This window comes from Pan paniscus, chromosome 19, assembly GCF_029289425.2.
Source record: "Pan paniscus chromosome 19, NHGRI_mPanPan1-v2.0_pri, whole genome shotgun sequence".
NCBI lineage: Eukaryota > Metazoa > Chordata > Mammalia > Primates > Hominidae > Pan > Pan paniscus.
In genome coordinates this window covers 96,454,007-96,596,282 of record NC_073268.2, presented here as the reverse complement: position 1 = coordinate 96,596,282, position 142,276 = coordinate 96,454,007, and the positions used below count along the sequence as shown (strand labels likewise).

The 142,276-nt window shown below is 48.2% G+C and overlaps 2 protein-coding genes and 3 long non-coding RNA genes across 6 annotated transcripts in view; 2 read left to right on the top strand and 3 right to left on the bottom strand.

Moving 5' to 3' along the window:
* The window catches only part of LOC134729534 (uncharacterized), a 14,974-nt gene extending 11,288 nt beyond the window's left edge, over nucleotides 1-3,686 (bottom strand). The window contains exon 1 of the long non-coding RNA XR_010110733.1: nucleotides 1,755-3,686. This is a non-coding gene — a long non-coding RNA (uncharacterized LOC134729534). The remainder of the gene's footprint in view (nucleotides 1-1,754) is intronic.
* A 30,868-nt stretch (nucleotides 3,687-34,554) lies between these two features.
* LOC100988043 (eukaryotic initiation factor 4A-III) lies at nucleotides 34,555-46,596 on the top strand. Its single transcript, XM_034943048.3, has 12 exons — nucleotides 34,555-34,979; nucleotides 37,525-37,597; nucleotides 39,926-39,992; nucleotides 40,479-40,541; nucleotides 41,720-41,852; nucleotides 42,110-42,190; nucleotides 42,701-42,842; nucleotides 43,590-43,728; nucleotides 44,360-44,475; nucleotides 45,525-45,632; nucleotides 45,729-45,856; nucleotides 46,354-46,596. The coding sequence occupies exons 1-12, from the start codon at nucleotides 34,811-34,813 to the stop codon at nucleotides 46,368-46,370; spliced, it is 1,236 nt and encodes a 411-aa protein (XP_034798939.1). The 5' UTR covers nucleotides 34,555-34,810; the 3' UTR covers nucleotides 46,371-46,596.
* Nucleotides 46,597-53,658: 7,062 nt separating this feature from the next.
* Nucleotides 53,659-72,780, bottom strand: LOC129394524 (uncharacterized). Its single transcript, XR_010110732.1, has 3 exons — nucleotides 69,251-72,780; nucleotides 56,646-63,996; nucleotides 53,659-55,939 (listed from the first exon to the last, which is right to left on the bottom strand). It is a non-coding gene; the product is annotated as an uncharacterized LOC129394524 (long non-coding RNA).
* An 18,192-nt stretch (nucleotides 72,781-90,972) lies between these two features.
* LOC134729471 (eukaryotic initiation factor 4A-III-like) lies at nucleotides 90,973-102,936 on the top strand. Its single transcript, XM_063598808.1, has 12 exons — nucleotides 90,973-91,314; nucleotides 93,860-93,932; nucleotides 96,262-96,328; nucleotides 96,813-96,875; nucleotides 98,057-98,189; nucleotides 98,447-98,527; nucleotides 99,038-99,179; nucleotides 99,932-100,070; nucleotides 100,702-100,817; nucleotides 101,865-101,972; nucleotides 102,069-102,196; nucleotides 102,694-102,936. Exons 1-12 carry the CDS (start codon nucleotides 91,146-91,148, stop codon nucleotides 102,708-102,710), a joined length of 1,236 nt encoding a protein of 411 aa, XP_063454878.1. The 5' UTR covers nucleotides 90,973-91,145; the 3' UTR covers nucleotides 102,711-102,936.
* A 384-nt stretch (nucleotides 102,937-103,320) lies between these two features.
* Nucleotides 103,321-134,195, bottom strand: LOC134729472 (uncharacterized). Of its 2 annotated transcripts, none has more exons than XR_010110590.1 (3): nucleotides 125,587-134,195; nucleotides 116,015-120,333; nucleotides 103,321-113,970 (listed from the first exon to the last, which is right to left on the bottom strand). It is a non-coding gene; the product is annotated as an uncharacterized LOC134729472 (long non-coding RNA). The 2 variants fall into 2 exon arrangements; XR_010110589.1 differs by having other exon boundaries at nucleotides 103,321-112,281; nucleotides 112,988-120,333; nucleotides 125,587-128,887.
* Nucleotides 134,196-142,276: the final 8,081 nt, after the last annotated feature.

Here is a 142,276-nt window from a genome sequence, read left to right as displayed (position 1 = left end):
CTCATTGCCCAGAACATCAGCCAAGAGCGTTTTGTCACCAACAGCAGGCCTTGTTTTAGAGGATGAGCTGGGACAGATATGAGGGGGCTGAGCCACGAGACCCCCGGGATGCCTTCTCCCAGGGCGGAGGGTGCCAGCTTGAACGCTCCCCGGCACTAAGACGTCTCCACTACAAGGCTGCCTGGGGTCCACATCCACATTGCTTTATTTTTATTTGAGATGGACTTTCGCTCTTGTCGCCTAGGCTGGAGTGCAGTGGCGTGATCTCGGCTCACCACAACCTCCGCCTCCCGGGTTCAAATGATTCTCCTGTCTCAGCCTCCTGAGTAGCTGGGATTACAGGCATGCACCACCACACCTGGCTCATTTTGTATTTTTAGTAGAGACAGGGTTTCTCCATGTTGGTCAGGCTGGTCTCCAACTCCCAACCTCAGGTGATCCGCCCACCTAGGCCTCCCAAAGTACTGGGATTACAGGCGTGAGCCACCACACCTGGCCTATTGCTTTAAAATTCACCTAAGTTCAATAGGGTCCCACTGAGGCAGGGCCTGTATCAGGCACTGGTGAGAAACAGATGAAGCTGCCTTGAGGTGCCCACAGGCCAGCGTCCCATGTAATGGGCTGTACCGTGTGGACCACCCTGATGAGACCCCTGGCCTCTCAGAGGATGGAAACAACTCCTCTCCCCCCTCCAACCCTGTCCCTTCCCACACAGGGAGCACTGTCCCACCCCATGCCGACCTCCTCACTCAGGACTCCTGATAGCCCTGTCCTATGGTCTGAAGGTTTGCCCCTCCCCCAAATTCCTATGTTGAAACCTAATCCCCAATGACATGGTTTTAAGAGGTGGGGCTGGCCGGACATAGTGCCTCATGCTTGTAATCCCAGCACTTTGAGAGGCTGAGGCAGGCAGATAACCTGAGGTCAGGAGTTCAAGACCAGCCTGGCCAACATGGTGAAATCCCATCTCAATTAAAAATACAAAGAAACTAAAATACAAATACCACTAAAAATCCAATTAGCCAGGCATGGTGGCGGATGCCTGTAATCCTAGCTACTCGGGAGGCTGAGGCAGGAGAATCACTTGAACCTGGGAGGCAGAGGTTGCAATAAGCCAAGATTGCACCATTGCACTACAGCCTGGGTGACAAGAGTGAAACTCGGTCTCAAAAAAAAAAAAAAAAAAAAGTGGTGGGGCTGTTGGGAGGTGATGACTCCTGAGGGCCCTCCATCATCATCAGTGGCATTTAGCACTCAAGGGAGCTTGTGTTCGCCTTCTACCACGATGATGGAGAGTGCGCCATTTATGATACAGACAGCAGCCCTCACCAGACACAGAACCTGCCTCGATCTTGGACTTCCCAGCCTCCAGCCCTGTGAGAAATCCATTTCTGTTGTTTATAAGTTACCAAGTCTTGGGCATTTTGTTACAGCAGCCAAGGAAGGGTCAGATCCTACAAGGAGCTACGGCTACATTGGCCCTGCCAGGCTGGGCGGTGGCACAGAAGGTGAGGACGCTGATGGTCGGTCCAGGCTGGCCAAGGCTACCACGCTCCATCAACCCTCCCTGACCGTCTTGGGTGTCAACTGCAGACCTGGTGAGCCTGGCAGAGCGTTAGGGCAGGTCACCCTCGGCACCGAGACCAGGCACGCTGCTGGCCTCAAGACAAACGTTCCTGCTTCTTAACCCCACATGGGACTAGGATGAGGGGAGGAAGTAACATATGTTATTGTCACTACTACGTCCACCTTACAGAGGAACTTTAGGGCGCGAGATGACTTAGTGATGTCAATCTGGATGGTAAAAGTCGCACACGGGGGTCAGGCCCTGGCCTGTGACGTGGCAGAAGAGCAGTGTCCGCTTCTATAAAAGCTGACCCAGAAGACAATAGTGCTGGTCACCCAGGTAGACACACTGCCCCCCAGGGATGTCATGCTGCTCCACGGGGAAGTCACTGTACTTTCTGCTCCTGGTTTTCAGGAAGGTGGCAAAAGTAATCCATCGCTCTGCAGAGGACTTTGGGGTTGGCCACTTCTTTTGTTTTTTTCTTCAGATGGAGTCTCACTCTGTCGCCCAGGCTGGACTGCAGTGGCGTGATCTCAGCTCACTGCAGCCTCCGCCTCCCAGATTCAAGCAATTCTCCTTCCTCAGCCTCCTGAGTAGCTAAGATTACAGGCGCGTGCCACCACGCCCAGCTAATTTTTGTATTTTTAGTAGAGATGGGGTTTTGCCACGTTGGTCAGGCTGGTCTTGGACTCCTGGCCTCGTGAGCCGCCTGCCTTGGCCTATCAAAGTGCTGGAATTGCAGGCATGAGCCACCGCGCCTGGCCTTTTTTTTTTTTTTTTTGAGATGGAGTCTCACTCTGTCACCCAGGCTGGAGTGCAGGGCCCAGAGCCCATCTCTCTCAGCCAGAATGACCAGCGTGCATCAATCTCTCCTGTGTTTGGGGTTCGTACGCCAACATGCATGAACATTATCATGTTGACAGCTACCACGTACTGCCTGTTTTCTATGGCCCCAGCTTTGCAGTGACTGTTTTATAAACAGTAACTCATTTGCTTCTCCTATCAACCGTATACAGTAAAGCCATTACCATCCCCATTTTTTAATGAATAAACACTAGTCGGAACATCAGAACGGACTCCAGAGACAGCTGTAGTGGTGTGAATGGTGGTTCCCCTTCAAAGACACATCCACCTGGAACCCATCCAGATGACCTTTTTTGGGAAAAGGGCCTTTGCAGATATAAGTTAATGATTTCAAGATCAGATCATCCTGGTCATCCAGGTGGGCCCTAAATGCAACAGCAAGTGTTTTTATAAGAGACAGAACGAGAAGAGACCCCCTGAAGACAGAGGCAGACAGTGGAGCCATGTGGGCCGCGGGAAGCTGGAAGAGGTGGGGAAGAGGGAGCTGCGCTCACCGGCCCGCATGGCGCTGTTGGTGAGCCGGGGGCTGTGCAGCACCTCCTCCTCGTCCAGCTGGCACAGCACCTTGGCCTGGCGCAGGTGGGGGGTGAGGCGACTGGGGCAGATGCAGGGTACGATCCTGTGGCGGTGGCTCTCCATCATCTCCCACAGTGTCTCCTCGTCCAGTGCCGTGAGTGTGGAGTCCCTGCGGCACAGTTCCCCCATGGCTGGGCGCTGGGAGGACCCTAGGAGGGGTGGCCATGGGGGTGGAGTTGTCAGGGAAGCAGGACCCCAGGATAGCCAGGGTGACACCGTTTTAAAATCAACTCCATCGTAAAATTAGCAAGGCGCACTCTTTGCCAGTCAGAACCCACAGTCCTGAGATGTTTACGGCAGAGGAAGCATTCCAGTGGCCATTTGCCATTCTGGTTTCTCCCTCTGTGTAAGATTGAGTGCCATGGCCCCACCTGCTCTACCCAAATCCTAAGCAATAAAGTCACTAAATCACACTTTGTTGTGTCAGTTACAGCTTTTTCTAAAAAATCAAAGTAAATAAATACTTTTTTTTTTTTTTTTTAGAAATTCATCTAAAATAATGGTAGTAGGCTAGGCGTATTGGCTCACGCCTATAATCCCAGCACTTTGAGAGGCGAAGGGGGAAGGATTGCTCAAGCCTAGGAGTTCGAGACCAGCCTGGCAAATATGGTGAAACCCTGTCTCTACTAAAATACAAAAATTAGTCAGGCATGGTGGTATGCACCTGCAATCCCAGCTACTTAGGAGACTGAGGCAGGAGGATCACTTGAGCCTGGGATACAGAGGTTGTGGTGAGCTGAGATTGTGCCACTGCACTCCAGCCTGGGTGACAGAGGGAGACCCTGTCCTGGTAAACAAACACACAAACAAATAACAGTAGGGGTGCTGCACTTTGGAAATGCTGCTTTATATGTTCTTTATGAAAGGTAATTTTCATTAGAAGCAAGACTGTCGGCTTCTCTAGAGCCGAGATTGTGCCACTGCACTCCAGCCTGGGCGACAGAGCAAGACTCTGTCTAAAAAAACCAAAAAAAAGTTCCCATTGTTTTCAAATACCCAGCAGGTGGTCCCTTGTTTGCAGCAGCCCAGGACAGTGTGCAGACAGAGGACTGCGCAGAGGACTCCACTTGAGGGAAATGTGCTGGGGAGTGACACTGGGCACAAGTGCCTCGCAGAAGACACTTCAGGGTAGTAACGGCCAGCACGGCTCGGCTGAGGGGGGTGTGGGCTTCCAAAGATGGCGAGGCAGACAGAGGGTGGACAGGTCCCCGAAAGGGCTGAGCTGCAGCTGATCTGGGGCCGCCACCAGGGCTGATGTCCCAAGCCCAGGTCTGTCTGGACAGAATACATGAAGCAGGTCGCCGTTACAGCCCGGAACACCTGCTCTTCAGGGGACATGCTGGCTAGTGCAGACTCTAAGAGCTGTTGGAGGTCCTCAGCCGTCACCTGCCCAGCCTCCCATCCCAGCGAGAGATGAGCTGTGTCCCCCACTGTGCCCCTGCCTGAGCCCCTCTCTGGCATCAACATAAGGTCATTAGCCCATTAATCCATCTAAATAATTTTAAAATGTTTTAAAACTGTGCACTGTTTTCAGCATATTAAAAAATCCTGCAAATAACAAATACCCTGCAAATAACAAATATCCACATATCTACCGTACGGATTCAACCATCTTGACATTCTGCACTTCAGGTTTCTTTTTAAGGAAACGCGAGGCAGATGGCACCTTTTTGTTCTCTTCAGTCCCTCTTCCCTCCCTCTCTGGCCAGACATTCTAAAATCATTTAAAAATGATTTTTTTTTTGAGGTAGGGTCTCACTCTGTTGCCCAGGCTGGAACGCAGTAGCGTGATCGTGGCTCACTGCAGCCTTGAGCTCCCAGACCCAAGCAATCCTCCCACCTCAGCCTCTCAAGTAGCTGAGACCGCAGGCATGCGCCACCATGCCTGGCTTATTTTTTAATTTTTGTAGAGATGGAATCTTCGTATGTTGCTCAGGCTGGTCTCGAACTTCTGGGCTCAGGTGATCTGTCTACCTCAGCCTCTGAAAGTGCTGGGATTACACTCCAGCCTAAAAATGATATTTTAAAAATCATTTCCTACAAGTGGAAGTGTGTATAAACAGTACATAGCATCTTTGCGTGATACTTCATGCAGACAGCAGCTTTACATCAACAGTGCCTTCAGTGTTAGCTGGAACTTCACAGAAACTATCGTTCTGTGCAAGGCTGTATGGCTTCTGAGGTTTCTCATACTGATACATGCAGCTTGATACATGCACGGTCCTTTAAACTGTGCACTGGATTCAATGATATGAATAACCACAGTGGACTTACGCTCCTGTGGGAGGATATCAGGTTGTGCCTAATTTTTCTCCACTGCTCACAGAGCTGCAGCCACCGCCTTTGTTAATCTCCTGGGCACAGGTGGGAGCGATTCCTCACAGACCCATGAATTCCTGTGACTTGATTCTTTTCATTTGGAATGAGAGGCTGGACCACTGGAGACAGATGCCTCTTGCAGGGATCTGTATGCTAAAAATACTTGAAAATCAGAGCAAATCAACACCTGTCATCTGAAAAATGGAAAATGGGCTGGGCGCAGTGGCTCATGCCTGTAATCCCAGCACTTTGGGAGGCCAAGGTGGGCAGATCACCTGAGGTCGGGAGTTTGAGACTAGCCTGACCAACATGGCGGAACCCTGTCTCTAAAAATACAAAAATTAACCAGGCATGGTGACGGGTGCCTGTAGTCCCAGCTACTTGAGAAGCTGAGGCAGGAGAATCGCTTGAACCTGGGAGGCGGAGGTTGCAGTAAGCTGAGATTGCATCATTGCACTCCAGCCTGGGTGACAGAGTGAGACTCCATCTCAAAAACTAAAAGATAAAAATAAAACATGGAAAATGATCGTTGGAGAGTCGTGTGTGCAGGAGCAGCGCCACGAGCCGTCCCAGGAGCCGGGTATCCGGAAGTACTCACCAAGGTCCTCAGGTTTGCTTTTGCAGGAGCTCCGTGCAGCAGGGTGGGGTCCACAGTCCCCGCAGTGTCTCCAAAGCCCAGTGTGGTGCCAGCTGCCTCCTTTCTCTGCGGGCTGCTGGGTGGGACGGAGCTGGGCAGAAGGAAGAGCCTGAAGCCAAAGCAGCACCAGGTGAATTGACCGTGATTTCAAAGCCATGTGACCTGTTCCAAAACTCAAAGTTCGGTCACAACCACCACAAGCGGCGGGGAAAAGACGTCAGACTCGGATCCGGGAAATAACTCGACGGACCTTTGACCCCTGTGGTTTTCCCAGTAACTATTGAAGCTTCCTTAGCGCTTGGAAGCAGACTTCTAGAATGGACCTGGGCTTTGAACCCTAGACTACCAAGGAGAGTTGACAGGCGCAGTAGTTATCCAAAGCACCCACAGGCCTGTCTGCGGCTCCCCACAGGGCCAGGCCACTCGTACCCTTCTGCTGAGTCTCCTTGCCCCGAAGGAAGAACAGCTGGAGAGGACAGTGACGGGCGCAGAGGCCGGGGTGGGCAGGTGAGGAGGAGAGGAGAACCAGCCGAGGGCAGCTCTGCCTCATTCCTTCTGATCTCAGTCCTGTTTCTCACTGGAACAGGTGATTGAGGCTTGCGAGTCAGGGTGTCACTGATGGTGGCCCCCCGCTGAAGAATGCTGAAGCCTTGACCCCCAGTACCTGTAAATAGGACCTCATTTGGGAATAAGTCTCTGCCAGCGTAATCAAGTTGAGGTCATTAGGGTGGGCCCTAGTCCAGGGATGGGTGCCCTTATAAAAGAGGAGAAGGGCTGGGTGCAGTGGCTCAGGCCTGTAATCCCACACTTTGAAAGGCCAAGGCGGGCAGATTGCTTGAGCTCAGGAGTTTGAGACCAGCCTGGGCAACACAGTGAGACCCTGTCTCTGCTAAAATCTGCTAAAAAAAAATTTTTTTTTTGAGACAGAGTCTTGCTCTTGTCTCCCAGGCTGCAGTGCAATGGCACAATCTTGGCTCACTGCAACCTTTGTCTCCTGGGTTCAAGCAATTCTCCTGCCTCAGCCTTCTGAGTATCTGGGATCACAGGTGCATGCCACCATGCCCAGCTAATTCTTTATTTTTAGTAGAGACAAGGTTTCACCATGTTGGCCAGGCTGGTCTCGATCTCCTGACCTCAAGTGATCCGCCTGCCTCGGCCTCCCAAAGTGCTGGGATAACACGCATGAACCACTGCACCTGGCCTAAAAAAAATTTTTTTAATTAGCCAGGTGTTGTGGTGCACACCTGTAGTCGCAGCTACTCAGGAGGCTGAGGTGGGAGGATCGCTTGAGCCTGGGAGGTATAGGTTGCAGAGCTGAGATAGTGCCACTCCACTCCAGCCTGGACGACAGAGCAAGACCCTGTCTTAAAAAAACAAGAAAGAAGAAGAAGAAGAAGAGGAGAAGGGCCCTAGACCTAGACACCCCATGATCACCCCATGTTGGCAGAGGCCGAGACTGGAGTGACACGCCAAGGGTCGGTGGCAACACTAGAAACTCAAGAGAAGGCATGAAGCAGACCCTCCCTGGAGTCCTCATGGGGGTGCGGCCCTGTTCACCCCTGGAGTGTGGACCTCTGGCCTCCAGAACCACGAGCAAATACATTTCTGTTGTTTTAAGCCACCCAGTTTGTGGTCATTTATGACGGCAGCCAGAGGGAGCGTGCACAGGGGCAAAGGCGATGTGGAAATGGTCCGTCCATCTCCAGGGATGCGCTGCCAATGGGCACACTCCCACAGAAGGCTCCTGAGCTCCTGGGCCTCCACCCAGTAGAAGCCTGCATCGCTAGCGTCTGACTCCAAGTCAGAATGATCCTCTGCCCCACTTCAGGACCAGCTATATCGTCTGTGGAGCTCAGGGCAAAATGAGAGGATGGTGCGTTTGTTTTAAAAACGTATTCAGAATTTCAAGGCAGCAATAGCAGAGCAATAAAGTCAGCCCAGGGCCCCCACTCCAGCCCTGCCCTGCATCACTGAGGGGTCTTCAGGCCCCCTGTCTATCAGGGTGGTAGCTAAAGGTAGGGGATGTTTCCTTTACAGATGATGGAATGTCCTAAAGTTAACTGTGGCGGCGATTGCACACATCTGTGAATACACTAGAAGCATCTTAAACGGGTGAATTGTGTGCCGTATGGTTTATAGCTCTTCCTCTTTTTTTTTTTTTTTTTTGAGACAAGGTCTTGCTCTGTTGCTCAGGCTGGAGTGCAATGGTGCAATCTCAGCTCATGGCAGCATCCGTCTTCTGGGCTTAAGTGATCCTCTACCTTAGCCTCCGGAGTATCTGGGAATACAGATATGTGCCACCACGTCAGGCTCATTTTTGTTGTTGTTGTTGTTTTTTGTAGAGATGGGGGTCTCACTATGTTGCCTGGGCTGGTCTCAAACTCCTAGGCTCAAGTGATCCTCCCACCTCAGCCTCTGAAAGTGCTAGGATTATAGGTGTGAGCCACTGTGTCTGGCCGGGAGTTATATCTCAACAAAGTTGTTTAAAAAAAAAAAAAGATCCAGGCTTGGTGCAGTGGCTCATGCCTGAAATTTGGAAGGCAGAGGTAGGAGGATCGCTTGAGCCCAGGAGTTCAAGACTAGCCTAAGCAACATAGCACGATCCTGTCTCTAAAAAAAAAAAAAAAAAAAAAAACGATCCGAGAGCAGCTGGCAATCCCACCCTGCCTCCTGCTTCCCTCTCTCATCCCTGCCAGGAAGCAGGAGGAGGGTGGGCTGAGGAGGTCCCTGCAGTGCCCGGTTCTGCCCCTGCCACCCCAGGGCCAGGGCTGGGGGTCCACAGTGCATGGGACACCGGCACCCTCTTTCCTTTCTCTTTGTTTTCAGCCTAGGCTGGGCCCCCATCCCAGCCAGGCCCTGCCTTTCAGTGCCCCCACCACAAGCGGGCTTCCTCTCTTGCCAGCTCCTGTTCTCTGCCAGGAGGTGTCGGGCAGGAGCACGTGCTCTGGGCGTTTCCCTGCCAGCCTCCTCCCTTCCATCCCCTTGGCTGCCTCATTCCAGAATCCCTGTTCACCTCAGCGGACCCTGTGACCCCCTAGGAATGTCTCTGGCTCCTGTAGAGGTGTCTGGGGTTCCCCTCACGCCTTCTTAGAGGACAACCAGTGGGTGCAGTCGCTCTGTCACGTCAAGCCCGAAGTCTCCAGGTCAAACCCAACAAAGGATCAGGGCAGCCTCCTGTACCTCCCTCCCCAGCTCCTGGTGAAATGAACCAAATGTTGCTTTTTAAAAAGTTAAAAAAACAAATAAGTGAATAAAGCAGCAACCACAAAATGAGGAAAGGAAAACAACTTTTCTGCCACAAACTGAAAAATAGCAGGCCGGGCATGGTGGCTCACACCTGCAATCCCAGAACTTTGGGAGGCTGAGGCAGGCAGATCGCTTGAGCCCAGGAGTTTGAGACCAGCCTGGGTGACATGGCGAAACCCTGTCTCTACAAAAAATACAAAAATTAGCCGGGCATGGTAGCGTGAGCCTGTGGTTCCCAAGCTACTTGGGAGGCTGAGGTGGGAGGATCACTTAAGCCCGGGAGGCAGAGGTTGCAGTGAAATGAGATTGCATCACTGCACTCCAGCCTGGATGACAGACTGAGACCCTGTCTTAAAAAAAAAAAGAAAGAAAAAAAAAGAAAAATGGCAGACAAGCCCTGAAACCAAAGGAGTGCTGCCAAGGGGAACTGGGGGCGCAGGTGCCAGCGCAACCCTTAGGGACAGACTGCGGGAAGAGAGGGCTTCAGCATCCCTCTACAGTTTGGGCAGCTGAAGAAAAGTCTAGGGAAGACAGAGAAAACGCCCCAGAGCTGCCTCCAGCTTCCCTGGGTGTCCTCAGCAGGAGTGGGGAGGGGTCTATACTGAGCCAGGAGAGAACCCAGGCCCAGCTGTCCTTCTCAGAGCAGGGCAACCACTGGATTTCTTTAATCACACATCCAGGACTAAACTACGGTGGGAATAGAGTCTTCCAGCCACAGAAGAAGATTCTTTACCCTAAGAAATAATGCAAGCAGTAGAAATCGGGGTAGGGGGTAGGGGAAGGAAGGCATCACTTTATCTTCCATGACCCTGTGCTATCTAAAATAAAGGAAGTCCAGGCGACATGGTTCATGCCTGTAATCCCAGCACTTTGGGAGGCAGAGACGGGCAGGTCGCCTGAGGTCGGGAGTTCGAGACCAGTCTGGCCAACATGGCAAAACCCTGTCTCTACTAAAAATGCAAATATTAGCTGGGTGTGGTGGTACATGCCTGTAATCCCAACTCCTTGGGGGGCTGAGGCAGGAGAATCGATTGAACCCGGGAGGCAGAGGCTGCAGTGAGCTGAGATCACGCCACTGCACTCCAGCCAGGGAGACAGACCGAGACTCCATCTCAAATAAATAAATAAAGTAAAAGAAAATTCTGATTTTATTTTATTTTCCGTTTTGTAGAGAATGGGGTCTTGCTATGTTGGCCAGGCTCTCAAACTCCTGGGCTCAAGCACTCCTCCCGCATTTTCCTCCCAAAGTGCAATGATTACAGGTCTGAGCCACCAAACCCAGCACTGTTGATTTTACATAATGTCACTAATTTATCAAGGTTTTTGTAATCTCTTATCTGAATCTTGGGGATTTTTTAGGAACTAATATTTCTTGTCATTGTGAAACTGTTCTACTACATTTGGCATTCCATTATTATTTTTAACAATTAAAAAATATTTTTTGGCTGGGCGCCATGGCTCATGCCTGTAATCCCAGCACTTTGGGAGGCCGAGGTGGGCAAATCTCAAGGTCAGGAGTTTGAGACCAGTCTGGCCAACATAGTGAAACCCCATCTGTACTAAAATACAAAAAATTAGCCAGGTGTGGTGGTGTGTGCCTGTAATCCCAGCTACTTGGGAAGCTGAGGCAGGAGAATCACTTGAACCTGGGAGGCAGAGGTTGCAGTGAGCCGAGATTGTGCCATTGCACTCCAGCCAGGGTGACAGTGCAAGACTCTGTCTAAAAAAAAAAAAAAATGCCGAATCTGGATGCACTGCCTATGAGTTAGCCCAGTTCCTCAAGGAGCAGTACATAAAAAATAAAAATAATTAAAAAAAACTTTTGCCAGCAACATCTGAGCTGAACTAAAATTTAAGTAAAATTAAAAGTTTACATTTCAATCACGTAGAATACGATCCCATTTTTATAAAATGGTGTTAGTTTATCTCTGGGAGTCCCTCAATCTATGTGCCCATCCATCCATTCATCCAATCTGCCGATCAGTCTGTCCTGTCATTCCGTGTGTGTGTGTGTGTGTGTGTGTGTGTGTGTGTGTGTTTGTGTGTGCATGAGAGAGAAAGAGAGGGGGAGAGAAATGGAGAGGCAGAGAGCAGAGGGATTCTGGAACACTCCTCACCAATGCTAATGCTTGCTGTTCATGGTGGTAGATTGTAAAGAAATCTGTTTAGGCCTGGTGCGGTGGCTCACGCCTGCAATCCAGCACTTTCAGAGGCTGAGGCAGGCAGATCACTTGAGGTCAGAGTTCGAGACCAGCCTGCCAACATGGTGAAACCCCATTTCTACTAGAAATAGAAAAATTAGCCGGCTGTGGTGGTGCTCGCCTCTAGTCCCAGGTACTCGGGAGGCTGAGGCAAGAGAATCGCTTGAACCTGGGAAGTGTAGGTTGCAGAGAGCTGAGATGGTGCCACTGCTTTCCAGCCTAGGAGCCAGAGTGAAACTCTACCTCAAAAAAAAAAAAAAAAAAAAAGAAAAAAGAAATCTGTTTAGAATAAGCAAGTATGGGTTCAATAAAAACCATAAAGTCATTATTTTAGAAAACAATAAAATTAATCCAATTGATAAAACAGAGAAGGTGATGGGCCTCATCCTAGAAGTGTTCGCCACGGAACACTGGGGTCCTAGGTTGTCTGGCACAGTCCTTTTATGACTCTTGTCCTGGAGTAATGATCAACGGTGCCACCTTTCTCTCTCAATACAGACTGGGTTTAGGAGGCATCATGGGAAGGGGAGGTGAAGGCACGCCGAATCGAGCTCCTCCAGCTACGCGGGGACACCAGCAGAAACGTCTCCTCTCCTGCTCCCCTCAGCCCCCATGAACGCGGCACATGGAGAGGGTGGGAGCCCAGGGGATGACAGATACTGGCTGAAGTGGGGAAAGTTCTAGAAGAAGGAAAGCAGGAGGAAGTCTTGGCTGGTCTAGGATGCATCAGTCAGGAAGACAACTGTTTCTTCCCCTCAGGGCAGGATTTCTCAGCTTTCTACTTAGTGAAGGAGAGTGCAGCATCTTTCTAAAATCCCGGTATTTGCCCCCAAATCTCTTACGAAACATCTACTTCAATAGGCATTCGGCCTGAGCCTAGAGGTTCCAAGGCAGATGGAAAATACAGGTGTCCCTAAACAGTCGCCTACAAGGCCTTTCTTTGGGGCCAATGGCCTTGTGATTAAGTTGGTGCCAAAGAGCCAATGACTGAAAAACTAGGGCTTACCACAGTATAATGTTTGTTTCTAGCAAATGACACTCTGGCACGCTCTCCAGTATTTTACTACATCGAGTTGCCAAGGGGCCACATCTCCAGCTAGCAGCTGAAACCGTGGGAGTTCTGGACAGCCAGGTCTCTGCGGATACCCTGAGGACCAGGACTGGTGGTCAGCCCAGGACTACAGGTTTCTCGGGTGCCTTCCCGGGGCTGGGTCCAGGTGGCAACGACCGAGTCTGGGAGGGTCCTCTAGTTGGATTGTCCCTCTGCCCCTGACTTGCCCGAGCCTCACAGGACTCCTGAGGAGGGTCTGAGGGTGCTGACTGTGCCCTCCCATCAGACTGAACTCAGAAAGCCAGGGCAGCTCAAGCCAAAGCTGCCTCACCAGCAGCTGAAGACAGGGGCTCTGCAGAACTCTCCAGACCCCAGCCAACTGCCCCAGCCAGCTGCCCCTCAGGCTTCTGGAGCCCCCAGAGCCACACTGAACTTCAAGCATCAGCGGGTGGACCTAAATAGAAGTCACTAGTCCCTTCTGCTGTTGCCATGGAGCAACTTACAGTAGACTCCAATGGCAGTTAACAATTGCAGGAGTTTCTCTGTAACTTGTCCCAGTGTAAATAAGAGTTAGTCCTAACAGTAAAACAAAACAAAACAAAACAAAACAAAACATCTTAGGGCTGGGCACAGTGGCTCAGGCCTGTAATCCCAGCACTTTGGAGGCCGAGGCAGGAGGATTGCATGAGCTCAAGAGTTCAAGGCTACAGTGAGCTATGATTGTGCCACTGCCCTCCAGCCTGGGTGACAGAGCAAGACCCTGGCTCAAAAAAAGGAAAAGAAAGAAAAAGAAAGAGAGAGAGAGAGAGAGAGAAAGAAGGAAAAGAAGAAAAGAAAGAAAGAGAGAGGAAGGAAGGGAAGGAGAGAGAGAAGGAAGGAAGGAAGGAAGGAAGGGAGGGAGGGAGGGAGGGGAGGGGAAGGGGAAGGTGAATGGGAAGGCGCCAGGAGCCGTGGCTCACGCCCGTAATCCCAGCACCTTGGGAGACCAAGATGGGCGGATTACCTGAAGTCAGGAGTTTGAGACCAGCCTAGCCAACGTGACAAAACCCTGTCTGTACTAAAAATAAAAAAATTAACCAGGTGTGGTGGCGTGCACCTATAGTCCCAGCTACTTGGGAGACTGAGGCAGGAGAATCACCTGAACCCAGGAGGCAGAAGTTGCAGTGAGCCGAGATTGTGCCACTGCAACTCTAGCCTGGGCGACAGAGGGAGACTTCTGAAAAAGGAGAGAAGAGGGGAGGGGAGGAGAGGGGAGAGGAGGGGAGTGGAGAGGAGGAGAGGGGAGGAGAGGGGAGAGGAGGGGAGAGGAGGGGAGAGGAGGGGAGAGGAGGGGAGAGGAGGGGAGAGGAGGGGAGGGGAGGGGAGGGGAGGTGAGGGCCCAGAGATCCCTAATTCCAAACTCTGAATCTAACTGTACAGCAATTCTAGAAGAGCCTAAGATCATAAAATCCTGAGCCTCTAAGATGTGGGTTCTCCTTATTTGACCCCTCCCAGGTCAACATCCTTCTCCTAACCCAAGTGTCAGTCTCTTCCCTTGCCAGTGAAGTAGGGAAGAAGGCATGTACACATACACACACGCACACGCACACACACACACGTACATAAACCATGGGGGGGCAGAGGGTGACAAGCCCAGGAGGAGGGGGCACAGCTCACCCCGGCCCCCCAGTGCCATGACAGGCTGGCTGTGCCCCTGCTACCAACAGCAGGCAGCTGGTCTTGCTCACTTTGTTCTGAACTTAGACACCTTCCTTCTGCTGTCTTTCATCCCGCGGCAATAGCGAAGAGATGAGAGTATAAAACAGAGATCCCTTTCATCTAGCATGACCCGTGCTATTTGAAGGCAGAACTCAGCATTCAGAGAATGTTCCAGTGATTGACCCAGCAACACAGACAAGCCGTTTTCTGCTCTCTAGTCCACATACAAGGCAGCTCCTCCACTCCTGATGAGGAAGATGCCGGCCCCTCCCACTCCCCTGGGACCACTCTCGGGCCCCATCAGACCTGTGTCGGCTGAGCCCCTCCGTAGGCTGAGCCCTCCGTAGGCTGACCTGCTCTTCGCCGGATGGACTGCGCGCACTTACCTTCCCCCTCCCAGGGAAGCGAGGACTGAATGTGGCCCAATCTCTGGCTGAACTGAACGGCAGTGGACAAGCAGGTTTGACAGGCACATCCCACAGGAGCAGTGCCTTATATGGGGCTTCTATGAGCCATCGAAGCACCAGTACAGTCCCACAGCTGGACATTGCCGTAAGAACCACAGGGATGGCTGAGAACAGTCCGTGCATCTGGTCGACCCATAGAAGATGGTGATTGAGGGTGATTGAGGGGAAGGCTTCAGAGTTGGGGGCTCGGAATCCTCTCTTCTTTGTGAACGGTCACCCAGTTCATCATCATTTCTACCCTTGGGAAAATCCTACGAAGATCAGGATAAATTCTAGGGCCCTTCTTGGTTCTCATGATCCATTATTGGAAGTATCTGAATAATTCCAATAGATCCATCTCAAGTTAACATTTCATAACTATTGTTTAGATTTAGATGAAAGTCTTGGTCCTCCACGTTGAGATATGTCTACAATCCGATCCATTCTCACCACCTGCATTGTGGTGCCCTGATCATGGCCCACCGGGACCTCTGCAATGGCTCCTAACTTCTTCCCACGCCCCCATCACCAGCGCTCAACACAGCAGGCAGAGAAGTCCTGCTAGAGCATGAGTCAGCTCCTGTCATTCCCTTCGGTGTACAGGTCCTGGAGTCCTCAGCGTGACCATGAGGCTCTGCTTATCAGGTGCTTGCTGACCTTATCTCTCTTTTACCTGCTCCAGACACACAGCCCGACAGTCTTGACAGTCCAGGCACACTTCTGCCCCAGGGCCTTTGCACCTGCTGTTCCCACTGCCTGGAACACTCTTTCCCATCCCTCCTTCCAGACTCTACTCAAATGCTACTTCCCAGATCATCCTACTTAAGTCCGTAGACCTCCCATCCTGGCCTTCACTCCCCTTCCCTGTTCCATCTTCTCTGTGGGAATACCGCCTTGACCTAATGTGTATTCTAGTTACGTGGCTTCCTGCCAGCCTCCCCACTCCACAGTAACCTACTGAGGACAATAGTTCTTGTCTTTCTTGTTCCCTGCTGTGTCCCCACCCCTAGGGCTGTGATATTCCACAAATATTGGTTGAGTGAATGAATAAACATTGGTTAGGGGCTTGGTTCCCAATGATGCAGACACTGAAAGAAGGGAAATTCACAGCTCCATGGCCTGAGAACCTTCAGGATTATCCTGCGGACAGTCAAAGATCGGCCTTCAAGGTCATGTAGCTCGTGGTGGCTGAGCAGTAGCTCCAACCCAAATCTCCTGGTGATGAGCTGGCTGAAGGCACAGCCAGTTGGGCAGAGCAAGTGAGAACACAGGCCGAGGCCAGGTGCAGACATGAACCCTCCAACCAGGGTTACAGCCCCACTGGGTGTCAGCTTCCCCTCGGGCAGTTCATTTAAGCCCCTAAGGCTCAGCTCTCTTAGTTTCCTCCAGCAGACCTCATGATAAGCCCTCCCCCACAGTGGGAAAGCTTGCCAGCTCATCACACTGTGCCAGCCACACAGAGAATTCTAGTTACAGAAAACGCAAGGAAATGCCGCCATTCCCAGTAAAAGAGGGGGGCAGAATTATGCACTGGAGATGGGAGGAGCCTCCCTAAGAACAGAAATAGCCATAGAAATAGTCAAGGTGCAGCCATAGAAAGGAATGAAGGGCCTTTGCAGAGACATGGATGAAGCTGGAAGCCATCATTCTCAGCAAACTAACATGGGAACAGAAACCCAAACACTGCGTGTTCTCACTCAGAAGTGGGAGCTGAACAATGAGAACACATGGACACAGGGAGGGGAACAACACACACTGGGGCCTATGGTAGGGGGAGTGTAGGGAGAGCATCAGGAGAAATAGCTAATGCACGTGGGGCTTAAAACCTAGGTGATGGGTTGACAGGTGCAGCAAACCACCACGGCACACGTCTACTTATGTAACAAACCTGCACATTCTGTACATGTATCCCGGAACCTAAAATAAAATAAAATAAAAAGAAACAGTCAAGGAAGCCACAACCCTGAAGGACCCTGTGTTTTCTGAGGTCAAAAACCATATCTTAGGCTAGGTGCAGTGGCTCACGCCTGTAACCCCAGTGCATTGAGAGGCTGAAGAGGGAGGATTGCTTGAGGCCAAGAGTTCGAGACCAGCCTGGGCTACACAGGAAGACCCTGTCTCTACAAAAAATAATTTAAAAAGCCGGGTGTGGTGCAACATGCCTGTGGTCCCAGCTACTCCGGAGGCTGAGGTGGGCGGATCGCTTCAGCCCAGGAGGTAGACGCTGCAGTGAGCCGTGGTTGCACCACTGCACTCCAGCCTGGGCAATAGAAGGAGACCCTGTCTCAAGCAAAACAAAACAAAATGTATCTTAATCACTATGGCATCTTCAGGAGGGCCCCACTGGCAGGTCATCTGTATCACACAGAATTGCAGCTGCATACACATGTCCAGAGCCAATAAAGCAGCACCTCTAGTAATCCGGCCAGGTTAGGTTAGGGTATCCCTGGAAAAACTCAGAAGGGGGACCTGGGGAACAGGGGCCAGCAGGCACCAGGACGGCACCACCCAGGGGCTCTGTGCCCCGTGGCAGTGATCAGTGAAGAAACGGACATGTGCCAGACTTGGGCCAGCTGAAGAGCTCCTCTGGGCACTTTTTTTTTTTTTTTTGAGACAAGTCTCACTCTGTCACCCAGGCTGGAGTGCAGTGGCTTGACCTCAGCTCACTGCAGCCTCCACCTGCCAGGTTCAAGTGATTCTCCTGCCTCAGCCTCCCGTGTAGCTTGGATTACAGCTATGTGCCACCATGCCCAGCTAATTTTTGTATTTTTAGTAGAGACAGGGTTTCACCATGGTGGCCAGGCTGGTCTTGAACTCCTGATCCCAACTGATCTGCCCACCTTGGATTCCCAAAGTGCTGGGATTACAGGCATGAGCCACCACGTCTGGCCTCCTCTGGGCACTTTATTCATCCATAGAATGTAGGGAGTTGGGGAAAAGCTTTGCCTTGAAATCATGATGTTGGCACCAGATGAAGATGGAGGCGTGAGGCCCTAGAAGAATAAAAATCAGACCCTCACAAGAAAACCCCAAGATCAGGAGTTTAGATTGATCGAGGAAGGGGGCCTCTACCTGACTCCCCTGCCGCGGGTGGATGTAAATAAAGGGTCAGGGTGTATAAACAGGGAGCGTATGCGTGTTCACTCTTGTACCTGGGGGCTGGGAGGATTCCAGGACTTCTTCCAAGACATTCGAAACAGGTCCTCAACATCCTAGCTGGAGACCAGAGTAGGCGTCTCTGGCTGGGTGGCTCTGCAGCGTGGCTGGCTGTGGATGAGGATGAGTGGCAGCAGAGACCTCACGCCCACCTCTGGGCCGCAACAGTGCGTGCAGTGGGCTGGGTGGGGAATGGCAGGAAGCAGCTATTTCCATAAGAGCTGGTAAAACTGGTCACTCCTGTTGTGTTTTACAACTGCCTACCTGACAGCTCCACTTGGATGTCTAGACACCTCAAATATAACCCAGCTAAGTCACATCTATTGACTTTTTTCTTTTTCATTTTAAATATTGAGGCGAAATTCACACAATATAGAATTAACCATTTACAAATTTTTTTTTTTTTTTTTTTTTAATACGGAGTCTCGCTCTGTCGCCCAGGCTGGAGTGCAGTGACGCGATCTCGGCTCACTGCAAGCCCCACCTCCCGGGTTCACGCCATTCTCCTGCCTCAGCCTCCTGAGTAGCTGGGACTACAGGCGCCCGCCACCACGCCCAGCTAATTTTTTGTATTTTTAGTAGAGATGGGGTTTCGCCGTGTTAGCCAGGATGGTCTCGATCTCCTGACCTCAGGTAATCCGCCCACCTCGGCCTCCCAAAGTGCTGGGATTACAGGCGTGAGCCACCACGCACGACCAATTCCCTCTCTTTTTAGACCACACGGGGTAACTTCCTGACATTGCCATGGCATTTGTAAACCATCATGGCGCTGGTAGGAGTGTCATTTTGCATGCTAACACATTATAATTAGCATATAATGAGCAGCGAGGACAGGCAGAGGTCACTTCCATCCCCATCCTGGTTTTGGTGGGTTCTGGCTGGCTTCTTCATCGCATCCTGTTTTATCAGCAAGGTCTTTGTGACCTATATCTTGTGCCAACCTCCTATCTCATCCTCTGACTAAGAATGCCTAACCTCCTGGGAATGCAGCCCAGTGGGCCTCAGCCTTATTTTACCCGGACCCTGTTCAAGGTGGAGTCACTCTTGTTCGAACGCCTCTGACACCTCTGTTCACTTCATTTAAAAAAAATTGTTCTCTCACGCTTGTAATCCCAGCACTTTGGGAGGCCGAGGCGGGCGGATCACGAGGTCAGGAGATCGAGACCATCCTGGCTAACACGGTGAAACCCCGTCTCTACTAAAAATACAAAAAAATTAGCCGGGCGTGATGGCGGGCGCCTGTAGTCCCAGCTACTTGGGAGGCTGAGGCAGGAGAATGGCATGAACCCGGGAGGCAGAGCTTGCAGTGAGCCGAGATTGCGCCACTGCACTCCCGCCTGGGCCACAGAGCGAGACTCCGTCTCAAAAAAAAAAAAAAAAAAAAAAATTGTTCTCCCGTATAGTTTTACTCCGCCCCACTCCTGCTTCCGCTGCCATATTCAGTACCATGTAAAGAGATCTAGAGATTTCTAATGACCCAAACCCCTTAAGGAACTCAGAAAAAAAAGATGCCACTCACCGTTGGTTGGAGGGCTTCTGCTTTCCTTGTGGAGTTTCAAGCGCCACATGGAGAGTCTCCTGAGGTCTAACGCTCCGCTCTCTTTTGCACAGTATTACCCGATTTCTTTGGCTTTTCGGAGATACCAAAAACGACCCTGTATTGTGAGAAAACTTGACCGTGGTTTGCGTAATGGCTAGGCAAGAGATACAGTTTTAGAGGTGGCTGATGGCAGTTGCTTACAGAAAATGGTTATTACTACAGGGGGTGACAAAAAGCATGGTTTGGGGCACCAATGAGGTGGGAAATCAGCCGGATTTGTTTTCTGAGCACCGGTAATGACCCTGCTGGTCAAAGCAGGATGCAAACTGGGTGCAGTGGCTCTTGCCTATAACCCCAGAATTTTGGGAGGCTGCAAAAGGAGGATCACTTGAACCCAGGAGTTTGAGACCACCCTGGGCAACATAGTGAGACCCCCGTCTCTACAAAAAATTAAAAAATTAGCCAAGCATGGTGGCATGTGCTTGTGGGCCCAGGTACTTGGGAGACTAAGGCAGGAGGATTGCTTGAGCCCAGGAGGTCAAGGCTGCAGTAGGGCATGATTGTACCACTGCGATCCAGCCTGGGCAATGGAGCGAGAACCTATCTCAAAAAAAAAAAAAAAAAAAAAAAAAAAAAAAAAAAAGCACGCTTAAATAAAAAAAAAAGAAAAACAGCTGAAACCAGCAGATGGAAAGAAAAGTGACCTCCAGTTGCCCTCACTGCTCATCAGCATGAAGACCTTCCTTACGGCACTATGACAGCCTATAAATGCCATGGCAATACCCTATATGGTTCCAGAACTCCCCTACTTCTTTTCTAGAAAATTCAGAATAGCCCACCCCTCGATTAGCATTTAATTAAGACCAGGTGTAATTGTGGCTAGCCAGTGCTCCCTTGTTGCAGCTGTGGCTGCCCCTGCTGCTGCTGCTGCTCCTCCTCCTGCTGCTGTTGCTCCTCCTCCTGCTGCTGTTTACTGCTACTCTGGCCTCTCCCTGTGGGTTAGCCCTGCTCTTAAATTATTTCCTGAGCAAAGCCAAGAACTCTCTCAGGCTAAGCCCCAATTTTGAGGTGTGCCTGTGTTACCTAGAGGCTATGAAAACACAGCCCACCAAGGGATACGACTCCACGGGCGATAGGCTGACCACAGATTGGGATAACTGGCTTTGTTTCCGAGTACCCCTATTTTTCTAAAAGATGTTTAATTATTTTTTTCCTCTCTTTTTTTCTCCTTTTCCCAGTTCCTGACTTCCTACTTAGCCCTTTAGGTATGCAAATCTAGCCTTTTCTCCCCTCCTTCACCAGACAGTCCCTCGAGATCCCCTGGCAAGTGCATCTAACTCCTGGAGAGTTAACAGTTGATTTACAGACCAAAGCATGCCTGCTATGGAACTCCCCCATCAGGGGCTGGCCTGGAGAGATAATGGTCTGCCCACAAAAGTGCCAGCAGTCACAAGCTCGACCACCTGATAGATAAGGCACTGGAGCTAGCATGAACCCACTCCTGCCCCTGCTCACTTCCTCCCTTGTCTTTTAGAAGTGCCCACTTTCAGTTCCAAAAGCAAAGTGGGACAGCTAAATGCAAGACAGATGCCTGTGCCACTTCCCCAAGCTAGCTTTGGAATAAATAACCTTATTTGTGCCAGACCTCATTCTAAATAATTGGACTCTGCAAGTGGCCAGCAACTAACCTACTCTACTGTTGAGTTAGAGCTCTGGGTTGCCCACCAGCCTCCAGAGAATGTCCTTACAATGAAATGCACTGTGGGGAGCATCACACCATCCCGTCCCATGACAAAATGAAATGCACTGTGGGGGTATTGCCCGGTCCAGTCCTGTGCTGAAATCAAATGCACTGTGGAGGCACTGCACTGTCCAGTCCCATGACAAAATGAAATGCACTGTGGGAGCATCACGCCATCCAGTCCCGTGCCGAGATGAAATGCACCGTGGTAGGATCACACCGTTCAGTCCTGTGAGGAGATGAAATGTACCGTGGGAGCATCACGCCGTCCAGTCCCATGCCGAGATGAAATGCACCGTGGGAGGATCACACCGTTCAGTCCTGTGAGGAAGTGAAATGTACCGTGGGAGCATCACGCCGTCCAGTCCCGTGCCGAGATGAAATGCACCGTGGGAGGATCACACCGTTCAGTCCTGTGAGGAAGTGAAATGTACCGTGGGAGCATCACACCGTCCAGTCCCACGCCGCGATGAAATGCACCGTGGGAGGATCACACCGTTCAGCCCTGTGAGGAGATGAAATGTACCGTGGGAGCATTGCACCGGCCAGTCCCACACTGCTCTCTTCTTTCTGGGACCCAGGATTTGGTGTAAAAATGGGGTCTTTGATTTTGGAGGATCTGTGCTCTGCCTTCCAGCTGTGCCTGCTTTATGCGTATTTAAAGATTAGGCCCTAAAAACACCATGCTTTCTTTCCCCTTTTCATTAAAGGGCTCTACTCTTCTGGGTCATCTAATTTATCTAGTCATCTAATTAAGAAACAGGCCCTCTCCCTCTCCCTCTCCGTCTTCGTCTCCCTCTCCCTCTCCCTCTCCCTCTCCGTCTCCCTCTCCGTCTCCCTCTCCCCACAGTCTCCCTCTCCCTCTCTTTCCACGGTCTCCCTCTGATGCCAAGCCGAAGCTGGACTGTGCTGCCGCCATCTCTGCTCACTGCAACCTCCCTGCCTGATTCTCCTGCCTCAACCTGCCGAGTCATGTTTTTGGAGATGAAAATTTACAGTTCCCTCACAATTGTTTAGGGCATGAAACAGTTAAGAGATTAATAGTCTGAAGTGAGGGAGAGAAACTATTTGAAAAATGGCAAATGAAGAATCTTATGAGTCTATAAGATCTGCTTCTGTTTGTGTGTTTGTATGTCTATGTGTTTACGTATGTCATGTGTATGTCATGTTTCACTACCAAAATACATGAAAGAGCTCTAATTAATTGGCTTAAGGAAAAGGTAAGCACTTAAATCAAATATTTTATCAGAAAAACAGAAACGTTAACTCAAATGAGTTCTAGTTCAGGTGACTCTAGCAATCTTTGGTAAATAGGGTTCTAAACTATTGGTAAAACAGGATAGTAAAATGTCTTCAGAATTTAACTTAGACATTTTTGTCTAAGTTTAATGGTCTGTTTGTTTGGTCAGATTCTGTCACCTAAATGTTTTAAAGTCATAAAACTGTTGCTTATTATTTTAATTTTTTGAAACAGAGTCTTTTTCTGTCACCCAGGTGAGAGTTCAGTGGTGAGATCTTGGCTCACTGCAATCTTTGTTTCCTGGGCTCAAGCAATCGTCCCACCTCAGCCATGTGGAGGCATAGCTGCAGGCACTGTCCTTTGTCCTGGGCTCTGCATCCAGCACATTATTAAAATTGCTGACCTTCCAGGTTTTTCTCTAAAAATAAGTGTTACTAAGAGTTCACATCATAATTAATATATGTAATTAAAACTCCAGCCTGGGCTACACAGTGAGACTCTGTCTCAAAAATAAATAAATAAATAAATAAAACTACTAGATAGAAGAAAAACATTTCTATGTGCAAAATATATGAGGAAAGTAAAACGTGTTTTTAGTAAAGGAGGTTATAAGAAGCCATACCATTGTAGTTTTTGTTAAAGGGATATTAATTTTGCCTAGTTAAGTTTTACACTGAGGGAATTTAAAAATGATAGATAAAACTAAATGTATATAGAAAGTTGAAAAAGAAAATGGAAAATTGTCAAAGGTTATAAAAGGTTTATAAAAATCTTGTGGTCAAACTGGTTAAGAATGGATGGATTTGTTTACAAAATTTTATTAAAATTAGCTTTATTATTAATAAAACACTAATGCAAATGTAAAATTTGGTTTCCTTTTTGGAACAAAATTTTTGTGTAATAAGAGTACAAGATGTTTGTTTACCTTTTGAGCAAACTTCCAAAAACAAAACAAAATAGGTGAGGGAGGCAGACAGATTCAGTGGCCTCATGCTGTATTTATTAGTTTTTTGGCTTTTGAATTTTTTTTGAGATGGAGTCTTGCTCTGTCACCCGGGCTGGAGTACTGTGGCATAATCTTGGCTCACTGCAACCTCCACCTCCCAGGTTCAAGTGATTCTCCTGCCTCAGCCTCCTGAGTAGCTGGGATTACAGGCATGCACCACCATGCTTGGCCAATTTTTGTAATTTCAGTAGAGATGGGGTTTCACCCTGTTGCCCAGGCTGGTCTCGAACTCCTGACCTCAGGTGATCCACTGGCCTCAGCCTCCCAAAGTGCCGGTATTACAGGCATGAGCCACCGTGCCCAGCCTGAATTTATTAGGTTTAGGATTGTTTGGGAAACTGACTCTATTAAAGAGTATATAATTTTTGCTTTTTGAAGTATTTCAATTATCATTGTGGCTCAATGACCATTTTACAGTGACCTGTGATCCTATTTTGTGATATGAAGTGTTTTAAACCTTTGATATTTGACAAACTATTTTCTTTTGAGCTATTTATAGCTTTTAACAATTGAGTGAAGTATATTCTTGTGAGCAAAATTTGAAGCATATTTCTTTCTCTTCATCTGATGTCTCCAAGTTTGAAAACTATTTGTGAGTATTCCTAATTTATGGCAATATAGTTATTTGCATAAGGTCAGTAAGAATCTGTTGTCTTTCATAACAGGACACAGTTGGACACACTGATTATTTTACCAAGGCATTGACTAGAATGGCATATTTTAGATATGACTGGACTGTTTTGAGGAATTGAGGTTAACTTATAGAGCTGAAAAAAAGACAGTTGAAAAGACTGGCCTGGTACCTTGACTCAGTGGTTCCCCTGCAAGCTTCCTGACCTGTGTTAAGTAAAGAATGTCATTTTGTGATTAGGCCCAGGAATCTCAAAATATATTTTGAGACCTCTAGAATAAGTCATCCAACTTATACAGGTATGTGTAGGCACAGATAAATCCTCGGCTTGGCTCCCAACTCATACAGGTATCTGTAGACACAGATAAATCCTTGGCTTGTCTCCCAACTCATACAGGTATCTGCAGGCACAGATAAATCCTTGGCTTGGCTCAAGAGGCTTTTACAAAGTCTGACCTTGGCCAGTCATGGTAGCTCAAGCCTGTAATCCCAATACTTTGGGAGATCAAGGCAGGAGGATTGCTTGAGGCCAGGAGTTCAAAACCAGACTGTGCAACATAGTAAGACTCCATCTCTCAAAACAACAACAACAACAACAACAAAGCCCAGTGTAATGATATGTTTCTCTCATCCAAGCTACTTGGGAGACTGAGGTTGGAGGACCACTTGAGCATAGGCGTTCAAGGTCATTGTGAGCTATGATCACACCACTACACTCCAGCCTGGGCAACAGAGTGAGACCCTGCATCAAAAATAAATAAGGCCAGGTGCAGTGGCTCATGCCCGTAATACCAGCACTTTGGGAGGCTGAGGTGGGCAGATCTCCTGAGGTCAGGAGTTTGAGACCAGTCTGAGCAACATGGCAAAACCCTATCTGTACCAAAAATACAAAAAATACTCAGGTGTGGTGGCATGCGCCTGTAGTCCCAGCTACTTGGGAGGTGGAGGTGGGAAGATTGCTTGAGACTGGGAGGCAGAGGTTGCAGTGAGCTAAGATCGTGCCACTGCACTCCAGCCTGGGTGACAGAGTAAAACTCTGTCTAAAAGAGAGAGAGACAGAGAGATTAAATAAATAGTCTAACCTTATAAAAAGTTCCAGCAAAAGCAACTGAAAAGAGCCTATATGGCCAATTACTATTTTTACTATTCTTTATGCAAATAATCGGGCCAAGTGTAATAAGACTAAAACTTATTTTACCAATATATTGGTCTTACTATGATTTCTTCTTGATAACAATGGGAAACTGGAGACAGAAAAATTAGGTTTCAAAAGAAAACTACAGGCTGGGTGGGAGGATTGCTTGGGGCCAGAAGTTCAATACCAGCTTGGGTGACATAGCAAGACTTCTTCCCTACAATAAATTTTTTTAAGAAAGAAAGAAAGAATACTATAGTACACTTGTTGTTAGTTTCCAGCCTTGTCCATTGTTTTTTCAGTTTTTATTATTTTCTACAATTTGTGATGAATCCTCCATTCTTATCTGGCTACAAATCTCCAAACTAACATTTTCAAAATCTTCTTCCATCTTTCTGATGTGGACTGAATGAAATTGCTACCACATTTTCCCTGAGGCCTTGCAAGCTGAAGCTCATACTATCAGGGGAACCAGCCTCCAATAAATATTTCAGCGTAGGTTCTTTTCTATTTTCCCTAAGTATTGGCTGGTCTGAGAAATAAAGAGAAAGAGTACAAAAGACAGAAATTTTACAGCTGGGCCTCTGGGGGTGACATCACCTATTGGTAGATTCCGTGATGCTCCTTGAGCCCCAAAACCAGAAAGTTTTTTATTAGGGATTTCAAAAGGGGAGGGGGTACGAACAAGGAGTAAGTCACAAAGATCACATGCTTCAAAGGGCAATAAAAGATCACAAGGGCAGAAGGGCAGAGTAAGATCACAAGACCAGGGTGAAATCAGAATTACTGATGAGGTTCCATGTCCCACCGGGCATGCATTGTCTTGACAAACATCTTAACAGGAAACAGGGTTTGAGAGCAGACAACCGGTCTGACTACAATTTGCCAGGCTGGAATTTCCTAATCCTAGCAAGCCTGAGGGCACTACAGGAGACCAAGGTGTATTTCATCCCTTATCTTCAACCACATAAAACAGACACTCCCAGAGTGGCCATTTTAGAGGTCTCCCCCTGGGAATGCATTCCTTTTCCAGGGTTATTCCTTGCTGGGAAAAGAATTCAGCAATATTTCTCCTATTTGCTCTCTGCAAGAAGAAAAATATGACTCTGTTCTGCCCGGCCCCGCAGGCAGTCAGACCTTATGGTTATCTTCCTTGTTCCCTGAAAGTCACTGTTATCCTGTTCTTTTTTAGGATGCCCAGATTTCGTATTGTTCAAGCACACATTTTACAAACAATTTGTGCAGTTAACGCAATCATCACAGGGTCCTGAGGGGACATACATCCTCAGCTTATGAAGATGATGGGATTAAGGGATTAAAGTAAAGACAGGTATAGGAAAGTATAACAGTATTGATTGGGGAAGTGATGTCCATGAAATCTTCACAATTTATGTTCAGAGACTGCAGTAAAGATAGGCGTAAGAAATTATAAAAGTCTTAATTTGGGGAATTAATAAATGTTCATGAAATCTTCACAATTTATGTTCTTCTGCTGTGGCTTCAGCTGGTCCCTCCATTCGGGGTCCCTGGCTTCCTGCAACAGGCTGAAGTTTTTCTTTTAGGTTAAAATAGAGATAAGATTGATCAAACAGACTCTTTGTGGCAATAAGATACCAAATTATAAACAAGACCTAAGGCCATGGCAGGCAAAGGCTGATTCACACCCTACTAACCATAAACCCTTGTCAAACTTTTTTTTTTAAATTAACCTGGTACAATGTGGCTTCCTTTCCAAACTGGTTCTGGATGAGCACACATGACAGAATGGAAATCAAAATATTTTTCTGTGAAATATATTTCTTTGACATATTTTGGAATGGCACTGCAAAGCTGTCTTTCAGCTGGGCGTGGTGAACTCACGCCTGTAATCCCAGCACTTTGGGAGGCTGAGGCAGGTGGATCATAAGGTCAGGAGATTGAGACCATCCTGGCTAACACGGTGAAACCCCGTCTCTACTAAAAAATACAAAAAAAAATAGCTGGGCGTGGTGGCAGGCGCCTGTAGTCCCAGCTACTCGGGAGGCTGAGGCAGGAGAATGGCATGAACCTGGGAGGCGGAGCTTGCAGTGAGCCAAGATTGTGCCACTGCAGTCTAGCCTGGGCAACAGAGCGAGACTCCGTCTCAAAAAAAAAAAAAAAAAGCTATCTTTTGTGGGGGAAATTAATTTGCATCTGTAGAGAATGTCCACTAACATATCCAGGCCTTGCCTGGATCTAGGAGAGATTTGCTGACAGCTTGACACCTTTAAAGTCTGAAAAGAGACATTTGCCATCCATTTTCTCGGAGGGCTGCTAGAAACCTATGAGGCTTTCATTTACATAACAAGGGCCTTCATCCCCACAACTGCCTTAACTCAAGCATTCTTTTCTACTTACTTCAGGTCTTTAGACGGTAGCTTAACTCTTTTTGACTCCCCCAAAATGTAATATAAATAATAGCTTAACTCTCTCAAATGGCAAGTAAAGAATCTGTAAAACCCACGTATGACTTCTAAGCCCCTGCTCTGGGATATCCTGCCGTTCAGGCTGAACCAAACGTATACCTTCCATGCACTGACTTACATCTTTGCCTGTAACTCCTGTTTACCTAAAATGTATAAAAGTAAACTGTTACCAGCCAGGCACAGTGGCTACTGCCTGTAATCCCAGCACTTTGGGAGGCCAAGGCGGGTAGATCACCTGAGGTCAGGAGTTTGAGACCAGCGTGACCAACATGGTGAAACCCCATCTCTACTAAATACAAAAAATTAGCCAGGCGTGGTACTGCACGCCTGTAATCCCAGCTACTTGGGAGCCTGAGGCAGGAGAATCGCTTGAACCTGGGAAGCAGAGGTTGTGGTGAGCTGAGATTGTGCCACTGCACTCCGGCCTGGGCAACAAGAGTGAAACTCCATCTCAAAAAAAAAAAAAAAAAAAGGAAACTGTCTCACGTGTCCTTGTGAAGAGACCACCAAACAGGCTTTGTGTGAGCAACACGGCTGCTTATTTCACCTGGGTGCAGGCAGGCTGAGTCCAAAAAGAGAGTCAGCAAAGGTGGTGGGATTATCATTAGTTCTTATAGGTGTTGGGATAGGCGGTGGAGTTAAGAGCAATGTTTTGGAGGGCAGGGGGAGGATCTCACAAAGTACATTCTCAAGGGTGGGGAGAATTACAAAGAACCTTCTTAAGGGTGGGGGAGATTATAAAGAAACTTCTTCAGGGTAGGGGAGATTACAAAGTACATTGATCAGTTAGTGTGGGGCAGAAACAAATCACAATGGTGGAATGTCATCAGTTAAGGCTATTTTCACTTCCTTTGTGTATCTTCAGTTGCTTCAGGCCATCTGGATGTATATGTGCAGGTCCCTGGGGATATGGTGGCTTAGCTTGGGCTCAGAGGCCTGACAGAAACTGTTACCTGGGTACCTTGTGACCACTTAAGGCTTTTTGGGTTTGTGTTTTTTCCAGGCCACAGTCACTTCTACTGGTTCAGAATAACCCTCTTGAAAACATTTTTACAGGGTTTGGTTTTTCTGTTAACACTGCACATGTGCTAGACTCTGACCAGCCAGTGCAGGGTCTGAGAGTCAAGACAGCAGTGAGGTGAGTTCAGGCAGCGCTCAGCAAGGTGCCTTGCCCCAGCCAGTTGGGTTTAGGCAGGGCTGTGCCTAGAAATGAACAGTGTTCACCCTTTAATACCTACGGATGGGTGGAGGCTTCTGGCAGGAAGTCACTTTTAGGGGATGGCCCCTTGGATCAGATCGAGGTCACTTCTATCTAGGACATCAACTCCTGCAGTGATGAGTTACAGGAACCCAGTGCAGCCCAGCAGCACTGCCCCTGAGCCTCCTGGGCAAGAAGAGCCACCTCACCCTTTTCTACCTGATTCCTGGGAGCCGATGAAGGTAAAGGAAAAGGGACAGGTCGGCTCTGGAGGGTGGCAGACCACCGGGCTGTTCCCATTGTCACAGGGCAAACCCCCAAAGTAGGACTCAGCCTGTGAGACCACGTGGGTTCCTGGCTTCCCACGGGAAGGAACTCAAAAGTGAGCCAACGGAATGAAGTGAAAACAGGTTTATGAAGGAAGTAAAGGAATAAAAGCGTGACTACGTCATAGGCAGAGCAGCCCTGAGGGGTGCCAGTTGGCTTTTATGGTAATTTCTTAATCGTATGCTAAAAAGGGGTGGACTGTTCATGAGTTTTCCGGGAAAGGGGTGGGCAATTCCCGGAACTGAGGGTTCCTCCCTGTTTCAGACCACATAGGGTAACTTGCAGGGGTGGCCATAGCACTTGGAGACTGTCATGGCTGGTGGGAGTGTCTTTTGGCAGCTGATGCGTTATAATTAGCATATAAGGAGCAGTGAGGACAGGCGGAGGCTGCTTTCATCACCATCCTGCTTTTGGTGGAGTTCGGAGGCTTCTTTACCACATCCTGTTTTATCAGCGGGTCTTTGTGACCTCTATCTTGTGAAACAAGTCCTGCCAAATTCCTACCTCACCATCTCCCCCACAGCAACCTCCTGAGCTCACAGCGCTCCTGGCCAGCTGGGACTGCGTTGTGTCCCTCCCTCTCTCTTGCCCCAGAGGTCCACACATTGAGTAAGCCAACAACTATTTATTGAACACCTACTGAGCATTAGGGAAACAGTGGGGGCGAAACAGACAGGACCCTAGCAGCCACATTTAATGGGGTGAGTAGTCTCCCTCCCCAACGTGGAAACCATGTGTGAAGTGAGATGCCGGTGACAGCGAGGATGCTGAGACCAGGCATAGGGGTCTCTCTACCTCAGTGACCGGGAGCCTCTTTTCCTAGACACCATGGGGGCCAGGGACAAAGGGCAGGCACTATAGCTACTGTTTAGGGAACTCAGAGCCTGGCCTGCTTGTGCCTTTCCCTGTAGGGCACTTGAACTTATCACACTGGGCCTTAGTGTCTCCATCAGTAAAAGAAAAAAGATACCTATCTGCATTCTCTACTTATGGAGATAATGGAGGTTTCCCATAGGAACGGAAACATTTATCCAGAACTTTAAGCAGGGGACTTGTGGATAGAAAGCTAAGCGAGGCTGTCAGCTCTCATTTTTTAAGTAGATGTTATGCATAGCACAACAGAGCTACTCAGAGCCGACACTTTAACAAATCTGGTGCATGACTCACAAGGCATGTTCTCAAGACACGGCTGACGCGATCCTAACTGCCTACCAGTAAGAAACAGAACAAGGGGTTTGGGATCCTATTGACGCTAGGGCATCTGCTGAGCACTACATAGGCCATGGAAAAGCACGCACCATATTTCACAGCAAAAACCTCTTCTCCTGAGAGGAGCTCTTGCTGCTCTCCTACATGACAAAAACATGAGTCTCCTCCCATCTATTCACCACCTTCCCGCACTGCGTTTTCTAAAGCCTTTTTGGCAACAGGGACGGGTTTTGTGGAAGACAAATGTATTATTCCATTTTCATACTGCTATAAAGAACTGTCTGAGACTGGGTTATTTATAAAGGAAAGAGGTTTAATTGACAGTTCAGCATGGCTGGGGAGGCCTCAGGAAACTTACAATCATGGCAGGAGGTGAAGGGGAAGCAAGGCACCTTCTTCACAAGATGGCAGGAAGGGAAAAGTGCCGAGCAAAGGGGGAAGAGCCCCTTATAAAACCATCAGATCTCGAGACAACTATGGAGACAACAGCATGGGGGACTCATCCCCGTGATTCAATTACTCCACCTGGCTTCTCCCTCGACACGTGGGGATTATAGGGATTATGGGATTACAATTCCAGATGAGATGTGGGTGAAGACACAAAGTCTAGCCACGTCAACAACTTTTCCACAGGTGGTGGAATAAAATTCTTCCAGAGATGGACGGGGTAGTGGTTTCGGGATGAAACTATTCCACCTCCCATCATCAGGCATTAGATTCTCATGAGGAGTGCACAACCTAGATCCCTCGCATGTGCAGTTCACAACAGGGTTCACACTCCTCTGAGTCCAGTGCTGCTGCTGACAGCAGGCAGAGCTCAGTTGAGCTCCCTTGCTTGCCTCCTGCTGCACCGCCTGGTTCCTAACAGGCCACACACAGGTGCTGATACTGGTCCGTGGCCTGGGGTTTGGAGATTCCTACTCTAAAAGGTGGATTTACCCTCATCATCCCAGGGCCCCTCAGCCTCTAGGAAAAGAGGCCTCTTGGTCAGAAAGGTGGACAGACCCATTAAGCTCTGGGTGAGCAGCCCCGTCTCCAGCACCTCATGTCCCACAGTGTTTGTGTGTTGGGGAGGGTTCCATCTCACGCGATTAATCTCAAGGCAGGAGAGCCCATGTCTCTTTTATGCCCCATTGTTTCCCTAGAAAGCATCGTTCACCCAGAGACTGCAGCAAACCTCAGCAGCTCTCATCATTGTCACATTGTCATAGACTCTGGGCTAAAAAGCTACTGCTCCCCAGAAAAGTTAGAGCCCTTTAAGATGTGTGTTCAGACACCTGGCATAAACAACATTTCCAGGAAAATGGTGTAAAATGTTAGATCATCTAGTCATAAAAATATGAAGGAAAACAAATCTAAGCAGTTTGTGGATTAGATTTTAAAACTTTGAACAAGGTGAGGCCTGGTAGCTCACACCTGTGATTCCAGCACTTTGAGAGGCCGAGGTAGGAGGATCGCTTGAGCTCCTGGGCTGGGGCCAGGGTGTAGTGTCCTCAGTAAGGCTTCTGAATAAAACTAACTTTAATTCTTTAAAAGCTTAACTGTTTTTCTTTAGTCAACAAGGTATTTTACATTCTTCTCCTACATTAAGTCACTGAAATCTGTGTGTATTTTACGACAAAGCGCTACAGCACGGCCTGGCAGTGTGAGGCACTAAATGATCCTTTGTAGAGTGAGGAAGGTATCAGAACTTACATTTTATTCAGCTTTATAAATATTTAATATTTTGGGTAACACCAGCATCCTTACAAGGAATGTTTATCAGAAGGTCAATTATCTGTCATGGATAAATTCTGGGGCCAGAATGAGATTCACTCTTGGAGAAGGCTGCATTTACTTGTTCACCCTTGAAATACTGCAATCCACCGACTTCTTGATAAAAGGATGCTCTGGTTTTCTGTTTATTTTTGAGATGGAGTCTCCGTCGCCCAGGCTGGAGTGCAGTGGCACAATCTCAGCTCACTGCAACCTCCACCTCTGGGGTTCAGGAGATTCTCCTGCCTCAGCCTCCAGAGTAGCTGGGACTACAGACACCCGTCACCACGGCCAGCTAATTTTTGTATTTTTTTTTTTTTTTACTAGAGATGGGGTTTCACCATTGTGGCCCGGCTGTTCTCGAACTCCTACACTCATGATCCGTCTGCCTCGGCCTCCCAAAGTGCTGGGATTACAGGCGTGAGCCACCAGGCCTGGCCAGGATGCTCTGGTTTTAACTAAAATTAACCTTCATAAAAGGAGAGCTTTTCAAGCACTCCTAGAAAGAAGCTGTGGATTAAAGATGTGCCGAGCGATGCAAGCCAGATTTGTGACCATAAGAAAGGACAGGACCGGGCTCATGCCTGTAATCCCAGCATTTTAGGAGGCTGAGGCGGGCAGATCATGAGGTCAGGACTTCAAGACCAGCCTGACCAACACGGGGAAACCCCATCTCTACTAAAAATACAAAAATTAGCTGGGCGTGGTGGTGCATGCCTGTAATCCTAGCTACTCAGGAGGGTGAGGAAGGGGAGTCGCTTGAACCGGGAGGCAGAGGTTGCAGTGAGCCAAGATTGCGCCACTGCACTCCAGCCTGGGGAACAGAGTGAGACTCTGTCACACACACACACACACACACACACACACACACACACACACACACACACAATAGCGCGGCGCGGTGGCTCATGCCTGTAATCCTAGCACTTTGGGAAGCCGAGGCGGGCGGATCATGAGGTCAAGAGATCAAGACCATCCTGGCCAACATGGTGAAACCCGGTCTATACTAAAAATACAGAAAATTAGCTGGGCGTGGTGGCGCGTGTCTGTAGTCCCAGCTATTTGGGAGGCTGAGGCAGGAGAATGGCGTGAACCTGGGCGACAGAACTTGCAGTGAGCTGAGATCACGACACTGCACTCCAGCCTGGGCGAACCGAGCAAGACTCCGTCAAAAAAAAAAAAAAAAAAAAAAGGACAGAGCTGGCGCTCGTGGAAATACAATTTTCCCAAAGTTAAAAACATGATTCTCAACAGCATGAACTGCCCTTCAAAGATGATGGAGCTGCTTCAAAAGGCGTTAGAGGAGCTGGGTACGAAGAAGCACTTAAAGTGTCAGATAAGAAAGCGGTTAGTGGCTGTGCGTAGTAGCGACACCTGTGGTCCCAGGTGCTCTGGAGGCTGAGGCGGGAGGATCGCCTGTGCTCGGGAGGTGGAGGCTGCAGCGAACCGAGATCGCGCCATGGCACTCCAGCCTGGGCGACAGGGCCAGACTGTCTCAAAACAAACAAACGAACAAACCAAAAGCAGGTTAAGATGCGCAACTGGTTAAAGTTCTGCTGGGCAATTAAAAAATGATCCCGTCTGGGTTATCTTTGCTGCAGGACACGCATTAGCAGCACCGTCTACTGACAAGTGGCCTTCACTAAGAGCAAATGGCAGGCTCAGCGTGTATTTTACTTTAGAACAGCTGCTTGCCGGGCACAGTGGCTCATGCCTGTAATCCCAGCACTCTGGGAGGCCAAGGCAGGCGGATCACCTGAGGCCCCGCAGTTCAGGACCAGCCAGGACAACCCTAACCCCCCCCTCCCCCAACCCCGTCTCTACAAAAAAATTTTAAAAATTAGCCGGGCGTGGTGGCGCGCGCCTGAGGTCCCAGCTACTCCAGAGGCTGAGGCGGAGGCTACAGTGAACCCTGATCCTACCACTGCACTCCAGCCTGGGCGACGGAGCCAGACCCTGTCTCCAACTCACCAGGCAAACGGTGAAGACACACCCAGGCGCGTCCCCTAAGAGGGACGCCGGCGTCAGGGGCCCTGGCCCTCCCCAGCGCAGACCCGCCGGAGCCCAGCGCCGCGCCGGGGCCCACCACCGGCGGCCGTGAGGGTTTCCACCCGAATCTCCCCGGCGAGCTGGGCGCCTCCACTACGGGTCCGCGACGCAGTCCACCCACTGCGGGCCCGAGAGAGGACCCGTGCTCGTCATTTTTATTCGAGGCGGGGCTATCTGGGGACCCCGCCCGGAGCGGAGGCCCCTCGCGGCCCCAGCCTGTTTCCAGGGAATTCAGGGCCACACGCCGCTCAAAGAACCTCAGCGCCCCAGTCCGCGAAATCCCGCAGCCGCTACGAAACACCGCCAACTTCAGAGGTCCCACACCCTCCATCCCTTTTGTAAGGAACTGGGTGCCCCGCCCTCAACGAGATCCCGCGGGAACTGCATATGGCGCGAGAGCAGAAACACCTTACTTTTCCCTGCGGCAAACGCCCAGTTCCCTTTCACGTGACGAAGAGTGCCCCGTCCCCCAGAGGCGTGGCCGCGTCGCACGTAAGCACGTACGCACGTAAGCACGTACGCACGTAAGCACGTACGCACGCACGTCTCTCGCTTTGGCATACTTAAGGCCTCAGTTCTCAGCCCCGCTTGGCAGTTCTCTTAAGAGCGGCAGCGAGGTCGGCAGCGGCAGCGAGGTCGGCAGCGGCAGCGAGGTCGGCAGCGGCAGCGAGGTCGGCAGCGGCAGCGAGGTCGGCAGCGGCAGCGAGGTCGGCAGCGGCAGCGAGGTCGGCAGCGGCAGCGAGATCCGCTGTGCTCTTCCGCGGACTCTGAATCATGGCGACCACGGCCACGATGGCGACCTCGGGCTCGGCGCGAAAGCGGCTGCTCAAAGAGGAAGACATGACTAAAGTGGAATTCGAGACCAGCGAGGAGGTGGATGTGACCCCCACGTTCGACACCATGGGCCTGCGGGAGGACCTGCTGCGGGGCATCTACGCTTACGGTGAGCGGGCGCGGGCCGCGGGGGCCAGCCGGGGGCGAGTCGGGGGCGAGCCGGGGGCTGAGGGCCCGACTGGTGACTCCCGGGCCGGCCCTGCGCTCCGGAGGTCGTGGTCAGGGTCGAGGCTCGGGGGCCAGTGACGTCCGACCCCCACCCCCACCCCCGTCCTCGCCCTCACGCCTGGCTGTGTCGGCGCTTTCGGTGTGTGTCCCCCGTGCAGAGCTCGGCGCTGGGTCTGTCGGGGGCTGCAGCCGCTTCGAGGCGCCTGAGCGTCGTTCATTCAGCAGATAACTGTTTTCTCCCTATTAGCTTTTCTGGGTACTGGGGTTTTGGCGGTAAAGCGGATGGGTTTGCGCCTTTACGGGTTTTGAAGTTCGTTTGGGGGGAAAGCATACTGTCAGGCTGCCCGGGCAGTGGTGGTTGCTGTGAAGAACCTGCAGCGGGGTAATTGAATAGAGTGGGACTGGGAAGGAGGAGAGAATTAGTAAAGCAGAGAGGTAAGGGGCTTCGCAGGAGGGGGTGCCATTTGAGCAGAGTTCTGGATGAAGGAGACTGTTAATGAGAAGAGGGAAGAGCAGTTGGGGCAGAAGGAACAGCTGGTGCCAGGGCCTTGCAGCCCTTAGCCAGCTGCATTCCAGGAACTGAAAGAAGTCCCCTGTGGTGGGATTTTGGAGAGCTAGTCGGGGCAGATCTAGCAAAGACGTGTAGGGTGACGAATAATTTGAATTTCATTTAGAAATCTAGTGGGAAGCCACTGGAAGGTTTTAAGTAGCTATGTGACACGATCACATTTACAGTTTTAAAGATTCTTCTGGGTGTCTGTAGATTTGAGGTGAGGCGAGGCAAGGCAGGAGAGGAAACAAGAGAGTTGGGAGCTTTTGCTCCAGTTCAGGGAAGAGAGGATTGTGCTGCCTTGGAGATGGAGTACCAGGGAGCTGACAGCATTGGCTGATGGATTGAACGTGAGCGACAGAAGAAGGAGAGTTGGAGTGTTTTGAGTAAGCGGTGGTTGATGCTGCAAACATTTGGCTAGGTAGGCAGCACTCCAGAGAGTCAGAATCAGGAGCTGTCTCTTGGTATGTTTGAAAGATGTGAGGAAGTTGAGGGAGAGCCTGGAGAAGAGGTTGGGTTGGGCACATAGATGGGAATGACCAGCATCTGGGATAAATGGCCTGTGTTTAATGCTTGGGACAGGGACATTTTTTATCGTGTAGTTCTCTTCCTTTTCTTTCTTCCTTTTCCTTCTGACAGTCCTGCTCTGTCACCAAGGCTGGAGTGTAGTGGCATGATCTCAGCTTATTGCAAGTTCCACTTCTGGGGCTCAAGCGATTCCTTTGCCTCAGCCTCCCGAGTAGCTGGGATTATAGGTGTGGGCCACCACGTCCTACTAATTTTTGTATTTTTAGTAGGGAGGGGATTTTGCCATGTTGCCCAGGCTGGTCTTGAACTCCTGACCTCAGTGATCCACCAGCCTCAGCCTCCCAAAGTGATGGCATTACAGGTGTGGGCCACCCCACCTGGCCGTATCCTGTAGTTCTTGATGCCACAACTGTTTGGACAAAGTGAAGCGAAGTTGCTGAGGATGGGTGGTGAAAAAGCATCTCAGGCAGCCTCGCAGTGAGGCTGACAGCCCCACCTGGTTTCCTGGCACTCAGGCGGTCCCTGCCCTAAGACACTGTTGTTCGTTTCCCATCTATGTGCTTGCTCTTCATGAAGAGTTCAAATCATCTGCTATATTTGCGTTTGTGTTAAGATGGGAAATTGTGCTACATTTTCTTTTGTTTCTTATTTTTCGCTATGCCCCAGAACTGAGCAGAGCTACATTTAAGAGACTACCAAAAAATAATTGAAATAGAGTTTTTGTACATAAAATTTTATTTACTTGAAAAACACGTGGTTCTTCTTGAAAATAGCCTCACCCTTTGGTGTAGTAGTTGCTTTGCAAGAGAGATGGTGTTGTAGTTAGTGAGCTGCATCCAGACAGAACAACACAGGACACCCTGCAGCGTGACCCACGCAGGTTAAACGGAGTTGTAGACCTGTCAGCAACACACAGACTTAATGCTAGCTAGTAGGAGAGAACAATGGCTAGAGTGCCTTTCCTGTTTTTTTGTTTGTTTTTTTTAAATTTAAAAAGTAGTATAGGTTGTTTGTAATCCAGTCAAACGTAAGGGAGTAATTAGAGTAAAAAGTAAGTTTCTTTCCACCCCTCTACTGCAGTAACTGCCAGGAACATTTTGGCACTTATACTTCCAGATGCTGCACGCCCAGATTTTTTTTTAAAGAAAACTGGTGTCTATATTCTACAATTTGGTGGTTTTTTTAAAAATAGAGATTGATCTTTACAAATAATATCCCACGTTAGTGTAGAAATCCACTCAGCGCAATTCATTGAGCCCCTGGGTTTTGAGAGCTTGCTATGTTGAACACTGGGTTAGGCTGGAGGACAGGTTCAAAAAACAAACCATGTCTGCCCCTGAGGAGCTTACAGTACAGGGTTTCTATGCCGTCATTGTGGTGAGAGCTAATTTTTTGTTTTTATTTGCAGGTTTTGAAAAACCATCAGCAATCCAGCAACGAGCAATCAAGCAGATCATCAAAGGGAGAGATGTCATCGCACAGTAAGTTGTCCTGGGGTGCGGCGCAGGGCTGGATGTGAATTTGGGCAGCGCAGTGCAGTTAGATGCTCCGGGATGACTGTTTCCCTCAGCTTGTACACGCTCAGTTCCAACACTTTCCCTGACTTTAGCCACAGGGTTTAATAATTTTTTTAATTTGTGTTCTCTACTGTAGAAAGCTTTCATTTTCTTTTTGAGATGGAGTCTCGCTCTGTTGCCCAGGCTGGAGTGCAGTGGTGCCATCTCGGCTCACTGCAACCTTTGCCTCTCAGTTTCAAGCTATTCTCCTGCCTCACCCTCCCAAGTAGCTGGGATTACAGGCATGCACCACCATGCCCGACTAATTTTCATATTTTTAGTAGAGACGGGGTTTCACCATGTTGGTCAGGCTGGTCTCAAACTCCTGACCTCAGGTGATCCACCCTCCTTGGCCTCCTAAAGCGCTGGGATTTCAGGCATGAGTTACCGCACCCGGCCAAGGCTTTCGTTTTCTTAGCCAGCTTTGCTTAGTGGTTTGCTGGCATGTGGAATTGTATATAACACAATTTCGGAAAAACAGACTGTGCTTTTCCTCTGCTCTCACACCACCACGACAATCATCAGCACAGAAGAAGACTTCTGTGAGCAGAGGTGTGGGGGTTTTCCAGCTGGGTGTCCTCCAGTTCAACTCTCACACCACCTGCCTGGAGATAGGCCATATCCTGCAGGTTGAGGGCTCAGTCCCCATGACTACCCTCTTTTCAGACACCAGTTCTAAGTTCGGATCTCTAGAACTTCTGACCAAGCAGCTTCAAGTTGGGTTCCCAGGATCTCCTCTTTAGGTTGGATTAATTTGCTGGAACAGCAGCTCAAAGAACTCAGGGAAACACATTTAGTGGTTTATGATAAAGGGTACTGCAGAGGATACAGATATGGGGGGAGGGGTGCAGCCTCCAAGGGGCGGGTGGTCACCTCCCGGAACCTCCTTGTGTTCCACTGTCTGTGTTCAGCCATCTAGAAGCTCTTGGAACCCAGTCCTCTTGGGTTTTTATGGAAAATTCCATGAGGTCAGCATTCTTTCCCCCATAAGGGAATAAATAGGGCAGGAGCTTTTCTGGGATAATACCATAATGCTTTTTTAAAAAAAATTTGAAATTTAAATTGTTTACATTTTTCGAGACAGGGTCTTACTCTGTCTCCCAGACTGGAGTGCAGTCATGTGATTACAGCTCATAGCAGCCTCAAGCGATCCTCCCACCTCACCCTCCCAAGTAGCTGGGACTACAGGCACACATCACCATGCCCAATTACTTGTTATATTTTCTGTAGAGACAGGGTTTTGTTGTGTTGCCCAGGCTGCTCTCAAACTCCTGGCAATCTGCCTGCCTTGGCTTCCCAAAGCCTTGGGATTACAGGCGTGAGCCACTGTGCCCGGCCTCAACATTTTTTTTGTTAAGATATGGGGCCTCACTTCGTCACCCAGGCGGGAATGCAGTGGTGCAGTCATAGCTCACTGCAACCTCTAACTTCAAGGATTAAGGAATCATCCCACCTCAACCTCCCAAGTAGCTGGGACTGCCAGAATGTGCCGCCGTTCCTGGTTAGTTTTTTGTTTTGTTTAGAAATGGGGTCTCTTGCTGTATTGCCCAGGCTGGTCTCGAATTCCTGGCTTCATCCAATCCTGCCTCTGCGTCCCAGAGTGTTGGGAATACAGGCCTGAGCCACCACGCCGTGACATGAGGGTCTTTATGACTCACAATCTGAAAGGCAGGGAAGATTAGAGCCCTGCTGTGGAGCAGGTGAAAGGAGAGCAGAAGGTCAGAGAGATTGTTTCCTGAGGCCTAACAAACCCATCAATTTAATAAGACTGTAATAAGGGCTATGGGAGCTGTGAGCCAGGAACTCTGGATGAAAACTTGTATATAGCCGTATCTCCTGGCACCACAAACCCTCTTTTAATAGCTTTATCCCTCGTTTGCCTAATTTCAAAAAAGACTCATTTACACAAAAATTTCTTTGGAGGAGAGAGTTAGTCCAAAATCCTAGAAGGAAAAGAGTTGTATTTCAATAAAGGGGAGTCCTCCTTTTTCTGACACCTATGAAACGCCTCTTGAAGTTAGAGAGTCTGTGACTCCATTGCCCCCGTGCAGAAGCCATGTCTACTCTCTTCATGGACACTTAACAAGCTGTGACACTGGGCCCGAGTCCTGCCTCCTCGCAGTTAAGATGGTATTAGGTACGGGGGCTTGCTCTAAGAAGGTACCTAAGTGCCTCTGGAGCCCAGGCCTTGGAGTGCAGCTGTGGCGTGGCCTGTCCTCCCTCTAATCCCACTGCTTTTGTTTCCTTGAATAGGTCTCAGTCCGGCACAGGAAAAACAGCCACCTTCAGTATCTCAGTCCTCCAGTGTTTGGATATTCAGGTAATTTGCCATTCTTAAAACAAACTGTTAGGTAATTCTAGGAAATACTTGCTTTTTCTTCTGTAACTACAGTGTTCAAAAAGTACAATTTAAAATTTTCCAGTATGTATTGACTCAGCAAATTTTTACACAGAGTCTTAGTTGTACACTAATATTTGCACTAATATTGTGTCATGATTTGCTATTTAACTAGAGGAAGCTCTTGTCTGCAGACGAGGATCCTGACACATTAAGTTATTGTTGGATTTGCAATTTAAATGACATTAATATTTGCTAACCTGTAAGAGATGAGAAGTATGATTAATATGAGATACTATTTCTCATATTGATCTGAGTGTGAATGACTACAATCCACTTTGATAATACTGCGGATTCTCTAATTTCTGATAAATTCTTTCACCAGGTTCGTGAAACGCAAGCTTTGACCTTGGAATCCACTTTGATAATACTGCGGATTCTCTAATTTCTGATAAATTATTTCACCAGCTTTGTGAAACTCAAGCTTTGATCTTGGCTCCCACAAGAGAGTTGGCTGTGCAGATCCAGAAGGTGAGATGGCTAAAGAGAGCAGTGTCTGATTAACAAGTACTGCTTTTGTGATTTAGTTGTGAAACACCGACTTATTTATTTAATCCAATCCTGTTTTCTGATACCTCAAAATTTTCTTCCTGATTAACATTTTGCCATGAATCATTATATAAATTGCTGGTTTGTATCAAGTCATTTTTGGTGTGGCTTGTGTGCTCTCGGTAGTTTTTTACAGCCTTAGAAATGTAGATTTTTTGCGAAAAGTCAATTTTAATAAAAATAAATTAGGCCGAGGTGGGTGGATCACCTGAGGTCAGGAGTTTGAGACCAGCCTGGTCAACATAGTGAAACCCTGTCTCTACTAAAAATACAAAGAAATTAGCTGGGCGTGGTGGCAGGCGCCTGTAATCCCAGCTACTTGGGTGGCTGAGCAGGAGAATCACTTGAACCCGGGAGGCAGAGGTTGCAGTGAGCTGAGATTGTGCCATTGTCCTCTAGTCTGGGCAAGAAGAGTGAAACTCTGTCTCAAAAAAAAATAAATTGTACCCATTTTATACTTAACGTAGTATAAAGACGTATGTTTAAAAAGATGTATATTAAGATGTTAATGTTGGTTTCTTCAGTGGATGGGATTATGAATTTTACATATTCTTTTCTGTTAATGATATAGCTTTTGTAATAAGAAACCAGCAGGCCGGGTGTGGTGGCTCACGCCTGTAATCCCAGCACTTTGAGAGGCCGAGGCAGGCCAATTAGGAGGTCAGGAGATAACGACTCCCTGAATACACATATAGGATGCACACAGCACAGTGTGCTAACACGGTGAAACCCCATCTCTACTAAAAATACAAAAACAAAATTAGCCTGGTGTGGTGGCGGGCGCCTGTAGTCCCAGCTACTCAGGAAGCTGAGGCGGGAGAATGGCGTGAACCCGGGAGGCGGAGCTTGCAGTGAGCTAAGATTGCGCTGCTGCCCCCCAGCATGGGCCACAGAGTGAGACTCCGTCTCAAAAAAAAAAAAAAAAAAGCAAAATTAACTTGTTTTTGTCAGAGAAAAGAGCAGGAGAATTTTGTGGTTTGGAGATAAGAATGGCATAAATAATAATCGGTGATCATCTCGGAGGAGAAACAGTCTTTCTTTTTGGAAAATGTGGATGTTTCTCTCTCCCACCCTGGACGTGAACCTGTGCTTTGTTTCAGGGGCTGCTTGCTCTCGGTGACTACATGAATGTCCAGTGCCATGCCTGCATTGGAGGCACCAATGTTGGCGAGGACATCAGGAAGCTGGATTATGGACAGCATGTTGTCGCGGGCACTCCAGGGCGCGTTTTTGGTAAGCACTTTTGTCGCTAAAAATGGTGCTGCCGGTAGTATTTGTAAGAAGTGCTTAAATGGTACAGGACAGCTTTCGATTTGGTAGGCCGCACGGTAGACTTTTGCACCTGGGTCACTTGCAGGAGGTGGAGGGAAGGTCTCTGGAACCCTGAGACCAGTGGAATGATGAGCTCTTTCTTGGGAGCCTCAGGTGTGATTATTTCAAAATCTCATAGATGTGATTTGTCATAAGTATTTCAAAATCTCATGTTATAGATATGATTCGTCGCAGAAGGCTAAGGACACGTGCTATCAAAATGTTGGTTTTGGATGAAGCTGATGAAATGTTGAATAAAGGTATGAGTAACAAAAGAATTACTTTTCTACTGACATAATTCTTAGTTCTTAAATTTTCACAGTGTAAAATTGAAACAGCCAGTGACTGTTCTGAATGTGAATAGCGTTTTCATCGTGGAAAAACAATTGTGCCTTGGCGGCAATTATGAACAAAAAATTCCTACCTTGATTTTATTTGTTTATTCGTCGTGGGTGACTCAGGCCAGCCTCTATGGCTTTTTATTTGGTATCTAGGACTCTCGGGGTGGGTTTCTTGATCCCTAGATCACTTCAGATTGAAGAAGCACCAAAGGGAAACCAGATTCCCTCAACCAGATAACACTCCGGGGGGCGGGGAGTAGGGACGGAGAGAACGCGTGGATGTGGCCTGGTGCTGTAAAAATGAGATTTCCTGTCAAACGTACCTTATCACCACTCTGCCTCTAACCCAGTGGGAACACTGGGCGCGCACCTTCCATTTCTGGGTGTGCCGCCCTAAACATCCCTCACCTGTCTTGCTCCCTGTCCCAGGTTTCAAAGAGCAGATTTACGATGTATACAGGTACCTGCCTCCAGCCACACAGGTGGTTCTCATCAGTGCCACGCTGCCACACGAGATTCTGGAGATGACCAACAAGTTCATGACCGACCCAATCCGCATCTTGGTGAAACGGTAGGAGCCCCTCTTGTCAAGTTTACTAAAACACTGGGCCGCATTTATAAAGGATTTTATGTCGTAATTTCAAAAACTTTTTATAGCCAGAGTCTGGCTGTGTTGCTGAAGCTGGTGTCAAAACCCGGACCTCAGGCTATCCTCTTGCCTGAGTGTAAAGGAATTGAAAGCATGCAAATTCTTTTAAAATTCCTGTTTTAAAAAACCAAATAGGCTGGGCAACATATAGAGACCCTATCTCTACCAATAATAAAAAATTAGCCAGGTAGGGCGGCACATGCCTCTAGTCCCAGCTACTCAGGAGGCTGTGGTGGGAGGATCGCTTGAGGTCAGGAGGCTGAGGCTGCAGTGAGCTTTGATTGTGCCACTGCACTTCAGCCAGGGCAACAGAGCAAGACCCTGTCTCAAACAAAACAAAACAAAACAACCCATCTTTTACAATCCTCATTGTGGTTTGAACCAATAATTCTAAATTTAAAAATTAGGTGACTGTATTTCTTTATCAGTGTTTCATTTAGAATCGTATTCCATGTGCTGCACATTGTGAAATGTTAAGTAGGATACAGAATGGAGGCCTGTGTGACGGAAGTGGTGATAGGATGGAGGACAGGGCTGGGGCTGCTGGGTCTGCACCAGATATCACGGTGTGACCTTCTCCACCAGGGTCTCCCTGGATCCTGGCTTGGCCCACCCTCAAGTCCTAGAAAGAAGGATGAGTATGTAACAGGATTTGTCTTTGTCCTTCAGTGATGAATTGACTCTGGAAGGCATCAAGCAATTTTTCGTGGCAGTGGAGAGGGAAGAGTGGAAATTTGACACTCTGTGTGACCTCTACGACACACTGACCATCACTCAGGCGGTCATCTTCTGCAACACCAAAAGAAAGGTGAGAGGCACTGCACAGCCTCCCTGTGCTGAAGGGAAACTGCAGATTGAGTCTCTGAATGACGTCAATCAAGATTTTTCAGTAAAGGGCCAGTTTGTCCGTATTTTAAGCTTTCAGGGTATGTGTTCTCTTGTAAAAGCAGCTGTAGACAATATGCAAACGGTCACGTGGCTGTGACCATTAAAACTTCATTTACAGAACAGCGATATCAGCCACCCCTAAAGATTCAGATTTTGTTGGTTGAAGGTGGACCCCAGGCCTGAGTAGTTTTAGATCCCCAGGTGATGGTAATGTGGAGGCAGACCTGAGAACTGTCGGCCACTTTCCTGAGAAAGGAGAGGAGTTGGGCTACATTCTAACAAGATTGGATTTCAAATGAGAATGAGCACACCTGGCCCCCTCCCCCCATAGAGTCATTATATGGAGAAAATGAAGTAAGAGGGTTTTGTGAGTGCACCCCAACATTTTCTGGGAAAAAGTTTGTACATCCAGTTAGGATGATTCTGAGTTTTAAGAGCAGTTACCTTATGAATATTGACACTGGTTCTGCAAATGATGCGGTAAAGTCCCGAATGCACGTCTCTGCTTTGGTATACTAGCTTGCAGTAGCATCTGTTGCTTGGATTTGTAGGTGGACTGGCTGACGGAGAAAATGAGGGAAGCCAACTTCACCGTATCCTCAATGCATGGAGACATGCCCCAGAAAGAGCGGGAGTCCATCATGAAGGAGTTCCGGTCGGGCGCCAGGTGGGTCCGCTATGCTGTGGCTCTGCAGGTCAGGGTTTGCTAGACTGTGCTAAGCACTTCATATGCACTGCCTAAGTGCAGGCCCCACACCCGGGGGGATGACAAGCTTCTGCTCTGAAAGCTGAGGCCCTGGGTGAGCAGAAAACCTTCCAGTTAATGAGGGGTCCGCTGTGCTCCTGTAATACTTAGGTTGAGGTGATAACTAGCCTTAACTAGCCAGGTTGGTCACCTTGGTTACAAGTGTGTGTCTTCTTTTCCAGTAAGTAGGGGGGTTTTCTGTTCATCGTTTCGATTAGTTTAATTCCACAGTGGTCAGAAAGCGTGGATTGGGTGGTTTCATTCATTTGAACTTGATTCAGACTTCCTTCTTTGCCCACCTTGTGGTCAGCTTAACAAATGTGCTGTGTGTGTCTTTTGTTTGTTTGTTTGTTTTTGAGACAGTCTCACTTCGTTACCCAGGCCGGAGTGCAGTGGTACAATCTTGGCTCACTGCAACCTCTGCCTCCTGATTTCAAGTGACTCCTGTGTCTCAGCCTCCCGAGTAGCTGGAATGGCTAATTTTTTTTTTTTTTTTCATTTTTAGTAGAGATGGGGTTTCACCATGTTGGCCAGGCTGGTCTCGAACTCCTGACCTCAGGTGATCCATCTGCCTCAGCCTCTGGCAGTGCTGGGATTACAGGCATAAGCCGCCGCCATGGCCGGCTGAAGTTACCGTTTTTAATTTTTTGCTAGGCAAAAGTGAAGTATTTTTCCCAATTATTGGTTTAGGACCGATTAAACAAGTTAAAGATAGTCTAGTAAAAGATGTCTATTTTTTTAATCTGATGGAGCACATGACCGAAGTAACTAAATCCACCAACAGCCCCTCTGCACAGGGGTTTCTGGTGCTGTCCCTGAGGCTTCACGTTTGCAGACAGACTGTTGAGAGAGGAGAATCTCGTATATTTTGGACCTGCAGCCAGGATTCCTTAAAATTAGCAATGGAAGCAAGTCCAGTCTTATACTTGTATGAGTAATTTAATCACCTCAAACACTCTTTCTTTTTGCAGCCGAGTGCTTATTTCTACAGATGTCTGGGCCAGGGGGTTGGATGTCCCTCAGGTGTCCCTCATCATTAACTACGATCTCCCCAATAACAGAGAATTGTCCATACACAGGTAGGGTGCAAGCTCTCATTGGCTTCACTTCTGTGACACATTTACTAAATCTTGATTGTTATATATACTAACTGTAATATTGTTTTATTCCTGAAGAATTGGGAGATCAGGTCGATACGGCCGGAAGGGTGTGGCCATTAACTTTGTAAAGAATGACGACATCCGCATCCTCAGAGATATCGAGCAGTACTATTCCACTCAGATTGATGAGATGCCGATGAACGGTAGGAAATCATCCAGCTCTACTGTAATTGTAGAGGGAACTTCCCTATTCTTAGTTTGGGGCACTTGAGTTTGTTTTTTTGTTGTTGCGGTTTGTTTTGTTTTGTTTTTGAGATGAAGTTTCGCTCTGTCACCCAGGCTGGAGTGCAGTGGCGCGATTTCGGCTCACTGCAACCTCTGCCTCCTGGGTTCAAGCAATTCTCCTGCCTCAGCCTCCTGAGTAGCTGGAATTACAGACGCGTGCACCATAGCCAGCTAAGTTTTGTATTTTTAGTAGAGACGGGGTTTCACCATGTTGGCCAGGCTGGTCTCGAGCTCCTGGCCTCAAATGATCCGCCCACCTCAGCCTCCCAACGTGCTGGGATTACAGGCGTGAGCCACTATGTCTGGCCTGTTTTTTGTTTTGAGAAGTCTGTTGTGAGGTTTTAGTTAAATTTACGTTAACAAATTTTCATTTTGTTTGTGTTGTTCCTTAATCTGTTTCTTTCTTCACTTTCAGTTGCTGATCTTATCTGAAGCAGCAGATCAGTTGGATGAGGGAGACTGTTCACCTGCTGTGTACTCCTGTTTGGAAGTATTTGGATCCAGATTCTACTTGATGGGGTTTATATGGACTTTCTTCTCATAAATGGCCTCCCGTCTCCCTTCCTTTGAAGAGGATATGGGGATTCTGCTCCCTTTTCTTATTTACATGTAAATAATACATTGTTCTAAGTCTTTTTCATTAAAAATTTAAAACTTTTCCCATAAACTCTATACTTCTAAGGTGCCAGCAGCTTCTCTAGTAACTTACTGTGTAGTCTTGGGTCATTTCACTCACTTTTCCTTGTTTTTTTTTTTTTTTTGAGACAGAGTCTCCCTCTGTTGCCCAGGCTGGAGCGCAGTGGCGCGATCTCCTCTCACCGCAAGCTCCACTTCCTGGGTTCATGCCATTCTCCTACCTCAGCCTCCCACGTAGCTGGGAGTACAGGTGGCCGCCACCATGCCAGCCTAATTTTTTTGTATTTTCAGTAGAGACGGGGTATCACCGTGTTAGCCAAGATGGTCTCGATCTCCTGACCTCGTGATCCACCCACCTCGGCCTCCCAAAGTGCTGGGATTACAGGCGTGAGCCACTGCACCTGGCCCATTTCACTCACTTCTCTAATCTTTTTTTTTGGAAAGAGTTTCATCGTTGATGAGTTTTGCTCTGTTGCCCAGGCTGAAGAGCAGTGGCACCATCACAACTCATTGCAGCCACAACCTCTTGGGCTCAAGTGATCCTCTCACCTCAGCCTCCTGAGTAGCTGGGACTACAGGTGCATGCCAGCACATCTGGCTAATATTTAAATTTTTTGTAGAGACAGGGTCTCACTTTGTGGCCTAGGCTGGTCTGTCACTCATGGGTTTAAGTGATTCTCCCATCTTGGCCTTACAAAGTGCTGGGATAACAGGTGTGAGCCACCATGCCTGGCCTCATTTTTCTAATTTTTTTGTTTGTTTGCTTTTTGAGAGCCTAGGATCTCCCTGTCGCCCAGGCAGGGGTATAGTGGCAGGATCATGACTTACCACAATGTTGACAAACTAAAACAGATAATTATCTGTTTAGATATTTAAATTATTAAAGTATTTAAGTTATGTGTTGAAATAGTTAAAGTAATTACCTGTAGCTTTATAGGCACACAGCACCACAGCTGCCCAATTTTTAATTTTTTCAAGACAGGGTCTCCCTCTGTTGACCAGGCTGGTCTTAAACTCCTGACTTCAAGCAGTCCTCCCGCCTCAGCCTCTCAAAGTGCTGGGATTACACACAAAGTGCTGTGATTACACACCGGGCTCTAATATTTGAAATGGAAATGTTAAAACTGGCCCCTCCCTTCCTGAAATTAGTTGGGATGATAATCTTTATTTCAGGGTTAGGGTGAGCTTGGAAATATTTTTAAATTTCATCAGGTGATTCTACTTGAAGGCATCTGAAATTCTATAGTTTATGAATGGAACTTCCTTTCACTGAAACTGTGACTGGACCCTTGCTAGCCAGCTGGTGGCTGGTAGACCAGCTGCATCATCAGGAGTTGGTTAGAAATGCAAGTGCTCCGGCCCTGTCCTGGCTTGCTGAGTGAGAACCTGCAGGTAACAAGACTCCCAGGTGGCACTGCTGGCCGAGCGGGAGGAGCACGAGACTACAGGCCCAGGCAGCTTAATGAGTTCCTGGCAAGGAGGAACCAGATACAGGTGTGTTCAGGGCATTTGCTCAGCAGCAGTGGGGAGTGACGCCCACCACAGCTCTGGCTAGTGCCAGCCTCAATGTCCGTATCTGCAGGCGCCTGAGCTCACTGAGGCTCACCTGGTCTCATCAGGAGCTGCTGCCAGGCTTGTGTTAGAGGTGAGGAGTGGCTCAGGTTTCCACACAGTCACTCCGGAGGACGGAAGGCCTCCATTACCAGTAAGAATGATTCTAGATGAATAAGCACGTGGTGTTACAGTGGAGGAGGCAGCATTGGTGCCTTGGGGAGGAGATGGCAGGAGAAGGGGTGGGGCTTAAGCTACCCCACACACTGTCTAGGAAAGGTCATCCTAAAAGGAAAAATACAGAACAAGTGTTCATAAAAGTGTCAAACTGTACTGACAAATCAGAAATGGTATGTGATTCTCCAAGATTTAAAAACCACCAGTCCTAAAGGTTGACAAGGAAAGTTTCCAGACTTTCTGGAGAGCAGCCTGGCCCTTGGGCAGTCAGTGATGAAAATGCTATTTCCCTTTGGTGGTGTGTGGTTCTGCTGTAGACAGCTGTCTGGAATGTGGACTTCTCCAGGAAGTTGAGCGTTGCTCCTGCCTATACCAGGGAAGGATGCTAAGTGCTCATGGATGGGGACATGGTGCGGGACAGGGTGGAACATTTGCAGTGATGCTGGGAAGAGAAGGATACACGAGGTAGAGAACTCATGGAGGTTCTTGGGAGGGTGGTTTGGGGCCAGGATCCTCCCAGAGTCCAGATGGAGTCAAGTTCAGGCAGGGGGTCTGCTGAGCCTTGCTAGGTAGGTATCACTGGGCCTCTGGTCAGGTGGAAAAACTGGCTCTAGATCCTGAGGGGCTTCCCAAGGTCCCCAGCAACCAAATCCAGATGAAAAACCCCTGGGTTATGTACTTCATTACAAAAGTATAATCTCACTGAAAAAAAACATAGAAATGCATAATTTGAAAAAGTCATCCTTAATCCTCCTACCCAGATATAACTCACAATTTGATGACTGTCCATCCAGTATTTTAATTTATCTTGTACATCTACCTGTACATAAAGACCTTTTTAAGCCAAAATTGTAACCCACTTTGCCATTATTAACTCAGGTTTTTGCTTAGTAACGTATCATACATATTTCACTATGTTAAAAAAAAAAATAAGCTACTTTTCCAGCCTCTATACCATGCCTCCTTTGGAAGCAGTTGAAGATTCATTAGAATAATCTTTTATTTGTTTATTTTTTTGAGATGGAGTTTCGCTCTTGTTGCCCAGGCTGGAGTACAATGGTGTGATCTCGGCTCACTGCAACCTCCACCTCCTGGGTTCAAGCGATTCTCCTGCCTCAGCCTCCTGAGTAGCTGGGATTACAGGTGCCCACCACCACACCTGGCTAATTTTTCATATTTCTAATAGAGTTGGGGTTTCACCATGTTGGCCAGGCTGGTCTCAAATTCCTGACCTCATGTGATCCTACTGCCTTGGTCTCCCAAAGTGCTGGGATTAGGCATGAGCCACTGTGCCCACCCAGAATAATCTTTAGAAGTGACTTTCTTGATCAAGGTACATGTTTCAAATTAACATTGCAGAAAGATTTTCCACCAATTTATACTCCTAATGGTATATTTTCTGATTTTTTTTTTTTTTTTTTTGGGTGGTTGAAATTTATTCAACAAATACATATAGGATGCCTTGTCTTAAAGCCAGGCAATTTTCCTAAAAGAATAACCACATAAAAAGGGTGCTAACCAAGAGCTAGAGTGTCCTGACCCTTTGAGGTATGTCTAAAGTATAGAAATAGAATGGTAATGTTGATGCTGTTGGCATGTTTCTTTGTAGTAAGATTGTTTAAAATAATACATAGACATAAAATGTATGACGAAAATAGCACAGCACCGAAGAAAGGAGTAATGGAAGTCTACTGTCAAGATTCTTACACTATTACTTGAAGGCAGATTGTGATGAATTAAAGATGCGAAACATATATAAAAGTGTTAAGCAATTTTTAGGTATGAACCTTTAAAGCAATACAAAAATGTGAAACAGAAATAAACAGCCAACGTAGGAGACAAAATAAGAGTTCTAAGGAATACTTAATCTAAGAATCCTGAAAAGGAAGGAAAAGGGAACAGAGAACTTATGAGATGGACAAATACAAAACGGTAGTAGGTTGAAAATAACCATGTCAATAATTACATTTATTGCAGATTGTCTGTCTCACCTCAAACTAAAAGAAAAGCAAGCTAAACCCAAAGGAAGCAGAAGAAAGGACATAATAAAGATGAGAGTAGAAATAAATGAATAGAAAAATAATAGAGAAAATCAATAAAACCAACGGTTCATTCTTTGAAAAGATCAACAAAATTGACACATCTTTAGCAAGTCTAAGGAATAATATGTTCAAATAACTAAAATCAAGAATGAAAGAGGTGATGGCACAGCTGACTGTACAGAATACAAAGTATCAGTGCCATGGATTGTTTGCCAACAGATGAACCTTGATAAAATGGAGAAATTCCTAGGACAAACAGATTAAATCAGTAATCAAACTTTCAACAAAGGAAAGCCAAGGCTTGTGAATCCTGCTAAACTTTTACAGAATTATCACCATCACAATTTTTTTTTTTTTTTTTTTTTGACGCAGAGTCTCACACTGTTGCCTGGGCTGGTGTGCAGTGGCACAATCTTGGCTTGCTGCAACCTCTGCCTCCTGGGTTCAAGTGATTCCCTTGCCTCAGCCTCCCAGTAGCTAGGATTACAGGTGCCTGCCACCACATCCGGTTAATTTTTTGTATTTTTAGTCGAGACGGCGTTTTAATGGGTTGGCCGGGCTGATCTCAAACTCCTGATCTTGTGATCTGCCCCCGTCAGATTCCCAAAGTGCTAGATCACGAAATCTTTCAAAAAATACAAGGCAGAACATTTCCCAACTCACCCTGAGGCCAGCATTACCTGACACCAAAACAAAGCTACCACAAGAAAAAACTAGATCAGTATCATATGAATGTAGATGTAAAAATCCTCAAAAAACTGGCAAAACAAATCCAGCAACATATAAAAAGGATTGTACACTGACAAAGTGGGATTTATCGCAGGAATGGAAAGTTGGTTTAATATCCAAAAATCTGTCAATGTAATACACCCTATCAATAGAATAAAGGACAAAGTCCACATGATGATTTACAGATGCAGAAAAAGCACTGGACAAAATCCAGCACCTTTTCAAGATAGAAAATAAGAATGGAAGGGGGCTGCTTCAACCTGATAAACAGCATCGATGAAAAACCACAGCATTACCCGCTAAGGTTGGGAACAAAACAAGAATGCTCTTGCCACGTCTATTCCAACATTGTACTGGAAGTTACGAGCCAGGACAATTAAGCAAGAAAAGAAAGAAGGCATCCAGATCGGAAAGGAAGCATCAAAACTCTCTAGTCACAGATGACATGATTTATACCTAGAAAATCTTAAGGAATTGACACATTTAAAAAATCACCAATCAGAACTTATAAATGAGGTCAGCAAGGTTGCAGAATATATGTTCAACATAGGAAAGCCAGTGTTTCTGTACACTAGCAGTCTGAACAACCTGAAAATGAAATTAAGAAAATAATTCCATTTACAATTGCATCAAAAAGAGTGAAATATGTAGGAATAAATTTAACAAAAGAAGGGCTATACTTGTTCACCGAAAACTACAAATAGCTTGTTGAAAGGCATTGCAAACCTAAATATATAAATGTCCCAGGTTCATGGATTGGAAGATAACTTTCCCAAACTGACTGATAGAGTTAGTTAGGCTTTGTGTCTCCACCCAGATCTCATCTTGAATTGTAATCCCCCTAATCCCCACATGTCAAGGGACAGACAAGGTGGAGGTAATTGAATCATGGGAGCAGTTCCCCCCATGCTATTCTTGTGATAGTGAGTTCTCACAAGATCTGATGGTTTTATAAGGGGCTCTTCCCACTTCACTTGGCACTTCTTGCCACCTTGGGAAAAAGGTTCCTGCTTCATCTTCGCCTTCCACCATGATTGTAAGTTTCCTGAGGTCTCCCCAGCCACACTGAACTGTGAGTCAATTAAACTTCTTTCCTTTTGAAAGCACCCGGGCTCAGGCAGTTCTTTATAGCAATATGAAAATGGACTAATATACTGCTCTGCAGTGTTTAGGAGAATGTGGAGAAACTGGAAGCCCCATACATTGCTAGTGGGATTGTAAACAGGCACAGCCTTTATGGAAAACAGCCTGGCAGTTCCTCAAAATGTTGAACATAGGAGTTGACCTAGCAATTCTCCTCCTAGGTCTATACTCAAGAGAATTAAAACAAAAAATCTGCACACATAAAGCTAATGTGTTCATAGCATTGTTCATAAGAGCCAAAAAGTGGACACAAGCCAGATGTTCATCAGCTGTAAGCAAAACTGGTGAATCCACACAATATTACTTGGCAATACAAAGGCATGAAGTGCTGACACACTACAACCTGGATGAACCTCGGCAATATGCTAGGTGGAAGAAGGCAGACACAAAAGACCACACGTGGTGTGATTCCATTTACATGAAACGTCCTGAACAGGTAGATCCATAGAGAGATTAGCAGGAAACCATTCACAGTGGTTTCAGGAGCTTGAGGGGGGAGGAGGGGGATGGGTGAAACGAGGAGTGGCTGAAAATGAGTATAGGGTTTCTTTTGAAGGTGATAATAATGTTCTGGAATTAGATAATCGTAATGGTTGTACAAGTGTACTAAAACCTGAATTGCATACTTTAAAATGGTAAATGTTATGGTGTGTGAATTACATCTCAGCACAAATATCATGAGGAATCTCATGCATCCCCCTCTAAAATTACACTTACAAACCAAAAGCACGAGCAAGGGAAAACAAGCAAATTGCCTACTGCAAAATTAAAAGACAGATATTGTTAGGCTGGACTATAAAGCCATACACAACTATATACTGTTGCTTATGAGAAATATAAAGACAAAAGTGAAAAGATGGAGAAAAATACACCATGGTAATGCACACATCAAAATAAACCTGAAGCAGCTCTATTAATATTAGACAAAGGAGATCTCAGAGCAAAGAATATTGCAAGGGACAAAGAGAGTCATTTGATAATGATAAAGGGGTAATTCATTAAAAGGATATAACAATACTAAATACCCATGCACCTAATAACAGAGCTTCAAAATACAGGAAATATAGGAAGGAAAAATGGATAAAACTGCAAGGGGAAATAGACAAATCCACAGTGGCAATTGGGGCTTTCAGTAACCCTCTCAGGAACAAGGCACAGGTGTCCTCTCCCTTCTGTTCAATATATTACACTGTGGATTCTGGCCAGTGCAACAAGGCAAGAGAAAGAAAAGGCCTCCAGGGTGGAAAAGAAGAAGGCTTTCTTCACAGATTATATGTTTCCCTATGTAGAAAATCCTAAGGAGTCTACCACAAAGCTACTGGAACTAATAATTGAGTTTTGGGAAGGTAGCATTCTACAAAGTCAATATAGAAGAGTCAGTTGTATTCCTATATGCCAAGAATGAACACTTGGAATGGGAAATTTGGAAAACACCACTATATACAGTACCATCAAATACATGAAATACTTGGGGGTATATTTGACAAAAGATGAGCAAGCTCTGTAATTGAAAGCTACAAAACGTTGCTGTGAGAATTAAAGATGTAAATAAATGAGAGATACACTGAGCAGATTGGAAGAGTCGATATTGTTAAGACATCAGTTCTCCCCAGGTTGATGTACAGACTCAACACAATTCCAACCAAAATATCAGGGAGCCTTTTTTGGGAGAGTGGGGATAGGGATAAACATTGACAAGCTAGTTCTAGAAGTTATATGAAAATACAAAGGATCTAGCATAGCCAAAACAACTTTGGAAAAGTGCACCAAGCTACTCCTGATACCAAGAAATATTATAAAGCTACAGTAGCAAAGGCAGTGTTGTATAGTCATAAATATAGACCTGTTGTAGATCCAGGGAAAACAGTAGAAAGTTCAGAAAGACTACACATTTATGGTCAATGGATTTCCAACAAAGGCACTTAAGCAGTTTTATGGGGAAAGCATAATGATTTTTGGTTGTGTGTGTGTGTGTGTGTTTTGAGATAGTCCAGCTCTGTCACCCACACTGGAGTGCAGTGGCCACAATTATAGCTTACAGCAGCCTCGACCTCCTGAGATCCAGGAATCCTCCCACCTGAGCCTCCTTAGTAACTGGAACCACAGGCATGTGCTGCTGCATGCATCCAATTTTTTATTTTTTTATTTTTAGTTTTAAAATTTATTTATTTTGAGACAGAGTCTCGCTCTGTCGCCCAGGCTGGAGTGCAGTGGCGTGATCTCCGCTCACTGCAAGCTCCACCTCCCGGGTTCACACCATCCTCCTGCCCCAGCCTCCCGAGTAGCTGGGACTACAGGCAGCCGCCACCACGTCCGGCTAATTTGTATTTTTAGTAGAGACGGGGTTTCACCGTGTTAGCCAGGATGGTCTCGATCTCCTGACCTCGTGATCCACCTGCCTCGGCCTCCCAAAGTGCTGGGATTACAGGCGTGAGTCACTGTGCCCGGCCTAATTTTTTGCTTTTTGTAGAGATGGGGTCTTGCTGTGTTGCCCAGGCTGGTCTCTGACTCCTGCTCAAGAACTCCTCCTGTCCCAGTCTCCCAGTGTTGGGATTACAGGCAGGAGCCACCACACTGGCCCAATAAAGAAGCTTTGTGTGGTAGGTAGAATAATTGTCCTCAAAGATTGCCAGGTCCAAATCTCTGGACCTTGTGAATATGTCACATTACATGACAATAGGGACTTCGCAGAAGTAAGTGCAGGATCTTGGATGGGGGATCCTGGATTATCTAGGTGGACACAATCTAATCTCATGAGCCCTTAAAAGTCAAGACTATTCTTTGGCTATGGTTGGTCAGAGAATGATGTGATGGAAGGAAGGACAGGCATGAGAGGGACTCCAGTCCCTCATTTCTGGGGTTGAAAAAGGCATGAGCCAAGATATGGGGGAAGCCTCTGTAGGCTGAGAAGGACCTCTGACTGACAGAAGGGAAACAGAGACCTCAGTGCTACAACTGCATGAAACAATTCTGCCAGTAGCCCATGTGGGCAAGGAGACGGATTCTCCCCTGGAGCTTCTGGAAAGGAAGGCAGCCCTGCTGACACCCTGATTTCAGTCAGGAGAGCCCTTGTATCAAATTTCTGACCTATGGAACTGTGATGAAATACATCTGTGTTATTTTAATTCCCTCAAACTGTGGTCATGTGTTACGGCAGCACTAGAAAATTGACGTATGTTATAACTCTATAATAAGGAACGACCCAGTTTAACCATGGGCAAAAGAGGCGAACAGACACTTTACCAAAGAAGATTGATGGATGACAGATAAGTGGGGGAAAAGATGTTCAACATCAATAGTCATTAGGGGAGTGTAAGAGCCACAGTGAGATACACAGTCACTAGAATGGCTAAAAGGAAACAGACCACGCCAATGCTGGCCCGGATACGCAGCCCCTGCCAACTCCCCTGCACAGTCGGGAGGAATGCAGAATGGTGCAGCGATTTGGAAACAGTTTGGCAGCCTCTTAAACAATGAATAGTTTACCCCCCATATGATCTGACCACATCATCCTTGCTATTTGCCCAAGAGAAACAAAATAATGTCAAAGACTTGTCCATGACTGCTCATAGCAGCTTTATTCATAATAGCCAAAAATTGCAGAGAGGGGCTGAGGGTGATGGCCCACGTTTGTAATCCCAGCACTTTCAGAGGCCAAGGCAGGAGGATGACTTGAGGCCAGGAGTTCCAGACCAGCCTGGGAAACACAGTGAGACACCATCTCTACAAAATATTTAAAAAATTAGCCCCATGTGTTGGTGCATGCCTGTAGTCCCAGCTGCTCAGGAGGGTGAGGTGGGAGGATCACTTCAACCCATGAGGTTGAGGCTATGGTGAGCTATGATGGTGCCACTGCACTCCTGCTTGGGTGACAGAGCAAGACCCTGTTTTTGTTTTGTTTTGTTTTTTGAGATGGAGTCTCGCTCTGTTGCCCACGCTGGAGTGCAATGGCACGATCTCGGCTCACAGCAAACTCCGCCTCCTGGATTCAAGCAATTCTCCTGCCTCAGCCTCCCAAGTAGCTGGGATTACAGGCGCCCACCACCACGCCCGGCTAATTTTTGTATTTTTAGTAGAGATGGGGTTTCCCCATGTTGGCCAGGCTAGCCGTGAACTCCTGACCTCAGGTGATCTGCCTGCCTCAGCCTCCCAAAGTGCTGGGATTACAGGCATGAGCCACCACGCGCAGCCAAGACCCTGTCTTTAAACAAACAAACAAAAAAATCAAAAACAATTCTGATATCCATAAAGGACAGATAAAGAAATGGTGGCATTTGCATACAACGGAAAACCATTTAGCCACTAAAAAGGATGAGTTATTGATGGATAAATCTCAAAGAAATTATGTTGAGTAGTGTGTGACCAAAAAATTCCCCTTTATACAAAATTCTATAAAATACAAAGAAATATATTTTGACAAAAAACATACCAGTGGTTTCCATTCAGTGGGTGGCTGGAGACTGGAGTGAGGGGATTCCAAAGAGGAGAAGGAAACTTTGAGGGTGATGGAGATGGTCACCATCTTAACTGTAGAGCTGGTTCACAGACATTCACATGTCAAAACGGATCAATTTGCACGTTTTAAATATGTGCGGTGCATTGTCCATTGATTATATTCTCTCACGTGGGCATCACGGACAGGAGTTCTGTCTATTTCAGTCACCGTTTCACCCAACTCCTGGAACAGAGCCTGACGCAGGGTGGGTGCCCAGCACACGTGGGGAAGAACAGTGAGTGTCCGGCTGCACGCAGGGTTCTGACTGTGCTTCCAGCCCGGATGCTCTGCTCTTCCCACACACCCTCTTCCTTGTGAGGCAGCTGGAAGCACTCTGTTGCCTGCATTCCCGGTTCCCGACGTCACACCTGGGTTGTTTGGGAGGCCAAGGGAACAGCTGTAGGTGCCACTGCAGAAGTCCGTCTTCTCTGCTAATGCTGAGCTTTTTTCTCTCTTGTCCCTGGCATGCAAATGACCAGCCTGTTCACATTCCACCCTCTCACCTGGGCCTTCCCTCTGGCCCTCACCCACCATAATCCTGGTCATGTGGCCTTCTGCAGGCAAGTATGTGGGGGTGGGGTGGTATAGGGGCACCATCCCTTGTCCTAGCTCCTCTCGGAGCCTCCACCAGATCAGGAAGAGCAGGCAGAAGGCCCACAGGGCCCCACAGTGGCCGCCAGAGGGCTTCTCTGCAGGCCATGTAACGGATTATTGATGTCATCGATTTGCAAAAAGGAAAGCTGGGCCTTTGTGGAGACACACCTGGAGGCTGCTGCCAGGCAGCACTGATTCTTCCTTGGAGTGGGCTGGGAAGGCAATCGTCTTCCGAACGCTAAGGACCTGTGGGCTCCACGCCGGGCCTTTGACTCCAATGTCTTACACTTGGAGATTCTCTGCTGCTTTCTATCATCAGCCCTGGCTTTCTGATCCATTCCCCACCAGGCAAGGAAAGAAAGGAAGCGTTTATATTAATCTATACCAATGTAAACGGGAAAGAACGCACCACCCCTTGCAGGACCAGCCACAGAATTTGCCAAGGGCCCGTCACAAAATGAACAAGGCTGTGGGGCCCCTTGTTCAAAAGTTATTCACAATTTCAAGATGGTGACCGTGGAGCATTAAACCCAGCTGCAGCCTGCTGAGCTCGGGGCCTGTGGGCCTGCATGGGTCACACCTGTGAAGCTGGCCCAGCCACACGCAGTGACTCATTGCCCAGAACATCAGCCAAGAGCGTTTTGTCACCAACAGCAGGCCTTGTTTTAGAGGATGAGCTGGGACAGATATGAGGAGGCTGAGCCACGAGACTCCCCGGATGCCTTCTCCCAGGGCGGAGGGTGCCAGCTTGAACGCTCCCCGGCACTAAGACGTCTCCACTACAAGGCTGCCTGGGGTCCACATCCACATTGCTTTATTTTTATTTGAGATGGACTTTCGCTCTTGTTGCCTAGGCTGGAGTGCAGTGGCGTGATCTCGGCTCACCACAACCTCCGCCTCCCGGGTTCAAATGATTCTCCTGTCTCAGCCTCCTGAGTAGCTGGGATTACAGGCATGCACCACCACACCTGGCTCATTTTGTATTTTTAGTAGAGACAGGGTTTCTCCATGTTGGTCAGGCTGGTCTCCAACTCCCAACCTCAGGTGATCCGCCCACCTAGGCCTCCCAAAGTACTGGGATTACAGGCGTGAGCCACCACACCTGGCCTATTGCTTTAAAATTCACCTAAGTTCAATAGGGTCCCACTGAGGCAGGGCCTGTATCAGGCACTGGTGAGAAACAGATGAAGCTGCCTTGAGGTGCCCACAGGCCAGCGTCCCATATAATGGGCTGTACCGTGTGGACCACCCTGATGAGACCCCTGGCCTCTCAGAGGATGGAAACAACTCCTCTCCCCCCCTCCAACCCTGTCCCTTCCCACACAGGGAGCACTGTCCCACCCCATGCCGACCTCCTCACTCAGGACTCCTGATAGCCCTGTCCTATGGTCTGAAGGTTTGCCCCTCCCCCAAATTCCTATGTTGAAACCTAATCCCCAATGACATGGTTTTAAGAGGTGGGGCTGGCCGGACATAGTGCCTCATGCTTGTAATCCCAGCACTTTGAGAGGCTGAGGCAGGCAGATAACCTGAGGTCAGGAGTTCAAGACCAGCCTGGCCACCATGGGGAAATCCCATCTCAATTAAAAATACAAAGAAACTAAAATACAAATACAACTAAAAATCCAATTAGCCAGGCATGGTGGCGGATGCCTGTAATCCTAGCTACTCGGGAGGCTGAGGCAGGAGAATCACTTGAACCTGGGAGGCAGAGGTTGCAATAAGCCAAGATTGCACCATTGCACTACAGCCTGGGTGACAAGAGTGAAACTTGGTCTCAAAAAAAAAAAAAAAAAAACAGAAGTGGTGGGGCTGTTGGGAGGTGATGAGTCCTGAGGGCCCTCCATCCTCATCAGTGGCATTTAGCGCTCAAGGGAGCTTGTCTTCACCTTCTACCACGATGATGGAGAGTGCGCCATTTATGATACAGACAGCAGCCCTCACCAGACACAGAACCTGCCTCGATCTTGGACTTCCCAGCCTCCAGCCCTGTGAGAAATCCATTTCTGTTGTTTATAAGTTACCCAGTCTTGGGTATTTCGTTACAGCAGCCAAGGAAGGGTCAGATCCTACAAGGGGCTAAGGCTACATTGGCCCTGCCAGGCTGGGCGGTGGCACAGAAGGTGAGGACGCTGATGGTCGGTCCAGGCTGGCCGAGGCTACCACGCTCCATCAACCCTCCCTGACCGTCTTGGGTGTCAACTGCAGACCTGGTGAGCCTGGCAGAGCGTTAGGGCAGGTCGCCCTTGGCACCGAGACCAGGCACGCTGCTGGCCTCAAGACAAACGTTCCTGCTTCTTAACCCCACATGGGACTAGGATGAGGGGAGGAAGTAACATATGTTATTGTCACTACTACGTCCACCTTACAGAGGAACTTTAGGGCGCGAGATGACTTAGTGATGTCAATCTGGATGGTAAAAGTCGCACACGGGGGTCAGGCCCTGGCCTGTGACGTGGCAGAAGAGCAGTGTCCGCTTCTATAAAAGCTGACCCAGAAGACAATAGTGCTGGTCACCCAGGTAGACACACTGCCCCCCAGGGATGTCATGCTGCTCCACGGGGAAGTCACTGTACTTTCTGCTCCTGGTTTTCAGGAAGGTGGCAAAAGTAATCCATCGCTCTGCAGAGGACTTTGGGGTTGGCCACTTCTTTTGTTTTTTTTTTGAGATGGAGTCTCACTCTGTCGCCCAGGCTGGACTGCAGTGGCGTGATCTCAGCTCACTGCAGCCTCTGCCTCCCAGATTCAAGCAATTCTCCTTCCTCAGCCTCCTGAGTAGCTACGATTACAGGCGCATGCCACCACGCCCAGCTAATTTTTGTATTTTTAGTAGAGATGGGGTTTTGCCACGTTGGTCAGGCTGGTCTTGGACTCCTGGCCTCGTGATCCGCCTGCCTTGGCCTACCAACGTGCTGGAATTGCAGGCATGAGCCACCGCGCCCGGCCTTTTTTTTTTTTTTTTTTGAGATGGAGTCTCTCTCTGTCGCCCAGGCTGGAGTGCAGGGCCCAGAGCCCATCTCTCTCAGCCAGAATGACCAGCGTGCATCAATCTCTCCTGTGTTTGGGGTTCGTACGCCAACATGCATGAACATTATCATGTTGACAGCTACCACCTACTGCCTGTTTTCTACGGCCCCAGCTTTGCAGTGACTGTTTTATAAACAGTAACTCATTTGCTTCTCCTAACAACCGTATACAGTAAAGCCATTACCATCCCCATTTTTTAATGAATAAACACTAGTCGGACCATCAGAACGGACTCCAGAGACAGCTGTAGTGGTGTGAATGGTGGTTCCCCTTCAAAGACACATCCACCTGGAACCCATCCAGATGACCTTTTTTGGGAAAAGGGCCTTTGCAGATATAAGTTAATGATTTCAAGATCAGATCATCCTGGTTATCCAGGTGGGCCCTAAATGCAACAGCAAGTGTTTTTATAGGAGACAGGACGAGAAGAGACCCCCCGAAGACAGAGGCAGACAGTGGAGCCATGTGGGCCGCGGGAAGCTGGAAGAGGTGGGGAAGAGGGAGCTGCGCTCACCGGCCCGCATGGCGCTGTTGGTGAGCCGGGGGCTGTGCAGCACCTCCTCCTCGTCCAGCTGGCACAGCACCTTGGCCTGGCGCAGGTAGGGGGTGAGGCGGCTGGGGCAGATGCAGCATACGATCCTGTGGCGGTGGCTCTCCATCATCTCCCACAGTGTCTCCTCGTCCAGTGCCGTGAGTGCTGAGTCCCTGCGGCACAGTTCCCCCATTGCTGGGCGCTGGGAGGACCCTAGGAGGGGTGGCCATGGGGGTGGAGTTGTCAGGGAAGCAGGACCCCAGGATAGCCAGGGTGACACCGTTTTAAAATCAACTCCATCGTAAAATTAGCAAGGCGCACTCTTTGCCAGTCAGAACCCACGGTCCTGGGATGTTTATGGCAGAGGAAGCATTCCAGTGGCCATTTGCCATTCTGGTTTCTCCCTCTGTGTAAGATTGAGTGCCACGGCCCCACCTGCTCTACCCCAATCCTAAGCAATAAAGTCACTAAATCACACTTTGTTGTGTCAGTTACAGCTTTTTCTAAAAAATCAAAGTAAATAAATACTTTTTTTTTTTTTTTTAGAAATTCATCTAAAATAATGGTAGTAGGCTAGGCGTATTGGCTCACGCCTATAATCCCAGCACTTTGAGAGGCGAAGGGGGAAGGATTGCTCAAGCCTAGGAGTTCGAGACCAGCCTGGCAAATATGGTGAAACCCTGTCTCTACTAAAAATACAAAAATTAGTCAGGCATGGTGGTATGCACCTGCAATCCCAGCTACTTAGGAGACTGAGGCAGGAGGATCACTTGAGCCTGGGATACAGAGGTTGTGGTGAGCTGAGATTGTGCCACTGCACTCCAGCCTGGGTGACAGAGGGAGACCCTGTCCCGGTAAACAAACACACAAACAAACAAACAACAGTAAGGGTGCTGCACTTTGGAAATGCTGCTTTATATGTTCTTTATGAAAGGTAATTTTCATTAGAAGCAAGACTGTCGGCTTCTCTAGAGCCGAGATCGTGCCACTGCACTCCAGCCTGGGCAACAGAGCAAGACTCTGTCTAAAAAACCAAAAAAAAAGTTCCCATTGTTTTCAACTACGCAGCAGGTGGTCCCTTGTTTGTAGCAGCCCAGGACAGTGACACAGAGGACTGCGCGGAGGACTCCACTTGAGGGAAATGTGCTGGGGAGTGACACTGGGCACAAGTGCCTCGCAGAAGACACTTCAGGGTAGTAACGGCCAGCACGGCTCAGCTACGGGGGGTGTGGGCTTACAAAGATGGCGAGGCAGACAGAGGGTGGACAGGTCCACGAAAGGGCTGAGCTGCAGCTGATCTGGGGCCGCCACCAGGGCTGATGTCCCAAGCCCAGGTCTGTCTGGACAGAATACATGAAGCAGGTCGCCGTTACAGCCCGGAACACCTGCTCTTCAGGGGACATGCTGGCTAGTGCAGACTCTAAGAGCTGTTGGAGATCATCAGCCATCACCTGCCCAGCCTCCCATCCCAGCGAAAGATGAGCTGTGTCCCCCACTGTGCCCCTGCCTGAGCCCCTCTCTGGCATCAACATAAGGCCATTAGCCCATTAATCCATCTAAATAATTTTAAAATGTTTTAAAACTGTGCACTGTTTTCAGCATATTAAAAAATCCTGCAAATAACAAATACCCTGCAAATAACAAATATCCACATACGTACCGTGCGGATTCAACCATCTTGACATTCTGCACTTCAGGTTTCTTTTTAAGGAAACGCGAGGCAGATGGCGCCTTTTTGTTCTCTTCAGTCCCTCTTCCCTCCCTCTCTGGCCAGACATTCTAAAATCATTTAAAAATGATTTTTTTTTGAGGTAGGGTCTCACTCTGTTGCCCAGGCTGGAACGCAGTAGCGTGATCGTGGCTCACTGCAGCCTTGAGCTCCCAGACCCAAGCAATCCTCCCACCTCAGCCTCTCAAGTAGCCGAGACCGCAGGCATGCGCCACCATGCCTGGCTTATTTTTTAATTTTTGTAGAGATGGAATCTCTGTATGTTGCTCAGGCTGGTCTCGAACTTCTGGGCTCAGGTGATCTGTCTACCTCAGCCTCTGAAAGTGCTGGGATTACAGTCCAGCCTAAAAATGATATTTTAAAAATCATTTCCTACAAGTGGAAGTGTGTATAAACAGTACATAGCATCTTTGCGTGATACTTCATGCAGACAGCAGCTTTACATCAACAGTGCCTTCAGTGTTAGCTGGAACTTCACAGAAACTATCGTTCTGTGCAAGGCTGTACGGCTTCTGAGGTTTCTCATACTGATACATGCAGCTTGATACATGCACGGTCCTTTAAACTGTGCACTGGATTCAATGATATGAATAACCACAGTGGACTTACGCTCCTGTGGGAGGATATCAGGTTGTGCCTAATTTTTCTCCACTGCTCACAGAGCTGCAGCCACCGCCTTTGTTAATCTCCTGGGCACAGGTGGGAGCGATTCCTCACAGACCCATGAATTCCTGTGACTTGATTCTTTTCATTTGGAATGAGAGGCTGGACCACTGGAGACAGATGCCTCTTGCAGGGATCTGTATGCTAAAAATACTTGAAAATCGGAGCAAATCAACACCTGTCATCTGAAAAATGGAAAATGGGCTGGGCGCAGTGGCTCAGGCCTGTAATCCCAGCACTTTGGGGGGCCAAAGCGGGCAGATCACCTGAGGTCAGGAGTTTGAGACTAGCCTGACCAACATGGCGGAACCCCGTCTCTACTAAAAATACAAAAATTAACCAGGCATGGTGACGGGTGCCTGTAGTCCCAGCTACTTGAGAAGCTGAGGCAGGAGAATCGCTTGAACCTGGGAGGCGGAGGTTGCAGTAAGCTGAGATTGCATCATTGCACTCCAGCCTGGGTGACAGAGTGAGACTCCATCTCAAAAACTAAAAGATAAAAATAAAACATGGAAAATGATCGTTGGAGAGTCGTGTGTGCAGGAGCAGCGCCACGAGCCGTCCCAGGAGCCGGGTATCCGGAAGTACTCACCAAGGTTCTCAGGTTTGCTTTTGCAGGAGCTCCGTGCAGCAGGGTGGGGTCCACAGTCCCCGCAGTGTCTCCAAAGCCCAGTGTGGTGCCAGCTGCCTCCTTTCTCTGCGGGCTGCTGGGTGGGACGGAGCTGGGCAGAAGGAAGAGCCTGAAGCCAAAGCAGCACCAGGTGAATGGACCGTGATTTCAAAGCCATGTGACCTGTTCCAAAACTCAAAGTTCGGTCACAACCACCGCAAGCGGCGGGGAAAAGACGTCAGACTCGGATCCGGGAAATAACTCGACGGACCTTTGACCCCTGTGGTTTTCCCAGTAACTATTGAAGCTTCCTTAGCACTTGGAAGCAGACTTCTAGAATGGACCTGGGCTTTGAACCCTAGACTACCAAGGAGAGTTGACAGGCGCAGTAGTTATCCAAAGCACCCACAGGCCTGTCTGCGGCTCCCCACAGGGCCAGGCCACTCGTACCCTTCTGCTGAGTCTCCTTGCCCCGAAGGAAGAACAGCTGGAGAGGACAGTGACGGGCACAGAGGCCGGGGTGGGCAGGTGAGGAGGAGAGGAGAACCAGCCGAGGGCAGCTCTGCCTCATTCCTTCTGATCTCAGTCCTGTTTCTCACTGGAACAGGTGATTGAGGCTTGCGAGTCAGGGTGTCACTGATGGTGGCCCCCCCCAAAAGAATGCTGAAGCCTTGACCCCCAGTACCTGTAAGTAGGACCTCATTTGGGAATAAGTCTCTGCCAGCGTAATCAAGTTGAGGTCATTAGGGTGGGCCCTAGTCCAGGGATGGGTGCCCTTATAAAAGAGGAGAAGGGCTGGGTGCAGTGGCTCAGGCCTGTAATCCCACACTTTGAAAGGCCAAGGCGGGCAGATTGCTTGAGCTCAGGAGTTTGAGACCAGCCTGGGCAACACAGTGAGACCTTGTCTCTGCTAAAATCTGCTAAAAAAAATTTTTTTTTTGAGACAGAGTCTTGCTCTTGTCTCCCAGGCTGCAGCGCAATGGCACAATCTTGGCTCACTGCAACCTTTGTCTCCCGGGTTCAAGCAATTCTCCTGCCTCAGCCTTCTGAGTATCTGGGATCACAGGTGCATGCCACCATGCCCAGCTAATTCTTTATTTTTAGTAGAGACAAGGTTTCACCATGTTGGCCAGGCTGGTCTCGATCTCCTGACCTCAAGTGATCCGCCTGCCTCGGCCTCCCAAAGTGCTGGGATAACACGCATGAACCACTGCACCTGGCCTAAAAAAAATTTTTTTTAATTAGCCAGGTGTTGTGGTGCACACCTGTAGTCGCAGCTACTCAGGAGGCTGAGGTGGGAGGATCGCTTGAGCCTGGGAGGTATAGGTTGCAGAGCTGAGATAGTGCCACTCCACTCCAGCCTGGACGACAGAGCAAGACCCTGTCTTAAAAAAACAAGAAAGAAGAAGAAGAAGAAGAGGAGAAGGGCCCTAGACCTAGACACCCCATGATCACCCCATGTTGGCAGAGGCCGAGACTGGAGTGACACGCCAAGGGTCGGTGGCAACACTAGAAACTCAAGAGAAGGCATGAAGCAGACCCTCCCTGGAGTCTTCATGGGGGTGCGGCCCTGTTCACCCCTGGAGTGTGGACCTCTGGCCTCCAGAACCACGAGCAAATACATTTCTGTTGTTTTAAGCCACCCAGTTTGTGGTCATTTATGACGGCAGCCAGAGGGAGCATGCACAGGGGCAAAGGCGATGTGGAAATTGTCCGTCCATCTCCAGGGATGCGCTGCCAATGGGCACACTCCCACCGAAGGCTCCTGAGCTCCTGGGCCTCCACCCAGTAGAAGCCTGCGTCGCTAGCGTCTGACTCCAAGTCAGAATGATCCTCTGCCCCACTTCAGGACCAGCTATATCGTCTGTGGAGCTCAGGGCAAAATGAGAGGATGGTGCGTTTGTTTTAAAAACGTATTCAGAATTTCAAGGCAGCAATAGCAGAGCAATAAAGTCAGCCCAGGGCCCCCACTCCAGCCCTGCCCTGCATCACTGAGGGGTCTTCAGGCCCCCTGTCTATCAGGGTGGTAGCTAAAGGTAGGGGATGTTTCCTTTACAGATGATGGAATGTCCTAAAGTTAACTGTGGCGGCGATTGCACACATCTGTGAATACACTAGAAGCATCTTAAACGGGTGAATTGTGTGCCGTATGGTTTATAGCTCTTCCTCTTTTTTTTTTTTTTTTGAGACAAGGTCTTGCTCTGTTGCTCAGGCTGGAGTGCAATGGTGCAATCTCAGCTCACGGCAGCATCCGTCTTCTGGGCTTAAGTGATCCTCTACCTTAGCCTCCGGAGTATCTGGGAATACAGATATGTGCCACCACGTCAGGCTCATTTTTGTTGTTGTTGTTGTTTTTTGTAGAGATGGGGGTCTCACTATGTTGCCTGGGCTGGTCTCAAACTCCTAGGCTCAAGTGATCCTCCCACCTCAGCCTCCGAAAGTGCTAGGATTATAGGTGTGAGCCACTGTGTCTGGCCGGGAGTTATATCTCAACAAAGTTGTTTAAAAAAAAAAAAAGATCCAGGCTTGGTGCAGTGGCTCATGCCTGAAATTTGGAAGGCAGAGGTAGGAGGATCGCTTGAGCCCAGGAGTTCAAGACTAGCCTAAGCAACATAGCACGATCCTGTCTCTAAAAAAAAAAAAAAAAAAAAACGATCCGAGAGCAGCTGGCAATCCCACCCTGCCTCCTGCTTCCCTCTCTCATCCCTGCCAGGAAGCAGGAGGAGGGTGGGCTGAGGAGGTCCCTGCAGTGCCCGGTTCTGCCCCTGCCACCCCAGGGCCAGGGCTGGGGGTCCACAGTGCGTGGGACACCGGCACCCTCTTTCCTTTCTCTTTATTTTCAGCCTAGGCTGGGCCCCCATCCCAGCCAGGCCCTGCCTTTCAGTGCCCCCACCACAAGCGGGCTTCCTCTCTTGCCAGCTCCTGTTCTCTGCCAGGAGGTGTCGGGCAGGAGCACGTGCTCTGGGCGTTTCCCTGCCAGCCTCCTCCCTTCCATCCCCTTGGCTTCCTCATTCCAGAATCCCTGTTCACCTCAGCGGACCCTGTGACCCCCTAGGAATGTCTCTGGCTCCTGTAGAGGCATCTGGGGTTCCCCTCACGCCTTCTTAGAGGACAACCAGTGGGTGCAGTCGCTCTGTCACATCAAGCCCGAAGTCTCCAGGTCAAACCCAACAAAGGATCAGGGCAGCCTCCTGTACCTCCCTCCCCAGCTCCTGGTGAAATGAACCAAATGTTGCTTTTTAAAAACTTAAAAAAATAAATAACTGAATAAAGCAGCAACCACAAAATGAGGAAAGGAAAACAACTTTTCTGCCACAAACTGAAAAATAGCAGGCCGGGCATGGTGGCTCACACCTGCAATCCCAGAACTTTGGGAGGCTGAGGCAGGCAGATCGCTTGAGCCCAGGAGTTTGAGACCAGCCTGGGTGACATGGCGAAACCCTGTCTCTACAAAAAATACAAAAATTAGCCGGGCATGGTAGCGTGAGCCTGTGGTTCCCAAGCTACTTGGGAGGCTGAGGTGGGAGGATCACTTAAGCCCGGGAGGCAGAGGTTGCAGTGAAATGAGATTGCATCACTGCACTCCAGCCTGGATGACAGACTGAGACCCTGTCTTAAAAAAAAAAAGAAAGAAAGAAAAAGAAAAATGGCAGACAAGCCCTGAAACCAAAGGAGTGCTGCCAAGGGGAACTGGGGGCGCAGGTGCCAGCGCAACCCTTAGGGACAGAGTGCGGGAAGAGAGGGCTTCAGCATCCCTCTACAGTTTGGGCAGCTGAAGAAAAGTCTAGGGAAGACAGAGAAAACGCCCCAGAGCTGCCTCCAGCTTCCCTGGGAGTCCTCAGCAGGAGTGGGGAGGGGTCTATACTGAGCCAGGAGAGAACCCAGGCCCAGCTGTCCTTCTCAGAGCAGGGCAACCACTGGATTTCTTTAATCACACATCCAGGACTAAACTACGGTGGGAATAGAGTCTTCCAGCCACATAAGAAGATTCTTTACCCTAGGAAATAATGCAAGCAGTAGAAATCGGGGTAGGGGGTAGGGGAAGGAAGGCATCACTTTATCTTCCATGATCCTGTGCTATCTAAAATAAAGGAAGTCCAGGCGACGTGGCTCATGCCTGTAATCCCAGCACTTTGGGAGGCAGAGACGGGCAGGTCGCCTGAGGTCGGGAGTTCGAGACCAGTCTGGCCAACATGGCAAAACCCTGTCTCTACTAAAAATGCAAATATTAGCTGGGTGTGGTGGTACATGCCTGTAATCCCAACTACTTGGGAGGCTGAGGCAGGAGAATCGATTGAACCCGGGAGGCAGAGGCTGCAGTGAGCTGAGATCACGCCACTGCACTCCAGCCAGGGAGACAGACCGAGACTCCATCACAAATAAATAAATAAAGTAAAACAAAATGCTGATTTTATTTTATTTTATTTTCCATTTTGTAGAGAATGGGGTCTTGCTATGTTGGCCAGGCTCTCAAACTCCTGGGCTCAAGCACTCCTCCCGCCTTTTCCTCCCAAAGTGCAATGATTACAGGTCTGAGCCACCAAACCCAGCACTGTTGATTTTACATAATGTCACTAATTTATCAAGGTTTTTGTAATCTCTTATCTGAATCTTGGGGATTTTTTAGGAACTAATAGTTCTTGTCATTGTGAAACTGTTCTACTACATTTGGCATTCCATTATTATTTTTAACAATTAAAAAATATTTTTTGGCTGGGCGCGATGGCTCACGCCTGTAATCCCAGCACTTTGGGAGGCCGAGGTGGGCAGATCACAAGGTCAGGAGTTCGAGACCAGTCTGGCCAACATAGTGAAACCCCATCGGTACTAAAATACAAAAAATTAGCCAGGTGTGGTGGTGTGTGCCTGTAATCCCAGCTACTTGGGAAGCTGAGGCAGGAGAATCACTTGAACCTGGGAGGCAGAGGTTGCAGTGAGCCGAGATTGTGCCATTGCACTCCAGCCAGGGTGACAGTGCAAGACTCTGTCTAAAAAAAAAAAAAATGCCGAATCTGGATGCACTGCCTATGAGTTAGCCCAGTTCCTCAAGGAGCAGTACATAAAAAATAAAAATAATTAAAAAAAACTTTTGCCAGCAACATCTGAGCTGAACTAAAATTTAAGTAAAATTAAAAGTTTACATTTCAATCACGTAGAATACGATCCCATTTTTATAAAATGGTGTTAGTTTATCTCTGGGAGTCCCTCAATCTATGTGCCCATCCATCCATTCATCCAATCTGCCGATCAGTCTGTCCTGTCATTCCGTGTGTGTGTGTGTGTGTGTGTGTGTGTGTGTGTGTGTGTGTGTGTGCATGAGAGAGAAAGAGAGGGGGAGAGAAATGGAGAGGCAGAGAGCAGAGGGATTCTGGAACACTCCTCACCAATGCTAATGCTTGCTGTTCATGGTGGTAGATTGTAAAGAAATCTGTTTAGGCCTGGTGCGGTGGCTCACGCCTGCAATCCAGCACTTTCAGAGGCTGAGGCAGGCAGATCACTTGAGGTCAGAGTTCGAGACCAGCCTGCCAACATGGTGAAACCCCATTTCTACTAGAAATAGAAAAATTAGCCGGCTGTGGTGGTGCTCGCCTGTAGTCCCAGCTACTCGGGAGGCTGAGGCAGGAGAATCGCTTGAACCTGGGAAGTGGAGGTTGCCGAGAGCTGAGATGGTGTCACTGCTTTCCAGCCTAGGAGCCAGAGTGAAACTCTACCTCAAAAAAAAAAAGAAATCTGTTTAGAATAAGCAAGTATGGGTTCAATAAAAACCATAAAGTCATTATTTTAGAAAACAATAAAATTAATCCAATTGATGAAACAGAGAAGGAGATGGGCCTCATCCTAGAAGTGTTCGCCACGGAACACTGGGGTCCTAGGTTGTCTGGCACAGTCCTTTTATGACTCTTGTCCTGGAGTAATGATCAATGGTGCCACCTTTCTCTCTCAATACAGACTCGGTTTAGGGGGCATCATGGGAAGGGGAGGCGAAGGCACGCCGAGGCCGAGCTCCTCCAGCTACGCGGGGACACCAGCAGAAACGTCTCCTCTCCTGCTCCCCTCAGCCCCGATGAACGCGGCACATGGAGAGGGTGGGAGCCCAGGGGATGACAGATACTGGCTGAAGTGGGGAAAGTTCTAGAAGAAGGAAAGCGGGAGGAAGTCTTGGCTGGTCTAGGATGCATCAGTCAGGAAGACAACTGTTTCTTCCCCTCAGGGCAGGATTTCTCAGCTTTCTACTTAGTGAAGGAGAGTGCAGCATCTTTCTAAAATCCCGGTATTTGCCCCCAAATCTCTTACGAAACATCTACTTCAATAGGCATTCGGCCTGAGCCTAGAGGTTCCAAGGCAGATGGAAAATACAGGTGTCCCTAAACAGTCGCCTACAAGGCCTTTCTTTGGGGCCAATGGCCTTGTGATTAAGTTGGTGCCAAAGAGCCAATGACTGAAAAACTAGGGCTTGCCGCAGTATAATGTTTGTTTCTAGCAAATGACACTCTGGCACGCTCTCCAGTATTTTACTACATCGAGTTGCCAAGGGGCCACATCTCCAGCTTGCAGCTGAAACCCTGGGAGTTCTGGACAGCCAGGTCTCTGCGGATACACTGAGGACCAGGACTGGTGGTCAGCCCAGGACTACAGGTTTCTCGGGTGCCTTCCCGGGGCTGGGTCCAGGTGGCAACGACCGGGTCTGGGAGGGTCCTCTAGTTGGATTGTCCCTCTGCCCCTGACTTGCCTGAGCCTCACAGGACTCCTGAGGAGGGTCTGAGGGTGCTGACTGTGCCCTCCCATCAGACTGAACTCAGAAAGCCAGCGCAGCTCAAGCCAAAGCTGCCTCACCAGCAGCTGAAGACAGGGGCTCTGCAGAACTCTCCAGACCCCAGCCAACTGCCCCAGCCAGCTGCCCCTCAGGCTTCTGGAGCCCCCAGAGCCACACTGAACTTCAAGCATCAGTGGGTGGAGCTAAATAGAAGTCACTGGTCCCTTCTGCAGTTGCCATGAAGCAACTTACAGTAGACTCCAATGGCAGTTAACAATTGCAGGAGTTTCTCTGTAACTTGTCCCAGTGTAAATAAGGGTTAGTCCTAACAGTAAAACGAAACAAAACAAAACAAAACAAAACAAAAAAAACATCTTAGGGCTGGGCACAGTGGCTCAGGCCTGTAATCCCAGCACTTTGGAGGCCAAGGCAGGAGGATTGCTTGAGCTCAAGAGTTCAAGGATACAGAGAGAGAGAGAGAGAGAAAGAAGGAGAAGAAGAAAAGAAAGAAAGAGAGAGGAAGGAAGGGAAGGAGAGAGAGAAGGAAGGGAGGGAGGGAGGGAGAGAGGGAGGGAGGGAGGGAGAAGGGGAGGGTAAGGGGAAGGTGAATGGGAAGGCGCCAGGAGCCGTGGCTCACTCCCGTAATCCCAGCACCTTGGGAGACCATGATGGGCGGATTACCTGAAGTCAGGAGTTTGAGACCAGCCTAGCCAACGTGACAAAACCCTGTCTCTACTAAAAATAAAGAAATTAACCAGGTGTGGTGGCGTGCACCTATAGTCCCAGCTACTTGGGAGACTGAGGCAGGAGAATCACCTGAACCCAGGAGGCAGAAGTTTCAGTGAGCCGAGATTGTGCCACTGCAACTCTAGCCTGGGCGACAGAGGGAGACTTCTGAAAAAGGAGAGAAGAGGGGAGGAGAGGAGGGGAGGGGAGAGGAGGGGAGGGGAGGGGAGGGCCCAGAGATCCCTAATTCCAAACTCTGAATCTAACTGTACAGCAATTCTAGAAGAGCCTAAGATCATAAAATCCTGAGCATCTAAATGTGGGTTCTCCTTATTTGACCCCTCCCAGGTCAACATCCTTCTCCTAACCCAAGTGTCAGTCTCTTCCCTTGCCAGTGAAGTAGGGAAGAAGGCACATGTACACATACACACACGCACACGCACACACACACACACGTACATACCCCATGAGGGGGCAGAGGGTCACAAGCCCAGGAGGAGGGGGCACAGCAAACCCCGGCCCCCAGTGCCATGACAGGCTGGCTGTGCCCCTGCTACCAACAGCAGGCAGCTGGTCTTGCTCACTTTGTTCTGAACTTAGACACCTTCCTTCTGCTGTCTTTCATCCCGCGGCAATAGCGAAGAGATGAGAGTATAAAACAGAGATCCCTTTCATCTAGCATGACCCGTGCTGTTTGAAGGCAGAACTCAGCATTCAGAGAATGTTCCAGCATTCTCTGCCCAGCAACACAGACAAGCCGTTTTCTGCTCTCTAGTCCACATACAAGGCAGCTCCTCCACTCCTGATGAGGAAGATGCCGGCCCCTCCCACTCCCCTGGGACCACTCTCGGGCCCCATCAGACCTGTGTCGGCTGAGCCCCTCCGTAGGCTGAGCCCTCCGTAGGCTGACCTGCTCTTCGCCGGATGGACTGCGCGCACTTACCTTCCCCCTCCCAGGGAAGCGAGGACTGAATGTGGCCCAATCTCTGGCTGAACTGAACGGCAGTGGACAAGCAGGTTTGACAGGCACATCCCACAGGAGCAGTGCCTTATATGGGGCTTCTATGAGCCATCAAAGCACCAGTACAGTCCCACAGCTGGACATTACCATAAGAACCACAGGGATGGCTGAGAACAGTCCGTGCATCTGGTCGACCCATAGAAGATGGTGATTGAGGGTGACTGAGGGGAAGGCTTCAGGGTTGGGGGCTGGGAATCCTCTCTTCTTTGTGAACGGTCACCCAGTTCATCAACATTTCTACCCTTGGGAAAATCCTACGAAGATCAGGATAAATTCTAGGGCCCTTCTTGGTTCTCATGATCCATTATTGGAAGTATCTGAATAATTCCAATAGATCCATCTCAAGTTAACATTTCATAACTATTGTTTAGATTTAGATGAAAGTCTTGGTCCTCCACGTTGAGATATGTCTAGAATCCGATCCGTTCTCACCACCTGCATTGTGGTGCCCTGATCATGGCCCACCGGGACCTCTGCAATGGCTCCTAACTTCTTCCCACGCCCCCATCACCAGCGCTCAACACAGCAGGCAGAGAAGTCCTGCTAGAGCATGAGTCAGCTCCTGTCATTCCCTTCGGTGTACAGGTCCTGGAGTCCTCAGCGTGACCATGAGGCTCTGCTTATCAGGTGCTTGCTGACCTTATCTCTCTTTTACCTGCTCCAGACACACAGCCCGACAGTCTTGACAGTCCAGGCACACTTCTGCCCCAGGGCCTTTGCACCTGCTGTTCCCACTGCCTGGAACACTCTTTCCCATCCCTCCTTCCAGACTCTACTCAAATGCTACTTCCCAGATCATCCTACTTAAGTCCGTAGACCTCCCATCCTGGCCTTCACTCCCCTTCCCTGTTCCATCTTCTCTGTGGGAATACTGCCTTGACCTAATGTGTATTCTAGTTACGTGGCTTCCTGCCAGCCTCCCCACTCCACAGTAACCTACTGAGGACAATAATTCTTGTCTTTCTTGTTCCCTGCTGTGTCCCCACCCCTAGGGCTGTGATATTCCACAAATATTGGTTGAGTGAATGAATAAACATTGGTTAGGGGCTTGGTTCCCAATGATGCAGACACTGAAAGAAGGGAAATTCACAGCTCCATGGCCTGAGAACCTTCAGGATTATCCTGCGGACAGTCAAAGATCGGCCTTCAAGGTCATGTAGCTCGTGGTGGCTGAGCAGTAGCTCCAACCCAAATCTCCTGGTGATGAGGCGGCTGAAGGCATAGCCAGTTGGGCAGAGCAAGTGAGAACACAGGCCGAGGCCAGGTGCAGACATGAACCCTCCAACCAGGGTTACAGCCCCACTGGGTGTCAGCTTCCCCTCGGGCAGTTCATTTAAGCCCCTAAGGCTCAGCTCTCTTAGTTTCCTCCAGCAGACCTCATGATAAGCCCTCCCCCACAGTGGGAAAGCTTGCCAGCTCATCACACTGTGCCAGCCACACAGAGAATTCTAGTTACAGAAAACGCAAAGAAATGCCGCCATTCCCAGTAAAAGAGGGGGGCAGAAGAATGCACTGGAGATGGGAGGAGCCTCCCTAAGAACAGAAATAGCCATAGAAATAGTCAAGGTGCAGCCATAGAAAGGAATGAAGGGCCTTTGCAGAGACATGGATGAAGCTGGAAGCCATCATTCTCAGCAAACTAACATGGGAACAGAAACCCAAACACTGCGTGTTCTCACTCAGAAGTGGGAGCTGAACAATGAGAACACATGGACACAGGGAGGGGAACAACACACACTGGGGCCTATGGTAGGGGGAGTGTAGGGAGAGCATCAGGACAAATAGCTAATGCACGTGGGGCTTAAAACCTAGGTGATGGGTTGACAGGTGTAGCAAACCACCATGGCACACGTCTACTTATGTAACAAACCTGCACATTCTGCACACGTATCCCGGAACCTAAAATAAAATAAAATAAAAAGAAACAGTCAAGGAAGCCACAACCCTGAAGGACCCTGTGTTTTCTGAGGTCAAAAACCATATCTTAGTCTGGGTGCAGTGGCTCATGCCTGTAACCCCAGTGCATTGAGAGCCTGAGGAGGGAGGATTGCTTGAGGCCAAGAGTTCGAGACCAGCCTGGGCAACACAGGAAGACCCTGTCTCTACAAAAAATAATTTAAAAAAAAAAGCCGGGTGTGGTGCAACATGCCTGTGGTCCCAGCTACTCCGGAGGCTGAGGTGGGCGGATCGCTTCAGCCCAGGAGGTAGACGCTGCAGTGAGCCGTGGTTGCACCACTGCACTCCAGCCTGGGCAACAGAAGGAGACCCTGTCTCAAACAAAACAAAACAAAACGTATCTTAATCACTATGGCATCTTCAGGAGGGCCCCACGGGCAGGTCATCTGTATCACACAGAATTGCAGCTGCATACACATGTCCAGAGCCAATAAAGCAGCACCTCTAGTAATCCGGCCAGGTTAGGTGAGGGTATCCCTGGAAAAACTCAGAAGGGGGACCTGGGGAACAGGGGCCAGCAGGCACCAGGACGGCACCACCCAGGGGCTCTGTGCCCCGTGGCAGTGATCAGTGAAGAAACGGACATGTGCCAGACTTGGGCCAGCTGAAGAGCTCCTCTGGGCACTTTTTTTTTTTTTGAGACAAGTCTCACTCTGTCACCCAGGCTGGAGTGCAGTGGCTTGACCTCAGCTCACTGCAGCCTCTACCTCCCAGGTTCAAGCGATTCTCCTCCCTCAGCCTCCCGTGTAGCTTGGATTACAGCTATGTGCCACCATGCCCAGCTAATTTTTGTATTTTTAGTAGAGACGGGGTTTCACCATGGTGGCCAGGCTGGTCTTGAACTCCTGATCCCAACTGATCTGCCCACCTTGGACTCCCAAAGTGCTGGGATTACAGGCATGAGCCACCACGTCTGGCCTCCTCTGGGCACTTTATTCATCCATAGAATGTAGGGAGTTGGGGAAAAGCTTTGCCTTGAAATCATGATGTTGGCACCAGATGAAGATGGAGGCGTGAGGCCCTAGAAGAATAAAAATCAGACCCTCACAAGAAAACCCCAAGATCAGGAGTTTAGGTTGATCGAGGAAGGGGGCCTCTACCTGACTCCCCTGCCGCGGGTGGATGTAAATAAAGGGTCAGGGTGTATAAACAGGGAGCGTATGCGTGTTCACTCTTGTACCTGGGGGCTGGGAGGATTCCAGGACTTCTTCCAAGACATTCGAAACAGGTCCTCAGCATCCTAGCTGGAGACCAGAGTAGGCGTCTCTCGCTGGGTGGCTCTGCAGCGTGGCTGGCTGTGGATGAGGATGAGTGGCAGCAGAGACCTCACGCTCACCTCTGGGCCGCAACAGTGCGTGCAGTGGGCTGGGTGGGGAATGGCAGGAAGCAGCTATTTCCATAAGAGCTGGTAAAACTGGTCACTCCTGTTGTGTTTTACAACTGCCTACCTGACAGCTCCACTTGGATGTCTAGACACCTCAAATATAACCCAGCTAAGTCACATCTATTGACTTTTTTCTTTTTCATTTTAAATATTGAGGCGAAATTCACACAACATAGAATTAACCATTTACAAATTTATTATTATTTTTTTTATATGGAGTCTTGCTCTGTCGCCCAGGCTGGAGTGCAGTGACGCAGTCTCGGCTTACTGCAAACTCCCCATCCCGGGTTCAAGTGATTCTCCTGCCTCAGCCTCCCGAGTAGCTGGGACTACAGGCGCCCGCCACCACACCCGGCTAATTTTTTGTATTTTTAGTAGAGATGGGGTTTTGCCGTGTTAGCCAGGATGGTCTCGATCTCCTGACCTCATGATCCGCCTACCTCGGCCTCCCAAAGTGCTGGGATTACAGGCGTGAGCCACCATGCCCAGCCACAAAAAATTTTTTTTAAAATACAGGATTTTGCTCTGTTGCCCAGGCTGGACTGCAGTAGTGTGATCATAGCTCACTTCAGCCACAAACTCCTAGGCTCAAGTAATCCTCCTGCCTCAGCCTCCCAAGTAGTTGGGATTACAGGCATGTGCCACCACATTCAGCTAATTAAAAAAAATTTTTTTTGTAGAGATGGGGTCTTGCCATATTGCCCAGGCTGGTCTCAAATACCTGGCCTCAAGCGATCCTCCTGTCTCAGTCTTTCAAAGTACTGGAATTACAGGTGCATGCCACCACGCCTGACTAATTATTTTATTTTATTTTTTCTAAAGACGGAGGTGTCACCATGTTGCCAAGGTTGGTCTTGAACTCCCGACCTCAAGTGATCCACCCACCTTGGCCTGGGATTACAGGTGTGAGCCACAATGGCTAGCCAAAATTACCATTTTTAAAATGAACAATTCAGGCCAGGTGCGGTGGTTCACACCTATAATCCCAGCACTCTAGGAGGCCAAGGTGGGCAGATCACCTGAGGTCAGAAGTTGGAGACCAGCCTGGCCAACATGGTGAAACCATCTCTACTAAAAACACAAAAATTAGGCAGGTCGCGGAGGCTCACGCCTGTAATCCCAGCACTTTGGCAGGCTGAGGTGGGTGGATCACGAGGTCAGGAGATCGAGACCATCCTGGCTAACACGGTGAAACCCCGTCTCTACTAACAATACAAAAAATTAGCCTGGCATGGTGGCGGGCAACTATACTCCCAGCTACTCGGGAGGCTGAGGCAGGAGAATGGCATGAACCTGGGAGGCGGAGCTTGCAGTGAGCCAAGATCGCGCCACTGCACTCCAGCCTGGGCGAGAGAGCTAGACTCTGTCTCAAAAAAAAAAAAAAAAAAAAAAAAAGGAAGAAAAAACCATGAAAATTAGCTGGGCTTGGTGGCAGGCGCTTGTAATCCCAGCTACTCATGACGCTGAGACAGGAGAATCGCATGAACCCTGGAGGTGGAGGTTGTAGTGAGCCAAGATCCCACTATCGCACTCCAGCCAGGGTGACAAGAGTGAAACTCTGTCTTAAAAAGATAAATAAAATAAAATAAAATAAAATGAACAATTCAAGCCAGGCACGGTGGCTCTGTTCACCTAAAATAACACCTGTTATCTTAGAACTAGAACTTTGGGAGGCCGAGCTGGGAGGATTGCCTGAGCTCAGGAGCTCGAGACCAGCCTGGGCAACATGGCAAAACCCCGTCTCTAATAAAAATACAAAAAAATTAGCCAGGGGTGGTGGTGCACGCCTGTAATGCCAGCTACTGGGGAGACTGAGGCAGGAGAATTGCTTGAACCTGGGACACAGAGGTTGCAGTGAGCCAAGACCACGCCACTGTACTCCAGCCTGGGACACAGAGTGAGACTCCGTCAAATAAACAAACAAAAAAACACAATTCAGTGGCATTTAGTAAATATACAAAATTGTGTGACCACTTTATCTAGTTTCAAAACATTTTTACCACCCAAAAAGAAACCACACACCCGTTAAGCAGCTCCTAGTCCAAGGCAACCACCAATCTGCTTTCCATCTCTGGATTTGCCTGTTCTGCACATTTCATATACGTGGAGTTGTGTAATATGTGGCCTCTTGCGTTGGTGTCTTCCCCTCTGCATGATGTTTTGAGGCTCCTCCGTGTCATAGCCTGTGTCAGTGCCTCGTCCCGGATGTGGCCATATCGTATTCCATTGTGTGAACGCCGTGCGTTGTTGATTCATTTGTCTGTTCATGGCCATCGGGCTCTCGTGAATGCTGCTATTGTAACCGTGCAGTGGGTTCATTTATCCCACTTCCCAGATAGAGCCAATTTATCAAGACAGGGGAATCGAAATAGAGAAAGAGTTTAATTCACGCAGAGCTGGCTGAACAGGAGACTGGAGTTTTATGATGACTCAAACCAGCCTCCCCAGAATTCGGAGGCTAGGATTTTTCAAGGATAGTTTGGGGGCCCCGGGAATGAGTGCTGCTGGTTGGTTACAGATGCAATGACAGGGGTGACAGTCTTCTTCTGGGTGAGGCCACAGGACACATTGGCAGGTCCAGGTGGACCCATCAGCTGTCAGAAATGCAAAACCCTGGCCGGGCGCAGTGGCTCACGCCTGTAATCCCAGCACTTTGGGAGGCCAAGGCAGACAGATCACAAGGTCGGGAGATCAAAAACATCTTGGCCAACATGGTGAAACCCCATCTCTACTAAAAATAAAAAATAAAAAATTAGCTGGGCGTGGTGGCACACGCCTGTAATCCCAGCTACTCTGGAGGCTGAGGCAGGAGAATCATTTGAACCCGGGAGGCAGAGGTTGCAGTGAGCCGAGATCGGGCCACTGCACTCCACCCTGGGCAACAAGAGCAAAACTCCATCTCAAAAAAAAAAACAAACAAACAAAAAAAAAACAGAAGAAGAAGAAATGCAAAATCCTGAAAAGACATCTCAAAAGGCCAATCTTAGATTTATGTGTACACATCAGCAGAACTCAGGCTCCTCTCATCCTCCTAACTTGGTAGACTTTCATTAGCCTTATGATGACAGTTTTGTTTTGGAGAAGGGCTATTATCGTTTAAACCTCAAACTAAATGTCTCCCAAAGTGAGCTTGGCACAAGCCCAGTTTGGAGGTTAAAGACAAGATGAGGCGTTTCGCTGGAGCCCATGAGGTTGAGGCTGCAGTGAGCTATGATTGCACCACTTCACTCCAGCCTGGGCTACTCAGTGAGACCCTATCTCTTAAAAAAATTAAAACAACAACAAAAACAAACAAACAAAACAACCAAACTGCACACTTTGGATTCCATGTGGGATTAACAATGGAAGCTACTCCATTTTGGAGTCTGGTATTTAAAATTCTCACTGCGGCTTGGGTTTGCCTCCTTATCAGGGAATCAGTCCCTGCTGGCTTCCATTTATTGATCCTTATCCCTTCCATGAACAGCTTTTGATTTCCTGCCTTCTGTCTTTGGGACACAGGGCTTTTGGACCCTTATGTGCAGGTGGTCAGCTGAGAAGCTGAGACCCTAGAGAATACAGCTGAACAGAAATGTGAGTTAGACTCCACTTGTGGCTAGTGAAACTTCACTTTCTTTGAGCTGTCTTTGGGATGGGTCTGGGACTTATACAAAAAGAATTATCAGCTGTTTGGCCCAGCTAAAATCTGCTAACAAGAGATTTGAAAGGATTTTTTGGGGGGCAGGGGGGACAGAGTCTCACTCTGTCAACCAGGCTGGAGTACAGTGGCACAATCTCAGCTCACTGCGAGCTCCGCCTCCTGGGTTGAAGCAATTCTCATGCCTCAGCCTCCCGAGTAGCTGGGATTAAAGGCATGCACCACCATGCTTGGCTAAGTTTTGTATTTTTGGTAGAGACGGGGTTTCACCACGTTGGCCAGGCTGGTCTCGAACTCCTGGCCTCAAGTGATTCGCCCACCTTGGCCTCCCAAAATGCTGGAATTACAGGCATGAGCCACTGTGCCCAGCCGATTCCTTCTCTTTTTTTTTTTTTTTTGAGACAGAGACTTGCTCTGTCGGCCAGGCTGGAGTGCAGTGGCACGATCCTGGCTCACTACAACCTCCGCCTCCCAGGCTCAAGCAATTCTCCTGCCTCAGCCTCCAGAGTAGCTGAAATTACAGGCGTCCGCCAGCATGCCTGGCTAATTTTTGTATTTTTAGTAGAGAGGGGTTTCACCTTGTTGGCCAGGCTGGGCTCAAACTCCTGACCTCAGGTAATCCGCCCACCTCGGCCTCCCAAAGTGCTGGGATTACAGGCGTGAGCCACCGTGCCCAGCCTGAATTTATTAGGTTTATGATTGTTTGGGAAACTGACTCTATTAAAGAGTATATAATTTTTGCTTTTGAAGTATTTCAATTATCATTGTGGCTCAATGACCATTTTACAGTGACCTGTGATCCTATTTTGTGATATGAAGTGTTTTAAACCTTTGATATTTGACAAACTATTTTCTTTTGAGCTATTTATAGCTTTTAACAATTGAGTGAAGTATATTCTTGTGAGCAAAATTTGAAGCATATTTCTTTCTCTTCATCTGATGTCTCCAAGTTTGAAAACTATTTGTGAGTATTCCTAATTTATGGCAATATAGTTATTTGCATAAGGTCAGTAAGAATCTGTTGTCTTTCATAACAGGACACAGTTGGACACACTGATTATTTTACCAAGGCATTGACTAGAATGGCATATTTTAGATATGACTGGACTGTTTTGAGGAATTGAGGTTAACTTATAGAGCTGAAAAAAAGACAGTTGAAAAGACTGGCCTGGTACCTTGACTCAGTGGTTCCCCTGCAAGCTTCCTGACCTGTGTTAAGTAAAGAATGTCATTTTGTGATTAGGCCCAGGAATCTCAAAATATATTTTGAGACCTCTAGAATAAGTCATCCAACTTATACAGGTATCTGTAGGCACAGATAAATCCTCGGCTTGGCTCCCAACTCATACAGGTATCTGTAGACACAGATAAATCCTTGGCTTGTCTCCCAACTCATACAGGTATCTGCAGGCACAGATAAATCCTTGGCTTGGCTCAAGAGGCTTTTACAAAGTCTGACCTTGGCCAGTCATGGTAGCTCAAGCCTGTAATCCCAATACTTTGGGAGATCAAGGCAGGAGGATTGCTTGAGGCCAGGAGTTCAAAACCAGACTGTGCAACATAGTAAGACTCCATCTCTCAAAACAACAACAACAACAACAACAAAGCCCAGTGTAATGATATGTTTCTCTCATCCAAGCTACTTGGGAGACTGAGGTTGGAGGACCACTTGAGCATAGGCGTTCAAGGTCATTGTGAGCTATGATCACACCACTACATTCCAGCCTGGGCAACAGAGTGAGACCCTGCATCAAAAATAAATAAGGCCAGGTGCAGTGGCTCATGCCCGTAATACCAGCACTTTGGGAGGTTGAGGTGGGCAGATCTCCTGAGGTCAGGAGTTTGAGACCAGTCTGAGCAACATGGCAAAACCCTATCTGTACCAAAAATACAAAAAATACTCAGGTGTGGTGGCATGCGCCTGTAGTCCCAGCTACTTGGGAGGTGGAGGTGGGAAGATCACTTGAGCCTGGGAGGCAGAGGTTGCAGTAAGCTAAGATCGTCCCACTGCACTCCAGCCTGGGTGACAGAGTAAAACTCTGTCTAAAAGAGAGAGAGACAGAGAGATTAAATAAATAGTCTAACCTTATAAAAAGTTCCAGCAAAAGCAACTTAAAAGAGCCTATATGGCCAATTACTATTTTTACTATACTTTATGCAAATAATCGGGCCAAGTGTAATAAGACTAAAACTTATTTTACCAATATATTGGTCTTACTATGATTTCTTCTTGATAACAATGGGAAACTGGAGACAGAAAAATTAGGTTTCAAAAGAAAACTACAGGCTGGGTGGGAGGATTGCTTGGGGCCAGAAGTTCAATACCAGCTTGGGTGACATAGCAAGACTTCTTCCCTACGATAATTTTTTTTAAGAAAGAAAGAATACTATAGTACACTTGTTGTTAGTTTCCAGCCTTGTCCATTGTTTTTTCAGTTTTTATTATTTTCTACAATTTGTGATGAACCCTCCATTCTTATCTGGCTACAAATCTCCAAACTAACATTTTCAAAATCTTCTTCCATCTTTCTGCTGTGGACTGAATGAAATTGCTACCACATTTTCCCTGAGGCCTTGCAAGCTGAAGCTCATACTATCAGGGGAACCAGCCTCCAATGAATATTTCAATGTAGGTTCTTTTCTATTTTCCCTAAGTATTGGCTGGTCTGAGAAATAAAGAGAAAGAGTACAAAAGACAGAAATTTTACACCTGGGCCTCTGGGGGTGACATCACCTATTGGTAGATTCCGTGATGCTCCTTGAGCCCCAAAACCAGAAAGATTTTTATTAGGGATTTCAAAAGGGGAGGGGGTATGAACAAGGAGTAAGTCACAAAGATCACATGCTTCAAAGGGCAATAACAGATCACAAGGGCAGAAGGGCAGAGCAAGATCACAAGGCCAGGGTGAAATCAGAATTACTGATGAGGTTCCATGTCCCACCGGGCACGCATTGTCTTGACAAACATCTTAACAGGAAACAGGGTTTGAGAGCAGACAACCGGTCTGACTACAATTTGCCAGGCTGGAATTTCCTAATCCTAGCAAGCCTGAGGGCACTACAGGAGACCAAGGTGTATTTCATCCCTTATCTTCAACCACATAAAACAGACACTCCCAGAGTGGCCATTTTAGAGGCCTCCCCCTGGGAATGCATTCCTTTTCCAGGGTTATTCCTTGCTGGGAAAAGAATTCAGCAATATTTCTCCTATTTGCTCTCTCCAAGAAGAAAAATACGACTCTGTTCTGCCCGGCCCCGCAGGCAGTCAGACCTTATGGTTATCTTCCTTGTTCCCTGAAAGTCACTGTTATCCTGTTCTTTTTTAGGATGCCCAGATTTCGTATTGTTCAAGCACACATTTTACAAACAATTTGTGCAGTTAACGCAATCATCACAGGGTCCTGAGGGGACATACATCCTCAGCTTATGAAGATGATGGGATTAAGGGATTAAAGTAAAGACAGGTATAGGAAATTATAACAGTATTGATTGGGGAAGTGATGTCCATGAAATCTTCACAATTTATGTTCAGAGACTGCAGTAAAGATAGGCGTAAGAAATTATAAAAGTATTAATTTGGGGAATTAATAAATGTCCATGAAATCTTCACAATTTATGTTCTTCTGCTGTGGCTTCAGCTGGTCCCTCCATTCGGGGTCCCTGGCTTCCTGCAACAGGCTGAAGTTTTTCTTTTAGGTTAAAATAGAGATAAGATTGATCAAACAGACTCTTTGTGGCAATAAGATACCAAATTATAAACAAGACCTAAGGCCATGGCAGGCAAAGGCTGATTCACACCCTACTAACCATAAACCCTTGTCAAACTTTTTTTTTTTTAATTAACCTGGTACAAGGTGGCTTCCTTTCCAAACTGGTTCTGGATGAGCACACATGACAGAATGGAAATCAAAATATTTTTCTGTGAAATATATTTCTTTGACATATTTTGGAATGGCACTGCAAAGCTGTCTTTCGGCTGGGTGCGGTGAACTCACGCCTGTAATCCCAGCACTTTGGGAGGCTGAGGCAGGTGGATCATAAGGTCAGGAGATTGAGACCATCCTGGCTAACATGGTGAAACCCCGTCTCTACTAAAAAATACAAAAAAATAGCTGGGCATGGTGGCAGGCGCCTGTAGTCCCAGCTACTCGGGAGGCTGAGGCAGGAGAATGGCATGAACCTGGGAGGCGGAGCTTGCAGTGAGCCAAGATTGAGCCACTGCAGTCTAGCCTGGGCAACAGAGCGAGACTCCGTCTCAAAAAAAAAAAAAAAAAGCTATCTTTTGTGGGGGAAATTAATTTGCATCTGTAGAGAATGTCCACTAACATATCCAGGCCTTGCCTGGATCTAGGAGAGATTTGCTGACAGCTTGACACCTTTAAAGTCTGAAAAGAGACATTTGCCATCCATTTTCTCGGAGGGCTGCTAGAAACCTATGAGGCTTTCATTTACATAACAAGGGCCTTCATCTCCACAACTGCCTTAACTCAAGCATTCTTTTCTACTTACTTCAGGTCTTTAGACGGTAGCTTAACTCTTTTTGACTCCCCCAAAATGTAATATAAATAATAGCTTAACTCTCTCAAATGGCAAGTAAAGAATCTGTAAAACCCACGTATGACTTGTAAGCCCCTGCTCTGGGATATCCTGCCGTTCAGGCTGAACCAAACGTATACCTTCCATGCACTGACTTACATCTTTGCCTGTAACTCCTGTTTACCTAAAATGTATAAAAGTAAACTGTTACCAGCCAGGCACAGTGGCTACTGCCTGTAATCCCAGCACTTTGGGAGGCCAAGGCGGGTAGATCACCTGAGGTCAGGAGTTTGAGACCAGCGTGACCAACATGGTGAAACCCCATCTCTACTAAATACAAAAAATTAGCCAGGCGTGGTACTGCACGCCTGTAATCCCAGCTACTTGGGAGCCTGAGGCAGGAGAATCGCTTGAACCTGGGAAGCAGAGGTTGTGGTGAGCTGAGATTGTGCCACTGCACTCCGGCCTGGGCAACAAGAGTGAAACTCCATCTCAAAAAAAAAAAAAAAAAGGAAACTGTCTCACGTGTCCTTGTGAAGAGACCACCAAACAGGCTTTGTGTGAGCAACACGGCTGCTTATTTCACCTGGGTGCAGGCAGGCTGAGTCCAAAAAGAGAGTCAGCAAAGGTGGTGGGATTATCATTAGTTCTTATAGGTGTTGGGATAGGCGGTGGAGTTAAGAGCAATGTTTTGGAGGGCAGGGGGAGGATCTCACAAAGTACATTCTCAAGGGTGGGGAGAATTACAAAGAACCTTCTTAAGGGTGGGGGAGATTATAAAGAAACTTCTTCAGGGTAGGGGAGATTACAAAGTACATTGATCAGTTAGTGTGGGGCACAAACAAATCACAATGGTGGAATGTCATCAGTTAAGGCTATTTTCACTTCCTTTGTGTATCTTCAGTTGCTTCAGGCCATCTGGATGTATATGTGCAGGTCCCTGGGGATATGGTGGCTTAGCTTGGGCTCAGAGGCCTGACAGAAACTGTTACCTGGGTACCTTGTGACCACTTAAGGCTTTTTGGGTTTCTGTTTTTTCCAGGCCACAGTCACTTCTACTGGTTCAGAATAACCCTCTTGAAAACATTTTTACAGGGTTTGGTTTTTCTGTTAACACTGCACATGTGCTAGACTCTGACCAGCCAGTGCGGGGTCTGAGAGTCAAGACAGCAGTGAGGTGAGTTCAGGCAGCGCTCAGCAAGGTGCCTTGCCCCAGCCAGTTGGGTTTAGGCAGGGCTGTGCCTAGAAATGAACAGTGTTCACCCTTTAATACCTACGGATGGGTGGAGACTTCTGGCAGGAAGTCACTTTTAGGGGATGGCCCCTTGGATCAGATCGAGGTCACTTCTATCTAGGACATCAACTCCTGCAGTGATGAGTTACAGGAACCCAGTGCAGCCCAGCAGCACTGCCCCTGAGCCTCCTGGGCAAGAAGAGCCACCTCACCCTTTTCTACCTGATTCCTGGGAGCCGACGAAGGTAAAGGAAAAGCGACAGGTCGGCTCTGGAGGGTGGCAGACCACTGGGCTGTTCCCATTGTCACAGGGCAAACCCCCAAAGTAGGACTCAGCCTGTGAGACCACGTGGGTTCCTGGCTTCCCACGGGAAGGAACTCAAAAGTGAGCCAACGGAATGAAATGAAAACAGGTTTTTGAAGGAAGTAAAGGAATAAAAGCGTGACTACGTCATAGGCAGAGCAGCCCTGAGGGGTGCCAGTTGGCTTTTATGGTAATTTCTTAATCGTATGCTAAAAAGGGGTGGACTGTTCATGAGTTTTCCGGGAAAGGGGTGGGCAATTCCCGGAACTGAGGGTTCCTCCCTGTTTCAGACCACATAGGGTAACTCGCAGGGGTGGCCATAGCACTTGGAGACTGTCATGGCTGGTGGGAGTGTCTTTTGGCAGCTGATGCGTTATAATTAGCATATAAGGAGCAGTGAGGACAGGCGGAGGCTGCTTTCATCACCATCCTGCTTTTGGTGGAGTTCGGAGGCTTCTTTACCACATCCTGTTTTATCAGCGGGTCTTTGTGACCTCTATCTTGTGAAACAAGTCCTGCCACATTCCTACCTCACCATCTCCCCCACAGCAACCTCCTGAGCTCACAGCGCTCCTGGCCAGCTGGGACTGCGTTGTGTCCCTCCCTCTCTCTTGCCCCAGAGGTCCACACATTGAGTAAGCCAACAACTATTTATTGAACACCTACTGAGCATTAGGGAAACAGTGGGGGCGAAACAGACAGGACCCTAGCAGCCACATTTAATGGGGTGAGTAGTCTCCCTCCCCAACGTGGAAACCATGCGGGAAGTGAGATGCCGGTGACAGCGAGGATGCTGAGACCAGGCATAGGGGTCTGTCTACCTCAGTGACCGGGAGCCTCTTTTCCTAGACGCCATGGGGGCCAGGGACAAAGGGCAGGCACTATAGCTACTGTTTAGGGAACTCAGAGCCTGGCCTGCTTGTGCCTTTCCCTGTAGGGCACTTGAACTTATCACACTGGGCCTTAGTGTCTCCATCAGTAAAAGAAAAAAGATACCTATCTGCATTCTCTACTTATGGAGATAATGGAGGTTTCCCATAGGAACGGAAACATTTATCCAGAACTTTAAGCAGGGGACTTGTGGATAGAAAGCTAAGCGAGGCTGTCAGCTCTCATTTTTTAAGTAGATGTTATGCATAGCACAACAGAGCTACTCAGAGCCGACACTTTAACAAATCTGGTGCATGACTCACAAGGCATGTTCTCAAGACACGGCTGACGCGATCCTAACTGCCTACCAGTAAGAAACAGAACAAGGGGTTTGGGATCCTATTGACGCTAGGGCATCTGCTGAGCACTACATAGGCCATGGAAAAGCACGCACCATATTTCACAGCAAAAACCTCTTCTCCTGAGAGGAGCTCTTGCTGCTCTCCTACATGACAAAAACATGAGTCTCCTCCCATCTATTCACCACCTTCCCGCACTGCGTTTTCTAAAGCCTTTTTGGCAACAGGGACGGGTTTTGTGGAAGACAAATGTATTATTCCATTTTCATACTGCTATAAAGAACTGTCCGAGACTGGGTTATTTATAAAGGAAAGAGGTTTAATTGACAGTTCAGCATGGCTGGGGAGGCCTCAGGAAACTTACAATCATGGCAGGAGGTGAAGGGGAAGCAAGGCACCTTCTTCACAAGATGGCAGGAAGGGAAAAGTGCCGAGCAAAGGGGGAAGAGCCCCTTATAAAACCATCAGATCTCGAGACAACTATGGAGACAACAGCATGGGGGACTCATCCCCGTGATTCAATTACTCCACCTGGCTTCTCCCTCGACACGTGGGGATTATAGGGATTATGGGATTACAATTCCAGATGAGATGTGGGTGAAGACACAAAGTCTAGCCACGTCAACAACTTTTCCACAGGTGGTGGAATAAAATTCTTCCAGAGATGGACGGGGTAGTGGTTTCGGGATGAAACTATTCCACCTCCCATCATCAGGCATTAGATTCTCATGAGGAGTGCACAACCTAGATCCCTCGCATGTGCAGTTCACAACAGGGTTCACACTCCTCTGAGTCCAGTGCTGCTGCTGACAGCAGGCAGAGCTCAGTTGAGCTCCCTTGCTTGCCTCCTGCTGCACCGCCTGGTTCCTAACAGGCCACACACAGGTGCTGATACTGGTCCGTGGCCTGGGGTTTGGAGATTCCTACTCTAAAAGGTGGATTTACCCTCATCATCCCAGGGCCCCTCAGCCTCTAGGAAAAGAGGCCTCTTGGTCAGAAAGGTGGACAGACCCATTAAGCTCTGGGTGAGCAGCCCCGTCTCCAGCACCTCATGTCCCACAGTGTTTGTGTGTTGGGGAGGGTTCCATCTCACGCGATTAATCTCAAGGCAGGAGAGCCCATGTCTCTTTTATGCCCCATTGTTTCCCTAGAAAGCATCGTTCACCCAGAGACTGCAGCAAACCTCAGCAGCTCTCATCATTGTCACATTGTCATAGACTCTGGGCTAAAAAGCTACTGCTCCCCAGAAAAGTTAGAGCCCTTTAAGATGTGTGTTCAGACACCTGGCATAAACAACATTTCCAGGAAAATGGTGTAAAATGTTAGATCATCTAGTCATAAAAATATGAAGGAAAACAAATCTAAGCAGTTTGTGGATTAGATTTTAAAACTTTGAACAAGGTGAGGCCTGGTAGCTCACACCTGTGATTCCAGCACTTTGAGAGGCCGAGGTAGGAGGATCGCTTGAGCTCCTGGGCTGGGGCCAGGGTGTAGTGTCCTCATTAAGGCTTCTGAATAAAACTAACTTTAATTCTTTAAAAGCTTAACTGTTTTTCTTTAGTCAACAAGGTATTTTACATTCTTCTCCTACATTAAGTCACTGAAATCTGTGTGTATTTTACGACAAAGCGCTACAGCACGGCCTGGCAGTGTGAGGCACTAAATGATCCTTTGTAGAGTGAGGAAGGTATCAGAACTTACATTTTATTCAGCTTTATAAATATTTAATATTTTGGGTAACACCAGCATCCTTACAAGGAATGTTTATCAGAAGGTCAATTATCTGTCATGGATAAATTCTGGGGCCAGAATGAGATTCACTCTTGGAGAAGGCTGCATTTACTTGTTCACCCTTGAAATACTGCAATCCACCGACTTCTTGATAAAAGGATGCTCTGGTTTTCTGTTTATTTTTGAGATGGAGTCTCCGTCGCCCAGGCTGGAGTGCAGTGGCACAATCTCAGCTCACTGCAACCTCCACCTCTGGGGTTCAGGAGATTCTCCTGCCTCAGCCTCCAGAGTAGCTGGGACTACAGACACCCGTCACCACGGCCAGCTAATTTTTGTATTTTTTTTTTTTTTTACTAGAGATGGGGTTTCACCATTGTGGCCCGGCTGTTCTCGAACTCCTACACTCATGATCCGTCTGCCTCGGCCTCCCAAAGTGCTGGGATTACAGGCGTGAGCCACCAGGCCTGGCCAGGATGCTCTGGTTTTAACTAAAATTAACCTTCATAAAAGGAGAGCTTTTCAAGCACTCCTAGAAAGAAGCTGTGGATTAAAGATGTGCCGAGCGATGCAAGCCAGATTTGTGACCATAAGAAAGGACAGGACCGGGCTCATGCCTGTAATCCCAGCATTTTAGGAGGCTGAGGCGGGCAGATCATAAGGTCAGGACTTCAAGACCAGCCTGACCAACACGGGGAAACCCCATCTCTACTAAAAATACAAAAATTAGCCGGGCGTGGTGGTGCATGCCTGTAATCCTAGCTACTCAGGAGGGTGAGGAAGGGGAGTCGCTTGAACCGGGAGGCAGAGGTTGCAGTGAGCCAAGATTGCGCCACTGCACTCCAGCCTGGGGAACAGAGTGAGACTCTGTCACACACACACACACACACACACACACACACACACACACACACACACACAAAATAGCGCGGCGCGGTGGCTCATGCCTGTAATCCTAGCACTTTGGGAAGCCGAGGCGGGCGGATCATGAGGTCAAGAGATCAAGACCATCCTGGCCAACATGGTGAAACCCGGTCTATACTAAAAATACAGAAAATTAGCTGGGCGTGGTGGCGCGTGTCCGTAGTCCCAACTATTTGGGAGGCTGAGGCAGGAGAATGGCGTGAACCTGGGCGACAGAACTTGCAGTGAGCTGAGATCACGACACTGCACTCCAGCCTGGGCGAACCGAGCAAGACTCCGTCAAAAAAAAAAAAAAAAAAAAAAGGACAGAGCTGGCGCTCGTGGAAATACAATTTTCCCAAAGTTAAAAACATGATTCTCAACAGCATGAACTGCCCTTCAAAGATGATGGAGCTGCTTCAAAAGGCGTTAGAGGAGCTGGGTACGAAGAAGCACTTAAAGTGTCAGATAAGAAAGCGGTTAGTGGCTGTGCGTAGTAGCGACACCTGTGGTCCCAGGTGCTCTGGAGGCTGAGGCGGGAGGATCGCCTGTGCTCGGGAGGTGGAGGCTGCAGCGAACCGAGATCGCGCCATGGCACTCCAGCCTGGGCGACAGGGCCAGACTGTCTCAAAACAAACAAACGAACAAACCAAAAGCAGGTTAAGATGCGCAACTGGTTAAAGTTCTGCTGGGCAATTAAAAAATGATCCCGTCTGGGTTATCTTTGCTGCAGGACACGCATTAGCAGCACCGTCTACTGACAAGTGGCCTTCATTAAGAGCAAATGGCAGGCTCAGCGTGTATTTTACTTTAGAACAGCTGCTTGCCGGGCACAGTGGCTCATGCCTGTAATCCCAGCACTCTGGGAGGCCAAGGCAGGCGGATCACCTGAGGCCCCGCAGTTCAGGACCAGCCAGGACAACCCTAACCCCCCCCTCCCCCAACCCCGTCTCTACAAAAAAATTTTAAAAATTAGCCGGGCGTGGTGGCGCGCGCCTGAGGTCCCAGCTACTCCAGAGGCTGAGGCGGAGGCTACAGTGAACCCTGATCCTACCACTGCACTCCAGCCTGGGCGACGGAGCCAGACCCTGTCTCCAACTCACCAGGCAAACGGTGAAGACACACCCAGGCGCGTCCCCTAAGAGGGACGCCGGCGTCAGGGGCCCTGGCCCTCCCCAGCGCAGACCCGCCGGAGCCCAGCGCCGCGCCGGGGCCCACCACCGGCGGCCGTGAGGGTTTCCACCCGAATCTCCCCGGCGAGCTGGGCGCCTCCACTACGGGTCCGCGACGCAGTCCACCCACTGCGGGCCCGAGAGAGGACCCGTGCTCGTCATTTTTATTCGAGGCGGGGCTATCTGGGGACCCCGCCCGGAGCGGAGGCCCCTCGCGGCCCCAGCCTGTTTCCAGGGAATTCAGGGCCACACGCCGCTCAAAGAACCTCAGCGCCCCAGTCCGCGAAATCCCGCAGCCGCTACGAAACACCGCCAACTTCAGAGGTCCCACACCCTCCATCCCTTTTGTAAGGAACTGGGTGCCCCGCCCTCAACGAGATCCCGCGGGAACTGCATATGGCGCGAGAGCAGAAACACCTTACTTTTCCCTGCGGCAAACGCCCAGTTCCCTTTCACGTGACGAAGAGTGCCCCGTCCCCCAGAGGCGTGGCCGCGTCGCACGTAAGCACGTACGCACGTAAGCACGTACGCACGCACGTCTCTCGCTTTGGCATACTTAAGGCCTCAGTTCTCAGCCCCGCTTGGCAGTTCTCTTAAGAGCGGCAGCGAGGTCGGCAGCGGCAGCGAGGTCGGCAGCGGCAGCGAGGTCGGCAGCGGCAGCGAGATCCGCTGTGCTCTTCCGCGGACTCTGAATCATGGCGACCACGGCCACGATGGCGACCTCGGGCTCGGCGCGAAAGCGGCTGCTCAAAGAGGAAGACATGACTAAAGTGGAATTCGAGACCAGCGAGGAGGTGGATGTGACCCCCACGTTCGACACCATGGGCCTGCGGGAGGACCTGCTGCGGGGCATCTACGCTTACGGTGAGCGGGCGCGGGCCGCGGGGGCCAGCCGGGGGCGAGTCGGGGGCGAGCCGGGGGCTGAGGGCCCGACTGGTGACTCCCGGGCCGGCCCTGCGCTCCGGAGGTCGTGGTCAGGGTCGAGGCTCGGGGGCCAGTGACGTCCGACCCCCACCCCCACCCCCGTCCTCGCCCTCACGCCTGGCTGTGTCGGCGCTTTCGGTGTGTGTCCCCCGTGCAGAGCTCGGCGCTGGGTCTGTCGGGGGCTGCAGCCGCTTCGAGGCGCCTGAGCGTCGTTCATTCAGCAGATAACTGTTTTCTCCCTATTAGCTTTTCTGGGTACTGGGGTTTTGGCGGTAAAGCGGATGGGTTTGCGCCTTTACGGGTTTTGAAGTTCGTTTGGGGGGAAAGCATACTGTCAGGCTGCCCGGGCAGTGGTGGTTGCTGTGAAGAACCTGCAGCGGGGTAATTGAATAGAGTGGGACTGGGAAGGAGGAGAGAATTAGTAAAGCAGAGAGGTAAGGGGCTTCGCAGGAGGGGGTGCCATTTGAGCAGAGTTCTGGATGAAGGAGACTGTTAATGAGAAGAGGGAAGAGCAGTTGGGGCAGAAGGAACAGCTGGTGCCAGGGCCTTGCAGCCCTTAGCCAGCTGCATTCCAGGAACTGAAAGAAGTCCCCTGTGGTGGGATTTTGGAGAGCTAGTCGGGGCAGATCTAGCAAAGACGTGTAGGGTGACGAATAATTTGAATTTCATTTAGAAATCTAGTGGGAAGCCACTGGAAGGTTTTAAGTAGCTATGTGACACGATCACATTTACAGTTTTAAAGATTCTTCTGGGTGTCTGTAGATTTGAGGTGAGGCGAGGCAAGGCAGGAGAGGAAACAAGAGAGTTGGGAGCTTTTGCTCCAGTTCAGGGAAGAGAGGATTGTGCTGCCTTGGAGATGGAGTACCAGGGAGCTGACAGCATTGGCTGATGGATTGAACGTGAGCGACAGAAGAAGGAGAGTTGGAGTGTTTTGAGTAAGCGGTGGTTGATGCTGCAAACATTTGGCTAGGTAGGCAGCACTCCAGAGAGTCAGAATCAGGAGCTGTCTCTTGGTATGTTTGAAAGATGTGAGGAAGTTGAGGGAGAGCCTGGAGAAGAGGTTGGGTTGGGCACATAGATGGGAATGACCAGCATCTGGGATAAATGGCCTGTGTTTAATGCTTGGGACAGGGACATTTTTTATCGTGTAGTTCTCTTCCTTTTCTTTCTTCCTTTTCCTTCTGACAGTCCTGCTCTGTCACCAAGGCTGGAGTGTAGTGGCATGATCTCAGCTTATTGCAAGTTCCACTTCTGGGGCTCAAGCGATTCCTTTGCCTCAGCCTCCCGAGTAGCTGGGATTATAGGTGTGGGCCACCACGTCCTACTAATTTTTGTATTTTTAGTAGGGAGGGGATTTTGCCATGTTGCCCAGGCTGGTCTTGAACTCCTGACCTCAGTGATCCACCAGCCTCAGCCTCCCAAAGTGATGGCATTACAGGTGTGGGCCACCCCACCTGGCCGTATCCTGTAGTTCTTGATGCCACAACTGTTTGGACAAAGTGAAGCGAAGTTGCTGAGGATGGGTGGTGAAAAAGCATCTCAGGCAGCCTCGCAGTGAGGCTGACAGCCCCACCTGGTTTCCTGGCACTCAGGCGGTCCCTGCCCTAAGACACTGTTGTTCGTTTCCCATCTATGTGCTTGCTCTTCATGAAGAGTTCAAATCATCTGCTATATTTGCGTTTGTGTTAAGATGGGAAATTGTGCTACATTTTCTTTTGTTTCTTATTTTTCGCTATGCCCCAGAACTGAGCAGAGCTACATTTAAGAGACTACCAAAAAATAATTGAAATAGAGTTTTTGTACATAAAATTTTATTTACTTGAAAAACACGTGGTTCTTCTTGAAAATAGCCTCACCCTTTGGTGTAGTAGTTGCTTTGCAAGAGAGATGGTGTTGTAGTTAGTGAGCTGCATCCAGACAGAACAACACAGGACACCCTGCAGCGTGACCCACGCAGGTTAAACGGAGTTGTAGACCTGTCAGCAACACACAGACTTAATGCTAGCTAGTAGGAGAGAACAATGGCTAGAGTGCCTTTCCTGTTTTTTTGTTTGTTTTTTTTAAATTTAAAAAGTAGTATAGGTTGTTTGTAATCCAGTCAAACGTAAGGGAGTAATTAGAGTAAAAAGTAAGTTTCTTTCCACCCCTCTACTGCAGTAACTGCCAGGAACATTTTGGCACTTATACTTCCAGATGCTGCACGCCCAGATTTTTTTTTAAAGAAAACTGGTGTCTATATTCTACAATTTGGTGGTTTTTTTAAAAATAGAGATTGATCTTTACAAATAATATCCCACGTTAGTGTAGAAATCCACTCAGCGCAATTCATTGAGCCCCTGGGTTTTGAGAGCTTGCTATGTTGAACACTGGGTTAGGCTGGAGGACAGGTTCAAAAAACAAACCATGTCTGCCCCTGAGGAGCTTACAGTACAGGGTTTCTATGCCGTCATTGTGGTGAGAGCTAATTTTTTGTTTTTATTTGCAGGTTTTGAAAAACCATCAGCAATCCAGCAACGAGCAATCAAGCAGATCATCAAAGGGAGAGATGTCATCGCACAGTAAGTTGTCCTGGGGTGCGGCGCAGGGCTGGATGTGAATTTGGGCAGCGCAGTGCAGTTAGATGCTCCGGGATGACTGTTTCCCTCAGCTTGTACACGCTCAGTTCCAACACTTTCCCTGACTTTAGCCACAGGGTTTAATAATTTTTTTAATTTGTGTTCTCTACTGTAGAAAGCTTTCATTTTCTTTTTGAGATGGAGTCTCGCTCTGTTGCCCAGGCTGGAGTGCAGTGGTGCCATCTCGGCTCACTGCAACCTTTGCCTCTCAGTTTCAAGCTATTCTCCTGCCTCACCCTCCCAAGTAGCTGGGATTACAGGCATGCACCACCATGCCCGACTAATTTTCATATTTTTAGTAGAGACGGGGTTTCACCATGTTGGTCAGGCTGGTCTCAAACTCCTGACCTCAGGTGATCCACCCTCCTTGGCCTCCTAAAGCGCTGGGATTTCAGGCATGAGTTACCGCACCCGGCCAAGGCTTTCGTTTTCTTAGCCAGCTTTGCTTAGTGGTTTGCTGGCATGTGGAATTGTATATAACACAATTTCGGAAAAACAGACTGTGCTTTTCCTCTGCTCTCACACCACCACGACAATCATCAGCACAGAAGAAGACTTCTGTGAGCAGAGGTGTGGGGGTTTTCCAGCTGGGTGTCCTCCAGTTCAACTCTCACACCACCTGCCTGGAGATAGGCCATATCCTGCAGGTTGAGGGCTCAGTCCCCATGACTACCCTCTTTTCAGACACCAGTTCTAAGTTCGGATCTCTAGAACTTCTGACCAAGCAGCTTCAAGTTGGGTTCCCAGGATCTCCTCTTTAGGTTGGATTAATTTGCTGGAACAGCAGCTCAAAGAACTCAGGGAAACACATTTAGTGGTTTATGATAAAGGGTACTGCAGAGGATACAGATATGGGGGGAGGGGTGCAGCCTCCAAGGGGCGGGTGGTCACCTCCCGGAACCTCCTTGTGTTCCACTGTCTGTGTTCAGCCATCTAGAAGCTCTTGGAACCCAGTCCTCTTGGGTTTTTATGGAAAATTCCATGAGGTCAGCATTCTTTCCCCCATAAGGGAATAAATAGGGCAGGAGCTTTTCTGGGATAATACCATAATGCTTTTTTTAAAAAAAATTTGAAATTTAAATTGTTTACATTTTTCGAGACAGGGTCTTACTCTGTCTCCCAGACTGGAGTGCAGTCATGTGATTACAGCTCATAGCAGCCTCAAGCGATCCTCCCATCTCACCCTCCCAAGTAGCTGGGACTACAGGCACACATCACCATGCCCAATTACTTGTTATATTTTCTGTAGAGACAGGGTTTTGTTGTGTTGCCCAGGCTGCTCTCAAACTCCTGGCAATCTGTCTGCCTTGGCTTCCCAAAGCCTTGGGATTACAGGCGTGAGCCACTGTGCCCGGCCTCAACATTTTTTTTGTTAAGATATGGGGCCTCACTTCGTCACCCAGGCGGGAATGCAGTGGTGCAGTCATAGCTCACTGCAACCTCTAACTTCAAGGATTAAGGAATCGTCCCACCTCAACCTCCCAAGTAGCTGGGACTGCCAGAATGTGCCGCCGTTCCTGGTTAGTTTTTTGTTTTGTTTAGAAATGGGGTCTCTTGCTGTATTGCCCAGGCTGGTCTCGAATTCCTGGCTTCATCCAATCCTGCCTCTGCGTCCCAGAGTGTTGGGAATACAGGCCTGAGCCACCACGCCGTGACATGAGGGTCTTTATGACTCACAATCTGAAAGGCAGGGAAGATTAGAGCCCTGCTGTGGAGCAGGTGAAAGGAGAGCAGAAGGTCAGAGAGATTGTTTCCTGAGGCCTAACAAACCCATCAATTTAATAAGACTGTAATAAGGGCTATGGGAGCTGTGAGCCAGGAACTCTGGATGAAAACTTGTATATAGCCGTATCTCCTGGCACCACAAACCCTCTTTTAATAGCTTTATCCCTCGTTTGCCTAATTTCAAAAAAGACTCATTTACACAAAAATTTCTTTGGAGGAGAGAGTTAGTCCAAAATCCTAGAAGGAAAAGAGTTGTATTTCAATAAAGGGGAGTCCTCCTTTTTCTGACACCTATGAAATGCCTCTTGAAGTTAGAGAGTCTGTGACTCCATTGCCCCCGTGCAGAAGCCATGTCTACTCTCTTCATGGACACTTAACAAGCTGTGACACTGGGCCCGAGTCCTGCCTCCTCGCAGTTAAGATGGTATTAGGTACGGGGGCTTGCTCTAAGAAGGTACCTAAGTGCCTCTGGAGCCCAGGCCTTGGAGTGCAGCTGTGGCGTGGCCTGTCCTCCCTCTAATCCCACTGCTTTTGTTTCCTTGAATAGGTCTCAGTCCGGCACAGGAAAAACAGCCACCTTCAGTATCTCAGTCCTCCAGTGTTTGGATATTCAGGTAATTTGCCATTCTTAAAACAAACTGTTATGTAATTCTAGGAAATACTTGCTTTTTCTTCTGTAACTACAGTGTTCAAAAAGTACAATTTAAAATTTTCCAGTATGTATTGACTCAGCAAATTTTTACACAGTCTTAGTTGTACACTAATATTTGCACTAATATTGTGTCATGATTTGCTATTTAACTAGAGGAAGCTCTTGTCTGCAGACGAGGATCCTGACACATTAAGTTATTGTTGGATTTGCAATTTAAATGACATTAATATTTGCTAACCTGTAAGAGATGAGAAGTATGATTAATATGAGATACTATTTCTCATATTGATCTGAGTGTGAATGACTACAATCCACTTTGATAATACTGCGGATTCTCTAATTTCTGATAAATTCTTTCACCAGGTTCGTGAAACTCAAGCTTTGACCTTGGAATCCACTTTGATAATACTGCGGATTCTCTAATTTCTGATAAATTATTTCACCAGCTTCGTGAAACTCAAGCTTTGATCTTGGCTCCCACAAGAGAGTTGGCTGTGCAGATCCAGAAGGTGAGATGGCTAAAGAGAGCAGTGTCTGATTAACAAGTACTGCTTTTGTGATTTAGTTGTGAAACACCGACTTATTTATTTAATCCAATCCTGTTTTCTGATACCTCAAAATTTTCTTCCTGATTAACATTTTGCCATGAATCATTATATAAATTGCTGGTTTGTATTAAGTCATTTTTGGTGTGGCTTGTGTGCTCTCGGTAGTTTTTTACAGCCTTAGAAATGTAGATTTTTCGCAAAAAGTCAATTTTAATAAAAATAAATTAGGCCGAGGTGGGTGGATCACCTGAGGTCAGGAGTTTGAGACCAGCCTGGTCAACATAGTGAAACCCTGTCTCTACTAAAAATACAAAGAAATTAGCTGGGCGTGGTGGCAGGCGCCTGTAATCCCAGCTACTTGGGTGGCTGAGCAGGAGAATCACTTGAACCCGGGAGGCAGAGGTTGCAGTGAGCTGAGATTGTGCCATTGTCCTCTAGTCTGGGCAAGAAGAGTGAAACTCTGTCTCAAAAAAAAATAAATTGTACCCATTTTATACTTAACGTAGTATAAAGACGTATGTTTAAAGAGATGTATATTAAGATGTTAATGTTGGTTTCTTCAGTGGATGGGATTATGAATTTTACATATTCTTTTCTGTTAATGATATAGCTTTTGTAATAAGAAACCAGCAGGCCGGGTGTGGTGGCTCACGCCTGTAATCCCAGCACTTTGAGAGGCCGAGGCAGGCCAATTAGGAGGTCAGGAGATAACGACTCCCTGAATACACATATAGGATGCACACAGCACAGTGTGCTAACACGGTGAAACCCCATCTCTACTAAAAATACAAAAACAAAATTAGCCTGGTGTGGTGGCGGGCGCCTGTAGTCCCAGCTACTCAGGAAGCTGAGGCGGGAGAATGGCGTGAACCCGGGAGGCGGAGCTTGCAGTGAGCTAAGATTGCGCTGCTGCCCCCCAGCATGGGCCACAGAGTGAGACTCCGTCTCAAAAAAAAAAAAAAAAAAAAAGCAAAATTAACTTGTTTTTGTCAGAGAAAAGAGCAGGAGAATTTTGTGGTTTGGAGATAAGAATGGCATAAATAATAATCGGTGATCATCTCGGAGGAGAAACAGTCTTTCTTTTTGGAAAATGTGGATGTTTCTCTCTCCCACCCTGGACGTGAACCTGTGCTTTGTTTCAGGGGCTGCTTGCTCTCGGTGACTACATGAATGTCCAGTGCCATGCCTGCATTGGAGGCACCAATGTTGGCGAGGACATCAGGAAGCTGGATTATGGACAGCATGTTGTCGCGGGCACTCCAGGGCGTGTTTTTGGTAAGCACTTTTGTCGCTAAAAATGGTGCTGCCGGTAGTATTTGTAAGAAGTGCTTAAATGGTACAGGACAGCTTTCGATTTGGTAGGCCGCACGGTAGACTTTTGCACCTGGGTCACTTGCAGGAGGTGGAGGGAAGGTCTCTGGAACCCTGAGACCAGTGGAATGATGAGCTCTTTCTTGGGAGCCTCAGGTGTGATTATTTCAAAATCTCATAGATGTGATTTGTCATAAGTATTTCAAAATCTCATGTTATAGATATGATTCGTCGCAGAAGGCTAAGGACACGTGCTATCAAAATGTTGGTTTTGGATGAAGCTGATGAAATGTTGAATAAAGGTATGAGTAACAAAAGAATTACTTTTCTACTGACATAATTCTTAGTTCTTAAATTTTCACAGTGTAAAATTGAAACAGCCAGTGACTGTTCTGAATGTGAATAGCGTTTTCATCGTGGAAAAACAATTGTGCCTTGGCGGCAATTATGAACAAAAAATTCCTACCTTGATTTTATTTGTTTATTCATCGTGGGTGACTCAGGCCAGCCTCTATGGCTTTTTATTTGGTATCTAGGACTCTCGGGGTGGGTTTCTTGATCCCTAGATCACTTCAGATTGAAGAAGCACCAAAGGGAAACCAGATTCCCTCAACCAGATAACACTCCGGGGGGCGGGGAGTAGGGACGGAGAGAACGCGTGGATGTGGCCTGGTGCTGTAAAAATGAGATTTCCTGTCAAACGTACCTTATCACCACTCTGCCTCTAACCCAGTGGGAACACTGGGCGTGCACCTTCCATTTCTGGGTGTGCCGCCCTAAACATCCCTCACCTGTCTTGCTCCCTGTCCCAGGTTTCAAAGAGCAGATTTACGATGTATACAGGTACCTGCCTCCAGCCACACAGGTGGTTCTCATCAGTGCCACGCTGCCACACGAGATTCTGGAGATGACCAACAAGTTCATGACCGACCCAATCCGCATCTTGGTGAAACGGTAGGAGCCCCTCTTGTCAAGTTTACTAAAACACTGGGCCGCATTTATAAAGGATTTTATGTCATAATTTCAAAAACTTTTTATAGGCAGAGTCTGGCTGTGTTGCTGAAGCTGGTGTCAAAACCCGGACCTCAGGCTATCCTCTTGCCTGAGTGTAAAGGAATTGAAAGCATGCAAATTCTTTTAAAATTCCTGTTTTAAAAAACCAAATAGGCTGGGCAACATATAGAGACCCTATCTCTACCAATAATAAAAAATTAGCCAGGTAGGGCGGCACATGCCTCTAGTCCCAGCTACTCAGGAGGCTGTGGTGGGAGGATCGCTTGAGGTCAGGAGGCTGAGGCTGCAGTGAGCTTTGATTGTGCCACTGCACTTCAGCCAGGGCAACAGAGCAAGACCCTGTCTCAAACAAAACAAAACAAAACAAAACAACCCATCTTTTACAATCCTCATTGTGGTTTGAACCAATAATTCTAAATTTAAAAATTAGGTGGCTGTATTTCTTTATCAGTGTTTCATTTAGAATCGTATTCCATGTGCTGCACATTGTGAAATGTTAAGTAGGATACAGAATGGAGGCCTGTGTGACGGAAGTGGTGATAGGATGGAGGACAGGGCTGGGGCTGCTGGGTCTGCACCAGATATCACGGTGTGACCTTCTCCACCAGGGTCTCCCTGGATCCTGGCTTGGCCCACCCTCAAGTCCTAGAAAGAAGGATGAGTATGTAACAGGATTTGTCTTTGTCCTTCAGTGATGAATTGACTCTGGAAGGCATCAAGCAATTTTTCGTGGCAGTGGAGAGGGAAGAGTGGAAATTTGACACTCTGTGTGACCTCTACGACACACTGACCATCACTCAGGCGGTCATCTTCTGCAACACCAAAAGAAAGGTGAGAGGCACTGCACAGCCTCCCTGTGCTGAAGGGAAACTGCAGATTGAGTCTCTGAATGACGTCAATCAAGATTTTTCAGTAAAGGGCCAGTTTGTCCGTATTTTAAGCTTTCAGGGTATGTGTTCTCTTGTAAAAGCAGCTGTAGACAATATGCAAACGGTCACGTGGCTGTGACCATTAAAACTTCATTTACAGAACAGCGATATCAGCCACCCCTAAAGATTCAGATTTTGTTGGTTGAAGGTGGACCCCAGGCCTGAGTAGTTTTAGATCCCCAGGTGATGGTAATGTGGAGGCAGACCTGAGAACTGTCGGCCACTTTCCTGAGAAAGGAGAGGAGTTGGGCTACATTCTAACAAGATTGGATTTCAAATGAGAATGAGCACACCTGGCCCCCTCCCCCCATAGAGTCATTATATGGAGAAAATGAAGTAAGAGGGTTTTGTGAGTGCACCCCAACATTTTCTGGGAAAAAGTTTGTACATCCAGTTAGGATGATTCTGAGTTTTAAGAGCAGTTACCTTATGAATATTGATACTGGTTCTGCAAATGATGCGGTAAAGTCCCGAATGCACGTCTCTGCTTTGGTATACTAGCTTGCAGTAGCATCTGTTGATTGGATTTGTAGGTGGACTGGCTGACGGAGAAAATGAGGGAAGCCAACTTCACCGTATCCTCAATGCATGGAGACATGCCCCAGAAAGAGCGGGAGTCCATCATGAAGGAGTTCCGGTCGGGCGCCAGGTGGGTCCGCTATGCTGTGGCTCTGCAGGTCAGGGTTTGCTAGACTGTGCTAAGCACTTCATATGCACTGCCTAAGTGCAGGCCCCACACCCGGGGGGATGACAAGCTTCTGCTCTGAAAGCTGAGGCCCTGGGTGAGCAGAAAACCTTCCAGTTAATGAGGGGTCCGCTGTGCTCCTGTAATACTTAGGTTGAGGTGATAACTAGCCTTAACTAGCCAGGTTGGTCACCTTGGTTACAAGTGTGTGTCTTCTTTTCCAGTAAGTAGGGGGGTTTTCTGTTCATCGTTTCGATTAGTTTAATTCCACAGTGGTCAGAAAGCGTGGATTGGGTGGTTTCATTCATTTGAACTTGATTCAGACTTCCTTCTTTGCCCACCTTGTGGTCAGCTTAACAAATGTGCTGTGTGTGTCTTTTGTTTGTTTGTTTGTTTTTGAGACAGTCTCACTTCGTTACCCAGGCCGGAGTGCAGTGGTACAATCTTGGCTCACTGCAACCTCTGCCTCCTGATTTCAAGTGACTCCTGTGTCTCAGCCTCCCGAGTAGCTGGAATGGCTAATTTTTTTTTTTTTTCATTTTTAGTAGAGATGGGGTTTCACCATGTTGGCCAGGCTGGTCTCGAACTCCTGACCTCAGGTGATCCATCTGCCTCAGCCTCTGGCAGTGCTGGGATTACAGGCATAAGCCACCGCCATGGCCGGCTGAAGTTACCGTTTTTAATTTTTTGCTAGGCAAAAGTGAAGTATTTTTCCCAATTATTGGTTTAGGACCGATTAAACAAGTTAAAGATAGTCTAGTAAAAGATGTCTATTTTTTTAATCTGATGGAGCACATGACCGAAGTAACTAAATCCACCAACAGCCCCTCTGCACAGGGGTTTCTGGTGCTGTCCCTGAGGCTTCACGTTTGCAGACAGACTGTTGAGAGAGGAGAATCTCGTATATTTTGGACCTGCAGCCAGGATTCCTTAAAATTAGCAATGGAAGCAAGTCCAGTCTTATACTTGTATGAGTAATTTAATCACCTCAAACACTCTTTCTTTTTGCAGCCGAGTGCTTATTTCTACAGATGTCTGGGCCAGGGGGTTGGATGTCCCTCAGGTGTCCCTCATCATTAACTACGATCTCCCCAATAACAGAGAATTGTCCATACACAGGTAGGGTGCAAGCTCTCATTGGCTTCACTTCTGTGACACATTTACTAAATCTTGATTGTTATATATACTAACTGTAATATTGTTTTATTCCTGAAGAATTGGGAGATCAGGTCGATACGGCCGGAAGGGTGTGGCCATTAACTTTGTAAAGAATGACGACATCCGCATCCTCAGAGATATCGAGCAGTACTATTCCACTCAGATTGATGAGATGCCGATGAACGGTAGGAAATCATCCAGCTCTACTGTAATTGTAGAGGGAACTTCCCTATTCTTAGTTTGGGGCACTTGAGTTTGTTTTTTTGTTGTTGCGGTTTGTTTTGTTTTGTTTTTGAGATGAAGTTTCGCTCTGTCACCCAGGCTGGAGTGCAGTGGCGCGATTTCGGCTCACTGCAACCTCTGCCTCCTGGGTTCAAGCAATTCTCCTGCCTCAGCCTCCTGAGTAGCTGGAATTACAGACGCGTGCACCATAGCCAGCTAAGTTTTGTATTTTTAGTAGAGACGGGGTTTCACCATGTTGGCCAGGCTGGTCTCGAGCTCCTGGCCTCAAATGATCCGCCCACCTCAGCCTCCCAACGTGCTGGGATTACAGGCGTGAGCCACTATGTCTGGCCTGTTTTTTGTTTTGAGAAGTCTGTTGTGAGGTTTTAGTTAAATTTACGTTAACAAATTTTCATTTTGTTTGTGTTGTTCCTTAATCTGTTTCTTTCTTCACTTTCAGTTGCTGATCTTATCTGAAGCAGCAGATCAGTTGGATGAGGGGGACTGTTCACCTGCTGTGTACTCCTGTTTGGAAGTATTTGGATCCAGATTCTACTTGATGGGGTTTATATGGACTTTCTTCTCATAAATGGCCTCCCGTCTCCCTTCCTTTGAAGAGGATATGGGGATTCTGCTCCCTTTTCTTATTTACATGTAAATAATACATTGTTCTAAGTCTTTTTCATTAAAAATTTAAAACTTTTCCCATAAACTCTATACTTCTAAGGTGCCAGCAGCTTCTCTAGTAACTTACTGTGTAGTCTTGGGTCATTTCACTCACTTTTCTTTCTTTTTTTTTTTTTTGAGACAGAGTCTCCCTCTGTTGCCCAGGCTGGAGCGCAGTGGCGCGATCTCCTCTCACCGCAAGCTCCACTTCCTGGGTTCATGCCATTCTCCTACCTCAGCCTCCCACGTAGCTGGGAGTACAGGCGGCCGCCACCATGCCAGCCTAATTTTTTTGTATTTTCAGTAGAGACGGGGTATCACCGTGTTAGCCAAGATGGTCTCGATCTTCTGACCTCGTGATCCACCCACCTCGGCCTCCCAAAGTGCTGGGATTACAGGCGTGAGCCACTGCACCTGGCCCATTTCACTCACTTCTCTAATCTTTTTTTTTGGAAAGAGTTTCATCGTTGATGAGTTTTGCTCTGCTGCCCAGGCTGAAGAGCAGTGGCACCATCACAACTCATTGCAGCCACAACCTCTTGGGCTCAAGCGATCCTCTCACCTCAGCCTCCTGAGTAGCTGGGACTACAGGTGCATGCCAGCACATCTGGCTAATATTTAAATTTTTTGTAGAGACAGGGTCTCACTTTGTGGCCTAGGCTGGTCTGTCACTCATGGGTTTAAGTGATTCTCCCATCTTGGCCTTACAAAGTGCTGGGATAACAGGTGTGAGCCACCATGCCTGGCCTCATTTATCTAATTTTTTTGTTTGTTTGCTTTTTGAGAGCCTAGGATCTCCCTGTCGCCCAGGCAGGGGTATAGTGGCAGGATCATGACTTACCACAATGTTGACAAACTAAAACAGATAATTATCTGTTTAGATATTTAAATTATTAAAGTATTTAAGTTATGTGTTGAAATAGTTAAAGTAATTACCTGTAGCTTTATAGGCACACAGCACCACAGCTGCCCAATTTTTAATTTTTTCAAGACAGGGTCTCCCTCTGTTGACCAGGCTGGTCTTAAACTCCTGACTTCAAGCAGTCCTCCCGCCTCAGCCTCTCAAAGTGCTGGGATTACACACAAAGTGCTGTGATTACACACCGGGCTCTAATATTTGAAATGGAAATGTTAAAACTGGCCCCTCCCTTCCTGAAATTAGTTGGGATGATAATCTTTATTTCAGGGTTAGGGTGAGCTTGGAAATATTTTTAAATTTCATCAGGTGATTCTACTTGAAGGCATCTGAAATTCTATAGTTTATGAATGGAACTTCCTTTCACTGAAACTGTGACTGGACCCTTGCTAGCCAGCTGGTGGCTGGTAGACCAGCTGCATCATCAGGAGTTGGTTAGAAATGCAAGTGCTCCGGCCCTGTCCTGGCTTGCTGAGTGAGAACCTGCAGGTAACAAGACTCCCAGGTGGCACTGCTGGCCGAGCGGGAGGAGCACGAGACTACAGGCCCAGGCAGCTTAATGAGTTCCTGGCAAGGAGGAACCAGATACAGGTGTGTTCAGGGCATTTGCTCAGCAGCAGTGGGGAGTGACGCCCACCACAGCTCTGGCTAGTGCCAGCCTCAATGTCCGTATCTGCAGGCGCCTGAGCTCACTGAGGCTCACCTGGTCTCATCAGGAGCTGCTGCCAGGCTTGTGTTAGAGGTGAGGAGTGGCTCAGGTTTCCACACAGTCACTCCGGAGGACGGAAGGCCTCCATTACCAGTAAGAATGATTCTAGATGAATAAGCACGTGGTGTTACAGTGGAGGAGGCAGCATTGGTGCCTTGGGGAGGAGATGGCAGGAGAAGGGGTGGGGCTTAAGCTACCCCACACACTGTCTAGGAAAGGTCATCCTAAAAGGAAAAATACAGAACAAGTGTTCATAAAAGTGTCAAACTGTACTGACAAATCAGAAATGGTATGTGATTCTCCAAGATTTAAAAACCACCAGTCCTAAAGGTTGACAAGGAAAGTTTCCAGACTTTCTGGAGAGCAGCCTGGCCCTTGGGCAGTCAGTGATGAAAATGCTATTTCCCTTTGGTGGTGTGTGGTTCTGCTGTAGACAGCTGTCTGGAATGTGGACTTCTCCAGGAAGTTGAGCGTTGCTCCTGCCTATACCAGGGAAGGATGCTAAGTGCTCATGGATGGGGACATGGTGCGGGACAGGGTGGAACATTTGCAGTGATGCTGGGAAGAGAAGGATACACGAGGTAGAGAACTCATGGAGGTTCTTGGGAGGGTGGTTTGGGGCCAGGATCCTCCCAGAGTCCAGATGGAGTCAAGTTCAGGCAGGGGGTCTGCTGAGCCTTGCTAGGTAGGTATCACTGGGCCTCTGGTCAGGTGGAAAAACTGGCTCTAGATCCTGAGGGGCTTCCCAAGGTCCCCAGCAACCAAATCCAGATGAAAAACCCCTGGGTTATGTACTTCATTACAAAAGTATAATCTCACTGAAAAAAAACATAGAAATGCATAATTTGAAAAAGTCATCCTTAATCCTCCTACCCAGATATAACTCACAATTTGATGACTGTCCATCCAGTATTTTAATTTATCTTGTACATCTACCTGTACATAAAGACCTTTTTAAGCCAAAATTGTAACCCACTTTGCCATTATTAACTCAGGTTTTTGCTTAGTAATGTATCATACATATTTCACTATGTTAAAAAAAAAATAAGCTACTTTTCCGGCCTCTATACCATGCCTCCTTTGGAAGCAGTTGAAGATTCATTAGAATAATCTTTTATTTGTTTAGTTTTTTGAGATGGAGTTTCACTCTTGTTGCCCAGGCTGGAGTACAATGGTGTGATCTCGGCTCACTGCAACCTCCACCTCCTGGGTTCAAGCGATTCTCCTGCCTCAGCCTCCTGAGTAGCTGGGATTACATGTGCCCACCAGCACACCTGGCTAATTTTTCATATTTCTAATAGAGTTGGGGTTTCACCATGTTGGCCAGGCTGGTCTCAAATTCCTGACCTCATGTGATCCTCCTGCCTTGGTCTCCCGAAGTGCTGGGATTAGGCATGAGCCACTGTGCCCACCCAGAATAATCTTTAGAAGTGACTTTCTTGATCAAGGTACATGTTTCAAATTAACATTGCAGAAAGATTTTCCACCAATTTATACTCCTAATGGTATATTTTCTGGTTTTTTTTTTTTTTTTTTGGGTGGTTGAAATTTATTCAACAAATACATATAGGATGCATTGTCTTAAAGCCAGGCAATTTTCCTAAAAGAATAACCACATAAAAAGGGTGCTAACCAAGAGCTAGAGTGTCCTGACCCTTTGAGGTATGTCTAAAGTATAGAAATAGAATGGTAATGTTGATGCTGTTGGCATGTTTCTTTGTAGTAAGATTGTTTAAAATAATACATAGACATAAAATGTATGACGAAAATAGCACAGCACCGAAGAAAGGAGTAATGGAAGTCTACTGTCAAGATTCTTACACTATTACTTGAAGGCAGATTGTGATGAATTAAAGATGCGAAACATATATAAAAGTGTTAAGCAATTTTTAGGTATGAACCTTTAAAGCAATACAAAAATGTGAAACAGAAATAAACAGCCAATGTAGGAGACAAAATAAGAGTTCTAAGGAATACTTAATCTAAGAATCCTGAAAAGGAAGGAAAAGGGAACAGAGAACTTATGAGATGGACAAATACAAAATGCTAGTAGGTTGAAAATAACCATGTCAATAATTACATTTATTGCAGATTGTCTGTCTCACCTCAAACTAAAAGAAAAGCAAGCTAAACCCAAAGGAAGCAGAAGAAAGGAAATAATAAAGATGAGAGTAGAAATAAATGAATAGAAAAATAATAGAGAAAATCAATAAAACCAACGGTTCATTCTTTGAAAAGATCAACAAAATTGACACATCTTTAGCAAGTCTAAGGAATAATATGTTCAAATAACTAAAATCAAGAATGAAAGAGGTGATGGCACAGCTGACTGTACAGAATACAAAGTATCAGTGCCATGGATTGTTTGCCAACAGATGAACCTTGATAAAATGGAGAAATTCCTAGGACAAACAGATTAAATCAGTAATCAAACTTTCAACAAAGGAAAGCCAAGGCTTGGGAATCCTGCTAAACTTTTACAGAATTATCACCATCACAATTTTTTTTTTTTTTTTTTTTTGACGCAGAGTCTCACACTGTTGCCTGGGCTGGTGTGCAGTGGCACAATCTTGGCTTGCTGCAACCTCTGCCTCCTGGGTTCAAGTGATTCCCTTGCCTCAGCCTCCCAGTAGCTAGGATTACAGGTGCCTGCCACCACATCCGGTTAATTTTTTGTATTTTTAGTCGAGACGGCGTTTTACTGGGTTGGCCGGGCTGATCTCAAACTCCTGATCTTGTGATCTGCCCCCGTCAGATTCCCAAAGTGCTGGATCACGAAATCTTTCAAAAAATACAAGGCAGAACATTTCCCAACTCACCCTGAGGCCAGCATTACCTGACACCAAAACAAAGCTACCACAAGAAAAAACTAGATCAATATCATATGAATGTAGATGTAAAAATCCTCAAAAAACTGGCAAAACAAATCCAGCAACATATAAAAAGGATTGTACACTGACAAAGTGGGATTTATCGCAGGAATGGAAAGTTGGTTTAATATCCAAAAATCTGTCAATGTAATACACCCTATCAATAGAATAAAGGACAAAGTCCACATGATGATTTACAGATGCAGAAAAAGCACTGGACAAAATCCAGCACCTTTTCAAGATAGAAAATAAGAATGGAAGGGGGCTGCTTCAACCTGATAAACAGCATCGATGAAAAACCACAGCATTACCCGCTAAGGTTGGGAACAAAACAAGAATGCTCTTGCCACGTCTATTCCAACATTGTACTGGAAGTTACGAGCCAGGACAATTAAGCAAGAAAAGAAAGAAGGCATCCAGATCGGAAAGGAAGCATCAAAACTCTCTAGTCACAGATGACATGATTTATACCTAGAAAATCTTAAGGAATTGACACATTTAAAAAATCACCAATCAGAACTTATAAATGAGGTCAGCAAGGTTGCAGAATATATGTTCAACATAGGAAAGCCAGTGTTTCTGTACACTAGCAGTCTGAACAACCTGAAAATGAAATTAAGAAAATAATTCCATTTACAATTGCATCAAAAAGAGTGAAATATGTAGGAATAAATTTAACAAAAGAAGGGCTATACTTGTTCACCGAAAACTACAAATAGCTTGTTGAAAGGCATTGCAAACCTAAATATATAAATGTCCCAGGTTCATGGATTGGAAGATAACTTTCCCAAACTGACTGATAGAGTTAGTTAGGCTTTGTGTCTCCACCCAGATCTCATCTTGAATTGTAATCCCCCTAATCCCCACATGTCAAGGGACAGACAAGGTGGAGGTAATTGAATCATGGGAGCAGTTCCCCCCATGCTATTCTTGTGATAGTGAGTTCTCACAAGATCTGATGGTTTTATAAGGGGCTCTTCCCACTTCACTTGGCACTTCTTGCCACCTTGGGAAAAAGGTTCCTGCTTCATCTTCGCCTTCCACCATGATTGTAAGTTTCCTGAGGTCTCCCCAGCCACACTGAACTGTGAGTCAATTAAACTTCTTTCCTTTTGAAAGCACCCGGGCTCAGGCAGTTCTTTATAGCAATATGAAAATGGACTAATATACTGCTCTGCAGTGTTTAGGAGAATGTGGAGAAACTGGAAGCCCCATACATTGCTAGTGGGATTGTAAACAGGCACAGCCTTTATGGAAAACAGCCTGGCAGTTCCTCAAAATGTTGAACATAGGAGTTGACCTAGCAATTCTCCTCCTAGGTCTATACTCAAGAGAATTAAAACAAAAAATCTGCACACATAAAGCTAATGTGTTCATAGCATTGTTCATAAGACCCAAAAAGTGGACACAAGCCAGATGTTCATCAGCTGTAAGCAAAACTGGTGAATCCACACAATATTACTTGGCAATACAAAGGCATGAAGTGCTGACACACTACAACCTGGATGAACCTCGGCAATATGCTAGGTGGAAGAAGGCAGACACAAAAGGCCACACGTGGTGTGATTCCATTTACATGAAACATCCTGAACAGGTAGATCCATAGAGAGATTAGCAGGAAACCATTCACAGTGGTTTCAGGAGCTTGAGGGGGGAGGAGGGGGATGGGTGAAACGAGGAGTGGCTGAAAATGAGTATAGGGTTTCTTTTGAAGGTGATAATAATGTTCTGGAATTGGATAATCGTGATGGTTGTACAAGTGTACTAAAACCTGAATTGCATACTTTAAAATGGTAAATGTTATGGTGTGTGAATTACATCTCAGCACAAATATCATGAGGAATCTCATGCATCCCCCTCTAAAATTACACTTACAAACCAAAAGCACGAGCAAGGGAAAACAAGCAAATTGCCTACTGCAAAATTAAAAGACAGATATTGTTAGGCTGGACTATAAAGCCATACACAACTATATACTGTTGCTTATGAGAAATATAAAGACAAAAGTGAAAAGATGGAGAAAAATACACCATGGTAATGCACACATCAAAATAAACCTGAAGCAGCTCTATTAATATTAGACAAAGGAGATCTCAGAGCAAAGAATATTGCAAGGGACAAAGAGAGTCATTTGATAATGATAAAGGGGTAATTCATTAAAAGGATATAACAATACTAAATACCTATGCACCTAATAACAGAGCTTCAAAATACAGGAAATATAGGAAGGAAAAATGGATAAAACTGCAAGGGGAAATAGACAAATCCACAGTGGCAATTGGGGCTTTCAGTAACCCTCTCAGGAACAAGGCACAGGTGTCCTCTCCCTTCTGTTCAATATATTACACTGTGGATTCTGGCCAGTGCAACAAGGCAAGAGAAAGAAAAGGCCTCCAGGGTGGAAAAGAAGAAGGCTTTCTTCACAGATTATATGTTTCCCTATGTAGAAAATCCTAAGGAGTCTACCACAAAGCTACTGGAACTAATAATTGAGTTTTGGGAAGGTAGCATTCTACAAAGTCAATATAGAAGAGTCAGTTGTATTCCTATATGCCAAGAATGAACACTTGGAATGGGAAATTTGGAAAACACCACCATATACAGTACCATCAAATACATGAAATACTTGGGGGTATATTTGACAAAAGATGAGCAAGCTCTGTAATTGAAAGCTACAAAACGTTGCTGTGAGAATTAAAGATGTAAATAAATGAGAGATACACTGAGCAGATTGGAAGAGTCGATATTGTTAAGACATCAGTTCTCCCCAGGTTGATGTACAGACTCAACACAATTCCAACCAAAATATCAGGGAGCCTTTTTTGGGAGAGTGGGGATAGGGATAAACATTGACAAGCTAGTTCTAGAAGTTATATGAAAATACAAAGGATCTAGCATAGCCAAAACAACTTTGGAAAAGTGCACCAAGCTACTCCTGATACCAAGAAATATTATAAAGCTACAGTAGCAAAGGCAGTGTTGTATAGTCATAAATATAGACCTGTTGTAGATCCAGGGAAAACAGTAGAAAGTTCAGAAAGACTACACATTTATGGTCAATGGATTTCCAACAAAGGCACTTAAGCAGTTTTATGGGGAAAGCATAATGATTTTTGGTTGTGTGTGTGTGTGTGTGTGTGTGTTTTGAGATAGTCCAGCTCTGTCACCCACACTGGAGTGCAGTGGCCACAATTATAGCTTACAGCAGCCTCGACCTCCTGAGATCCAGGAATCCTCCCACCTGAGCCTCCTTAGTAACTGGAACCACAGGCATGTGCTGCTGCATGCATCCAATTTTTTATTTTTTTATTTTTAGTTTTAAAATTTATTTATTTTGAGACAGAGTCTCGCTCTGTCGCCCAGGCTGGAGTGCAGTGGCGTGATCTCCGCTCACTGCAAGCTCCACCTCCCGGGTTCACACCATCCTCCTGCCCCAGCCTCCCGAGTAGCTGGGACTACAGGCAGCCGCCACCACGTCCGGCTAATTTGTATTTTTAGTAGAGACGGGGTTTCACCGTGTTAGCCAGGATGGTCTCGATCTCCTGACCTCGTGATCCACCTGCCTCGGCCTCCCAAAGTGCTGGGATTACAGGCGTGAGTCACTGTGCCCGGCCTAATTTTTTGCTTTTTGTAGAGATGGGGTCTTGCTGTGTTGCCCAGGCTGGTCTCTGACTCCTGCTCAAGAACTCCTCCTGTCCCAGTCTCCCAGTGTTGGGATTACAGGCAGGAGCCACCACACTGGCCCAATAAAGAAGCTTTGTGTGGTAGGTAGAATAATTGTCCTCAAAGATTGCCAGGTCCAAATCTCTGGACCTTGTGAATATGTCACATTACATGACAATAGGGACTTCGCAGAAGTAAGTGCAGGATCTTGGATGGGGGATCCTGGATTATCTAGGTGGACACAATCTAATCTCATGAGCCCTTAAAAGTCAAGACTATTCTTTGGCTATGGTTGGTCAGAGAATGATGTGATGGAAGGAAGGACAGGCATGAGAGGGACTCCAGTCCCTCATTTCTGGGGTTGAAAAAGGCATGAGCCAAGATATGGGGGAAGCCTCTGTAGGCTGAGAAGGACCTCTGACTGACAGAAGGGAAACAGAGACCTCAGTGCTACAACTGCATGAAACAATTCTGCCAGTAGCCCATGTGGGCAAGGAGACGGATTCTCCCCTGGAGCTTCTGGAAAGGAAGGCAGCCCTGCTGACACCCTGATTTCAGTCAGGAGAGCCCTTGTATCAAATTTCTGACCTATGGAACTGTGATGAAATACATCTGTGTTATTTTAATTCCCTCAAACTGTGGTCATGTGTTACGGCAGCACTAGAAAATTGACGTATGTTATAACTCTATAATAAGGAACGACCCAGTTTAACCATGGGCAAAAGAGGCGAACAGACACTTTACCAAAGAAGATTGATGGATGACAGATAAGTGGGGGAAAAGATGTTCAACATCAATAGTCATTAGGGGAGTGTAAGAGCCACAGTGAGATACACAGTCACTAGAATGGCTAAAAGGAAACAGACCACGCCAATGCTGGCCCGGATACGCAGCCCCTGCCAACTCCCCTGCACAGTCGGGAGGAATGCAGAATGGTGCAGCGATTTGGAAACAGTTTGGCAGCCTCTTAAACAATGAATAGTTTACCCCCCATATGATCTGACCACATCATCCTTGCTATTTGCCCAAGAGAAACAAAATAATGTCAAAGACTTGTCCATGACTGCTCATAGCAGCTTTATTCATAATAGCCAAAAATTGCAGAGAGGGGCTGAGGGTGATGGCCCACGTTTGTAATCCCAGCACTTTCAGAGGCCAAGGCAGGAGGATGACTTGAGGCCAGGAGTTCCAGACCAGCCTGGGAAACACAGTGAGACACCATCTCTACAAAATATTTAAAAAATTAGCCCCATGTGTTGGTGCATGCCTGTAGTCCCAGCTGCTCAGGAGGGTGAGGTGGGAGGATCACTTCAACCCATGAGGTTGAGGCTATGGTGAGCTATGATGGTGCCACTGCACTCCTGCTTGGGTGACAGAGCAAGACCCTGTTTTTGTTTTGTTTTGTTTTTTGAGATGGAGTCTCGCTCTGTTGCCCACGCTGGAGTGCAATGGCACGATCTCGGCTCACAGCAAACTCCGCCTCCTGGATTCAAGCAATTCTCCTGCCTCAGCCTCCCAAGTAGCTGGGATTACAGGCGCCCACCACCACGCCCGGCTAATTTTTGTATTTTTAGTAGAGATGGGGTTTCCCCATGTTGGCCAGGCTAGCCGTGAACTCCTGACCTCAGGTGATCTGCCTGCCTCAGCCTCCCAAAGTGCTGGGATTACAGGCATGAGCCACCACGCGCAGCCAAGACCCTGTCTTTAAACAAACAAACAAAAAAATCAAAAACAATTCTGATATCCATAAAGGACAGATAAAGAAATGGTGGCATTTGCATACAACGGAAAACCATTTAGCCACTAAAAAGGATGAGTTATTGATGGATAAATCTCAAAGAAATTATGTTGAGTAGTGTGTGACCAAAAAATTCCCCTTTATACAAAATTCTATAAAATACAAAGAAATATATTTTGACAAAAAACATACCAGTGGTTTCCATTCAGTGGGTGGCTGGAGACTGGAGTGAGGGGATTCCAAAGAGGAGAAGGAAACTTTGAGGGTGATGGAGATGGTCACCATCTTAACTGTAGAGCTGGTTCACAGACATTCACATGTCAAAACGGATCAATTTGCACGTTTTAAATATGTGCGGTGCATTGTCCATTGATTATATTCTCTCACGTGGGCATCACCGACAGGAGTTCTGTCTATTTCAGTCACCGTTTCACCCAACTCCTGGAACAGAGCCTGACGCAGGGTGGGTGCCCAGCACACGTGGGGAAGAACAGTGAGTGTCCGGCTGCACGCAGGGTTCTGACTGTGCTTCCAGCCCGGATGCTCTGCTCTTCCCACACACCCTCTTCCTTGTGAGGCAGCTGGAAGCACTCTGTTGCCTGCATTCCCGGTTCCCGACGTCACACCTGGGTTGTTTGGGAGGCCAAGGGAACAGCTGTAGGTGCCACTGCAGAAGTCCGTCTTCTCTGCTAATGCTGAGCTTTTTTCTCTCTTGTCCCTGGCATGCAAATGACCAGCCTGTTCACATTCCACCCTCTCACCTGGGCCTTCCCTCTGGCCCTCACCCACCATAATCCTGGTCATGTGGCCTTCTGCAGGCAAGTATGTGGGGGTGGGGTGGTATAGGGGCACCATCCCTTGTCCTAGCTCCTCTCGGAGCCTCCACCAGATCAGGAAGAGCAGGCAGAAGGCCCACAGGGCCCCACAGTGGCCGCCAGAGGGCTTCTCTGCAGGCCATGTAACGGATTATTGATGTCATCGATTTGCAAAAAGGAAAGCTGGGCCTTTGTGGAGACACACCTGGAGGCTGCTGCCAGGCAGCACTGATTCTTCCTTGGAGTGGGCTGGGAAGGCAATCGTCTTCCGAACGCTAAGGACCTGTGGGCTCCACGCCGGGCCTTTGACTAATGTCTTACACTTGGAGATTCTCTGCTGCTTTCTATCATCAGCCCTGGCTTTCTGATCCATTCCCCACCAGGCAAGGAAAGAAAGGAAGCGTTTATATTAATCTATACCAATGTAAACGGGAAAGAACGCACCACCCCTTGCAGGACCAGCCACAGAATTTGCCAAGGGCCCGTCACAAAATGAACAAGGCTGTGGGGCCCCTTGTTCAAAAGTTATTCACAATTTCAAGATGGTGACCGTGGAGCATTAAACCCAGCTGCAGCCTGCTGAGCTCGGGGCCTGTGGGCCTGCATGGGTCACACCTGTGAAGCTGGCCCAGCCACACGCAGTGACTCATTGCCCAGAACATCAGCCAAGAGCGTTTTGTCACCAACAGCAGGCCTTGTTTTAGAGGATGAGCTGGGACAGATATGAGGAGGCTGAGCCACGAGACTCCCCGGATGCCTTCTCCCAGGGCGGAGGGTGCCAGCTTGAACGCTCCCCGGCACTAAGACGTCTCCACTACAAGGCTGCCTGGGGTCCACATCCACATTGCTTTATTTTTATTTGAGATGGACTTTCGCTCTTGTTGCCTAGGCTGGAGTGCAGTGGCGTGATCTCGGCTCACCACAACCTCCGCCTCCCGGGTTCAAATGATTCTCCTGTCTCAGCCTCCTGAGTAGCTGGGATTACAGGCATGCACCACCACACCTGGCTCATTTTGTATTTTTAGTAGAGACAGGGTTTCTCCATGTTGGTCAGGCTGGTCTCCAACTCCCAACCTCAGGTGATCCGCCCACCTAGGCCTCCCAAAGTACTGGGATTACAGGCGTGAGCCACCACACCTGGCCTATTGCTTTAAAATTCACCTAAGTTCAATAGGGTCCCACTGAGGCAGGGCCTGTATCAGGCACTGGTGAGAAACAGATGAAGCTGCCTTGAGGTGCCCACAGGCCAGCGTCCCATATAATGGGCTGTACCGTGTGGACCACCCTGATGAGACCCCTGGCCTCTCAGAGGATGGAAACAACTCCTCTCCCCCCCTCCAACCCTGTCCCTTCCCACACAGGGAGCACTGTCCCACCCCATGCCGACCTCCTCACTCAGGACTCCTGATAGCCCTGTCCTATGGTCTGAAGGTTTGCCCCTCCCCCAAATTCCTATGTTGAAACCTAATCCCCAATGACATGGTTTTAAGAGGTGGGGCTGGCCGGACATAGTGCCTCATGCTTGTAATCCCAGCACTTTGAGAGGCTGAGGCAGGCAGATAACCTGAGGTCAGGAGTTCAAGACCAGCCTGGCCACCATGGGGAAATCCCATCTCAATTAAAAATACAAAGAAACTAAAATACAAATACAACTAAAAATCCAATTAGCCAGGCATGGTGGCGGATGCCTGTAATCCTAGCTACTCGGGAGGCTGAGGCAGGAGAATCACTTGAACCTGGGAGGCAGAGGTTGCAATAAGCCAAGATTGCACCATTGCACTACAGCCTGGGTGACAAGAGTGAAACTTGGTCTCAAAAAAAAAAAAAAAAAAACAGAAGTGGTGGGGCTGTTGGGAGGTGATGAGTCCTGAGGGCCCTCCATCCTCATCAGTGGCATTTAGCGCTCAAGGGAGCTTGTCTTCACCTTCTACCACGATGATGGAGAGTGCGCCATTTATGATACAGACAGCAGCCCTCACCAGACACAGAACCTGCCTCGATCTTGGACTTCCCAGCCTCCAGCCCTGTGAGAAATCCATTTCTGTTGTTTATAAGTTACCCAGTCTTGGGTATTTCGTTACAGCAGCCAAGGAAGGGTCAGATCCTACAAGGGGCTAAGGCTACATTGGCCCTGCCAGGCTGGGCGGTGGCACAGAAGGTGAGGACGCTGATGGTCGGTCCAGGCTGGCCGAGGCTACCACGCTCCATCAACCCTCCCTGACCGTCTTGGGTGTCAACTGCAGACCTGGTGAGCCTGGCAGAGCGTTAGGGCAGGTCGCCCTTGGCACCGAGACCAGGCACGCTGCTGGCCTCAAGACAAACGTTCCTGCTTCTTAACCCCACATGGGACTAGGATGAGGGGAGGAAGTAACATATGTTATTGTCACTACTACGTCCACCTTACAGAGGAACTTTAGGGCGCGAGATGACTTAGTGATGTCAATCTGGATGGTAAAAGTCGCACACGGGGGTCAGGCCCTGGCCTGTGACGTGGCAGAAGAGCAGTGTCCGCTTCTATAAAAGCTGACCCAGAAGACAATAGTGCTGGTCACCCAGGTAGACACACTGCCCCCCAGGGATGTCATGCTGCTCCACGGGGAAGTCACTGTACTTTCTGCTCCTGGTTTTCAGGAAGGTGGCAAAAGTAATCCATCGCTCTGCAGAGGACTTTGGGGTTGGCCACTTCTTTTGTTTTTTTTTTGAGATGGAGTCTCACTCTGTCGCCCAGGCTGGACTGCAGTGGCGTGATCTCAGCTCACTGCAGCCTCTGCCTCCCAGATTCAAGCAATTCTCCTTCCTCAGCCTCCTGAGTAGCTACGATTACAGGCGCATGCCACCACGCCCAGCTAATTTTTGTATTTTTAGTAGAGATGGGGTTTTGCCACGTTGGTCAGGCTGGTCTTGGACTCCTGGCCTCGTGATCCGCCTGCCTTGGCCTACCAACGTGCTGGAATTGCAGGCATGAGCCACCGCGCCCGGCCTTTTTTTTTTTTTTTTTTGAGATGGAGTCTCTCTCTGTCGCCCAGGCTGGAGTGCAGGGCCCAGAGCCCATCTCTCTCAGCCAGAATGACCAGCGTGCATCAATCTCTCCTGTGTTTGGGGTTCGTACGCCAACATGCATGAACATTATCATGTTGACAGCTACCACCTACTGCCTGTTTTCTACGGCCCCAGCTTTGCAGTGACTGTTTTATAAACAGTAACTCATTTGCTTCTCCTAACAACCGTATACAGTAAAGCCATTACCATCCCCATTTTTTAATGAATAAACACTAGTCGGACCATCAGAACGGACTCCAGAGACAGCTGTAGTGGTGTGAATGGTGGTTCCCCTTCAAAGACACATCCACCTGGAACCCATCCAGATGACCTTTTTTGGGAAAAGGGCCTTTGCAGATATAAGTTAATGATTTCAAGATCAGATCATCCTGGTTATCCAGGTGGGCCCTAAATGCAACAGCAAGTGTTTTTATAGGAGACAGGACGAGAAGAGACCCCCCGAAGACAGAGGCAGACAGTGGAGCCATGTGGGCCGCGGGAAGCTGGAAGAGGTGGGGAAGAGGGAGCTGCGCTCACCGGCCCGCATGGCGCTGTTGGTGAGCCGGGGGCTGTGCAGCACCTCCTCCTCGTCCAGCTGGCACAGCACCTTGGCCTGGCGCAGGTAGGGGGTGAGGCGGCTGGGGCAGATGCAGCATACGATCCTGTGGCGGTGGCTCTCCATCATCTCCCACAGTGTCTCCTCGTCCAGTGCCGTGAGTGCTGAGTCCCTGCGGCACAGTTCCCCCATTGCTGGGCGCTGGGAGGACCCTAGGAGGGGTGGCCATGGGGGTGGAGTTGTCAGGGAAGCAGGACCCCAGGATAGCCAGGGTGACACCGTTTTAAAATCAACTCCATCGTAAAATTAGCAAGGCGCACTCTTTGCCAGTCAGAACCCACGGTCCTGGGATGTTTATGGCAGAGGAAGCATTCCAGTGGCCATTTGCCATTCTGGTTTCTCCCTCTGTGTAAGATTGAGTGCCACGGCCCCACCTGCTCTACCCCAATCCTAAGCAATAAAGTCACTAAATCACACTTTGTTGTGTCAGTTACAGCTTTTTCTAAAAAATCAAAGTAAATAAATACTTTTTTTTTTTTTTTTAGAAATTCATCTAAAATAATGGTAGTAGGCTAGGCGTATTGGCTCACGCCTATAATCCCAGCACTTTGAGAGGCGAAGGGGGAAGGATTGCTCAAGCCTAGGAGTTCGAGACCAGCCTGGCAAATATGGTGAAACCCTGTCTCTACTAAAAATACAAAAATTAGTCAGGCATGGTGGTATGCACCTGCAATCCCAGCTACTTAGGAGACTGAGGCAGGAGGATCACTTGAGCCTGGGATACAGAGGTTGTGGTGAGCTGAGATTGTGCCACTGCACTCCAGCCTGGGTGACAGAGGGAGACCCTGTCCCGGTAAACAAACACACAAACAAACAAACAACAGTAAGGGTGCTGCACTTTGGAAATGCTGCTTTATATGTTCTTTATGAAAGGTAATTTTCATTAGAAGCAAGACTGTCGGCTTCTCTAGAGCCGAGATCGTGCCACTGCACTCCAGCCTGGGCAACAGAGCAAGACTCTGTCTAAAAAACCAAAAAAAAAGTTCCCATTGTTTTCAACTACGCAGCAGGTGGTCCCTTGTTTGTAGCAGCCCAGGACAGTGACACAGAGGACTGCGCGGAGGACTCCACTTGAGGGAAATGTGCTGGGGAGTGACACTGGGCACAAGTGCCTCGCAGAAGACACTTCAGGGTAGTAACGGCCAGCACGGCTCAGCTACGGGGGGTGTGGGCTTACAAAGATGGCGAGGCAGACAGAGGGTGGACAGGTCCCCGAAAGGGCTGAGCTGCAGCTGATCTGGGGCCGCCACCAGGGCTGATGTCCCAAGCCCAGGTCTGTCTGGACAGAATACATGAAGCAGGTCGCCGTTACAGCCCGGAACACCTGCTCTTCAGGGGACATGCTGGCTAGTGCAGACTCTAAGAGCTGTTGGAGATCATCAGCCATCACCTGCCCAGCCTCCCATCCCAGCGAAAGATGAGCTGTGTCCCCCACTGTGCCCCTGCCTGAGCCCCTCTCTGGCATCAACATAAGGCCATTAGCCCATTAATCCATCTAAATAATTTTAAAATGTTTTAAAACTGTGCACTGTTTTCAGCATATTAAAAAATCCTGCAAATAACAAATACCCTGCAAATAACAAATATCCACATACGTACCGTGCGGATTCAACCATCTTGACATTCTGCACTTCAGGTTTCTTTTTAAGGAAACGCGAGGCAGATGGCGCCTTTTTGTTCTCTTCAGTCCCTCTTCCCTCCCTCTCTGGCCAGACATTCTAAAATCATTTAAAAATGATTTTTTTTTGAGGTAGGGTCTCACTCTGTTGCCCAGGCTGGAACGCAGTAGCGTGATCGTGGCTCACTGCAGCCTTGAGCTCCCAGACCCAAGCAATCCTCCCACCTCAGCCTCTCAAGTAGCCGAGACCGCAGGCATGCGCCACCATGCCTGGCTTATTTTTTAATTTTTGTAGAGATGGAATCTCTGTATGTTGCTCAGGCTGGTCTCGAACTTCTGGGCTCAGGTGATCTGTCTACCTCAGCCTCTGAAAGTGCTGGGATTACAGTCCAGCCTAAAAATGATATTTTAAAAATCATTTCCTACAAGTGGAAGTGTGTATAAACAGTACATAGCATCTTTGCGTGATACTTCATGCAGACAGCAGCTTTACATCAACAGTGCCTTCAGTGTTAGCTGGAACTTCACAGAAACTATCGTTCTGTGCAAGGCTGTACGGCTTCTGAGGTTTCTCATACTGATACATGCAGCTTGATACATGCACGGTCCTTTAAACTGTGCACTGGATTCAATGATATGAATAACCACAGTGGACTTACGCTCCTGTGGGAGGATATCAGGTTGTGCCTAATTTTTCTCCACTGCTCACAGAGCTGCAGCCACCGCCTTTGTTAATCTCCTGGGCACAGGTGGGAGCGATTCCTCACAGACCCATGAATTCCTGTGACTTGATTCTTTTCATTTGGAATGAGAGGCTGGACCACTGGAGACAGATGCCTCTTGCAGGGATCTGTATGCTAAAAATACTTGAAAATCGGAGCAAATCAACACCTGTCATCTGAAAAATGGAAAATGGGCTGGGCGCAGTGGCTCATGCCTGTAATCCCAGCACTTTGGGAGGCCAAGGCGGGCAGATCACCTGAGGTCGGGAGTTTGAGACTAGCCTGACCAACATGGCGGAACCCTGTCTCTAAAAATACAAAAATTAGCCAGGCATGGTGACGGGTGCCTGTAGTCCCAGCTACTTGAGAAGCTGAGGCAGGAGAATCGCTTGAACCTGGGAGGCGGAGGTTGCAGTAAGCTGAGATTGCATCATTGCACTCCAGCCTGGGTGACAGAGTGAGACTCCATCTCAAAAACTAAAAGATAAAAATAAAACATGGAAAATGATCGTTGGAGAGTCGTGTGTGCAGGAGCAGCGCCACGAGCCGTCCCAGGAGCCGGGTCTCCGGAAGTACTCACCAAGGTTCTCAGGTTTGCTTTTTCAGGAGCTCCGTGCAGCAGGGTGGGGTCCACAGTCCCCGCAGTGTCTCCAAAGCCCAGTGTGGTGCCAGCTGCCTCCTTTCTCTGCGGGCTGCTGGGTGGGACGGAGCTGGGCAGAAGGAAGAGCCTGAAGCCAAAGCAGCACCAGGTGAATGGACCGTGATTTCAAAGCCATGTGACCTGTTCCAAAACTCAAAGTTCGGTCACAACCACCGCAAGCGGCGGGGAAAAGACGTCAGACTCGGATCCGGGAAATAACTCGACGGACCTTTGACCCCTGTGGTTTTCCCAGTAACTATTGAAGCTTCCTTAGCACTTGGAAGCAGACTTCTAGAATGGACCTGGGCTTTGAACCCTAGACTACCAAGGAGAGTTGACAGGCGCAGTAGTTATCCAAAGCACCCACAGGCCTGTCTGCGGCTCCCCACAGGGCCAGGCCACTCGTACCCTTCTGCTGAGTCTCCTTGCCCCGAAGGAAGAACAGCTGGAGAGGACAGTGACGGGCACAGAGGCCGGGGTGGGCAGGTGAGGAGGAGAGGAGAACCAGCCGAGGGCAGCTCTGCCTCATTCCTTCTGATCTCAGTCCTGTTTCTCACTGGAACAGGTGATTGAGGCTTGCGAGTCAGGGTGTCACTGATGGTGGCCCCCCGCTGAAGAATGCTGAAGCCTTGACCCCCAGTACCTGTAAGTAGGACCTCATTTGGGAATAAGTCTCTGCCAGCGTAATCAAGTTGAGGTCATTAGGGTGGGTCCTAGTCCAGGGATGGGTGCCCTTATAAAAGAGGAGAAGGGCTGGGTGCAGTGGCTCAGGCCTGTAATCCCACACTTTGAAAGGCCAAGGCGGGCAGATTGCTTGAGCTCAGGAGTTTGAGACCAGCCTGGGCAACACAGTGAGACCTTGTCTCTGCTAAAATCTGCTAAAAAAAATTTTTTTTTTGAGACAGAGTCTTGCTCTTGTCTCCCAGGCTGCAGCGCAATGGCACAATCTTGGCTCACTGCAACCTTTGTCTCCCGGGTTCAAGCAATTCTCCTGCCTCAGCCTTCTGAGTATCTGGGATCACAGGTGCATGCCACCATGCCCAGCTAATTCTTTATTTTTAGTAGAGACAAGGTTTCACCATGTTGGCCAGGCTGGTCTCGATCTCCTGACCTCAAGTGATCCGCCTGCCTCGGCCTCCCAAAGTGCTGGGATAACACGCATGAACCACTGCACCTGGCCTAAAAAAAATTTTTTTTAATTAGCCAGGTGTTGTGGTGCACACCTGTAGTCGCAGCTACTCAGGAGGCTGAGGTGGGAGGATCGCTTGAGCCTGGGAGGTATAGGTTGCAGAGCTGAGATAGTGCCACTCCACTCCAGCCTGGACGACAGAGCAAGACCCTGTCTTAAAAAAACAAGAAAGAAGAAGAAGAAGAAGAGGAGAAGGGCCCTAGACCTAGACACCCCATGATCACCCCATGTTGGCAGAGGCCGAGACTGGAGTGACACGCCAAGGGTCGGTGGCAACACTAGAAACTCAAGAGAAGGCATGAAGCAGACCCTCCCTGGAGTCTTCATGGGGGTGCGGCCCTGTTCACCCCTGGAGTGTGGACCTCTGGCCTCCAGAACCACGAGCAAATACATTTCTGTTGTTTTAAGCCACCCAGTTTGTGGTCATTTATGACGGCAGCCAGAGGGAGCGTGCACAGGGGCAAAGGCGATGTGGAAATTGTCCGTCCATCTCCAGGGATGCGCTGCCAATGGGCACACTCCCACCGAAGGCTCCTGAGCTCCTGGGCCTCCACCCAGTAGAAGCCTGCGTCGCTAGCGTCTGACTCCAAGTCAGAATGATCCTCTGCCCCACTTCAGGACCAGCTATATCGTCTGTGGAGCTCAGGGCAAAATGAGAGGATGGTGCGTTTGTTTTAAAAACGTATTCAGAATTTCAAGGCAGCAATAGCAGAGCAATAAAGTCAGCCCAGGGCCCCCACTCCAGCCCTGCCCTGCATCACTGAGGGGTCTTCAGGCCCCCTGTCTATCAGGGTGGTAGCTAAAGGTAGGGGATGTTTCCTTTACAGATGATGGAATGTCCTAAAGTTAACTGTGGCGGCGATTGCACACATCTGTGAATACACTAGAAGCATCTTAAACGGGTGAATTGTGTGCCGTATGGTTTATAGCTCTTCCTCTTTTTTTTTTTTTTTTTGAGACAAGGTCTTGCTCTGTTGCTCAGGCTGGAGTGCAATGGTGCAATCTCAGCTCACGGCAGCATCCGTCTTCTGGGCTTAAGTGATCCTCTACCTTAGCCTCCGGAGTATCTGGGAATACAGATATGTGCCACCACGTCAGGCTCATTTTTGTTGTTGTTGTTGTTTTTTGTAGAGATGGGGGTCTCACTATGTTGCCTGGGCTGGTCTCAAACTCCTAGGCTCAAGTGATCCTCCCACCTCAGCCTCCGAAAGTGCTAGGATTATAGGTGTGAGCCACTGTGTCTGGCCGGGAGTTATATCTCAACAAAGTTGTTTAAAAAAAAAAAAAGATCCAGGCTTGGTGCAGTGGCTCATGCCTGAAATTTGGAAGGCAGAGGTAGGAGGATCGCTTGAGCCCAGGAGTTCAAGACTAGCCTAAGCAACATAGCACGATCCTGTCTCTAAAAAAAAAAAAAAAAAAAAACGATCCGAGAGCAGCTGGCAATCCCACCCTGCCTCCTGCTTCCCTCTCTCATCCCTGCCAGGAAGCAGGAGGAGGGTGGGCTGAGGAGGTCCCTGCAGTGCCCGGTTCTGCCCCTGCCACCCCAGGGCCAGGGCTGGGGGTCCACAGTGCGTGGGACACCGGCACCCTCTTTCCTTTCTCTTTATTTTCAGCCTAGGCTGGGCCCCCATCCCAGCCAGGCCCTGCCTTTCAGTGCCCCCACCACAAGCGGGCTTCCTCTCTTGCCAGCTCCTGTTCTCTGCCAGGAGGTGTCGGGCAGGAGCACGTGCTCTGGGCGTTTCCCTGCCAGCCTCCTCCCTTCCATCCCCTTGGCTTCCTCATTCCAGAATCCCTGTTCACCTCAGCAGACCCTGTGACCCCCTAGGAATGTCTCTGGCTCCTGTAGAGGCATCTGGGGTTCCCCTCACGCCTTCTTAGAGGACAACCAGTGGGTGCAGTCGCTCTGTCACGTCAAGCCCGAAGTCTCCAGGTCAAACCCAACAAAGGATCAGGGCAGCCTCCTGTACCTCCCTCCCCAGCTCCTGGTGAAATGAACCAAATGTTGCTTTTTAAAAACTTAAAAAAATAAATAACTGAATAAAGCAGCAACCACAAAATGAGGAAAGGAAAACAACTTTTCTGCCACAAACTGAAAAATAGCAGGCCGGGCATGGTGGCTCACACCTGCAATCCCAGAACTTTGGGAGGCTGAGGCAGGCAGATCGCTTGAGCCCAGGAGTTTGAGACCAGCCTGGGTGACATGGCGAAACCCTGTCTCTACAAAAAATACAAAAATTAGCCGGGCATGGTAGCGTGAGCCTGTGGTTCCCAAGCTACTTGGGAGGCTGAGGTGGGAGGATCACTTAAGCCCGGGAGGCAGAGGTTGCAGTGAAATGAGATTGCATCACTGCACTCCAGCCTGGATGACAGACTGAGACCCTGTCTTAAAAAAAAAAAGAAAGAAAGAAAAAGAAAAATGGCAGACAAGCCCTGAAACCAAAGGAGTGCTGCCAAGGGGAACTGGGGGCGCAGGTGCCAGCGCAACCCTTAGGGACAGAGTGCGGGAAGAGAGGGCTTCAGCATCCCTCTACAGTTTGGGCAGCTGAAGAAAAGTCTAGGGAAGACAGAGAAAACGCCCCAGAGCTGCCTCCAGCTTCCCTGGGAGTCCTCAGCAGGAGTGGGGAGGGGTCTCTACTGAGCCAGGAGAGAACCCAGGCCCAGCTGTCCTTCTCAGAGCAGGGCAACCACTGGATTTCTTTAATCACACATCCAGGACTAAACTACGGTGGGAATAGAGTCTTCCAGCCACATAAGAAGATTCTTTACCCTAGGAAATAATGCAAGCAGTAGAAATCGGGGTAGGGGGTAGGGGAAGGAAGGCATCACTTTATCTTCCATGATCCTGTGCTATCTAAAATAAAGGAAGTCCAGGCGACGTGGCTCATGCCTGTAATCCCAGCACTTTGGGAGGCAGAGACGGGCAGGTCGCCTGAGGTCGGGAGTTCGAGACCAGTCTGGCCAACATGGCAAAACCCTGTCTCTACTAAAAATGCAAATATTAGCTGGGTGTGGTGGTACATGCCTGTAATCCCAACTACTTGGGAGGCTGAGGCAGGAGAATCGATTGAACCCGGGAGGCAGAGGCTGCAGTGAGCTGAGATCACGCCACTGCACTCCAGCCAGGGAGACAGACCGAGACTCCATCACAAATAAATAAATAAAGTAAAACAAAATGCTGATTTTATTTTATTTTATTTTCCATTTTGTAGAGAATGGGGTCTTGCTATGTTGGCCAGGCTCTCAAACTCCTGGGCTCAAGCACTCCTCCCGCCTTTTCCTCCCAAAGTGCAATGATTACAGGTCTGAGCCACCAAACCCAGCACTGTTGATTTTACATAATGTCACTAATTTATCAAGGTTTTTGTAATCTCTTATCTGAATCTTGGGGATTTTTTAGGAACTAATAGTTCTTGTCATTGTGAAACTGTTCTACTACATTTGGCATTCCATTATTATTTTTAACAATTAAAAAATATTTTTTGGCTGGGCGCGATGGCTCACGCCTGTAATCCCAGCACTTTGGGAGGCCGAGGTGGGCAGATCACAAGGTCAGGAGTTCGAGACCAGTCTGGCCAACATAGTGAAACCCCATCGGTACTAAAATACAAAAAATTAGCCAGGTGTGGTGGTGTGTGCCTGTAATCCCAGCTACTTGGGAAGCTGAGGCAGGAGAATCACTTGAACCTGGGAGGCAGAGGTTGCAGTGAGCCGAGATTGTGCCATTGCACTCCAGCCAGGGTGACAGTGCAAGACTCTGTCTAAAAAAAAAAAAAATGCCGAATCTGGATGCACTGCCTATGAGTTAGCCCAGTTCCTCAAGGAGCAGTACATAAAAAATAAAAATAATTAAAAAAAACTTTTGCCAGCAACATCTGAGCTGAACTAAAATTTAAGTAAAATTAAAAGTTTACATTTCAATCACGTAGAATACGATCCCATTTTTATAAAATGGTGTTAGTTTATCTCTGGGAGTCCCTCAATCTATGTGCCCATCCATCCATTCATCCAATCTGCCGATCAGTCTGTCCTGTCATTCCGTGTGTGTGTGTGTGTGTGTGTGTGTGTGTGTGTGTGTGTGTGTGCATGAGAGAGAAAGAGAGGGGGAGAGAAATGGAGAGGCAGAGAGCAGAGGGATTCTGGAACACTCCTCACCAATGCTAATGCTTGCTGTTCATGGTGGTAGATTGTAAAGAAATCTGTTTAGGCCTGGTGCGGTGGCTCACGCCTGCAATCCAGCACTTTCAGAGGCTGAGGCAGGCAGATCACTTGAGGTCAGAGTTCGAGACCAGCCTGCCAACATGGTGAAACCCCATTTCTACTAGAAATAGAAAAATTAGCCGGCTGTGGTGGTGCTCGCCTGTAGTCCCAGCTACTCGGGAGGCTGAGGCAGGAGAATCGCTTGAACCTGGGAAGTGGAGGTTGCCGAGAGCTGAGATGGTGTCACTGCTTTCCAGCCTAGGAGCCAGAGTGAAACTCTACCTCAAAAAAAAAAAAAAAAAAAAAGAAATCTGTTTAGAATAAGCAAGTATGGGTTCAATAAAAACCATAAAGTCATTATTTTAGAAAACAATAAAATTAATCCAATTGATGAAACAGAGAAGGAGATGGGCCTCATCCTAGAAGTGTTCGCCACGGAACACTGGGGTCCTAGGTTGTCTGGCACAGTCCTTTTATGACTCTTGTCCTGGAGTAATGATCAATGGTGCCACCTTTCTCTCTCAATACAGACTCGGTTTAGGGGGCATCATGGGAAGGGGAGGCGAAGGCACGCCGAATCGAGCTCCTCCAGCTACGCGGGGACACCAGCAGAAACGTCTCCTCTCCTGCTCCCCTCAGCCCCCATGAACGCGGCACATGGAGAGGGTGGGAGCCCAGGGGATGACAGATACTGGCTGAAGTGGGGAAAGTTCTAGAAGAAGGAAAGCGGGAGGAAGTCTTGGCTGGTCTAGGATGCATCAGTCAGGAAGACAACTGTTTCTTCCCCTCAGGGCAGGATTTCTCAGCTTTCTACTTAGTGAAGGAGAGTGCAGCATCTTTCTAAAATCCCGGTATTTGCCCCCAAATCTCTTACGAAACATCTACTTCAATAGGCATTCGGCCTGAGCCTAGAGGTTCCAAGACAGATGGAAAATACAGGTGTCCCTAAACAGTCGCCTACAAGGCCTTTCTTTGGGGCCAATGGCCTTGTGATTAAGTTGGTGCCAAAGAGCCAATGACTGAAAAACTAGGGCTTGCCGCAGTATAATGTTTGTTTCTAGCAAATGACACTCTGGCACGCTCTCCAGTATTTTACTACATCGAGTTGCCAAGGGGCCACATCTCCAGCTTGCAGCTGAAACCCTGGGAGTTCTGGACAGCCAGGTCTCTGCGGATACACTGAGGACCAGGACTGGTGGTCAGCCCAGGACTACAGGTTTCTCGGGTGCCTTCCCGGGGCTGGGTCCAGGTGGCAACGACCGGGTCTGGGAGGGTCCTCTAGTTGGATTGTCCCTCTGCCCCTGACTTGCCTGAGCCTCACAGGACTCCTGAGGAGGGTCTGAGGGTGCTGACTGTGCCCTCCCATCAGACTGAACTCAGAAAGCCAGCGCAGCTCAAGCCAAAGCTGCCTCACCAGCAGCTGAAGACAGGGGCTCTGCAGAACTCTCCAGACCCCAGCCAACTGCCCCAGCCAGCTGCCCCTCAGGCTTCTGGAGCCCCCAGAGCCACACTGAACTTCAAGCATCAGTGGGTGGAGCTAAATAGAAGTCACTGGTCCCTTCTGCAGTTGCCATGAAGCAACTTACAGTAGACTCCAATGGCAGTTAACAATTGCAGGAGTTTCTCTGTAACTTGTCCCAGTGTAAATAAGGGTTAGTCCTAACAGTAAAACGAAACAAAACAAAACAAAACAAAACAAAAAAAACATCTTAGGGCTGGGCACAGTGGCTCAGGCCTGTAATCCCAGCACTTTGGAGGCCAAGGCAGGAGGATTGCTTGAGCTCAAGAGTTCAAGGATACAGAGAGAGAGAGAGAGAGAAAGAAGGAGAAGAAGAAAAGAAAGAAAGAGAGAGGAAGGAAGGGAAGGAGAGAGAGAAGGAAGGGAGGGAGGGAGGGAGAGAGGGAGGGAGGGAGGGAGAAGGGGAGGGTAAGGGGAAGGTGAATGGGAAGGCGCCAGGAGCCGTGGCTCACTCCCGTAATCCCAGCACCTTGGGAGACCATGATGGGCGGATTACCTGAAGTCAGGAGTTTGAGACCAGCCTAGCCAACGTGACAAAACCCTGTCTCTACTAAAAATAAAGAAATTAACCAGGTGTGGTGGCGTGCACCTATAGTCCCAGCTACTTGGGAGACTGAGGCAGGAGAATCACCTGAACCCAGGAGGCAGAAGTTTCAGTGAGCCGAGATTGTGCCACTGCAACTCTAGCCTGGGCGACAGAGGGAGACTTCTGAAAAAGGAGAGAAGAGGGGAGGAGAGGAGGGGAGGGGAGAGGAGGGGAGGGGAGGGGAGGGCCCAGAGATCCCTAATTCCAAACTCTGAATCTAACTGTACAGCAATTCTAGAAGAGCCTAAGATCATAAAATCCTGAGCATCTAAATGTGGGTTCTCCTTATTTGACCCCTCCCAGGTCAACATCCTTCTCCTAACCCAAGTGTCAGTCTCTTCCCTTGCCAGTGAAGTAGGGAAGAAGGCACATGTACACATACACACACGCACACGCACACACACACACACGTACATACCCCATGAGGGGGCAGAGGGTCACAAGCCCAGGAGGAGGGGGCACAGCAAACCCCGGCCCCCAGTGCCATGACAGGCTGGCTGTGCCCCTGCTACCAACAGCAGGCAGCTGGTCTTGCTCACTTTGTTCTGAACTTAGACACCTTCCTTCTGCTGTCTTTCATCCCGCGGCAATAGCGAAGAGATGAGAGTATAAAACAGAGATCCCTTTCATCTAGCATGACCCGTGCTGTTTGAAGGCAGAACTCAGCATTCAGAGAATGTTCCAGCATTCTCTGCCCAGCAACACAGACAAGCCGTTTTCTGCTCTCTAGTCCACATACAAGGCAGCTCCTCCACTCCTGATGAGGAAGATGCCGGCCCCTCCCACTCCCCTGGGACCACTCTCGGGCCCCATCAGACCTGTGTCGGCTGAGCCCCTCCGTAGGCTGAGCCCTCCGTAGGCTGACCTGCTCTTCGCCGGATGGACTGCGCGCACTTACCTTCCCCCTCCCAGGGAAGCGAGGACTGAATGTGGCCCAATCTCTGGCTGAACTGAACGGCAGTGGACAAGCAGGTTTGACAGGCACATCCCACAGGAGCAGTGCCTTATATGGGGCTTCTATGAGCCATCAAAGCACCAGTACAGTCCCACAGCTGGACATTACCATAAGAACCACAGGGATGGCTGAGAACAGTCCGTGCATCTGGTCGACCCATAGAAGATGGTGATTGAGGGTGACTGAGGGGAAGGCTTCAGGGTTGGGGGCTGGGAATCCTCTCTTCTTTGTGAACGGTCACCCAGTTCATCAACATTTCTACCCTTGGGAAAATCCTACGAAGATCAGGATAAATTCTAGGGCCCTTCTTGGTTCTCATGATCCATTATTGGAAGTATCTGAATAATTCCAATAGATCCATCTCAAGTTAACATTTCATAACTATTGTTTAGATTTAGATGAAAGTCTTGGTCCTCCACGTTGAGATATGTCTAGAATCCGATCCGTTCTCACCACCTGCATTGTGGTGCCCTGATCATGGCCCACCGGGACCTCTGCAATGGCTCCTAACTTCTTCCCACGCCCCCATCACCAGCGCTCAACACAGCAGGCAGAGAAGTCCTGCTAGAGCATGAGTCAGCTCCTGTCATTCCCTTCGGTGTACAGGTCCTGGAGTCCTCAGCGTGACCATGAGGCTCTGCTTATCAGGTGCTTGCTGACCTTATCTCTCTTTTACCTGCTCCAGACACACAGCCCGACAGTCTTGACAGTCCAGGCACACTTCTGCCCCAGGGCCTTTGCACCTGCTGTTCCCACTGCCTGGAACACTCTTTCCCATCCCTCCTTCCAGACTCTACTCAAATGCTACTTCCCAGATCATCCTACTTAAGTCCGTAGACCTCCCATCCTGGCCTTCACTCCCCTTCCCTGTTCCATCTTCTCTGTGGGAATACTGCCTTGACCTAATGTGTATTCTAGTTACGTGGCTTCCTGCCAGCCTCCCCACTCCACAGTAACCTACTGAGGACAATAATTCTTGTCTTTCTTGTTCCCTGCTGTGTCCCCACCCCTAGGGCTGTGATATTCCACAAATATTGGTTGAGTGAATGAATAAACATTGGTTAGGGGCTTGGTTCCCAATGATGCAGACACTGAAAGAAGGGAAATTCACAGCTCCATGGCCTGAGAACCTTCAGGATTATCCTGCGGACAGTCAAAGATCGGCCTTCAAGGTCATGTAGCTCGTGGTGGCTGAGCAGTAGCTCCAACCCAAATCTCCTGGTGATGAGGCGGCTGAAGGCATAGCCAGTTGGGCAGAGCAAGTGAGAACACAGGCCGAGGCCAGGTGCAGACATGAACCCTCCAACCAGGGTTACAGCCCCACTGGGTGTCAGCTTCCCCTCGGGCAGTTCATTTAAGCCCCTAAGGCTCAGCTCTCTTAGTTTCCTCCAGCAGACCTCATGATAAGCCCTCCCCCACAGTGGGAAAGCTTGCCAGCTCATCACACTGTGCCAGCCACACAGAGAATTCTAGTTACAGAAAACGCAAGGAAATGCCGCCATTCCCAGTAAAAGAGGGGGGCAGAAGAATGCACTGGAGATGGGAGGAGCCTCCCTAAGAACAGAAATAGCCATAGAAATAGTCAAGGTGCAGCCATAGAAAGGAATGAAGGGCCTTTGCAGAGACATGGATGAAGCTGGAAGCCATCATTCTCAGCAAACTAACATGGGAACAGAAACCCAAACACTGCGTGTTCTCACTCAGAAGTGGGAGCTGAACAATGAGAACACATGGACACAGGGAGGGGAACAACACACACTGGGGCCTATGGTAGGGGGAGTGTAGGGAGAGCATCAGGACAAATAGCTAATGCACGTGGGGCTTAAAACCTAGGTGATGGGTTGACAGGTGTAGCAAACCACCATGGCACACGTCTACTTATGTAACAAACCTGCACATTCTGCACACGTATCCCGGAACCTAAAATAAAATAAAATAAAAAGAAACAGTCAAGGAAGCCACAACCCTGAAGGACCCTGTGTTTTCTGAGGTCAAAAACCATATCTTAGTCTGGGTGCAGTGGCTCATGCCTGTAACCCCAGTGCATTGAGAGCCTGAGGAGGGAGGATTGCTTGAGGCCAAGAGTTCGAGACCAGCCTGGGCAACACAGGAAGACCCTGTCTCTACAAAAAATAATTTAAAAAAAAAAGCCGGGTGTGGTGCAACATGCCTGTGGTCCCAGCTACTCCGGAGGCTGAGGTGGGCGGATCGCTTCAGCCCAGGAGGTAGACGCTGCAGTGAGCCGTGGTTGCACCACTGCACTCCAGCCTGGGCAACAGAAGGAGACCCTGTCTCAAACAAAACAAAACAAAACGTATCTTAATCACTATGGCATCTTCAGGAGGGCCCCACGGGCAGGTCATCTGTATCACACAGAATTGCAGCTGCATACACATGTCCAGAGCCAATAAAGCAGCACCTCTAGTAATCCGGCCAGGTTAGGTGAGGGTATCCCTGGAAAAACTCAGAAGGGGGACCTGGGGAACAGGGGCCAGCAGGCACCAGGACGGCACCACCCAGGGGCTCTGTGCCCCGTGGCAGTGATCAGTGAAGAAACGGACATGTGCCAGACTTGGGCCAGCTGAAGAGCTCCTCTGGGCACTTTTTTTTTTTTTGAGACAAGTCTCACTCTGTCACCCAGGCTGGAGTGCAGTGGCTTGACCTCAGCTCACTGCAGCCTCTACCTCCCAGGTTCAAGCGATTCTCCTCCCTCAGCCTCCCGTGTAGCTTGGATTACAGCTATGTGCCACCATGCCCAGCTAATTTTTGTATTTTTAGTAGAGACGGGGTTTCACCATGGTGGCCAGGCTGGTCTTGAACTCCTGATCCCAACTGATCTGCCCACCTTGGACTCCCAAAGTGCTGGGATTACAGGCATGAGCCACCACGTCTGGCCTCCTCTGGGCACTTTATTCATCCATAGAATGTAGGGAGTTGGGGAAAAGCTTTGCCTTGAAATCATGATGTTGGCACCAGATGAAGATGGAGGCGTGAGGCCCTAGAAGAATAAAAATCAGACCCTCACAAGAAAACCCCAAGATCAGGAGTTTAGGTTGATCGAGGAAGGGGGCCTCTACCTGACTCCCCTGCCGCGGGTGGATGTAAATAAAGGGTCAGGGTGTATAAACAGGGAGCGTATGCGTGTTCACTCTTGTACCTGGGGGCTGGGAGGATTCCAGGACTTCTTCCAAGACATTCGAAACAGGTCCTCAGCATCCTAGCTGGAGACCAGAGTAGGCGTCTCTCGCTGGGTGGCTCTGCAGCGTGGCTGGCTGTGGATGAGGATGAGTGGCAGCAGAGACCTCACGCTCACCTCTGGGCCGCAACAGTGCGTGCAGTGGGCTGGGTGGGGAATGGCAGGAAGCAGCTATTTCCATAAGAGCTGGTAAAACTGGTCACTCCTGTTGTGTTTTACAACTGCCTACCTGACAGCTCCACTTGGATGTCTAGACACCTCAAATATAACCCAGCTAAGTCACATCTATTGACTTTTTTCTTTTTCATTTTAAATATTGAGGCGAAATTCACACAACATAGAATTAACCATTTACAAATTTATTATTATTTTTTTTATATGGAGTCTTGCTCTGTCGCCCAGGCTGGAGTGCAGTGACGCAGTCTCGGCTTACTGCAAACTCCCCATCCCGGGTTCAAGTGATTCTCCTGCCTCAGCCTCCCGAGTAGCTGGGACTACAGGCGCCCGCCACCACACCCGGCTAATTTTTTGTATTTTTAGTAGAGATGGGGTTTTGCCGTGTTAGCCAGGATGGTCTCGATCTCCTGACCTCATGATCCGCCTACCTCGGCCTCCCAAAGTGCTGGGATTACAGGCGTGAGCCACCATGCCCAGCCACAAAAAATTTTTTTTAAAATACAGGATTTTGCTCTGTTGCCCAGGCTGGACTGCAGTAGTGTGATCATAGCTCACTTCAGCCACAAACTCCTAGGCTCAAGTAATCCTCCTGCCTCAGCCTCCCAAGTAGTTGGGATTACAGGCATGTGCCACCACATTCAGCTAATTAAAAAAAATTTTTTTTGTAGAGATGGGGTCTTGCCATATTGCCCAGGCTGGTCTCAAATACCTGGCCTCAAGCGATCCTCCTGTCTCAGTCTTTCAAAGTACTGGAATTACAGGTGCATGCCACCACGCCTGACTAATTATTTTATTTTATTTTTTCTAAAGACGGAGGTGTCACCATGTTGCCAAGGTTGGTCTTGAACTCCCGACCTCAAGTGATCCACCCACCTTGGCCTGGGATTACAGGTGTGAGCCACAATGGCTAGCCAAAATTACCATTTTTAAAATGAACAATTCAGGCCAGGTGCGGTGGTTCACACCTATAATCCCAGCACTCTAGGAGGCCAAGGTGGGCAGATCACCTGAGGTCAGAAGTTGGAGACCAGCCTGGCCAACATGGTGAAACCATCTCTACTAAAAACACAAAAATTAGGCAGGTCGCGGAGGCTCACGCCTGTAATCCCAGCACTTTGGCAGGCTGAGGTGGGTGGATCACGAGGTCAGGAGATCGAGACCATCCTGGCTAACACGGTGAAACCCCGTCTCTACTAACAATACAAAAAATTAGCCTGGCATGGTGGCGGGCAACTATACTCCCAGCTACTCGGGAGGCTGAGGCAGGAGAATGGCATGAACCTGGGAGGCGGAGCTTGCAGTGAGCCAAGATCGCGCCACTGCACTCCAGCCTGGGCGAGAGAGCTAGACTCTGTCTCAAAAAAAAAAAAAAAAAAAAAAAAAGGAAGAAAAAACCATGAAAATTAGCTGGGCTTGGTGGCAGGCGCTTGTAATCCCAGCTACTCATGACGCTGAGACAGGAGAATCGCATGAACCCTGGAGGTGGAGGTTGTAGTGAGCCAAGATCCCACTATCGCACTCCAGCCAGGGTGACAAGAGTGAAACTCTGTCTTAAAAAGATAAATAAAATAAAATAAAATAAAATGAACAATTCAAGCCAGGCACGGTGGCTCTGTTCACCTAAAATAACTCCTGTTATCTTAGAACTAGAACTTTGGGAGGCCGAGCTGGGAGGATTGCCTGAGCTCAGGAGCTCGAGACCAGCCTGGGCAACATGGCAAAACCCCGTCTCTAATAAAAATACAAAAAAATTAGCCAGGGGTGGTGGTGCACGCCTGTAATGCCAGCTACTGGGGAGACTGAGGCAGGAGAATTGCTTGAACCTGGGACACAGAGGTTGCAGTGAGCCAAGACCACGCCACTGTACTCCAGCCTGGGACACAGAGTGAGACTCCGTCAAATAAACAAACAAAAAAACACAATTCAGTGGCATTTAGTAAATATACAAAATTGTGTGACCACTTTATCTAGTTTCAAAACATTTTTACCACCCAAAAAGAAACCACACACCCGTTAAGCAGCTCCTAGTCCAAGGCAACCACCAATCTGCTTTCCATCTCTGGATTTGCCTGTTCTGCACATTTCATATACGTGGAGTTGTGTAATATGTGGCCTCTTGCGTTGGTGTCTTCCCCTCTGCATGATGTTTTGAGGCTCCTCCGTGTCATAGCCTGTGTCAGTGCCTCGTCCCGGATGTGGCCATATCGTATTCCATTGTGTGAACGCCGTGCGTTGTTGATTCATTTGTCTGTTCATGGCCATCGGGCTCTCGTGAATGCTGCTATTGTAACCGTGCAGTGGGTTCATTTATCCCACTTCCCAGATAGAGCCAATTTATCAAGACAGGGGAATCGAAATAGAGAAAGAGTTTAATTCACGCAGAGCTGGCTGAACAGGAGACTGGAGTTTTATGATGACTCAAACCAGCCTCCCCAGAATTCGGAGGCTAGGATTTTTCAAGGATAGTTTGGGGGCCCCGGGAATGAGTGCTGCTGGTTGGTTACAGATGCAATGACAGGGGTGACAGTCTTCTTCTGGGTGAGGCCACAGGACACATTGGCAGGTCCAGGTGGACCCATCAGCTGTCAGAAATGCAAAACCCTGGCCGGGCGCAGTGGCTCACGCCTGTAATCCCAGCACTTTGGGAGGCCAAGGCAGACAGATCACAAGGTCGGGAGATCAAAAACATCTTGGCCAACATGGTGAAACCCCATCTCTACTAAAAATAAAAAATAAAAAATTAGCTGGGCGTGGTGGCACACGCCTGTAATCCCAGCTACTCTGGAGGCTGAGGCAGGAGAATCATTTGAACCCGGGAGGCAGAGGTTGCAGTGAGCCGAGATCGGGCCACTGCACTCCACCCTGGGCAACAAGAGCAAAACTCCATCTCAAAAAAAAAAACAAACAAACAAAAAAAAAACAGAAGAAGAAGAAATGCAAAATCCTGAAAAGACATCTCAAAAGGCCAATCTTAGATTTATGTGTACACATCAGCAGAACTCAGGCTCCTCTCATCCTCCTAACTTGGTAGACTTTCATTAGCCTTATGATGACAGTTTTGTTTTGGAGAAGGGCTATTATCGTTTAAACCTCAAACTAAATGTCTCCCAAAGTGAGCTTGGCACAAGCCCAGTTTGGAGGTTAAAGACAAGATGAGGCGTTTCGCTGGAGCCCATGAGGTTGAGGCTGCAGTGAGCTATGATTGCACCACTTCACTCCAGCCTGGGCTACTCAGTGAGACCCTATCTCTTAAAAAAATTAAAACAACAACAAAAACAAACAAACAAAACAACCAAACTGCACACTTTGGATTCCATGTGGGATTAACAATGGAAGCTACTCCATTTTGGAGTCTGGTATTTAAAATTCTCACTGCGGCTTGGGTTTGCCTCCTTATCAGGGAATCAGTCCCTGCTGGCTTCCATTTATTGATCCTTATCCCTTCCATGAACAGCTTTTGATTTCCTGCCTTCTGTCTTTGGGACACAGGGCTTTTGGACCGTTATGTGCAGGTGGTCAGCTGAGAAGCTGAGACCCTAGAGAATACAGCTGAACAGAAATGTGAGTTAGACTCCACTTGTGGCTAGTGAAACTTCACTTTCTTTGAGCTGTCTTTGGGATGGGTCTGGGACTTATACAAAAAGAATTATCAGCTGTTTGGCCCAGCTAAAATCTGCTAACAAGAGATTTGAAAGGATTTTTTGGGGGGCAGGGGGGACAGAGTCTCACTCTGTCAACCAGGCTGGAGTACAGTGGCACAATCTCAGCTCACTGCGAGCTCCGCCTCCTGGGTTGAAGCAATTCTCATGCCTCAGCCTCCCGAGTAGCTGGGATTAAAGGCATGCACCACCATGCTTGGCTAAGTTTTGTATTTTTGGTAGAGACGGGGTTTCACCACGTTGGCCAGGCTGGTCTCGAACTCCTGGCCTCAAGTGATTCGCCCACCTTGGCCTCCCAAAATGCTGGAATTACAGGCATGAGCCACTGTGCCCAGCCGATTCCTTCTCTTTTTTTTTTTTTTTTGAGACAGAGACTTGCTCTGTCGGCCAGGCTGGAGTGCAGTGGCACGATCCTGGCTCACTACAACCTCCGCCTCCCAGGCTCAAGCAATTCTCCTGCCTCAGCCTCCAGAGTAGCTGAAATTACAGGCGTCCGCCAGCATGCCTGGCTAATTTTTGTATTTTTAGTAGAGAGGGGTTTCACCTTGTTGGCCAGGCTGGGCTCAAACTCCTGACCTCAGGTAATCCGCCCACCTCGGCCTCCCAAAGTGCTGGGATTACAGGCGTGAGCCACCGTGCCCAGCCTGAATTTATTAGGTTTATGATTGTTTGGGAAACTGACTCTATTAAAGAGTATATAATTTTTGCTTTTGAAGTATTTCAATTATCATTGTGGCTCAATGACCATTTTACAGTGACCTGTGATCCTATTTTGTGATATGAAGTGTTTTAAACCTTTGATATTTGACAAACTATTTTCTTTTGAGCTATTTATAGCTTTTAACAATTGAGTGAAGTATATTCTTGTGAGCAAAATTTGAAGCATATTTCTTTCTCTTCATCTGATGTCTCCAAGTTTGAAAACTATTTGTGAGTATTCCTAATTTATGGCAATATAGTTATTTGCATAAGGTCAGTAAGAATCTGTTGTCTTTCATAACAGGACACAGTTGGACACACTGATTATTTTACCAAGGCATTGACTAGAATGGCATATTTTAGATATGACTGGACTGTTTTGAGGAATTGAGGTTAACTTATAGAGCTGAAAAAAAGACAGTTGAAAAGACTGGCCTGGTACCTTGACTCAGTGGTTCCCCTGCAAGCTTCCTGACCTGTGTTAAGTAAAGAATGTCATTTTGTGATTAGGCCCAGGAATCTCAAAATATATTTTGAGACCTCTAGAATAAGTCATCCAACTTATACAGGTATGTGTAGGCACAGATAAATCCTCGGCTTGGCTCCCAACTCATACAGGTATCTGTAGACACAGATAAATCCTTGGCTTGTCTCCCAACTCATACAGGTATCTGCAGGCACAGATAAATCCTTGGCTTGGCTCAAGAGGCTTTTACAAAGTCTGACCTTGGCCAGTCATGGTAGCTCAAGCCTGTAATCCCAATACTTTGGGAGATCAAGGCAGGAGGATTGCTTGAGGCCAGGAGTTCAAAACCAGACTGTGCAACATAGTAAGACTCCATCTCTCAAAACAACAACAACAACAACAACAAAGCCCAGTGTAATGATATGTTTCTCTCATCCAAGCTACTTGGGAGACTGAGGTTGGAGGACCACTTGAGCATAGGCGTTCAAGGTCATTGTGAGCTATGATCACACCACTACATTCCAGCCTGGGCAACAGAGTGAGACCCTGCATCAAAAATAAATAAGGCCAGGTGCAGTGGCTCATGCCCGTAATACCAGCACTTTGGGAGGTTGAGGTGGGCAGATCTCCTGAGGTCAGGAGTTTGAGACCAGTCTGAGCAACATGGCAAAACCCTATCTGTACCAAAAATACAAAAAATACTCAGGTGTGGTGGCATGCGCCTGTAGTCCCAGCTACTTGGGAGGTGGAGGTGGGAAGATCACTTGAGCCTGGGAGGCAGAGGTTGCAGTAAGCTAAGATCGTCCCACTGCACTCCAGCCTGGGTGACAGAGTAAAACTCTGTCTAAAAGAGAGAGAGACAGAGAGATTAAATAAATAGTCTAACCTTATAAAAAGTTCCAGCAAAAGCAACTTAAAAGAGCCTATATGGCCAATTACTATTTTTACTATACTTTATGCAAATAATCGGGCCAAGTGTAATAAGACTAAAACTTATTTTACCAATATATTGGTCTTACTATGATTTCTTCTTGATAACAATGGGAAACTGGAGACAGAAAAATTAGGTTTCAAAAGAAAACTACAGGCTGGGTGGGAGGATTGCTTGGGGCCAGAAGTTCAATACCAGCTTGGGTGACATAGCAAGACTTCTTCCCTACGATAATTTTTTTTAAGAAAGAAAGAATACTATAGTACACTTGTTGTTAGTTTCCAGCCTTGTCCATTGTTTTTTCAGTTTTTATTATTTTCTACAATTTGTGATGAACCCTCCATTCTTATCTGGCTACAAATCTCCAAACTAACATTTTCAAAATCTTCTTCCATCTTTCTGCTGTGGACTGAATGAAATTGCTACCACATTTTCCCTGAGGCCTTGCAAGCTGAAGCTCATACTATCAGGGGAACCAGCCTCCAATGAATATTTCAATGTAGGTTCTTTTCTATTTTCCCTAAGTATTGGCTGGTCTGAGAAATAAAGAGAAAGAGTACAAAAGACAGAAATTTTACACCTGGGCCTCTGGGGGTGACATCACCTATTGGTAGATTCCGTGATGCTCCTTGAGCCCCAAAACCAGAAAGATTTTTATTAGGGATTTCAAAAGGGGAGGGGGTATGAACAAGGAGTAAGTCACAAAGATCACATGCTTCAAAGGGCAATAACAGATCACAAGGGCAGAAGGGCAGAGCAAGATCACAAGGCCAGGGTGAAATCAGAATTACTGATGAGGTTCCATGTCCCACCGGGCACGCATTGTCTTGACAAACATCTTAACAGGAAACAGGGTTTGAGAGCAGACAACCGGTCTGACTACAATTTGCCAGGCTGGAATTTCCTAATCCTAGCAAGCCTGAGGGCACTACAGGAGACCAAGGTGTATTTCATCCCTTATCTTCAACCACATAAAACAGACACTCCCAGAGTGGCCATTTTAGAGGCCTCCCCCTGGGAATGCATTCCTTTTCCAGGGTTATTCCTTGCTGGGAAAAGAATTCAGCAATATTTCTCCTATTTGCTCTCTCCAAGAAGAAAAATACGACTCTGTTCTGCCCGGCCCCGCAGGCAGTCAGACCTTATGGTTATCTTCCTTGTTCCCTGAAAGTCACTGTTATCCTGTTCTTTTTTAGGATGCCCAGATTTCGTATTGTTCAAGCACACATTTTACAAACAATTTGTGCAGTTAACGCAATCATCACAGGGTCCTGAGGGGACATACATCCTCAGCTTATGAAGATGATGGGATTAAGGGATTAAAGTAAAGACAGGTATAGGAAATTATAACAGTATTGATTGGGGAAGTGATGTCCATGAAATCTTCACAATTTATGTTCAGAGACTGCAGTAAAGATAGGCGTAAGAAATTATAAAAGTATTAATTTGGGGAATTAATAAATGTCCATGAAATCTTCACAATTTATGTTCTTCTGCTGTGGCTTCAGCTGGTCCCTCCATTCGGGGTCCCTGGCTTCCTGCAACAGGCTGAAGTTTTTCTTTTAGGTTAAAATAGAGATAAGATTGATCAAACAGACTCTTTGTGGCAATAAGATACCAAATTATAAACAAGACCTAAGGCCATGGCAGGCAAAGGCTGATTCACACCCTACTAACCATAAACCCTTGTCAAACTTTTTTTTTTTTAATTAACCTGGTACAAGGTGGCTTCCTTTCCAAACTGGTTCTGGATGAGCACACATGACAGAATGGAAATCAAAATATTTTTCTGTGAAATATATTTCTTTGACATATTTTGGAATGGCACTGCAAAGCTGTCTTTCGGCTGGGTGCGGTGAACTCACGCCTGTAATCCCAGCACTTTGGGAGGCTGAGGCAGGTGGATCATAAGGTCAGGAGATTGAGACCATCCTGGCTAACATGGTGAAACCCCGTCTCTACTAAAAAATACAAAAAAATAGCTGGGCATGGTGGCAGGCGCCTGTAGTCCCAGCTACTCGGGAGGCTGAGGCAGGAGAATGGCATGAACCTGGGAGGCGGAGCTTGCAGTGAGCCAAGATTGAGCCACTGCAGTCTAGCCTGGGCAACAGAGCGAGACTCCGTCTCAAAAAAAAAAAAAAAAAGCTATCTTTTGTGGGGGAAATTAATTTGCATCTGTAGAGAATGTCCACTAACATATCCAGGCCTTGCCTGGATCTAGGAGAGATTTGCTGACAGCTTGACACCTTTAAAGTCTGAAAAGAGACATTTGCCATCCATTTTCTCGGAGGGCTGCTAGAAACCTATGAGGCTTTCATTTACATAACAAGGGCCTTCATCTCCACAACTGCCTTAACTCAAGCATTCTTTTCTACTTACTTCAGGTCTTTAGACGGTAGCTTAACTCTTTTTGACTCCCCCAAAATGTAATATAAATAATAGCTTAACTCTCTCAAATGGCAAGTAAAGAATCTGTAAAACCCACGTATGACTTGTAAGCCCCTGCTCTGGGATATCCTGCCGTTCAGGCTGAACCAAACGTATACCTTCCATGCACTGACTTACATCTTTGCCTGTAACTCCTGTTTACCTAAAATGTATAAAAGTAAACTGTTACCAGCCAGGCACAGTGGCTACTGCCTGTAATCCCAGCACTTTGGGAGGCCAAGGCGGGTAGATCACCTGAGGTCAGGAGTTTGAGACCAGCGTGACCAACATGGTGAAACCCCATCTCTACTAAATACAAAAAATTAGCCAGGCGTGGTACTGCACGCCTGTAATCCCAGCTACTTGGGAGCCTGAGGCAGGAGAATCGCTTGAACCTGGGAAGCAGAGGTTGTGGTGAGCTGAGATTGTGCCACTGCACTCCGGCCTGGGCAACAAGAGTGAAACTCCATCTCAAAAAAAAAAAAAAAAAAGGAAACTGTCTCACGTGTCCTTGTGAAGAGACCACCAAACAGGCTTTGTGTGAGCAACACGGCTGCTTATTTCACCTGGGTGCAGGCAGGCTGAGTCCAAAAAGAGAGTCAGCAAAGGTGGTGGGATTATCATTAGTTCTTATAGGTGTTGGGATAGGCGGTGGAGTTAAGAGCAATGTTTTGGAGGGCAGGGGGAGGATCTCACAAAGTACATTCTCAAGGGTGGGGAGAATTACAAAGAACCTTCTTAAGGGTGGGGGAGATTATAAAGAAACTTCTTCAGGGTAGGGGAGATTACAAAGTACATTGATCAGTTAGTGTGGGGCAGAAACAAATCACAATGGTGGAATGTCATCAGTTAAGGCTATTTTCACTTCCTTTGTGTATCTTCAGTTGCTTCAGGCCATCTGGATGTATATGTGCAGGTCCCTGGGGATATGGTGGCTTAGCTTGGGCTCAGAGGCCTGACAGAAACTGTTACCTGGGTACCTTGTGACCACTTAAGGCTTTTTGGGTTTCTGTTTTTTCCAGGCCACAGTCACTTCTACTGGTTCAGAATAACCCTCTTGAAAACATTTTTACAGGGTTTGGTTTTTCTGTTAACACTGCACATGTGCTAGACTCTGACCAGCCAGTGCGGGGTCTGAGAGTCAAGACAGCAGTGAGGTGAGTTCAGGCAGCGCTCAGCAAGGTGCCTTGCCCCAGCCAGTTGGGTTTAGGCAGGGCTGTGCCTAGAAATGAACAGTGTTCACCCTTTAATACCTACGGATGGGTGGAGACTTCTGGCAGGAAGTCACTTTTAGGGGATGGCCCCTTGGATCAGATCGAGGTCACTTCTATCTAGGACATCAACTCCTGCAGTGATGAGTTACAGGAACCCAGTGCAGCCCAGCAGCACTGCCCCTGAGCCTCCTGGGCAAGAAGAGCCACCTCACCCTTTTCTACCTGATTCCTGGGAGCCGACGAAGGTAAAGGAAAAGCGACAGGTCGGCTCTGGAGGGTGGCAGACCACTGGGCTGTTCCCATTGTCACAGGGCAAACCCCCAAAGTAGGACTCAGCCTGTGAGACCACGTGGGTTCCTGGCTTCCCACGGGAAGGAACTCAAAAGTGAGCCAACGGAATGAAATGAAAACAGGTTTTTGAAGGAAGTAAAGGAATAAAAGCGTGACTACGTCATAGGCAGAGCAGCCCTGAGGGGTGCCAGTTGGCTTTTATGGTAATTTCTTAATCGTATGCTAAAAAGGGGTGGACTGTTCATGAGTTTTCCGGGAAAGGGGTGGGCAATTCCCGGAACTGAGGGTTCCTCCCTGTTTCAGACCACATAGGGTAACTCGCAGGGGTGGCCATAGCACTTGGAGACTGTCATGGCTGGTGGGAGTGTCTTTTGGCAGCTGATGCGTTATAATTAGCATATAAGGAGCAGTGAGGACAGGCGGAGGCTGCTTTCATCACCATCCTGCTTTTGGTGGAGTTCGGAGGCTTCTTTACCACATCCTGTTTTATCAGCGGGTCTTTGTGACCTCTATCTTGTGAAACAA

Excerpts from the sequence above, each read along its gene's own strand:
- LOC100988043 (XM_034943048.3), top strand. The coding sequence starts at position 34,811 with ATGGCGACCACGGCCACGATGGCGACCTCGGGCTCGGCGCGAAAGCGG. Across the intron at positions 42,843-43,589 it reads ATCCGCATCTTGGTGAAACG|TGATGAATTGACTCTGGAAG; the intron begins GTAGGAGCCCCT and ends TTTGTCCTTCAG. Across the intron at positions 45,633-45,728 it reads AGAGAATTGTCCATACACAG|AATTGGGAGATCAGGTCGAT; the intron begins GTAGGGTGCAAG and ends TTATTCCTGAAG.
- LOC134729471 (XM_063598808.1), top strand. The coding sequence starts at position 91,146 with ATGGCGACCACGGCCACGATGGCGACCTCGGGCTCGGCGCGAAAGCGG. Across the intron at positions 96,876-98,056 it reads TGGCTGTGCAGATCCAGAAG|GGGCTGCTTGCTCTCGGTGA; the intron begins GTGAGATGGCTA and ends GCTTTGTTTCAG. Across the intron at positions 100,071-100,701 it reads TCTGCAACACCAAAAGAAAG|GTGGACTGGCTGACGGAGAA; the intron begins GTGAGAGGCACT and ends TTGGATTTGTAG.